This window comes from Meles meles, chromosome 8 (genome assembly GCF_922984935.1).
Source record: "Meles meles chromosome 8, mMelMel3.1 paternal haplotype, whole genome shotgun sequence".
Taxonomy (NCBI): Eukaryota; Metazoa; Chordata; class Mammalia; order Carnivora; family Mustelidae; genus Meles; species Meles meles.
The window spans coordinates 935,415-1,038,733 of record NC_060073.1 but is presented as its reverse complement, the minus strand read 5'-3'; the positions used below and the strand labels follow the sequence as shown (position 1 = coordinate 1,038,733).

Below are 103,319 nucleotides of genomic sequence, written 5' to 3'. Positions count from 1 at the left end.
GTGTGTGTCTCCACCCTGCCTCTGCCGCCTGCGGCCCTCGGCCCCCCAGGCTGGCCGTCACCTTCCTCCACCGCCTTTCCGCCGTGACACCGGTGGACACACCACCACTGGCTCGTTCACCAGTACCCCAGGCCAGCAGTGGTCGGCACCCAAACATGTCAGGGCCTGAGAACGCGTCAGTCCTAGAGGCCCTCCCCTCACCGGGTGCTGGACCTACCAGCCTGCCGTTTTGGGTGAAGTACCCGTTTCCGTTTCTGCCTCACGGACATGCCATGAGGACTGGCTCAAGGTGAAGTGCTCAGGACAGTGGCTGTTACGGAGTTCTCAGGTTGTTATTTTATACATAATATACATTAGTGGGTGTTATTAATACCAACAGTTTTCGGCTTCACTTGCCTTGGTCTCTGTTTCTCACAACCCAGAGAGAGCTTGGTGTCGGAAGTGGGATTGCAGGGCGGGGCCTTCCTGCCCAAGCGCTGCGACGGCGACAGGAGAAGGCTGGCAGGTCTGTGGGGTGCACCGAGTGCTCTTTGAGGATTCCTGCCCCGCGGCCCGTCAAGGCTGACACGTTGCCAGCGTTTGTAGAAGGCCGAGCGGCAGAAGGTGAGGTCAGTGTCGGACGCAGACGCACAGCCACTGTCAGGGAGACCTCTCCCGCGGCCAGCAGCCAGGACCCCAGCGGTGCTGTGACCAGGCCCCCAGGTCCCCTCCTCCAGCTCACAGGGCGCCACACGGTTCAGGGACTGCAGTGGATTCCATCCTCTCTGCCCTCTGCAGTATCTACTGGGCGCCCACCCCCTCAGAAGCAGAGGACTGCTCTACGGCCGGCCCTGGGAGAGCCCACCCGGTTCCACGTCCCCAGACTGTTCCTCCCGTCCTGGGCCTGGAGCAGAGCTGGAGGCTGCTGCCGTTGCCACTGCGCTGCCAAGCTTAGCATGAGTCCGGGCAGCACTGTCCTCCAGCAAGATGGCACAGGAGGTCCGAGTGTGGACTCCAGGGACGGTTCCGTCCACCAGGGGACACAGGGCAACATCAGGAATAGTTGTCACATAGGGCTGGGGGCGCCACGGGCCTCCAGCTGGGCGGTGCACAGAGATGCTGCTGATGCCCAGAGGGCGCAGGTCGGCCCCTGCCCCAGAGAGCCATTCAGCCCCACCCGTTAGGGCTGTGGTGGCGGGGGGGCCCCTGCTCTGGACAGATAGCTGGGTGCAGTCAGGCCCTACTGCCAAGCCCAGTGGCCACGCTGGGCCTGGTCGCCTTCACACGTGGGGAGATTGGGCCCGTGAGGGAGGCGGGTGGCGTGGTTTGCTGCTGCTCGCCCGTCCTCACGGCTGTGCGGTAGGCGGACTCCCAGGCGCTCCTGTGTGACATGGGCTGGGTGGCCCTGGGGCTCCTGGGGGTCTGGGCTTGTCCTTCGTGCTGCGGCAGCAGAGGAGTGGCTGGTCAGTGCACGGTCGTGCTGCCTACATGGTTGGTGGGCACGGCTCGACCTTTCCCCTCTGTGGAAAAGGCCGGCCCCAATTCTCTGGCATCTCCTCCAGGGCTGCGTCACAGCACCCCATCCGCCTCTTACCAAGCAAGGGCAGGGGGAAGGTTCATTCTCTAGGTGCCAGCTGACCCCATGAGGTCTGAGGGACAGCAGCAGACCCTAACCCTCCCCGGGGGCCTTCCCTGCCTCCAGCCCGGCCCACGATCCCTACTCAGTCTGGGGGCAGACCCCTGACTCTGCACGGGGGTCTGTCCTCTTCATCTGGGGCAGAAGGTGGCATCAAGCGTCATCCACACCCCTCAGAGCCCAGAGGAGTGTGTGTTGGGGACAAGAGCTGGTCCCGTTCGTCCCACATCCCGGCCCCACCCGCCTGGACGGAGACTGGCGTCGGGTGTTTTTACTGAAGGAATTTATTGTTCTTGAACTAAGGGTGCTCACAGTTATTTGACAGGGATACACTGGGTGGGGCTTGTTCGTTTCCGTGACGTCTGCGTGTGTCCCGAGTACAAAAGAGGAAGGCTGACAAGAGGTATTGCTTTCGGTGTCTTCTGTCTCTGGAGAAGCCCCTCCCGCTCGCACGCGTGGTTTATGCTGCTGTGGGTGTGTGACTGTCTGTGCACTGAGGTCCCAGCCTGTGGTGGGGGTCGGCGTAACAGACGCACTAGAAGCGATCCACAAGGGGGAGGCAGGGTGGGGAGGGAGGCGGAGGAGACACCAAAAGCGAAGTGGACTCGTTACCGCAAAGGCATGCAATCGGAACCTGCCGGCCGGCCCGCTGTCCGCCCGCGCCTCCCGAGGGCAGCCGGGCGCCGGGGCGCGTGCCACACGCGGGGTGGGCGCCGGCCTGGAGGGAGCGGGCCCACCGGCACAAAGCAGCAGAAGCTGGGGACGGGACGAAGCGAGGCGGCCGCATCCCACCACCTCGCTGTGTACAGAGAACACACACTGCGCGGAGCGCCGCTAACTTTCTTTTACTTTTTCCTTTTTTTTTTTTTTAAACTTTTTGTCATTTTAGTAAAAAAAACCCTGCGGTGCCTCTTCTGTCCTGTGTGTGGAGCAGCTCAGGGCCTTCCTGCTCCCCGCGCTCTCAGCCACAAAACCCAGATGGTCCCCAGCCTGTGCCGGCGCGCGCCGCTGGGCGGTGCCATCCCCCTCCCCGACGGCGCCCCAGGCCCGTGGGGCTGGAGTCGTTTCTGCGCAGGGACGCGACAGAGCGGGGGACAGGGCGCACCGCGCCGTTCCTAAATATATATGTGTGCATGTATATAGAAAGAACCGAACACAAAACCTGGCCCTGCCCCAGCGGCTCCCCCCACCCCCACACCCTTTTCCAAAAACAACCAAGAAAGAAAAGTTTATAAAAATATCTTGCAGGAATTCTTTAAAGTTTACAGTAGCTCGCGGGCGCTGCCCCCGCCGGCCTGCCCCCGCCGCCCCCCCGGCGCTCGGCGGCTCCCGCCTCGGGGCGCCGCGGCCCCCACCCGCCCCAGACGCGCAGACAGACCGGCGGCCGCCGCCCCTTCCCTGAACGGAGCAGCAAGGGACTCGGGAAGTTGGCGCAGCGCAGAGATAATACTGGTCTCGGCCGGCGCTGGCGCAGGCAGGCGGCTCCGGCGCCTCCGGGGTCCGTGTCCACCCGGGCCGGGAAGGGTCGCCAAGCGCGAGCGCACGCGGCAGCCCCAGGCGAGCGGGGGGCGGGGGCGGCGGACGCGAGCGAGCGGCGGGAGGGGGCGGGCGGGCGGGGCGGGGCGGGGGCGGGCTGGCCGACTGGGCCCGCCGCGGCCCTGCCCGGACGCCGGCCTGACCCTGCGGCGCGGCGGTGGGGGGGGAGCGTCCCCGCGGGATCGGAGCCGAGCCCTGGCGGCGCGCGGCGGGGGCGGGGCCTCGCGGCGGGGGCGGGGCCGCGCGGGGCGGGGCGGCGGCGGCGGCAGGAGACGAGGGAGGGCGGGTCCGCGGCGCTGCCTTCGGTCAGCCGGTGTCCGGCGCGGCGCCCCGAGGACGGCCTCGTGGAGGTGACATGTTAGGTTTTCGGGACAGTTCCTGGTATCAGAGCGGAAACAGTGGCCGCGTCAGAGACGGGCAGGGACAGACACCGCGGGGGAGGGAAAGCGCGGGCGCGGCGGCGCGGGCGGTGGCCCCCGAGCCCCCTTTCCTCTCCGCCCCGGGCGGCCGGCGGGGGCGGCGGCTCCGGGGCTAAGGCTGCTCGCGGCGGGCGGCGGGCGGCGCCGTCCGGGCCGGGTCCGGGGCCGGCGGGCACGCGGCGTCGCCTCCAGGGCCCGGGCCGGCGGCCGCGGCGTCACCGAGGGGGCCGTGGGCACTGGGCTGGGCGGCCGCGCTGGGGGCCGGGGCCGCCGGCCCGTTCTTCTCGTCTGAAAAAAGTTGTTTAATTACGTCAAAGAAGCTACTCAATGGGCTGCCTGGGTGCACAGAACAGAAGGAGAGAAACAGAAGAGGGGGAGGGAGAGAGAACACTCGCGTGAACCCAACGTCGCCCCGGGGCCGGGCCCAGGGCGAGGCGCGGCCGGGCGGGCGGGCGGCGGGCGGGGCGGGGCGGGGCGGGGCGGCGCGCGCGGGGACCCCCTCCTCCCTCCCCGGGCCGGGCCCCTCCTCGCCCTCCCCGCCCCCACCCCGGGCAGGCCGGGCCGCCCGTCCCTCGGCGGACCCCACGGCGGAGGAACCGCCGCGCCCACACGCCGCAGGGCTGAGCGGGAGCCTGGGCCCCCCCCCCCCCCCCCGGGCCGGCTCCGTTGCGTGCGGCCGGGGAGCCGTCCCTGGGCCGGGGAGGCTGCAGCCAGCGCGCCCGCCGCACTCCCCCGGCCCCTGGCCAGCCTGGGCAGCACCGCACGGACACAGAGGTCAGCAGCAGACAGACAGATGGACGGATGGGTGGACAGGCGTGGAGGGCTCGGGGGTGGGAGGGCCGGGGGCAGGCAGCCAGAGTGGGAGCCCCGACCCCAGAGGGACTGTCCTGAGCGCAAGAGGAAGAGGGCAGACGTGGTCTGACCACCCCCACCTGGGTGGGCCTGTTCTCACTGTCCTGCGGCCTCTGCTCTGCTCTGTCAGACCTGCGCCCGCGGCTCCAGCGGCGGTGCACTCGCACCGCACGCCGTCACCCCCTCCAGGGCGCGGAGAGCTTCACACCAGCCTCCCGCTCAAGAGCTGCAGTCCACCCAGACCCCAGGCCAGAGCCCACACGCAGGACCCTTGCCAGCTCTGGGGCACGAGGACCCTTTACTGCTCTGAGCCTTGGGGTCCCTTCCTGGCCTGCCTGGATCCTAGGGCCGGGCCTGTGGCTGCCCTGGGGCGGTGCGTGACCGAGGCTGCTCCTGGCAGAGGTGGGGGGCTGGGTGGGCACGAGTGCGCACATCTGGACCCCGCGTATACACAGGGACCCCAGGATGGCCCTGAGGGTGGCGGGGGCGGCACCCTGCCAGGAGCAGGCTGCAGGTGGGGGGACAGGCTGGGGGTCCCAGGTGGGCGTGGGGGTTCTTACCACATTTGGAAAGCCTCCCCGTCATCATTTCCATACAGTTAGTGGTGTCTGAAGCACAGAATGGAGAGAGGAGGGAGGGAGACGTGTGAAAAAGTCTTCCCGCTTGGACTCCTGGCCAGGCGCTGCCCTCTGCCTCTGGCCAGGCCCCCAGGGAGGGGCGGGGCCCGGCGTGGGGCGGGGCCATAGCCGAGTAGGGGGGTTGCTGGGGCCGGCCCACCAGAGGGAGGGGCAACACCGGGAGGGGTGGAGCCCAGAGCAGGGCGGGGGCGGGGCACAAAGAGTGGGGCAGGGGCTGGGGGCGGGGGGGTGGAGCCTGGGGTGCCGCCCGCCCAGAATGTGGGCACTGAGTGGGGGCCTCCTCTGGGGCAGAGAAAAGTCCTGCCACCAGAGCCAGAACACAGGCCTTGCCCTGCCCCCGGGTGCCCTGGGCCTGCCTGGTCCTCCATTCCCTCTGTCCTCCCCTGGGCCCCAGACATAGATTCTGATGCCGAGAAGCCCGGGCTCAGGCTGCAGTCTGCTCTGGCCATCTGTGTCCTCCCTCTGCCACTGCACTGCTCAGGCAGCTGCGCGGCTCCCCCTGCCCTGTGCTCCTGTCGCCTCGCCCCTCTCTGACCCTCTCCCTTTCTGCTGGGTCTGGAAGTGTGAGTGCTGGCGGGGACTAGGCTGGGGGCTTCTCCCTCAAGGCCCTCTCAGGGGCCCCCGCTGGGTGGGAGGTGACCTCTCGGCCTCCTGTCCCTGTTGGAGCAGCCACCAGGTGTCCTCCGGTAGCTGAGCGGCCCCCACTTCTGCCCCCTGCTCACAGCGGCTCTAGGACTGAGCTCGCCAGACGAGAGCACCCAGAGCTGGGGGGGTGAGGGTGAGGGTGCCAGGAAAGGCCAGAGTCCAAGGAGACGGGACCAGGGCATGGGCTGGAGTCCTGGCTTAGGCTTCCCAGGTCTAAGGCCCCTGAAGGAGGGCAGGGGAGATGGACCTGGGGCCCAGATGGGGTACCCAGGAGTTTGCAGGGACAGGGCTAACAGAGGCCCCTGCTTTGGCATGGGGTTAGGACTGGGGCGGAGCCCAGGGGAAGGGTGGTGTCCACCTCGCTCACTGCTGCGCCTGGGACTTGGCATGAGGGACGCCTGCTAATGGGCAGAGTGACCCCTCTTGGGTTACCGTCCATGGCCCAGCCAGGGGCAGAGAGACTGTGGCCCCCAGACAGTGGCTGCAGGCCCGGGCATCCGCTGGGCAGCGCAACAGGCCCTGGCCTTTGCTCACCTCACCGGACAAGCTCTGTCCTTCCCTGGCCTCAGTTTCCCTCTGTCACCCCTGCTCTGCTCTGGGATGGGGGCCTTCAAAGCTCAGGGAGCCACGCCTGCCCCACAGCCTGCCTCCAATGCCGGGGCCAGGCTGCTGGGCCACCCCTGCCCTGACCTGCCCACCAGGTGACGAGGCACATGTTGGGAGAGAAAAGGGTAACACACACAATGAAATGAGGATGGCGGGGTGGGGGGACGGGGGGGCCAGGCTGGAGGAGGGGCCCACTGCGGCTCCAGCCAGAGGACGGGGACGCTCAGAGAAACAGGGCTCGGGCTGGATGGGGTGCTCCGGGCCCCTGACCCTGACCCTGCCCCTGACACGGGCCTCCTGGCAAGCCGTGCCTTCCCAACATCCTTACGGCAACCACAGCCTTGCTAGTGGACAGTGACCCGTGCACGTGCCCGTCCTGCCCAGGCACGGGCTCACCCACCCCCACCCACAGTGGGCACGTAGCCCACTCCCCACCAGATGCTGAGCGGTGTGGGCCCTCAGACCCACGGACCCCCAGCACGTCCAGGCCTAGGCCGCCCCTTTCCCTATGTGACCCCCTGTAGGCCCAGCTGGGGAGCCCCTCCTTTGGGAACTCATGGCCAGACAACCGCAGGCCCGTCGCCGGGAAGGCAGGCAGCAGGCAGCCCCACCGTGTTTCGGCCAGCATGGGCGCTGGGCCCGCAGGCTCGCAGGGCGTCACTGGGGGAGCCCCGAGGGTGGCAGGCTCCCAGGCCGCACCTTGGCCACGCTCTCCTGGAGCCTGCTCTCGCCGGCCCGGGGCCAGGCTGCTTGTGTCTGGCCGCTCAGCCTAGGTGCTGGGCCCTACGCGGCCTGTCCAGGCCCGGGAGTGGCCGCTGGGTGTGTGTGCGGGCACGGGGTGCCCTTCTGGGGGCTAGTCTGGCTCTTGCCAGAGGACGTGCCCGCAGCCCCCTCCCTGCCCCTGTGGCGGGGCCAGACACCTTACCTGCCAGCGTCAGAGGCTACTCTCGTAGCTGGTGGCCACCTTCTGGCCCTTAAGCCCAGCACCCCAGCTTAGTCCTGGCGCTGGCGGGGGGGGTTCTACAGTGGACAAGAGGCGCCTTTCAGTGTGGTGTGCTGGGCCCTACCTCCCTGGCTGTGCAGAGACGGGCCGGCCCACTGCGCCGGGGAGGGCCCTGCCCCCGGGGGGCCACATCAGAGGGGCCACACCCCTGCTCACCAGCCCGCAGGGCGGCCCGAGCTGAGCCCCCGCTCACCTGACAAGTGCTGGGCAGAGGGCTGGTCGTGTGTGCTCAGTAACTGGGTCTGAATGGTCTCCACGACCCTCTTGAAGCGGCGGCTGGGGCCTGGGGGAAACAGGGGGTCACGGCCAGGACAGGGCTGGTGCCCGGAGCCCGCGCCCCGGCCCGCGGCTCACCTGACAGGAGCGTGAACGTGACGGAGTAGATGCCGTTCTCCTTGTGCGCCGCCCCGCCCTCGGTGTAGGTGATGTCCACTTGGAATTTGACCGGCTTCTGGAACACCGCCGGGCCCCCCGTTGCCTTGTACTCCGCCCGGAAGCTCGTCTGGGAGATGACGCTGTGGCTGAGGCTGGGGATCTGGGGGCGGGAGGGCAGCATGGCTGTGCGGTGAGCCCGCCACACCCCCCGCATCCCTGCAGACCGGGCCGGGAGCCTCTGCCTCTCAGCTTGCGTGCGGGTTGGGGACGTGGGAGCAGAGTGGAAGAGGAGAGGGCTGGGGGGACAGAGCTGCGGAGGCCCCACGGTGACAACCTTCAAGGCGGGGGCCCCATGGCCATTGCCAAGGATGGCACCCACTGCTCCGTGGGCTCGGGAGAGGGGCCGCTCCGCAGACAGGCCCCTGAGCACCTGGCCTACGAGCAGCCAGGGGAAATGCCCTTGAAACCAAGTCAGGAGGCCGTCTGGCCCTGGAGGGGTCACCCCAGGAGTGCCGTGCTGGCCTCATGGTTAGAAGGCCCAGTCCGTGCCAGGAGGCTGAACCAGGGAGGGTCTCGCAGGAGCGGACAGAGAGGGAGGCCCAGACCAGGGGCCCTATGTAGGCGAGCAGGCCGCCACGGCGGGTGGGCCCCCGGCCCTTGGGGAACCTGGGCTGAGGCCACACCAGGCTAAAGAAACCCGTGGCAGGTCCCAGCCCTGACGGGGCGGGCGGTAGGGGGCACATTGTGATCCCGGGGGACCCCACCCCGGGCCAGGCCCCCGGACAGGACGCCGGAAGCAGACCTTCAGGGCTTTCTATTCCTCGCACTCAGGATCTCACAGACAGAATGGAGCATAGCCCAGCCTCAGGGAGCCGCCAGGCCTCAGTGGAGCCAGAGGGGCTCTAGGAGGCGGCAGCCGGTGGGGGGTGGGGGAGCCAGGCCCCTGGGACAGACTCGGCAGAGGCCCCTCTGTGTCCAGGCCCCGGGTCCCCGCCCCCGTGAGCAGCCTGTGCGTTACCCCCCATCTCAGCGAGCTGCCCCCCCGCCCCCGTGCTTGTCCCCGTCCCCGGTGCTCCCACGGCCAGGGCTGCTCACGATGACAGCCGGCCTCCCTCCCCAGCCCGGGGCCGTGCAGTGACCGTCTGGCTCCAGCCAGTGTCCATGTGGGACGCGTGTCCCCAGCCGGGCAGGAGGCTCACCGACAGGAAGGCGTGAACGATGTCTGCTTTGATGGAGCTCAGGGCTTTGTCCTTGATGACCACGAAAATCTGCTCCTCCTTCTCCAGGTTGATGAAGTTCCCGAACCAGGACTTCTTGGCAAGCCTGGGGGAGGGGGAGGGGCAGAGGGCGGCTCTCTTCAGGGTCTGCTATCAGCCAAGCCTGCCCTGGCCCCCGACTCCTCCCGCCCTGACCCTGCAGCCGGGACACTAATCCCACAGTCTCGACCTGGCCCCGTCCCCCCAGGCCTGCCTGGGCCTGGGCAGTGCCCACCAGAACCCACCAGAAAGGACAGCAGAGCACACCCCGACACCCAGCCCTGCGGCCACCTGGAGGAAGGTGCAACGCAGAAGGTGGGGGGCGGGGGCAATGCGGGAGGCTAGGGTATGGGGGCGGGGCTGGCGGGGGAGCTCTGCACCCATAAGGACAAGTGGACAGGAGAGACCCCGCATGGACAGTGGGGCCGGAGGGCGTGGGATGCTCCGTGCCCCTCCCATCTGGTGGGACAGCCTCGGCTCCCCCGGGCCACCCTGTCCTTGAGGACCAGGGGCTGCTCAGCTGCCTGCTGCCCAGCGCAGGTCAGCCCTATACCCTCCTGCACGCGGCCCCTCCCTCACTGGTGCTCGGGGCTTCCCTTCCTGCCCTGTCTTCCGTCCGGCCTCGGTACTCTGTCCAGCATCGGCACCTGACCTGCGCTGTCTGCAGCCCCCCCACCCTTAGCCGGCCCCGTGACCCTGCACACCCCTCCCCGAGGCGGGGACGGGCCAGGACTTTGTTCTAAACAGAATGAGTGACAGGTGTCACCTCCCAGAACACGGCACTCAAGGCCACGTCTCCTGCTGGCTAGCAGGTCACGGCACGGTGAAGAAAAGGCCCTTGGTCCAGAAGCCAACGGGCCCCGAATCCCGCCGACAACTACAGGAGCTCGGCCGCAGGTCCTGACCCCGTGGAGCCTGGAGGTGGCCACAGCCCACGGACTCCGTAAGGCAGAAGGTCCCGCTGGGCCAGCCCGCGGCCTGACCCACAGAGCTTGAGACGTGGAACGTGTGGTGTCAGAGCTGCTGAGCTCGGGGCCGTTGGCCAGGTGGCGGTGCCGTGTCCTGACTGCCGTCTCGCGGCTCCGCCAATGGAGCACACCCGTTCGGCCTTTGAGGCACAGGCAGGGCCGCGGCCCAGCATCTTGCCCCAGCACGGGCAGCAGCGCTGGCAGGGGGAGCCGTAAGGGCAGATTCTCCCGCACCTCTCGGTGGCTTTCCCAAGCACGTGATTTCCCTTTCCGTGCCGGGTTCCGTGGCTGGCCTCTGCTCGGCCCAGGGATCCTGGCCCAACAACAGCGCAGAGGGAACGACGGGCAGGCATGTCCTGCCGGACCTCCTGGGCACCGGCCACTTCTGCCTCCTTCCCCACATCCTGCCATCCTGCCCACTGTCCGCTCTGGGTCCAGCTGCTCCCGCCGTGCCCCAGCACCTGCAGCCCAGCAAGTACGCAGAGGAGCAGTTCTGGGACCCGCATACGGGGTTTCTGCTTCTCCTCCCTTGATGAAGAACAGCACCAAAAACACGACTTGTTTGCCGTGTGGGAGCTGGCAGTTTGGCACCTGGCATAACAGGCAGTCCCATGCCAGGAAGAAGCCTGAAGGAGCCAGAGAGGCAGTGCGAACCGACTTGACTGCGGGCTGGGCTGTCCAGGCAGCCGCTAGGCATCTCCGAGTAAAGCAGACCACTCTTCCTGGGTGGTGGGCCTCGTCCAAGCAGGTGAAGGCCTTCGGAGCAAAGGCTGCAGCTTCCCAAGCAGTTCTGCTCAATGCCACAGCGTGAATTCCCCACCTGCACACGCCACACTCCGGGCTGTGACGGCACCCAAACCGGAACCTGCGCCTGCTGAATCTGTGGTCTCAGACCTGCCAGCCCCCAGACCTCCACGCTCATGCACACGCGCTGCCCTGGGAGCTTCCCTGCGGACCCCGACACGCTGCCGGCGAGCGCGTCCTCCATGGGAGACGGTGCCGAGGCATTAGCTGCCCCGGCCTCTGGGGCCACTGCCCCCTGCTCCATCCCATCGGCCACTCCTGCCGGGCGGCGGGCACTGGCCAGGACCCCTGGGGGTGGGGGCGGCGAGGCCTCCAGAGGGACTGGAGGATGGGAAGGAGGGAGGCTGTGGGCGGCCTACCCAGCGTCAGGTGCTGTAGGGTCTGACCAGCCTGAACGGCCAACAATCCCGTTACAACGGGGTCTGCGAGCGCCGTGACAACAGCAGGACGTTTCGGCCGAGGCGCACTAACGGTGGGATGGGAACCCTAACCCCCACACGCTGCGGCCCCGGAGCCAGCCCGCGTCCCCAGGCCGCACGCAGAGCAAGCCACGTGGTGGTACTCCTGCTTGGCGACGAGACTGTGGCCTCTGAGGCGGCTGCCTGTGCCCCTCGCCGGCCCAGCCCCGCATCCGCAGCGCGGCCCCTGTGTGCGTCGTCTTGCCGGGGCTGCAGGACCAAGGCCGCCGCTGGGGCGGGGAGAGCGGGCAGGGCTGCTCCAGGGAGTCCACCGGGTCCAGACCAGCTGTGGGCTGAGCTGTGGCTCTGCTTGCCCACCGCCTCCCATGGGCGGCTCCTTACTCTTGGCGAAAGTCCGCGGAGGGCCGGGTCTGCTCTTGGCCTTGAACGGCACCACCCTCCCCTGGACGCAGGCTCCCACCAGGCCGGGTCACGGCTCTTCCTCGTCCTGTTCGGCCGGCGCCAAGTTTTCATCTTGAGACGCTCCGTCCCCGTGAGCCCCCAAGTTTCTGGCCACGTTGCACCTCCGTTCTGCCCAGCACAGGCCCCCTTGGAGGCTGCCCGGCTGCAAACCCCACAGGCTGGTCCTCCTTGGGCTCCCCGTACTGGGGCTGAGCCCGTGTCCAGAGCAGGGTGAGCACCTCCGCCATGAGGCTCGGGTTCTGGTCCCCACGCCTCCCCCAGCGTGCAGGCCGGAGCCTTTGGCGGGCAAGTCCCGGCCCTGCCGAGGCACGGCTGTGCCGTCCCTTGCCTCCTGCCAGCCCCAGGCTGTGGCTTCTGAGCAGGGCCAGGAGGGGCCAGCCAGCTCCCTGTGCACTGTGGGTCCTGCTCCCTAACCTGGCATTCCGGGCGTCTGAGACAGCGCTGTGGGTGCTGGAGAGGAGGCCCACCCAGCCAAGAGGTAGAGGGGGGACCTGGGCAAGCCCAGGGCACAGGGAGAGAGGGGAGAGGGCCTGCAGGGGCCCCTGGCCTGCCACGTGGGAGACTCCAGCACAGCCCCCCCGACCTCAGTGTCGGCACCGGGATGGAGGCCAGGGGCTCCCCCTCCACCTTGGGCAGCAGCCACTTACTCTGGAGACGACTCCGGGGTCAGGTTGGACATCTCCTCGGGTGTCGGAACTGTGCACATGGGAAGGACAAAAAACATGACCACCCTGCCCTGCCCTTGTCGCCCCCCCACCCTGTGACTGGGGTCCCACAAGCCAGCCCCCCGGCTCCTGCCCCTGCCAGAGCCTAAGGCCATGAGGCTGTCCAGCCTCTGGTGCTATAATCAGGCCAGGCCTGCTCTGGCCTCCAGCTGGCCCTGCTGGCCCCCGACAGACGGCACCGGTCCCCCACGCGCACCCATTGGCCGCGCTGCAGGCTCGGACGGCCTGGCAGTGCCCACTGAGCCTCAGCACCCGGCACTCGGCAACGGGCTGCCCCCTGCAACCCCGTCCCACAGGCTTGCGGACGGCCCTTGCCCCCACCCGCCTGTCATCTGGCTGTCCTCCCAGGGCTCAAGGAGCCCAGCCTCAAGTGACCACTGGGCTGAAGAGATGCCCAGGAACTTGGAGGGGCCCCAAGGCCACAGCCGCCAGGCCCCTGATGCGCAGCGGGCGAGCCTGGGAGGGAGCAGCCATCTGGAGGGCCCCACCTGGGCCTGTGCTGGCCTAGAGGACACAGACTGCTGCCCGGGGCCCAGCACAGAGCGGCAACCCCTCGTCCCTCCACTGACCCTGCAGTTTCCGGCGGTGGAAGCGGGGAGACCCCAGGAAGCTGTTCTTGATGGAGTTGAGCCGCGTCCTCCAGGGCACACCTCCGACGCTGGGGCTGGACGGAGGCGTGGGGTTCGGCGTGCCTGCCGGGCTCTCCTTGGGCGTATGCACGGGCGTCCCCTTAGGGGTGGGGAGGGGACTACCCCTTGGAGAGGGGTGAGGGGTCACCTGTATGGTGGGGACAGATTTGGTGTTTGGTTCAGTCCCGGCGGCCGGGAGCCGGGTAGAGGCCGGCACGGTCGGCGGGCCTGGGGGCAGGGTGAGCTGGGGGCCTAGGCCCCCCGGGACAGGGGGTCGGGCCTGGGTGCCGGCCGGGAGTGGGTTGGACTTGGTGCCCTGCAGCGGCTTGTCGGTCAGCTTGGCCTTGCTCGGCAAGGTCTGGGTCTTGGGGTTGGGCCGCGAGGCAGCCTGTGGAGGGAGGACGTGTCCGGGCCGAGAGGCGCTCCGGCAAGCTTCCGGCTCCGCGGAGGTGGCCAGGGGGCAGGCCACGAAGGGGCTCTCGGGGGCCGGGGGGGGCAGGGCAAACTTTCTAACAGGCTACGGGGCGGGTGCAGAGGGCAGGGGCAGAGCGCGAGGGTCCCCGAGGGTCCGCCATGCGAGCGCCCGCCACCGCCCCCACCGCATGCACACACACAGCACCAGGAGACGCGAAAGAAACGTTCAAGCAGGACCCCAAGGCAGGACCAGCGGGGACAGGCGGGCGTGGGGGGGTGGGAGCATTTGCCGTAAAAGAAAACAAATAACAGACGAGAAAACAAAGAAACAAAACAGAAGAACGTGCAGTTAGCCACAGCAGCAGCCACGCGGGGCCCGGCGGCAGGTGGGGGGACACGGGTCCAGCCGGGCTCTGGGAGCCTCCCTGCCCCACCCCCCGCCGGTGCACGCTGGGCCTCTGGGAGCTGGGGCGCGGGGCGGGGGCTCACCCGGGGGCTGCTCAGCGGGCTGGTGGACAGGCCTGAGGATGCGCCGCTGATGGACCTGGACCTGCGGACACCGGTGCGGGCAGGTCAGCCGGCGGGTCGGCAGCTCCCGGCTTCTCTCCCCCGGGCCGACCCTCCAAGAGGCCGGGAGCCCCGGCCAAGAGCCTCGAGGCCGCCCTGGCCACACGCGGGGCCGTCCTGCTGTCCCCACCCCGCCTCTCCCAGGACCAGGGAGGGCCCCGACAGTGCCCGGTGGGGTGGCGGGATGCCCATCTCAGGCTCCTCTCCTCCGGGCAGGAGGCCCAGGCCCAGGATGGCACCAGGGAGCCCTCCGCAAGGGTGTGTCAGGGGCTTGGACGGACAGAGGGACGAGGAGAGACGGGGGCTTCTGGGGAGCGGCGTCCGGCCCGCGTCAGGTCCACTCTCCAGCCCCTGGTGCTCTGAGCCTGGCCAGAACCCCCAAAGCTGAATTGTCCTAGGCCCCCAGTCCTGTGCTCGACTGAGTCTCCCGTCCTAGCGTGGGGGCCACCAAGAGGGCACCGGCCCAGTCCTCCATGCCCACAGCCCACCTGCCCGGCGCAGAGCTGCCCACAGCACGCCAGCCCATAGCCCTCTCCTCACGGGCACCCCGACGGCTGGGGCGAGGCCGGGCTGGGTGAGCACTGCCTGGGTGAGCACTGGCTAGGACCAGAAGCCTGGCCCACCGCTGGCCCCACTGGGCCCGCAGTCCTGGCGGGGCAGGAACCAGGCACCCTGCGAGGCAGGAGCCTCACTCCACCGTACCACACGGCCTCAGGAAAGGCACACCGTGCTCACTCAGCCCTGGGAGCTGGCGCCTGCCACCCTTCGAGGAAGGAAACGGGGCGGGAGCCGGGGGGGCGGGGGGCGGCAGGGCAGCCACAGGAGAGAAGAGGAAAAGAGTGAAGGCCCGCACCAGGCAGCCCAGCCCCAAGAGGGCCCTCGCCCACCCACTCACACCCCGGCCCAGTCCCTGGGCTTCAGGGAGGCGCTGAGCCCACTCCGACCAGGCCCCGGCATCTGCGGGCCGGGGCCCCACGCAGGGACCCTCCAAGTGCACCACCTCACACAGCCACGGAGCCAGGGTGCGGCGCTGACCTCGTTCCCAGCCCCCAGCCCAGCCTGCCCACAGCCAGACGGTGCCCAGAGCCGGGCGTGGGTCCAAAGCTTCCAGATGCCGGAAGGGAGTGGGGGCCGGCGGTTGCCCACCCCAGCAGCCACAGGCCAGCCAGGCAGCCGCCAAGAGCAAGGCCCAGCGCCTGGGGCCTGCCTGCTACTGAGTCAGCCATGCACTCGTCACTTGGCACAAGGGAACCAGAAAAGCAGCAGAGGAAGGAGGGGGTGGGGAGCCGCCTGCACACCGTCCGGTCTGACCCGGCGGCACCTGCCTGCGACAGAGAGGAGGGGCCGGCGCGCAGAGCAGCCAGGGCAGGTGGGCGGCGAGAGGCCAGCAGGGAGCAGGCGGGGGCACGGAGAGGTACGGGAGAAGGCGGGGGAGAGCAGGTGAGGCCTGACCACCGTCGCCCACGGGCAGCAGGCCCTGCAGGGACGGGGCTGGGGGGCTCAGGAACGCCGGGCCCCATGCAGAGACCCAAGAGACTCATGCCTCCGGCCACCTCCTGGGGAGCCTGCCACGGCCCTGGTCTGCCGCGTCCGCTCTGACCCCTGTGGGCAGCACAGCATGGGGGAGGGGAGGGTAAGCAGGGCCACGCGGACGAGGCCTCGCGGCCCGCAGACACTCGGGGGTCCCCGGGCGGGGAGAGCGCAGTGGGTCTCCCCACCCGGTCAGGCTGGCCACTGGCCTCGCCCCAGCAGCCCACGCCTCCTCAGGGCCTCAGGCCCGGCCCTGCCACCAGGCCCAGCGTCGTCCTTGGGGCTGGGGGGTGGGGGATGGGCGGGCAGGGTGTATACCTGTCTTCTTTGCTGAATTGGGGGTGGGCTTCAGCGATATCCAGGCTTTTACTGAACACTGCTTTACTACAGCAGGAACAAAGCGAGAAAACAGAGTTACTGACACAGCCCCACGCGGCGGCCTGGGAGGCTGGACCTCCGCGCGGCCCCACACGAGCTGGGCATGGCCTACCTGGCCCGAGGCCAGGCACGCGGGCACGAGGGGAGGTCGGGCAGGAGAGTGCTGGGGCCACGGCGCACCCCACCCTGGTGACCTGCTGGCGGGGGCCCTGGCCAGGCCTTGGAGGTGCCCAGCACCCACCACCAGCCCGAGGACCCCTCCAGCCCCAGCCAGCGGCCCGCTGTGGCCCAGGGCCAAGTGACCAAGCCAGAAAAAGCAGCAGGGCCTGGAGCGGCAGGGGTGGGCGGGAGGAGCTGGGAGGAAGGGACTCGCCAGGAGCGGCCAGGATGGTCCACGGCTGACCCTGTCCCAGCTCCTCCTACCCCAAGGCAGCCAGGCCTGGAAGGCAGAGCAGGACACTGGGCTTGGTGGCCTCCCGTGCCCTGCCCCTGCTCTAGGCGGGCAAGGAGGGAGGGGCATGGGGTGGCCGGGATGCGGTGGGCCCCACGCTGGCACTCAGCCGCACTGGGAGGTCGACCGGGAGAGCGGGGGCGAGGCTCAGGAAAGGTGGGCTGGGGAGAGGCAGCCTCTCACCCTGGGGGCCTGCTGGGGACACCCTGGGGGCCTGCAGGCAGGACACGAGGCACAGTCAGGGCAGCGGCTCAGCTAGCAGAGACCTTTTTCCCCACCACCCTCACCAGCGCCTCCCAGTGCCAGATCCCGTGGGCAGGGGCCGCAGCGGTCTGGAGTCAGCCTCTTTCCCCAGGGGAGGCTTGGGACCACCGAGGGAGCTGAGAACCACCAGCCCAGTTTTATCCCGATGGTGGCCGTTTCCTGGCAAATACCTTACGAGGCCTGTCTGTCCCCAGCACTCAGCCCCGAGCTGACCAGGGGCAGCCTCAGAGTGGGGACCCCCACAGCTGGGTCTCTGTGTCCCAGGGCTGTGGCGAAAACCCCCACCTAGACAGGAACACTGGGCCCCTCCCCGCGCAGACCCTGCCCAGGGCCAGGATGAGAACTGGCCAAGGGCCCCGGCTGGCCAGCCAGAATGAGCCGAGGCTCTGCAGGACCAGGACACACCTCCTTCCTCCAGGGGACGCTGCTGGCACAGCCCAGACCCGCTGCTGTCCAGGCTCCTTCCTTGTCCTTGACCCCCACACTACCACAGGGACCCAAACATGGGGCCGGCATCACGTGGGGACAGGCCTTCCGGGTGCCTCTGAACATGGCCTGACCCCACTATAGCCAAGTCCAGTCTACTCCAGTCCAGCCCAACCAGCCCCGTACAACCCAGGCCAACAGAGCAAAGCCCAGCCCAGCCCAGTCCAGCCCAGCTCAGCTCAGTCCAGCCCACCCTGGTCCAGCTCAGTCCAATCCAGCCCGGTCCGGCTCAGCTCACCCCAGACCAGGTTAGTCCAGCCCCAGTCCGGCTCAGTCCAGGCCTGCCCGAGCAGCCCGGCACAGCGTCGTCAGGCCCCACCTGGTGGCCTTAGCCCAGCCCCAGGGCCGGGGGGCAGAGATGTGCCAGGCCAGGCCACCAGGAGGCAGAGCACGGGAAGCTCCTGGAAGGCACGCACCTCTGGCCATGCTGGGCCATCTCGATGGCCCTCCGCGCGGGCACCGGGGAGCCGCCGTCCGTCACACTGAGCACCTCCATGGACTTGCGCTCAGGCCGCCGCTTGCCGTGCCGGTTCAGCATCGGGGAGTCCACACGCTTCCGGGGAGGGTCTGTGTGCAGACAGGGGTCAGGGCCCGGCCTGGGCCTGGGAGGGGCAGCGTGGGGCCAGACCACCCTGCCACCATGTACCTATTTCATTTCTGGGGGGCAGGTCCTCGTCCTCGTGGCTCGGGTACCTTTCTTTCCGGTCCAGGAGAAGGAAATAAATCATCTTCTCCTGGTTCTCCCTGCAGTGGGGGAAGGCAGCGAGAGGGATCGGCAAGTCCGTTCCCGGGGGGGAGGGTCCCCCGCCCCGCGGCCGCGCTGCCCCGCCCCAGGCCGGGCTGCAGCCCCCCCGACGTACTCCTCGGACAGCAGGTCCTGCAGAAGCTTGTTGCGGTCCCGGAAGCAGCCCAGCGAGTGCATGCTGTCCAGCACGTCGGGGTCGATGTCCTCCAGGCTGGGCAGCGAGCGGATCTGCACCTTGCGGGGGATGGGCTGCTCTGGCTCCGGCTCGTTCTTGCCCCCTCTGCGGATGACAGGCACCCCGGGGTCACACTCACCCCTTCCACAGCCTGGGCCGCGCCTCCGCCCCCACCCCGAGGCGCCGGGAGGGCGGGGCCCACCCCTTCCTGGGCCAGAGTCTTTCTGCTCTCCCTGTGCCCAGCCCCTGCACGCCTCCTGCGTCCTGCCCGAGCCCAGCGCAGGCCGGCCCGGGGCCCTGGAGAGCCAGGAGCGGCTGAGGCTAGGGCCAGGCCTGTGCTGGGCTGGGTCACCCCCCGCCTTCCCTAGCAGGCCCTCCAGGCCACGGGGACGGGTGACAGGCAAAGCAGGTGGTGTGGGAGGAAAAGCTACTTACATATACCATATGTGTTTCTGAATGTGCTCTAGCTACAAGGAAAGAGAAACAGGGAGTTAGTACGGGGGACAGAGGAGCCCACGTTAGGGGGGTGGGGAGCACGGAGCACAGGGAGTGAGGAGCACAGCAGTGCGCAGAGAGAGGACAGGAGGGGGGAGGAAGGGACTGGCGGATGGGGACAGGCATGGGGGACAATGTGGGTGGAGGGCAGGGAGGGGCTGTGTTCCTGGAGGAGGAACCAGCTGGAGGCCAGCACCCCTGACCCTGCCTACCCCAGATGGAAGAGAAAATGCGGACGCAGAGAGAGAAGGAAGGTGGGCAGGGCCGGGGGGCTGCAGGCAAGGCTGGGGCGCCTGGGCGGCAGAGGGAGTGAGCACGAAAGCAGTGTGGCCACTGGGGTCTCAGGGCTCTGGGAGGGAGGTCAAGGGAGGAGGGCAGGAGGGCAGGGGAAGCGGCCAGGGCGGCCCTCCTGTGCACAGGAAGGGGCTGGGTGCAGGTGTGAGCAGGAGGCTTGGGGGCCAGCCCTGCTCTCTCCCCGACTCCCCTGGAGACAGCTTGGTTGGGGAGGGTGGGCGAGGGTGGCCTCTTGGGCCCTGGGCCGCCCTTGTCCTTGAGAGAACAGCCAGAGGAGTCCTGCCGCCCTGCTCTGGGGACCGGCCCTCCGGGCAGTAGCTGAGCCCCAGGGAGGCAGGAGGTGGCCAGCTGGGGGCTTCTTTGAGAACCAGCTTCCCTGGACCCTCCCAGCCCACCGGCCCAGGAGCAGTGGCCTGAGGAGCCCTTCACACGGACCAGGCCCCGGAGAGCCCAGGACACGGGGCAGCAGCAGGCGCGCCCCTGCCAGGCACAGCAGCCCTGTCCACACCCAGGCACGCGCAGGTACACGCCCGTGCACGCGCACACCGTGCTCGCGGACCCAGTGCACGCGCGCAGCACGCTCAGGCACGGGGGCGGTGGTCCCCGCGGGCGCCAGGCCTGGCCCCGGGGGGAGACGCCGGACGCCGGGAGGGGACGGGGCCCCGCGCAGGGGGTGGGGGCGGCGGCGGGGGCGCGGGCCGCGCTCGCACCGTGAGGCGCCGGGCGGCGTCCACCTCGATCATGCCGCGCAGCAGACTCTGGCAGTCGGGCGGGATGAAGTGCGGCATGTGGAACACGCCACGCTTCACCTTCTCCAGCAGCTGCCGCAGGTTGTCGTCGTCGAAGGGCAGAGCCCCCTGCGGGCAGGGCACGGCGGTCACCGCGGGAGGCGCGGCGGGGCGGGCGGGGGCGCGGCGGGGCGGGCGGGGGCGCGGCGGGGCTCACCACCAGGAGGGCGAAGAGGATGACGCCGCAGCTCCACACGTCTGCCTTGCGGCCGTCGTACTTCTCCCCCTGCGGGCGGCAGCGGGGGGCGCGGTCAGCGCGGGGCGCGGGGGGCTGCGAGGCTCCGGCGCTGAAGCCCCCTGGACAGACGGTGACGACGCGGGGGACGGGGGGGAGGGGGGGACACGGCGGCTACTCACCCGGATCACCTCCGGGCAGGCGTAGTGGGGGGATCTGCGGGCGAAAGCAGCCGTCAGGCCCGGGGATCGGGACCGCTGTGCTCCCTGGTCCCCCCAGCCCGCCCTCACTCGGGCCGCCCCCCAGGAGGCGCACTCTGCCTGCAGGAGATGCCGGGCAGGAGGCTCAAGGTACGGCCAAGCCCCTCACAACCTAATCCCACTGTGTGCTTCTGGGGGAGACTGAGGCACTGGGGACCGTGGGCTCCGCCACACTCCGGGCGGTCTGCCTTCGGCCCTGGTCGCAGGAGAGGAGCCCCCCGGGAAGCACCGCCCGGCTGAGCGCACACGGAGCACACGGGCAGCCGCTGGGATGGGACCCGCCTCCCAGGGCTGGAGAGCAGACGGGTGCCGGCCCGAAGGGTCACCAGGTGGGGTCCCTCCACGGCATCGCACTTGGCAGCGAAATCTGGGAGTAGAGCCAGAGGCCCTGGAGCTCCAGGCCGTCCCGGCCGGGCAGCCGCGAGCGCGGGCAGCGTGGACAGGGCGGGCGGGGCCTCGCATGGGACGCTCACCCGCAGCTGGTCTCCAGCAGACTGTCGCCAACCTGCAGCGACGCCATGCCGAAGTCGGCGATCCGGATGTTGTTCTTCTCGTCCAGCAGGAGGTTTTCCGGCTTCAGATCCCTGTGGCTGGAAGGCGGCCGGGTTGAGCCCAGCAGTCCCCTCGCGGCAGCCCCTCCCCAGAAGCCCATCTGCACAGCGTGGGGCCAATGGCAGCCCAGCCTGGTGATGTCACAGGCAGCCAATGGGAAGTCGCCCTCCTGGCGGCTGTGGTCTCGGGAACAGAGGAACAGGGACCCTCTGGGGTCACAGCACATGCTCCCGCCCCAGGGCAGGCTTTGCTTTACTCCCTGGGGCCTCCCCACCATAAGTGCTCTGCGCCAAGGCCAACCCGGGACCCCCAATCCAGAGTGACCTGGCCCCAAGACCCCCAAGAAACCTGAGGAGGGGCTCCTGGAGCCTGGGGCAGACACCTAGCAGAAGCTTCCAGGCGCTCCTGGAGGGGACGGTCAACAGAACGCGTGCCGTCTGCTCCAGGGGCAGAGGAGGAGCGCGGGGTGGGGCAGAGGTACCTGGTGGGGGGTTGTCTGATGGGGGGGGCTGGGGGTGGAGGGACCTGGTGGGGGACGAGGGTGTCCCTCGCAGGGAGCGGAGGTGACCTAGCCGGGGCTGGGACGCCGGGCGGGGCCGGGCGCGCACCATATGGAGTGGCTGTGGCAGAAGTCCAGCGCGGAGATGATCTGCCGGAAGAACTTGCGCGCCTCTTTGGGGGTCAGCCTCCCCTTCCTGACAAGGTAGTCGAATAGCTCCCCACCAGACACGTGTTCTAGCACCAGGTACCTGCGGGGCACAGGCGGCCGTCGGGTGCTGCACACGGTCCGACCCGCCCGCCCTGGGCCGCCCAGCCACGGCGGCACCGGCCAGAGGCCGCAGGCCCCGCCCCAGCGCCGCCCCCCACCTCCTGGCAGGCCTGCTTCGGGCCAAGCCGTGGGGGGAGCCCTCTGCTGTGGGGAAACCCAGGCTCAGGGCCACGCCCGGCCCCCTGGCTGAGGGGCCCTGCGGCGGCTGACCCCTGGCCGTGACCGTCCCAGGCCCTCCCAGGCTGACCCAGCTTGGGCTCCCAGAGTGGGGGCCTGATTCAGACACTCGGGCCCTCAGGGAGGCCTGGCCGGTAGTCCGGACCTCTAAATGGGGTGAGCAAGGGGCTGGAACAGGCCAGGGCCGGGGGTCCCCAGGGGTGGCCCTCACACTGGGCCTCGGGCCTCGGAAAACAGACGGGAAAGGTGGGCGTGGCCCAGCTGGCGGGGGGTGGGGGGGACTACCCCCATCTGGGCTCCCGAGAGCCTAGTGGCCTGGACTGGTGCGGGAGCTGGGGGCTGGGCCACCGGAAGGGCTGTGACAGGGGTACGGTGGGCCAGTGGCCTTGAGGCCCGGCACTCCCCTCTGCCACCCCTTTGTGCCGTCCCCTCTGCTGCATCGTGTCACTGGCAGGGGAGGGGACAGGGCATTCCGTGTCCGGCCCGCTGACGGGAGCTGCAGGGTGACGGCGGCTACAGGGAGGGAGGGACGCCGAGGCAGGGGGCACAGCACGGCCCCGAGACGTGTGGATGCGGACACCTGCAGGACCCCGAGGAGGCGCTGGGAAGGGGGCGTCTCCAGAGCGGGTCTTGCAGGAAGGGACGGGTCGGTGGGGGTGGGAGTCAGGGGGCCTGAGTGCCGGGGGCTGGGAAGGCCGGGGGGGCACCAGGTAGGATTCAGGCAGAAGGGGCCATCGTGGGGGCCCCGACTGCCCTCCAGCTGCAGGCTCCCCAGGTGGCCTTGGGCCTGGGGGGTCCTAGGGAGCATGCAGGGCCCCCCGGCACCCAGCCGGGCCACCCGATCCCCTCGTGCTGGGCGTGGTGTCCCTGTCACCAGGCCTTTGCCTGGGCTGCGCCTCCCCTCCCCCCACGGGCTGCTGTACCCTCCCTCGCTTCCTGACCGCCCCCCCCCCCGCCAAGGTGGCCTCCTTGGGGCCAAAGACTCTGCCTGTCTTCCCCCCGCCCCAGGTCAGCCCTCGCGAGGATCTCCACAGTAATGAGACGTGCGTGTCGTGTGTGGAGCTGGCCAACAACGCCTGCCCCCAAATTCATGGACCCACTGGACACTGCAAGGTGGACCCGTCAGGTCCACGGTGGGGGGGTCACGCAGGAGAGTGTCTCAGGGGACAGGGTTCCTCCTGCCCAAGCATCAGGGACCCCAGGACTGGGACCTGCCACCCAGCACCTCACAATTGTACTGACCGGCCGGCTCTTGTCACCCTACCCTCAGACACTGGGGTCCCAGCTGGCACGGTGGGGACCAGAGAGAGAGTCACTTGTCGGAGCGCCCGCGGTTTGGACCGAGGGCCCGTCCTTGATCCGTGTGCCCGAGCCTCCCTGCTGCCCCGGGGCTGCCCTCTGTGGCCAGTTTTGTGCCCCAACCCCCCTGCCCAGGACGGCACAGGCGGGCTGCGGACGGCCACCTGGGACGGCGGGCTCCCAGGCCTCCCCAGGGCTGGGGCTTGGAGCTGAGCCCTCAAGGGTCCCCTCCCCGCTCGAGTTTCCTCACCCAGCGCCCTAGGGCCTGGCCATCACAGGCTGGTCCTCCCGCAGTCACACGAGCCGCATGGACGGGGCTGCGTGCCCCCTTGTGACCCTGGGTTCTGACCCGCCACCCACGCCCAGGCGAGCTCAGGGAGGCCACACAGCTGGTGATCTGGGGCGGGGGGCTCCCCTTTCCCACCAGGCGTGCCTGGGACGTGAGATTTCTGCTGGCCTCTGAGGTCAGCCGCTCTCAGCAGCATGGGAGCCGGACAGCCCGGAGAGCGTGGGGCAGCGGGTCAGGCGAGGGGCCTGGTGGGCCATCGGCCGGCCTGGGGTCTCAGGCCCGTGAAGGAGCAGACGGGGAGCTCAGTGGGAATGGGGAGAGTCCCCAGGAGCCCTGGCAGAGTCTCGGGGCTTGCGGGGTTAGCTCACTGGGGTCAAGGGCCTCCTGCTACTTGACCCTGGCTGCCAGCCTCCGCCTCCAAGAAGCCCTACCCCCTGGGTGGTTCACGTTGATGGCGCTGCCGCGGTCTGGGCCAGGAGCACCGAGCGTGGAAGCCTCCCGAGAACTCCCTGCTCACCGGGGCCCCTCCCCAGGGCGCTGCCTGTGCCCTCCCCGAGGCCCCACCCCGGCTCTCCAGACCCGGCAATACCTACAAATATTTTTTGTTTTCATAAACGTCGTGTAGCTTTAGGACGTGGGGGTGTTCGATGAGCTTCAGGATGGCGATCTCCCGCTCCACCTGCAGGGGAAGAGGTCAGCTGGGGGCAGGCTCGGTGCCCAGCTCCCCGCACCCACCACCACATCCCCTCCTACCCACGGCCCCGGGGCCAGGCTGTGGGGGACACCAGCACCACGCTGCCCTGCCCTCCACGGTCTCTGGCTGGTGGGGAGACAGAGGGCTCGAGCGGACCACGCCCCCTGGATGCCTTGACGGGGTCATGGGAGCAGCAGGAGGCTTGGAGGAGGGCCGGCCTAGCGACAGGGTCCGCACCCCTGTGGACTGGACCATCCCAACCCAGGGCATCCCACGAGGGGGCTGCCTCCCAGGCCCTCCACCCAGGCCCCGCCAGGCCTCCAGCAGAGTGGGACCCAGTTAGATCCCCAGGCCCTGGCCATCGAGCTCTCATCTCTCTGGCTTGGAGTGCTTACGGGCATCTAGAACACTGTCCCCAGCTGAACACGTGAGGCCCCAGTGCTGTCCAAGGCAAGGTCAGGGTCGACCTGCTCCCATCCAAGCAAGCATCACCTCCCCTTGAAACTGCCCCACGCGTGGCTGCCAGGGTTCCCCAGTGGGGCCCACACGAGCCCCTCCCTGCCCTCCGACGAGGTCAGCCTCCACCCCCCAGGCAGCCCATCACTGCCCTCCTGGCACACCGGCCCCACCCGTCCCCTTGGGAGATGTCTGGGGGAGCGCATGAGGCACAGTCCACAAGGCAGGGGCAGGAGTGGACACAGGGAAACCCCCCAGCACGCCCCCTGCCGGCCAGGTCTGACGGCTCCTCCCGCAGGCAAGCAGGCAGCTGGGGGAGCCCCAGGCCCTTCCCGCTGAGCATCCAGAGCCAAAGGGGCCCAGACTCCACCACGTGAGGGGCTCCCGGGACCGGGGAGGGAGGAGGATGGGAAGCGGGACCGGCTGCACCGTCCCGGAACTCCCGTTCTCTCCCCCTGCCCAGAGGCAGGGGCCCCTTCCTGAGTCAAGCTGTGGAAACCGAGGCCCCGGAGGCTGTCCCAGCGGGTGGGCACAGCGCCCGATCGCGCCCCGCAGCACCCAGCGGGCGGCACCCGCCTGGCCCGGCTTCTCACCTTCATCAGCACAGACTCGCTGAGCTTCTCCCGGTTGACGATTTTAATAGCCACCTTCTGGCACGTGACACAGTGAATCCCCAGCTTCACCAGGCCTGCGGGGTAGAGAAGCCCCTGAGACGCCAGCCAGGGCCCCAAGCAGCAGCGCCCTCGCTGCTCTCCGCCCCCCCACACCCCCCACCCGGCCTCTCACTTGGGCTCTGAGCCCTGCCCCGACCCCCATCCGCCCAGAGCGCCTCCTGCTGGACTCCCCCAGCCCCGTCCCCGGCTCACGCTCCTTGATCCCTGCCCAGGACAACGCCGTCCTGCAGTGTCCCTGCCCCACAGCACAGCCCCCACCTCTGGGACCAGCCCTCTGACCTCCTTGAGTCCCCCTTGCTCTGGAGGTCATGACACCCAGAGTCGCCCCACTCCAGGCCTTCAGGCACTGCCCAGCTGTCCCAGTGGGGGAGGCAGGGCGTCTTCGGGCTCAGGGCACCCCCGGCCCCCTTAGGGCCCCGTCCCCCCAGGATGCTCGGCCTCGGCCGCCCGAGCCCCCAACCTCCTTTCAGCCTGCACGTCTCTGGACAGAGGCTCCCCGTGTCTGGCTCGCTGCCGTCTCCAGGACAGCAGGAAGGGCCCAAGGCTGCTCCCCAGACAGCAGCACCCCAGCCTTCCACGCCCACGGCCCCCACCCCTGGCCGCCCCCCGTGGGGCAGAACACAAATTCACTCTTTCTCGTGGCCCCACTTCCAGGGCCTGAGCCCAACACCTGTTGCGGTTCCGACCCAGTCCCAAGCCTCCCCTCGCCGGCCAGGAAAGGCCTCTGGGGCCACCAGCAGCCCCACCCCCACTGCAGCCCAGCACCCTCCAGACCTCGGGGTGCACTGCTCTGTGGCCTGGGGCCTAGGAACCCGCCACGTCTCCATCCCTGAGCCTGGGGCCCCAACCCCGACATCCCCCACGGTGACTCTCATTCCTAGGCAGGCACGTGAAGGCTCTCAGGATGGCTGGACCACCTCCAGCACCTGGGGGCCCAAGGGGAGCCAGGGGACCCCACTCCCCTTGGCATGGCACCCCAACCCTGGGACGCCCTCCCTGTGGACACTGAGGGGCACCGCGCTGTGTCAGCCAGGCTCCATCGAAGTCAGAACCCTGCCCGCACGCCCGCCCCCTGGTTCTGGGGTGACCCGGCCCCCAGCTGTTGCTGCTTTAACCGTGGCCTTGACCTCCTTGTCCTGCTCACCAGCTGCTGGGTTTCTCCGGGGTCGGGGGGTTCTTACCCATCTGCAAGAGCCCCTCGATTTTTATGGGAAACGAATTCCTCGTCACGTGTGCAGAAAACACCTTCCTTTAACAGACCACACGTCCGTAATTTTACGTGGCCTCTGTGTCCTTCCATGGAGCATGGGCACAGCTGTCCTTCCCAGCGTGGCTTCTTGCCCCTGCCCCGTGTTGGGGTGGGGGGGGGCTGCAGGCCAGCCTCTCCGCGTGCATGGGGAGCTTGGCCGAGAGAGGACGCAGGGCTCGCCCAGAGGGCAGGCGGGGCACGTGGGCCCTCATGGGCGATGCCCAGGGGTCGTGTGCACACTCAGGAAGGACAGACGGGCTCCTGGGCTCCGGCAGGGTGTGCCCACTGAGCCCCCCACCCCCGGGTCCCACTCCAGGGAGGCCTGCAGACCGCAGGGCCTCGTGCCAGCTGTCTTTGATCTGGCCCCGAGCCCTGTGATTCCAGGGCAGCGGGAAGAGCACAGAGCGCCCAGCAGGAGGGCGCTGTTGGCATCTGTCTGTAATTCAGGGCTGGAGGCCCAGGACTCCCTGCCCCCAGCCCGGCCCCCCAGACCACAGGCACCAGCCAGAGTTAGAAGCAAAACTCGTGCCTGAAAGGTCCCCGGGACAAGGCTGACGGGACAGGGGGTGCCAGGGAGACAAGCAGCCAAAGCGGCCACCCCACGGGGCCCCCGCACTCAGATATTACTGCCCACGGGGCCCGGGGGCCAGAGCCGGTGGGCAGGGTGCTGCGGGCCGCTGCTCTCCAGGGAGGGCTTGGGAGCTCCCTGCAGGCAGTCCCCACCCTACCTGCCCTGCGGCTCCGACCAGCCCTCATACCCGCCGCATGGCCTGGAAGCCGGGAGGAGGCCCGGCTCTGCGGAGCCCCGCGTGGCTCTGAGAGGTGCGGGGCCAGTCCTGAGTGGAGGCCTCCTGGGGTTCGTCCTTGACCTGCCCCCCTCTCCTTGGCCGTGGCCCTTCAGAAAAAAACCCTGCTGGAGCGCCCTGCGTCCTGGGAGCCCTTTGGTCTGGGCAGGGGTCTGGGCGCAGGGGATGGTGTCGCATCAGGGAGAGCCCCGGTCTGAGTGTCCACCGCATGCCGGGTGTCAATGGCCCTCCGCAGAGAGGAGCCCGAAGCCTGCGGGGTGCAAGGCCCACCGCGCCTGGCCCCACCGCACTCCAGCGGGCCGTGCACTGGGGCCACACGAATGCCACGGCCTCTGCAGGCACCTGGGAACCCCCCCGCCCGAGAGTCCTGCGAAGGGACGCATCAGGGCACCTGCAGCTCCTGCCCGGGGCAGGGGGAGGGGGAGCAAGGGAAGAAGTGACTGTTTTTGCCGTTTCTCACCCAAATCACCGAACGCCTGCATAGGTGGAGACCTGGGAAGGCCGCTGCCCTCGGACTCGGTTACTCTCCAGACGCGCCCCTGCCCCCTCGGGCCCGGCACGGTCCCGCCCCCGGGGAGGCGGAGTTTCTGCCAGCAGGCCCACCTGCTGCTCCCCGCACCCCCAGCGGCCGCAGTCCCTCCCGCCCCCGCCCAGAAGAGGGTGGGAGTTCAGGGAGGGGGTGGGAGTCGGTGTCCCCCGCAGGGCCCGCGAGGGGAGCGGATGGGGACACAGCAGGCCGGCGGGTGTTGAGCTGTGCTTCCCGCAGCAGAGTCCCCGGGGGAGGAGCCTGGTCAGGAAAAGGACGGCCACTGTCCGCGGTGCTGACCGAGCCTGGGCGCCCTCGCAGGGCCCCGCCTGTGTGCTCACATGGCCGCCCCCACGCTGTGTCAGCGGGTCCTTGGACTTAGGGGACTGGGGAGAGCTCCCACTGCAGGTTCTGGGGAGGGAGACGCTTCTGCTGAGCCAGGACGGAGGGGCAGGGCAGTGCGAGGCTCCGTCCACATCTCGGGAGAAAACCGTGTCCAGCCGCTGGTCCTCACAGGGCCATGCCGAGAGTCACTAACACCCGGGCTGGGAGATCGTCCCTCCTCCGTCACGAGCTGCCGCACCTCTGGCACCCTGCGGCCGGCTCCCAAGACCACAAGCATAGCCAAAGGGGACCCATTTTCTGCCTCCATGGCCAGCCTCACTGTGGAGCCCACTTGTGGGCACATAAGGGGGCCGGCTCCAGGGCCCGGCATGCCGGTCTAGCTGGGGGGGGGACGGGCCTGTCACCCCTCCTGTCTGGGCGCTCCCGTTAGGAGGGAGGGAGGTGCACCACACCGGTTGTTGGGAAAATGAGTCAGCAGGTCTGGTGACCCACAGGGCCCACACCACCTCCCCAGGGCTGGGCTGCCCACAGCAGGGCAGCGGGAGAGGGCGGAGAGAGCAGGCAGGGGAGGGACATGGGACTGCAGGTGGGAAAGGGACCCGGAACACCCTCCCCACACTAGCACACAGACTCCTCCCGGGAGCCGCCTGGACCCGTGCTCCGTGCACCCCCCACCCCGCCTCTGCCCTGGACCAGCTCTGGGATCTGAGCTTCCCAGGCTCTGCTCCCAAGGGCCAGCCCGGCAGCCGCACTGGGGTACGCCCCAGACATCGCGGGTGGTCCTGCCCTGGCCACTGGCCCCACATGGACCAGCGCCCCACGCCAAGGCCAGGACCCACATGCTCGGGTCTGGAGGCGGAACCGGAACGGCAAGGCCCGGGCACAGCGTTCCCCACAGGCTGAAGGCCTTGTCTGCCGGACAAGCCTGGCGTGGGCAGCCAGAGACCGTGGGCCAGCGGGCCCAGGGGACTTCCCAGAGAAACGGAACGTCGAGCTGAGCCCAGAGGAGAGACTCAGCGGAGGGCGGGGGGGGGGGGGGGCTGCAGAGGCCCCGCCCCCAGCTCCGGGGAGCAGCCCGCGAGCAGAGGCGGTGAGCACAGGCGCACGTGCAGGACGGTGACCGTCTGCAGGGCTCCCTGCGGCCTCTTCCAGCCACACTGTCACCCGGCTTTTCCGGACTGCAACAGCCTCCCAGGGGACCCCTAGGGACCCACTTCCTGGAAGCCTCCCAGCCACGGGGCCCCTCCCACACGGCACCACGCTGGCCTGTGTGGCCCATGAAATGCGGCGGAAAAACCAACCATCCTTCAGGCTGGGTGGTAGCCACAGCTTGCTTTTGGGGTCCGTTCCCTGAGATCCCTGCTCTGAGGAGCCAGCGGCCTCGTCCTGTGGCCAAGAACCAGGGCCTGCAGCCAGTGCAGCCTGACCTGCCCTGGGAGCCTGGGAGGAGCCCAGGCATGGCCGCCCAGCTCGGCCGCCCATGGATCCTCACCCTCGGGAGCCAGGAGACAATGTCCGCGGCCTCGGGCCACCAGGTTCTGGGGAGACGTTGTTAGGTCGTAGGTGATGAAGACGCTGCCCTCCCACCCCCTGGATCCAGGTGGATGCCCGGGCCCGGCACTTGCTAGGAGCTGAACAAACTCGGGGGCGGCCTCCCGGAGGCAGGGACGGCCGGGCAGTCCGGTGCACCTCGGGCTCAGTGTCCTCACCTCGCCTGTGCAAGTGGGGAAACAGCCTGTCCCCCCAGGCCCTTCTGGACACGCTGGAGCTCTCCCTCGGACTCTGGGACTGGGGAGGGTGAGGGGGCACAGGGGGGCAGGTCTGTTCTCTTTCTCCGCATCCCTGTCTGCTGTGGGCAGCCCCAGAGACCTGCTGGTGGCCTCCCAGGGCGAGAGGCCCCCTGCTAGCCTGTCTCAACCCCCAGCCTGCTGGGCAGCTCCCCACCCTGGGTCTGAGAACAAATGCCCCCGGGCCCCGGGCAGGAAGTGGTGCGCAGGTGGGTGGGGGCAACCAGGTGCATGGATGCTGGTGGGGAGAAGCAGGTGGTACCTGGCCATCCTGCTCCTGCTGGGACACAGTGCCGCCTGGTCCCTGGGGGTGTCTGTCCCCTCTCCCTTCAGCGCTGGGGAAGTTCCTGCCACTGGGCGGCCACCGAGGAAAGGGAACTCCTCACACCCTGTCCCATTTCCCTATCTCTTACCCCGACCCAGAGCCCCTCCACGGTGTGCCTGGGCAGGCAGGGAGTCCCGAGGCTGGGCAGAAGGCCGCCGACAGGGGCAAGGTGCGGGTGCCCCTCACGCCCTCCTGACTGCCCTCTTCACCCCCACAGTCAGCCTCATTCAGGGCTGAGGGCACCCGCGGAGGCTATGGGGGGCGCCTGGGGATGCCACAGTGAGACTTTCAAGAAGAACATCACAGGGGACGTTCCAGGTGACCACCGAGGGCTCCAGGCACCAGCTGAACCACTCCTGAGCCTGAGGGCAGGAAGCTGCGGTGCAAACGGGGACAACGTGGGGAACCCCTGGGGTCCTAACCACACATGGATTGTGTAGGGATGGATGGTGGCCTCAAGGAGACACATCCATATCCTCATGCCTGGACCCCATGAATGTGACCTTATTTTGGGGGGGAAGCCTTTGCAGAAGTAAATTTGTAGATCTCAATGCGAGAATTCTCAGGCTTTCGGGCAGCCCCTAAATCCAGTGACAGGGCTCTTACGAGAGGCACAGAGCAGTGCCGCGTGGACACGAAGGCAAACGTGGGACGGGGCTCTCCAGGGTGGCCAGAACACCCGGGAGCCTGGAACGTGGCCCCTACGACCAAGAGAAAGAGACATCGTCGTTCTGGGGACAAGGTATGGGGCTGCTCTTCACAGTGGCCCCAGGAGCCCGGCACGGGCCTGCGGCACGCACGGCACTGTTTACCTTGGGTTTTCTTTCCTCTCAAACGCGATGCACCTCGGAAGGGCTTTCTGCACCTGCTGCACAACCCCAGCTCAGCACAGTCTCCAGATCCTCACGGTGACGGGAGCTCCTCCCCCCGCGCACACACACTCGGCAAACTGCCCTGCTGCATGCCCCCCTCAAGCCTCTCAACCCAGCAGGACTCCGGGGATTTAAGGACAGGATTTGCCGGTCGGATTCTGCTTCCTCCATAAGCGGCTCTCGCCACTGCCCTGCCTGCACTAGGCACAGCCCTGCAGGGAGGCACCCTATGAGCTGCACTCAGTCGCCTAGGGCCGTGCTAAGGCCCTGGGGTAAGGTGTGCTCTGGGGGATGGTCAGGCCTGGATGTGGCCGCTGGCTCCAGCCAGACCACCGCCCAGAAAGGAGACTTCCAAGGATCCTCCTCTTGAGCCTTGATCCTTACAATGGTCCACTTCCGTTCTCAGAGGAGGAAACAGGCTGGGCCTGCCTGACCCCAGGGCCCATCTCCTGCCACTGCCCAAGGGGTCTGGGTGAAGCCTACCCACACCGAGGACTGGGGACAGCGCCTCCCCAGCTGGTGCAGCCACAAGCCCCACCCCCGGCGTCGCCTCCCAACAGGCTTAGTTAGTGGGCGGTGCTGGGCGAAGACGTGGCATGAACCTAATGGGAATGAGCCCAGGTTCCCAGGGTCCCTCCCCCTGCCGCCGCCCCGTCCTTTCAGCACCATGGACGGGGGTCGGAGCAAGCCTCCGGCGCGGGATCCAAGAAGCGGACTGCTCTGGGCTCCGTGGCAGAGGGGGTGAGGGACACGCAACACAGAGCCAGGGTGCCCTGGGGTGTCTGCACTCCCTGGGCAGCTCGTCCAGCCACAGCCCTGCTCTTTTCTGAGCCTGGAACCGAGGCCTGCACCGCATGCCGGGGGTCGCAGCCCTGTGGTCACCTCTAAACCCAGGATACCAGGGAACACACAGCTCTCGGAACGCCAGCAGCGATCTCAGGAGCTCCCGCCGCAGGGCTCGGGCACCGGGCGCAGGGTGCGGGTAAGGCCTCGGCAGCGACACCGCCTCCTTCCAAAGGGTGGGGAGGGGCAAGCTCCCGTGCCTCTGGGAAGAGCACCCGGCTTGTGGCAACCCGCAGCTGGGGAGAGTTGAGGAGGCCAGGACCCGGCGTGGGCACACGTAGGCTCACGAAATCCCCCAGGAGTGGGGTGGGATGGGGATGGAGCCTGGGGCGTGGCGGCTGCCTGCTCTCCAGTCTCCAGAGGCTCCGAGCCCCACGCTCGGGGAGAACGCAAGGTCCCTCGGCCCCCAGCGGGATGACATCCCTGCGCAGGCCCCACGATTAGTGCCCCGGCCTGGAAGCCCCACCAGGTCTGGGCTGACCCCTCTTCCTAGCAGGCAGGGGGAGGGGTTACTCGTGCTCCCAGAGAAGCTGCTGGGAGAGAGTTCACACGGGCGCGTGTGAAAGATGCCGGCGGGCGGGCGCTGAGCCCCTCCGCCCCAGCTGCCTCCCGCCACAGGACAGGGGACCCGCCCTCACCTGCTGCTTGACCGCCATTCCCACGCGCCTCCCCCTCCTCCCTGAGTGAGGGGCTTGTGGTCAGGTTGGGGAAGGTCAGGGACAGAAGATCCAGTCTTGATCCCTCCCCCTGTGTTTACTCCCTCAGATAAAGGGCCACACCCCCACCCTCCTGCTGGCAGCACCCCCCGCCCCCGCACCCTGAAAGGACATCCAGACGCCAGACTGAGCCCAGGAAGAGGGTTGGGGGCCACCCCCCCCAAGCCCTCAGCACCCCCCTGTCTGCTCTCCAGGGGCTGGTCCAGGGCCGCCCACGCTCACGTCTGGCTTCGAGGGCCGCTCCCGGCAGGCAGAGGGCGGAAGCGGCGCCTGCGGGGCCGGTTTGGTTCCCAGGTTCCAGGAGACCCTCTGCCCGCCCAGTTGCCTCAGGTCCCCAGCCCGGGGCGCCTGGACCCAGGGGTCTCGCTTCAAACGCACCTCCTTGCCAGACGTTGGGCCGCGAGCCCGCCCTCCCCAGCCCTGCACCGCCAGGGGCTCCACGGACTCGCAGACCGGGACAGCGGCCCCTTTGAAGCTGTCCAGACATCAGAGCGCTCTCGTCGCCCGCCGCCCCGCAGCAGCGTCGTCGGGGCGTGCGTTCTTCCCGGGCGCCCACCCGACCTCTTCTCCCGCCTGCGGGCTCCCCGCCCCAGCTCTAGGGAGTGGGGGGTGTGGGGCTGGTCTTGGCTCTCTCAGCCTCCTCCGGGGGCTCAGAGCTCCCCAAACCCCCTCCTCTGTTTGGGGCGGCGGGGAGGCCCGGATCGCATGTCCCGCCCCCAACCTGCGCGGCGCCCGGCCGGTCGCATCCGTCCGCCCGCATCCATCCATCCGTCTGTCCGCCCACGTCCGTCCGCCCGCATCCATCCATCCGTCTGTCCGCCCACGTCCGTCCGCCCGCATCCATCCATCCGTCTGTCCGCCCACGTCCGTCCGCCCGCGTCCGTCCGCCCGCATCCATCCGTCCGCCCGCATCCATCCGTCCGCCCGCATCCATCCGTCCGCCCTCATCCATCCATCCGCCCGTATCCATCCGCCCGCATCCGTCCGCCCGCGTCCGTCCACCCGCATCCATCCGTCCGCCCGCATCCATCCGTCCGCCCGCATCCATCCATCCGCCCGCATCCGTCCGCCCGCATCCGTCCACCCGCATTCATCCGTCCACCCGCATCCATCCATCCGCCCGCATCCGTCCACCCGCATCCATCCGTCCGCCCGCATCCGTCCGCCCGCATCCATCCGCCCGTCCGCCCGTCCGCCCGCATCCGTCCTTCCGCCCCAATGCGTCCGCCCGCCCGCATGCGTCCGCCCGCATCCGCCCGCATCCGTCCGCGCCCCGCTTCTGGGCCGGCCGCGGCTCCCCGCGACACCCCGCACCCCGCACCCCGCCACCACGCGGCCGGTCCCGGGCCGCACCACGCACGCTCTCCCAGGTTGGAAAGGAGGCCTGGATGGGGCACCCGGAGGGGGCGGGGAGGGAGCGCGGGCCCCAGCCGGCTCCTCTCAATATAGACTCCGCCGTGTCCTTCGCCCACAGGCGCGGGGGGCGGCGCGCGTCTCTCGGGAGACAACTGTTCGCGCTCTGAAAAGGAACCTCTCAAATTAAATTAATTAGGGCCTGGAATACTTCACACCCGCCGAAGCCGCTGGGCTGCCTCCGCCGAGCTCCCCGCCCTCCCACCCACAGCACCCAAACACGACGCGGGGGCCTGCCACCCCTCGGCTCCGTGGACCGGAGCCCCTCCCCCTGCTGCCCTTGACCCAGGGGCGAGAGGCCGCGCCCAGAGGCCAGCCCTCCGCCCACGGCTCTCCGCCTTCCCGCCTCCCCACTTCCAGTCCCTTCCCGACAGCGGGGCTCTTCTGCCCAAAAGCCCTGGCAGGTGGAGCAGGAGGGAGGGGCCGGGCCGCGGGCAAGGGCCGCAGAGCCAGGGCACGGGCTTGAAACCGGGTCTGGCGCCCCTCGCGGGGTGGGTGCTTCCGTGGCCCCTTCAGCCTTGAGGGTGTCTTAACACCCTCTCCCGCCTGTGCTAAAGATGGCATGAGAACCCCCAGGTGGCTGCGGCCCTAAGCGTCCTGTCCGTGATCCCTGCCCCTCCCAGAGGCGGCCTGGGCCTGGCCCCGGGGACGGCCCAGTTATGCCAGCAGCCAGGGGTTCTCTGTGCGGGAGACCAGTCTGTGGAGCCAGGCACGCTCTCGCCAAAACCCAAAGTCGGCCTTCAGAGGCTCGGCACGTTTCGGGCAGGAGCCAGCTGAAGATCCGAAGACAACTGCACGTGCCCCTCCTCCAGAAAAGCTCCGCCTTGGTTCTTCGGCCACCTGGAGGGTGTGGCCAGGGACCCCCCACTGGGACCCCAGGGTTAAGACCTTGTTTGCCAGGACCCAGCTGGAGGGTTGAGGTGGGATCACCGCCCTCCTGGGACCAGAGACCCTCTGGCCCCCTATGACCTCCCAAGTTCAGAGCCGAGAAGGGCGGAGACGCTGGGCTGCTGCCGGACAGCACAGACACGTCAAGCCCCCAGACCCGGGCTCAGTGACAAAGGCAGTCCCCACGCCGCCCAGAGGCAGACGTGTGTTCAGGAAGCACCAGAGGCACTTCCTCAGCAAGCCACAACAAGGTGCCATTCAGAAGGTGCTTCCACTGGGGACAGGTGACAAATGAGAGAAGGAAACTGGAGGGAGGAGGATGGGCCCCGAGGGCTTTGCTGGCCCAGGTGCTGGAGGAGGAGGAGGAGCTCGTGCAGTTCTGGGGGAAGGAGGGAGCAGCGCAGCCGCCGGGGCGGGGGGCGCCTTGGGAAGAGGTCCGGGCTGCCAGAGCCCTGCGGTGCGAGAAACCTACGTCCGTTGTGTTTGTCTGCTGGCGCGCCCCTTTCTGGGTTAAGAAATGGTGGTGGAAAGGAGATCTCAAAACACTCCAAAAACAGAAGGCGGGGGCAGGCGACGCGGGACAGGACAAGGATGGGGCCTGCCGGTCGCCAGGGGACCCAAGAGAAGTGCCAGGTGTCAGGGTTAGCCAGGGACCGCAGGGCAGGGCTGCGGAGACAGATGCGCCACTAACTGAGGGTGCAGCTGTGGGGACAACCCAGGTTGGCACCCCCTTCTCCATGCCCAGAACGGGACACAGACTGGGACAAACTGGGACAAAATCCTGTACTGTAGGGGCCACGAGGCTGCCCTGAGCAAGTCCTCCTTCTCCCGGCAGTCTCACTGCCCAGTCCTCGCCCCGCGGGCGCACCCCCAGCAGCCTGACCACACTCGGTGAGCAGGAGTCCCCTCCCAGACAGAGCCGGGCGAGAAAACATCCGTACTCCTCGCGCAAGGAGCCTCCCCGCCCACCCAGGCCCCCTCACGTAGGTGAACAGCCAACTAGATGTTACCAGAGGGAGTCCAAGATGGAGAAACAGAACTGACCTGGGAGAAAGCGGCAGTTAGAAAGGCTTTTACGGATTACTGCGTTGACTCAGATTTAATAAGTTGCTACACCTGTAAAACGAGAAATCTACAAGAAGGATTAGAAAACAAGAAGGAGCTCTAGGAAAGCAATGACAGTAATTGCTGGGAAAAGCAGCAGCTGAAAGAAGGACCACGCCGTGGAAAAATGCCAACGAGTCTGAGCACAGAGACGAGAAGGAACGGTGGACCAGGAGGGGCTGATAACCCAGGACGTTGGCAGCTGGTCAAAGGAAGAAGCTGAGAGTGGACAGCAAGTGTCCCCAAGACCCCAGCCCAGTGGGCACAGACCGTCCCAGGGAAAGGCCGCACTGTCCTGCCCGGCCACGGAGCGCAAGCAGAGCCGTATGTGGGCCCAGCCTTGAGAGTGAGACCGCAGGAGCTTGTTGCGCTGCCTCAGTCCCGCACTGACTCGGCGAGGATTCACAGGCTTCTACGAGTGACAGGCATTCAAAACAGCAGGGAATAAGAGGGAGCAACGTCCACACTGTGGGGTTCACACCCTCCGGATACTTAGCTAGAGCTGACCAGAAACTCCCTGAAGTGACCACTCAGTCCTAACCCAGCCAGAGTCCTGCCCAGATCACTGACCAGCCCTGCCCTAAATGCCTGAGAGGGAAAGTTGAGCCCATTCTGGAAAAGCCCAAAACCCTCCCTACTGCAGTTGAACTGTCTTCTTAAATAGACAGTGTCCAGCATACAATAAAAAGGATGCCACCCATAAAGAAGCAGAAAAGTGTGACCTATTCTCAAGAGAAAAAACAGCCATTAGAAGCAGGCTACAGCTAACCCAAATATTAGAGTTTTCAGAAAAGGATTTTAAGAAAATATTATACATACACATATTTTTTTTTCTCCTCTCTCTCCCTCCTCTTCCCCCATAAATGTATTTTTTAATCACAGTAAAGGACAGACAAAAAGAATTCACCAGATGGGCTTGTAAGCAGACCAGACACAAAAGAAAGGATTCATGAACTCTAAGACAAGGCAACAGAAAGTGCCCAGACTGAAACACAGAAAGCCAAAGAAGGAAAAACCAAGCATAGCAGCACACCAGAGCCTGTGGGACAACTCCAAAAAGTCTCATTGTAACAGGAGTCCCAGGGAAAGAGGAGAGAAAGAAAGCAGAGCAGAAGACATATTTTAAGAGAGAACAGCCATGATTTTCCCCTAAGTGTATTACATAGGTCAGCCCACAGATCCAGGAGGCTCACCAAAGTGCAAGAGGAACAGAAACATGGAGAGCCACGCCAAGGCGCACCCCTGCTACCGCGATACAATGGAAAGAGAGAGAGAAAAATCTGAAAACTGGCCAGAGAAAAGGATGCACAGCACACCCGGGGAGTGCCAGCCATCTGGTCTTCTCACGGCCAAGAGGCAGTGGCTTGGTCACTACCTCAGTGCTGAAAGGAAAGCCCGAAGTCCAGATCCAGCAAAAATAGCCTCAAAAATAAGGTGATATAAAGACATTTGTAAGGATCTCCCCATGGGGTCTCTGGCCCGAGATTCTGAGAACCACATCCCTACAGTAACCCCTCATGAGATTCTAAGCAGAAAGACGTATAGCAAAAATATTAATGAAAAAAAGAGAGTAAAGTAACTTTAAAAGATACACGTTTGACATAAAATAAGACAGGGAAAGAGAAACACGTGTACCAAGATGGGACAAACAGAAAGAGGGCAGACTCAAATCAAACCATATCCGTAGGTACATAAAACATCTACACAAAATGTAAATGATCCAACACTACAGTAATAACAGACTGTTGCGGGGGGTGGGGGAGGAAGCCGGAGAGCTGACCCCATGTTGTTTACAAGACACACACTTTAAATCAAAGGACACACATAGGTTGTAAGCAAAAGGGTGATGAAGTTGGGCCTTGCCAACCCTCAGCACATGGGAAAGGATGGGATCGCCCAGGACGACTGTGGACGGAGAACGGCCGAGCGGACTGCGGGTGCTCCTGGATGAGGAGGAGCCGCCAGGCAGACTGGGGGCACGTGGGGTGGGGAGAGGAAAAGTGTGGAACGTCACCAGTGAGGCGGAGAGAGGAGCACAGAACGTTCGACTGCACCACGTGCTCGTTGAGTAAGGGCTGAGAAGGGACCACTGGTCTGGTACTGGGCAGGTCACTTCAGGAGGGTGCAGGGTCAAGAGATACAAAGATGTGGGTTCAATAAGGATAACACTTTTCAGGAGCTTTAGTGTAAATGGGGGCGATGAAGAAGGCAGGTGAGCCAGACGGGCTTCTTTCCTCCGTCCTCCTGAGGTCAGGAGTTCATGGAGCCAACGTCGCTCAAAGCGCTAGGGGCAAAGGACTGCCCATGGGGGCCCGAGCGCACGGAGGGGGTCCTCTCAGCTGGCGACAGAACCCTGCTCTCCCACGTACCTCCTCCTAGGAAGTCACCTTACAAAGTGAGGTGGCAGATTACGGGGAAGTGATGGATCCCACCCAGAGGGGTTCCTGGGAAAGTCCCCGAAGGTGGATTTTTGAGAGAGAGAGAGAGAGAGAGAGAACCCTAAGCAGACTCCACACCCAGAGCCAAGCCTGACGCAGGCCCAGTCTCACAAGGCTGAGCTCACGACCTGAGCCGGAACCGAGAGTTGGACAGAACTAACTGAGCCGCCCACGCGGCCCTGAAGGCGGCTGTTTCAGAGACACACGGGGTGGTTTGAAGGAGGTCAGGGGACTCGCAGGAGGCCACCAGGCAGACAGAGAACTGGATAAAATGAATGGTCTGTGAGTCCTTCCCTGCCCCATCCCCCATCCTCCTGTTTTCTTTCGCTCTCCTTCTACACACACACACACACACACACACATGCTTAAATGAGCTTATGGTAAATAGTGCAATTTTTAAAAAAAAGGCAACTGGGAACTGCAGAAAAATCAAAGGACTCCAAGAAAGTTGTGACGCACAAGGAATGCGTCACAAATGTAAACATTCGTGGGACATCAGAGAAGAGAATCCACTCAAAGGACTTGGGAAACTCTGGTTTTCCCAAATCCGTAGCAGCCGGGTCTCCCAGCGGACCCGTCAGGCCGGCGCACGGACGCGGCCTCCTTCTAGGGGCTCCCCCCACTCCAGCCCGACGAGGGAGATAACCCGGCCCGCGACCCAGCCCAGTACTGAATGACATTCCCACGTTGACAATTACGGACCCTCCTTGCGACGTCAGTTCTGAGAGTCAAGCTACGGCCCCCAGACAGCACGGAGGGGCTAAAGCACAGCAGGACTGTCATCCGGGGCGCAGGGGACGGGAGGGGAGAGATGCCGCTGCCGCACGGAACCGGGCGGACATGTCGGTCACAAACCCAAACCCAGCCGGGGCGCCGGGGACGAGCCCCACTGCGGAGCATGGGCCACACGGGGGTGCGGGGACTGCTGGGCTTGGCCTCGAGTGCCAGTCAGGATGCAGGGTGAGCCCCCCTCCGGGAGCGCCAAGACTGGGAACGGCTCAGGGAAGTGGCCGTGGGGGCTGAACTTGGGGTGTCGCACAGCTGGACCACTCAGAGCGGAGCCCGCAGCCCGCGACTGGCCCCGGCACGTGCTCGTGACCCCCAGGAGAGGACAAGGGTCGGGAGGAGCCGGTAAGGTGTGCAGCGTGTGCGCAGACTTCGGAGATCCTCCCCCCACCACGCCCACTTCCCTCCGGCGCATCACACTCCCACCGGGGCTGAGAATCACACCAAGTCGGCGCTCCGCGGAGAGGCCGCAGAGGCCGAGCGGACCTCGTGTGACCGGCCACTCAGGCAGCACCTTGGTGCAAAGTAAAGACGAGCCAGCGCTCAGGGTGCATGGGGCTGGCGAGACCAGCGGCGAGCTCTCAGGCCCCCGCAGAAAGCCCGGCAGACACAGGGGATGGTCCCACACTGTGCGGGACACAGTTCTGGGCCACCCCAGGCAGGAAGTGGTCCTCCCAGGAGGACTCCCCGCACCTGTCGTCCGGCCTCCCAGCGGCTCCCTCTCCCCAGCCCCCTGCACCCTGCCCCCCCTGCCGTGTGGAGGGACCCCATGTGCTAGACAGGGCCCCGGGGTTGCCACAGGGGCCGGTAATGAACTCTGTCCGTCTTGTTCTGATGCCGGCCGGCCGCGGACTTCAGAACTCCTGACTTGCACAGGTCTGTCAAAGGGAAGTCACAGAAGTCCTGAGAGCAGCGGCGGCCCCCGGGCCAGGATTCCGGTGCAACAGGGAGGGGCGGCAGGGCGGGTGAGCAGGTTACCCACGTGGCCCCCCAGCCCCGGAGCTGTGCTCCCCTTTGAAACTTGAACCAATGACACCCGGTGAACTGCGGGCATGACTTTCTCGGTAAGTACGAATCTTAGTTCCTACGTGATGTATTTTACTGTGTGAAAATGGAAGTAAATTCTTTTTAAATTGATGATCGTTAGTTGTTTTAAAACTAAAGCCCAGGGGGCACCTGGGGGGCTCAGTGGGTTGAGCCTCTGCCTTCGGCTCAGGTCATGATCTCAGGGTCCTGGGATGGAGCCCGGCAACCAGCTCTCTGCTCAGTGGGGAGCCTGCTTCCCCCTTCCCCTCTGCCTGCCTCTCTGCCTACTTGTGATCTCTCTCCCTCTGTCAAATAAAATCTTTAAAAAAAAAATTGTTTAAAAAAAAAAAAAAAGAACTAAAGCCCAGATCAAGAGAAAGCAGTCGTCACTGATTAGCGCTCGGTAGTCACCAATCTGCTGTGTAAAGGACCGCCCAGGCGGCCCACTCTGGGCATCAGGGTTTGATAAAGGTGCCGGTCCTGGGGAGGGGCCCGTTCTCCAAGGGGGTGCAGCGGGGTTGGGGCCGGCTCCCCGCGCGTCCCCACAGGCATCCAGACACAGCCGTGGTGGGCAACCCCACTCCTGTGCCAGGCTTTGCGGATGAGCCTAGACCCCAGGGGTGGCCCCAGTCCCATGCCCTGCACCGCTGACTGGGGCTGCCGTTGGCCTTGGTCCTTGCCACTCCAAGGGCCACATCCTTCGCACCGCGGGCAGCCCAGCCGGCGCCGGCAGCCAGCATGCCCGGCAGAGCATCCCTGCCCTTTCCCAGGAGGGTCAAAGCCACCGCCGAGTCCACTGGCCCTGACCACCACTGTCACTAAGGACGGCGCGCGTCGCTGGTACAGTGAGGGTGGGTGGCCGCTCGTCCCTCCAACTGTGGGGCTGAGCTCAGGACCCCTTCTCCAGGCTCCCATAAGCTCTGGGATACATGGGGTCAGGGGACAGCACCGATGCAACCACGTCCGAAGTCCCCAGGTCAGGGCTCAGCCTCAGCTCCACGAGCCCAGGCGCTGCAGGTCCACTCCCCTCCTGCCCCGGGGGGGATTCGGGGACCCCGAGTGCAGGGTGCGGCCGAACCCACAGCCCCGCAAGGGCCCCTGGGCCCCAGCCCAGCCTGGCCGGCGCCCACGTCTCCTCCCTCAGTGGGCTCCTCCCAGCTTTGGCTGATGGGGCTGCCCCTCCCCCACCTCCCAGGAATACTTTTCTTGGACTGGAAACAGTCAAATTAAGTCCAACCAAAAAAAGCGAGCATTTTACCAAACCGGCTCTGAAATCTGTCTGCTTGTCCAGCGCCAGGAGCAGCGGACACCCCTTTGCTGCCAAACGCTTCTCCAGGGGAGCGAGCACGGCAGGTCTGACCCCAGCTCTGACAAGGACCCCTCAGAAAAGGTACAGGAAGCTGCTCCCAGCGATGACCCGAGGCCTTCTTCCTGCTTCCCACCTGCTCTCAGAGGCCTGTGAGCTCCCACCCCAGGCCCTCCGCTGGAGGGGATGGAGGCTACAGCCGCCCGGGGCCAGGACCTCAGCCTTGGGGGCAGACGGACACCCCACGGGGTCATGGGGCAGGGGAACAGGGGAGCTCCCCCAGAGCCAGCAGCCGGAAGGCCCCCACCAGCGGCTTTCCGGGGACCCTCCCAGCCCCAGGGAATAGGTCAGCTTGTCTGCTCTGAGGCCATGTCCCCAGAGGGACCCTCATCACCCCAAAGGGGAGGGCAGCTGCAGGGGCTGGGCGGGGGGGGGGGGGCAAGCCCACCGCCCACTGCCCTCCCTCTGGTTAGTGCTGGGCAGGGAGCGCGGGAGGGGCCGGAGAAGCATGCTCGCACCCACACGCACACGCACGCACTCAGCGGCCCACGTGTGACGTGCTTCCCATCACCACACGCCTCCTTCCTAAGGAAGGATCGAGAAGCCAGCCCGCAGCCTGGGCCCTCTGGACCCTCTGCCACCAAGGGACTCCCCGGGCCCCAGGCCTCCCACAGCCCCTGCTCAGGGCCCCTGATGGAGAAATCCAGTCCTGGGAAAGCATCCCTGGAGCACCCCCAAGGGTCTGCAGTGGGCCCTGGGGGCAGGGCCTGCGGGGGAGGTAACGGAAGGTGGGGCAGAGGCGGGGTCCCCTGGGCTGGCGAGAGGGCGGTCTGGCTGCGGCACAGACCCAGGGGCAAGGGTCCGTCCGTGGAGGTCCCGAGGGAGCCTGCGGAGGCGTCAGGCTGGAGGCTGTGGTGGGGGTGGGAGGGCCTTGCCGGGCGCCACTGATGGGCCCGATGCCCCTGGGGGGCTCCTGGGGTGCCGCGCTCCGCACAGCAGCTCCAGGACAGGTCCTGGGTGTCCCCGGCGCCCACTGACCCTGGCTTCTCTCCCAGCCCTGAGGTCTGCAACGTGCCCCCCCCACGTCCTTCCCAACAAGGCCCACAGGGCAAAAGGCACAGAAGCTCCTCCCATCAGCCCAAGAGCCGCAGGGGGCGGGGGGGGGACCCCTGGGTGGGGGCAAGGGAGGGGCCAAGGGGCAACCCCAGGGAAGAGGCAGCTCCTGCCCGCAGGCCCCACCCCCAGCTTGTTTCGGGGAGGAGCTAGTGGGGTGGGGGGCGCAGGACAGGGCCTCAGACACCAAACCGGGCAGGGGAGCCGCCCCTGAAGTGGCCCGGCCAGGGGACCCCAGCCTCGGCGGGCGGCCGGCGGCCTCCTCAGCCGCGGGGTGGGCGGTGGCCGGGCCAAGGACTGGGCGCAGGTGCGCGCGTTCCCACCTGGGAGCCTGACAGCTGGGCCCCACGTGGAGCCCCTTCCCGTGGGCCGTTCTGTCCCACTCAGACGCAAGCGCGCGCACGGACTCACCCTCGTGTCTGGGCTGAGCCCACGGGTGGAAGTTGCCTCTGGGGTCAGGGTCAGCCTGGCTTAGAGGAGCTGGGGGTGCGGGCTCCAGGGTGCCCAGGTGTCTCCCCGGGGGGCCCGGGCCCCGCCTCTCAGCAGCAGAGGACACAGGCAGGGGAAGGGGTGCGTCCCCGGCGCTGGCTGGGGTCCTGGGGTCAGAAGCCAGTCCAGGGCCGGGGGCAGAGCCCACGGGGCAGCTGCAGGCCTCCTTCCCCGCCTCGACTCTGGCCACTGACTCAGGCTCTGGGATGTCCAGGTGGGGGCCCCGACCCAGGAGCAAGGACGAAAGCGGGAGAGGCAGGCAAGAGGACCCCACGGTGAGCAGGGGTGAGGCTGGAGCTCCAGTGGGGTGACCTTCGCCCCCGCGGCACTCGGGCCACTCTGGAGACCAGGTTGGGGCGCCTGCTCAGCCTGGCTCCCACCGCAGCCCTGAAGGACCCCCGCTGGTCTCCGAACCCGGCCTCGTACAAAGCCCTCCCCCTCCTCTCTCCTGCCAAACCGCCATCTGTTGCCACGGCAACGAGAGCAGAAGAGGCAGGCAGCACTAAGCGCTCCCCCCGCCCCGCCCCCTGCTCTCTGGGCTCCTCCGGCTGGGCAGCACCCAGCGGACACCCGGCCTCCCCGCCCCCAGCAAGCGGGCCTGGCCTCAGCCCGCGTACACCCGCTCCAGCACCCACTCTGGCCCCCCAGCCCACGCCCCGAACAGCCTGCCCCCCCGCAGGGCCCGTCTTGCACTGGGGAGCGACTGGTGGCCTGTCTGGTCCCGGCCCTACCTGCCCCCCAGTGCTCAAGTCCAGAAGCATCCATGGGAGGCCAGCCCCCCACCATGGCCTACCCTGAGGGATGCGGAGACTCTGCTGGGGAGGCTCAGGAGGGTCCTGGCGAGCGTGTGGGTGTGCCCCGCAGATGACCCAGCCGCAGCCGAACCCGGGCGGGCCAAGGACACGGCCCAGAAGCACGGGGGACCCCACGCTCCGCTGTCCAAGGCTACAGGGGCCCGAGGGCGCGGGGCAGGTGCAGGGTAGAGGCGGCCTGGAGCAGCGGCAGGCCCGCGGGCGCCCCGGTGCCTTCTCACAGCTCTGGGAGGTGGACAGGGCGAGGGCGCCTTCTCCACAAGGCCCGGCTCAGGTTCCACGACCCGCCCGAAGGCCCGCAAGCAGCAGACTCGGGCGAGCGCCGGGAGTGCAGGGCGGAGGCTGCGCTCAGGCTCCTCTCCGCTGTCCCTTGAAGCCGGGTTATAGCCCGAAGTCCGCCTCTCCGGCCGGCTGCCCTCAGCCGCGGCTCCAGGGCTGGAAACCACGCAGCCTCTCTCTCGGCGCACACTGAGACCCGTCCGCACGGTCAGACAGCCACGGGGACCCGCCAGGGTCCACACATCCCCGTGAGAGCCCTCAGCCTCTGCGGCGGCCGGGGGCCGACCCCACCTGGTGTGTGCAGGGGAGCACCGCGGGCACGGGCGTCCCGGCTCCCCCGACCACGGAGGACAGGCCCGCTGAGCTGGGGAAGCGGCCCCCGGCCGGCTCCTTCAGAAGCCGATGCCACGTCATTCAAGAAAGCCGAGGGTGCGATGTGAGGCTCGTCACACACCCACCGGGACAGCGGCTGTGGGTCGGCCTGCAGAGCACCAGAGGCCATCCTGGAGGACCCGCTCCCGGCCTGGCCACAGCTCTCCACGCTCAGGCACAGGGCCCAGGAGTGGGGGAGGCAGGCGGGCTCCAGGCTGTTTCGGGGACCACGGGAGCAAGAGGATGCCAGCCATCCCAGGTCGGTCTGGCCCTTTCTGCCAGTGACCCCCGCACCAGCCACCTCCCTGGTGGTGGACAGGGCAGACATCGAGAGCGCCCCCCCCATGATACTGCATCCGCCCTCCGAGGGCCGCTGCCCAGGGGCCCGTCCCCCAGGTCTGTCTGGACTCGGTCCCACCGCAAGTGGGACGTGCTCAGAGCCACAGAAGGAGCTGGGTCAAGGTGGGCCAGGGGGCCTGTCCCTTCTCCCAGGTCTGCGGAGCCTGGCTGTGGAGGAAACCAGAGGACGCACCCTGGGGGGGGGAGGCTGGGGGCTGCCACAGATCCCCAGGCTGGCGGGAAGGGCAGGAGCCCCTCGAGGACTGCTGGCTGGGGGGAGGGAGGGGATTTCCTCTCCTCCAGAGTCATCAGCTAGGCGCTGGGTGGTTGCCACGGCAACCACAGAGGCATCAAGATTCACGGGCCTCGTGATGCAATGGGGCGCCGCCTCCCCCCCACCCCTTTGACCATTCCTCCAGGACGAGGAGCCCCAGATGGCCTCACCTGGAGCCAGGCAGGGGGGCAGCCGTTCCTCCCTCAGCCGCGTGCCCCTGGCCGACATCCAGAGCAGGGGCTCCCGCAGACCCAGCTTGGCCCACCCGCCCCGCTAGCATCCCCGAGGGATGGCCACCGACGGTGTGCCCAGCTCTGCGCCCTATGGGCTTGAGCCCCAGGAGCTTGGGAACCTGAAGACCCAACCTGAGAACCACAGGGGCCCCTCCGCTGGGGGAGTCAGGGGACGGTGAGGAGGTGCCCCCCACCTGGGTCCCAACGCCCCTCTGGCCACAGCCCTGTGGGCCAGGGGGCTCAGCTCGCCACATGCAGGCTGGGGCAGGATGCCCGAGGGGACCCCGCAGCCTTGCCTGGGGCACGGAAGGTACAAGGCCACCAGTCCTGGAGCCAGCCTGGGGAACCGCAGGGCAGACGGCGGGCCCCACCCCTGCACATCTCCCCTGCGCCCCACCCAGAGGCTCCGCCCACTCTGCACCGCGAATCCGGTTCCCACGGGGGCAGCTGAGGGCAAGAGACTTTCGCTAACTGGTTTTTCAATTCAATACTGTAAAATTAGCCGGAGAAAGATTCTGATTAAGCCCAGTAACTATTCAGAAATTCAACCTTGGCAAGTTCTGTTTTTTGTTGTTTTTTTTTTAAGCTGGTGTCCTAGTTTAGAAGCCTCAGGACTGGGGCAAGTGACGGGGTCACCTGCCAGTGCCCACAAGCTGGAGGGAGGAAGGCGGGGGTGCTGAGGAGCCTCGGGAAGGGGGTAGGATTGCGGGGAGCATCTGGCAGAGGGCGAGGGCCTGGGGGCTGCCGTGCAGGGAAGAGGGCTGGGGAGCCCCGCATGCAGCAGGCGAGACCCCGGGGGCCAGGGTCACACGCGCAGAGTGGACGCCACGGTGTGGCCAGCAGCTGTCCGGTGCCGCGGGGAGGTGTGGAGGGGCAGCCGGCAGAGCGCCCGAGTCTGTGCCCAAGTGCCGGGCAGGGGAAAGAGCGGGGGTTGCCCGGAGAGAGGAGCAGCCAGCAATCCGGGTCCCGAGGGTCCCAGCAGCACACACAGACCTCAGCCTCCCTGCCCAGCAGAGCACAAAGGCCTTCCCTCCCTCCCGTCTCCACACCTGCCAGCGCCCGTCCCGCCAGGCCCCCGGCACAGCAACCGGTTTGCCCAGGAAGCCCGAGGGAGCCACCACCTGCCTCCGCGCACACAGACAGACACCCACGGCCTCTGGGGGCCAGGCCCAACCCTGTCCAACTCCACACACATCTGCTAGGTGTGAGGGACCCTCCGGCACAGAGCCAGGCCCAGGCCCACCCAGAAGCCAAGGCAGGGTGCAAACACTTCCAAGAAGCGGCGGGGCCTTCTCAATGGGGCGGGAGCTGCGAGAGAGCAGACGCCAGAGGCCGGCCACCCTCCATCCCTGCCTGCTTCCCCGCACGCAGGAGCACCGTGGCCGAGCTGCCAGCCCGCTGACACGGGACACAGGGAAGCCACATGCCACCGAAGGCCCCTGCATCTGCCAACCAGCCTGGGGTCAGGCAGACGAAGGCGTAGTCCCCTGTCTGGGGCCACCAGGCACCCCCAGTTTCCCCTTAGCCCAGCATGCCCGGGCGGGCAGGGCAGACGGACCCTGTGGGGCAGCAAGGCCTGCCATCCCCCAGGTAGGACAAGTCCGTGGGGCTTTCGCAGGAAACCAAGACCATCTCTGCGGGGGAGCAGACAACACGGGGCCACTCGGAACGCCGTCGGTTTGGGGTTCAGCGCTGAAAACAAACAAACCGACTGAACAACCAACCTGGTCTGCACTTAAAATACTCTGACTTGGTTTCCCCAATCACTGGGATGGTTTTGTGTCCGCCCTCCCAGGGGCCAGCAAGCTTGAGCCCTCTCCCTGCTGGGGGGCGGGGGTTGCTGAGTTAGGCCCTCCACCGAGACTCCTCCCGGGGAGAGCAGAGCTGGCTCTGAGGCCCGGCAGGACAGGGGAGCTCTTCCTAGAAAAGGAGGCCAGGGTAGGGAGCCCAGTGCCCAGAGCCCGCTGGGTGTGGGCAGGGCAGGCCAAGGCCCCAGTCCAAACAAAGGCAAAGACACCCCGACTGTGGTAGGTACCACCTAAGCCGGGGGAGTTGGGGGCTGAGGCAGGGGCCGGGGCAGGGTGCCTGGGTCCCACATGACCCAGATGCGAAGGCACCGGGGCTGGAGGCGGGGGACAACACGTGGGTCATTCCTGGTCTGGCAACGGCTGCCCAGGCAGCCTGGTACTGGGCTTGGGCGAGGCGCAGCGGTCCGGGTACTTCTCAGCCCTCTGCCAGGGAATGACCTCCATGGGGGCGAAGCCAGACCTGCTTGGGTCCCTTGGGGAGGCGTGCTCCCCAGACACACAGACGGCGGGCCACACACCCTGCGCCCGACCCCAGCAGCAGGGGGAGAACAGCTCCACGGCCCCGCGCCCCCCCACCGCCCCGCTGGGGTCGGGAGCCAGGAGCGCCGGCCCATCCCCAGAAGGGCGCCAGGACGGGCGCCAGGAGGACGTCATCTCCGGTGCGGGGTAATAATGGAATCTGCTTACCCGGCGGGGGCAGCTTGCTCGGACGGACAGAGAGAGTGGGGAGAGGCAAACCCGCCTGCCCGCAGGTCTCCCTGTCATCCCCCCAAGCCCCTGCCCAGGCCCCTGAGGCCCACCTGCCTAGAGCTGTCCGCGGTCACTGGGCCGGGGTGGGACACCGCCTCTGTGGCCTCCCGTCCCCTCAGCACTGGCCCGCGGGGGACGGCGATGGGTACGAGGCCCCAGGAAAAGAGCGGCCCCTCCTCTGACGGGCCCCCTGCCTGCCGGCACCCAACCTCAGGCCTGCTGCTCCCGGGCCCAAGGCCCTTGCTTGGCGGCCCCGGACCACTCCCTGACCTGCTGACTCCCAGTGCCCTGAACCCGGAGCCGGGCCCTGTCCCACCAGCCTCCCCCACCCCCAGGAGCACCCACTGCCCGGGGCCTGGGCACTCACACATGTGCCCTCTGCCCTCGGGAACCTGCAAACCACTCTCCGAGCAGGCCCCGTGGACACGGCCGGGGTTAGGAAGGCCTGTACCCAAGTGGAGGTCTCCAGTCCTAAGACCGTACACACCAGACCCGCCATCTCCCTGCTGGCCTGGGGCTCCCAGGCTCTGTCTCTGCTGACCGGTGGGTGGCCCCGACAAGCCGAGGAGAGGCGCAGGGCCCCTTTGCTCCCCAGACACCCAGGCAGCACCTGGCCTGAGCCTGCCTAGAGCTGACGCCCCGCCGCCACCTGCCCATCCTGTTTCTGGGGGCTACAGGGCTCCCAAGGCAGAGGCCACTTGTCATCTAAAAGAAGTGCTATTAAAAAAATAATAAAATTAAATAAAATAAATTTTAAAAAAATAAAAGAAGTGCCCCTGCGAGTGGGCGGGGGGGGTGCTGGTCTGCAGGCCCCCGGGGCAGCGGGATGCCCCACAGCAGCGAGCGCCTGCGACCAGCATGGAAGGGTAGAGCCGGCCAGACGGGGCCTGCCTGGGTTGCCTGCCCACAGCTGCCAGCGCCTCTCGGGGGGCCTGGCTTCCCCAGGGGACTCTTCCAGAACTCCGGAAGGGCTAGCCACGCGGACGCTCAGGTTAAGGGTGTCCCTCGGTAGAGTGACCTACTGCCCCCTCTTGAAGTCCTGCTGCAGAGGCAGATGGGGGGACCCTGCTGAAGCTGCCAGGGGCCGCCGGGGCTGTGGCGGGACTGTCCCCTGGGACTGTCACCTAGGGGTCCCCCAACCAGGTGGAATCAGGATGCGGCAGATGCCGGGACAGAAGGAGCAGTGAAGGAGACCGCAGGGCTAACGGGCTCAGGCTTGGTCCCCCAGCCCTCCCCTGGACATGGCTTTCTGTCCAATCCCCCGCTGGTCATCTGCACCCCCCAGCCTGGCTCTCAAAGGGGGCGGCAGCAGCCCGACGAGGAGGTAAACCCCACACGGATCCATGGACCAAGGATGGCATGGCCTGGGTGAGAAGTGGCCACCCTTCTGGGTCTCTGAACACGGGGATAACCATGACGGACCCCCCACATGACCCAACCGGGCTCCCCACCCCACTCCAGCAGACGCGAGGGCAGTGCGGTGCAGAGGGGCGGGTAGGACACAGAGCCCCAAGGTCAGAGGCCCCAGGGTCAGCTAACCAAAGGCAAGCTGTGGAACAGGGTCTGAGCACCCCACAGGCAGAGGAACCGGGTGGGGCATGGATGTGGCCTGTCCCTCCTCCCTGGGTAGCGCCCAGGACAGCAGCTCTCTGGGGACGCAGAGGACAATGCACACCACAGCCCCTCCCCTAGCCAGACTCCGACAGGTGCTCCCCTGAAGACCCCAGGCCACCAGGTGCCACCTGGGGTTCCCCTCCAGCCCCCGCCAAGCCCCCACGCGTCTGCTGTGCCAGCCGGGACCACACAGCCCACGCGTGCAGACGCCCGTGGCATCTGCTGGAGGCTGTTCTATCTGTGCCACGTTATGATTAGTTATAAATCCCCTGGGATTTGGGGTTTAGAGTCAGCAAACCTCCAATCTGAGACAAGCCCTCCGCCTCTTTAGAGATAAGCCAGCATCAGCCCCTCGCAATCCACCAAGCCCAGCATCCCTCCAGCAACAGGAAACGCGCCCTCCTCTGTCTCATTCTCAGCTCTCGGAGGGAGATACCCATGCCCAGCTCCAGCCAGCCCAGGATGGTGGTCTTGGGGCTGAGAGCCCGGCTTCCTGAATTCTATCCCCGCCCCAGTGCCCAGCCCCAGCAAGAAGGCGGCAAGAGCAGACTGCGCAGGGAGCACCATGGGCCGGGGAGACAGGGGCACAGGGTGATACCTGACGCCTCCACCCCCCACATCTCTGTCCCCTCAGGGTGAGGGCTCAAGCAGACACACCTCTGACCCCACAGCCCAGCCCCTTCGGCCACCCCAAGGCCGTCCACCGAGGGCGCAACGTCCTGCTTAAACCCCTGCACGTCAACCACGCTCAGGCCACAAGACCCCTGAAGCAAGGAGTCCCAAAGGGTGGCCAGTGGGGACCAGCCTTCCTCCCCAAGGAGTCCCGACCATGTCGGCCAACTGCAGCCTCCAGGGCACCGGGCCAGGCAACCGGTCAAGTCCCCCAGGTTGCTCTGTGCCCTCGCCACCCCCCCCTCCATCTCCAAGGGGACCCGAGGGGAAGTTTCCTGCCCCTGGAGATACAAGGCAAATGTCAGAGGGGGACCAGGGACTGCCCAGGGAAGTCACCTCGAATCAACCCCAGAGCCAGGGAAGGCTCCGTCGTGGCCCCAGCCTTGGAGGACAGGCAGCAATGACAGTCGAGACTCTGAGGCCTCAGCCGCCCCTTGCCCCCGGAGTCAGCGGCAGCCCCAGGGGATCTGCCCCAGCTCCTTCTGCAGGGAGAGCGGTGACAGGGGGCTGGGGTCTCCCCTGGGAGCTGCCACTAAGCACCTCTAGCCCCCCGGCACCTTCCTCCTCCTGCCCCTTGTCAGCACAGAAGTGGCCCCACAGCCGGGCTAGGACGCAGGCACTGGCCAGACACCTTCCCGCAGCGGCAGAGGTCTGAGGACTCACCAGCCGCAGCCTCCCTCCCCGGGAGCGGAAGCTGCAGACTTCAGCACGGCGCTGCTGGACAGCTCCCCACCCGCAGCCGGCACCGGGACAGAGAGCAGCCCCTTGGCCCCGTCCACAACCAGGACCCCGCCCAGGGCAGTTCTCTCTCAGCCCTGAAGACCCCAGAGTCAGGGTGCAGCCAGCAAGGCCCCCCACCCAGGAGGGTGCAGGAGAAATGGGAGTATGACGTGAGGCCTTGTGGCTGCGCCCCCTGGAGACTCAGGAAGCAGGGCGCCAGGGGAAGGGGGGCTGCAGGCTGCTGGCAGGAACCAGTGAGGCACTCCTGGGCAGAGTGCAGGGGTCCCAGGTTGTCTGTCCAGCCCCACGCACCCCCAACCCCGTGGCAGGTCCTGATGGCCCTGCTGGCTGGCAGGCCATGCTCCGGGGACAGGGCTCACAGGGAGCTGGCAGCGGAGCACAAGGCTCCCGGGGGACCCCTGCCTTTACAGAGGGGACAGAGAACGTAGGTGTAAAGAGGGAGACTCTTTCAGGTGACCGTGATCCTGGTCAGACGGCTCAGCAAGACGCACACGCCCATCTGGGGAACGCACTTGCTCGGGCAGCCTGAGCCCGACCACGGGGCGGGAGCGGGCACGGCTTCCTCAAGCAGGCCCAGCCCCAGGCAGGAAGCCCAAGAACACAGACAGTGTAGGGATCCGCTGGCTCTGCTTGAGGTCACAGGCGGGTGTGCTGGCTGAGCCGCTCAGCGAGGACGGAGCCGGCCCGTGGGCCCGGGGTGGGCAGGGCTGCGGCCCCCCGGCCCAAGCTCTGGCCACCACGCACGCTGCTGCCCGCCTGCCTGTCCAGCGTGCCCAAGGCCGCGGTGCGCACTGCCGCCGGCTCTCAGGGAGACGACCACCGTCGCCAGGGCCTGAGGCTGGCGTGGAGCCAAGGGCCAGCAGGATGCAAGGAGGGGCAGTGGGGTCCCACGTGGATGGGGCCTCCCTCTGCCACGCTGCTATGCTCCTGGGCGGCTTGAGAGGCGGGACCAGGGGAGAACCGGAGGCCCCACCTGCATGACCCTGCACGACCCCCACTCCTCCACGCGCAGCAGCCCCGCCTGGCCTGCACCTCTGTGCACACAGCGGTCACCGGAGCTTCGGGACGGGGCGGGGCCGTGGCCCCCAGGTAGCACTGAGCCCGCGTCCCACCTGGCTCCTACCCCAGAGGGTCCGTGGTCTAGACGGCGCAGACCGCAGGCCGCTACACCGTCCTCGCTGCACCGGGACGGGACATGGCCGCACACCGCGCTCCCCCCCCACCAGCAGCTGCATCCCGGGGGAGCTCAGAAACTCAGACCCTCAGGTCCGAGGCCTTGGGGGACGCCCAGCTTGAGGAGCCCCGGCAGCAGCATCTGGCCCCCAGGCACTCCGGGCAGAGACCCAGCCGGTGGTGGAGACTCACCTCCAGCGAACGGCCCGTGCCGGTGAACGATCTAGCATCTGGCTGACTCCTGCCGGTTTGGGGACCCGGTGCCGACTGCACGGGGTGACCTGGCACGGTGCTTTCCTAGAGTCTCTGTCAGACACCCACGCCAAAATATTCAGACTACGGCCGGGACTCGCCTCCAAATAACGCGGGCTGGGGGTGGGGTGGGGCGAGACCGGTCTGTCGCGGAGGCTGGGCTGGGCTCTCGGCGTCTGGGTGCTCTTCTGTGTGTGACAATGCCCCTGTGCGGAGAAGGGGGGAGCCGGTTCCCATGGAGCCCCCAGCTGCGGTCCCAGAAGCCAGTCCCGGCTCCATCCGGGGGGGCGGGGCGGGACAGAGGAAGCCGCCGGCCGGCCAGCAGCGAAACACAGAGCAGGGGAGTCCCAGGGCAGCATGGCACTGCGCGGCAGGGGGGAGGGACAGGACAAGCTCCTCACGGGCCCAGAGCCTTCGGCGTGAGGCGGCCACCGCCCTGAGGCCCCACGACTGTGCCCCCTGCTCCCCGACCTGCAGCCCCGCACAGCCGGCGCAGCCGGCCTTGCGACAGAGCCCACCCGCTCTGCCCCAGATGAGACCTCAGGGCATCACACCCACCAGGGACATGAGTAAATGCGACGACGCGTCTGTCCTCGTTTCTCCACGTGGTCCCCTGCCCAGGCTGGGGGCTCCCTCAGGCACCATGGCCGGCACATGGCCCGAGGGGGACACTGGGTACAGCAGCCGCACCGGGCCCCCGCCGAGCCCTAAGGTAGCCGTGACCCTCCCCAGCGCCACACATGAGGAGATCTGAGAAGAAGCGTAGGGACGGGATACTCTCCAAGGGGTCGCAGAGACCACCCACAATCGGAGCTCTCCGCTGATGGCCCGGTGGGGGTCCTGCCTCTGGGGGCTCTGTGCACAGGCTGACCCTGCAGACCCCAGACCGTCACAACACCCCACACCTTCCGGCCGACTCCTGCGGGGGGCGGCCGGCCCAGCCCCTTCCAGGCTCCCCCACGCCACATGCCAAGAGAGGACGCAGAAGGTAGGGACAAGGCAGAGGCCTCAGGGTCACGCCTACAGGCCAGCCGAGCGCACACATCTCAATGGTCCCAGGGGACCTGGGGCTCCCCCCCACACACGGAAACTGCCGCCCTGAAGAGCAAAGAGCCTGGAAAGTTCCACCGTGTCCCTCACCATAAGCATCAAGGGCTCAGGCCTTGCTGCTGTCCATACCCAGTAGGAAAACTGCCCAGGCTACACCCAGGCCCTGGGCTCCCCACCCCGGTGAGGGGGCTTCACCTGGCCTCTCACACCTGGGCTCCCGACAACCCCTGCCCCCCTGTGCCCTGGCCTCCAGCTTGAGAGCAACAGTACCTCCGGGGAAGCTGGACACAGGGGCGCAGTCTGCTGGTGGCCCCCGTGTCTCAGAGAGAATGAGGGGCGTTAAGCTACCCTGCCTCAGGGCTGCCTCCCCACCCCAGCCCTGCCTCACTCCGTGGCCGCCTCTGTCCATGGCTTGGCCCCCCTTGGGAGCCCCCAGTCAGGGAGGGAGCCGGCTAGGGCTCAGGTGAGCTCGCAGCCAGGCCAGGCCAGGCAGGGGCTCCCCAGCTGGTCGCCTCCTCTCGCCGGCCACAGGGAGGGACCGGCCAGGTGCCCAGGCGGCCACCCCCAGCACAGAGGCCCCAGGCGCTGCCTCCCCAGCCCCCTCCCACCCTGACCCTTGGCCCAAGCCAGCAGCTCCCCAGGAGGTACCCGGGCCAAACCACCCCTCGCAGATGCCACATTCCTGGCCAGGCAGCCTCCCGCCGCCCCCGCAGACGGCCCACGGCCTCGAGGCCTGACGTATCCCCGGTGCCCGCCACTCAGCCGCACCATCGCTGTTTAGGCTGCCTCCCACCTCCGCCCTGCGGCCAGCCCTGCCCTCCAGGGCACACAGTCGGCCCTGCCTGAGCCCAGAGTGGGCGGCAGTGGGTGGAGGGTGCCTCCGTCACCCCGGCAGGCTGTTGAGCCCCTAGTCCCGGGGGCCCTCAGCCCCTCCCCCAGTCTCCAAGCCAGAACCATGAGGCCCCGGGAATCTTCTGTGCCCTGCGGTCAGGCTCAAGCGGGGTCAGTCCCAGGCCCCCGCGTGGACAAGGATGTGGCAGGCACTGGGGGGAGTGGCTGTGTCCTCACAAGCTCGCCCCCAGCCAGGGTGTGTGTCCCCAGGATCTCATGTGGTGTTCTCTACCTCCGTGTCCCCTCGGAACGCACCCGGAGGGACGCCACTGCCCCAGGGCACGGCGAGGGGACCGCCTGGAAGAAAAGCGCTGCTCTTGGAAGCCACGGGGCCTCTGGAGCACTGCGCTGGGGGGTGGGGTTGCTGCCTGAGTCCAGAACACTGGCCCCTCAGAGGCTGCAGAGCGAGGCCTGGGCCACCTCTAGGGGTGGGGCCCGACACAATCCGGGCTTTGTCCCTGGGGCCTCAGGCCCAGCCCAGCCTCCATCTTGTCCAGCGTCCGAGGCAGCTGGCCGGGGGCAGCGCTGCTCAGCCAGCCGGCACCCCGGGGGCAAGGCCTCGGCCAGCGTGGCCACCCGTAGCCAGGCTCAGGGAGGCTCACCCCAGGCCTGGGGCTGACGGGGCCCCGCACCCCACCGGAGGGGCTGTCAGGAGACACCGGCCCTCCCCCCACCAGAGAGGACTTCCTGCAGGGCCCCGCAGAGCCCAGGGGTCCCTCCCGTCCTCTGAGAGCCCGGATGGGACCTGACAGCCTCGGACCCACTGTCCTCCCGCCAGACGCTGCCCACGGCAGATGTCCCCTCCCACCGCCGTCTCTCCCAGCGTGAGCCCACAGACGCTGCCGGAACCCAGCTCAGGGGCAGGGGGCTGAGCAGCCGAGGCCCGCCAGCCCCTGGCCTAGGCCTCTAGCACAGACTCACCCCGTTAAGCTCCGAGGTGGCCACAAAGTCCTGTGGACCCGCCCTGCGCACCCGGAGGGAAGAGCCGACGTGGGGAACACGTGGGGCCCGAGGCCGGCGGCAAGGCCCCTCGGACGCCGTGAGAACCCTGGGAGGCGCGTGGCTCCCGTACTCGCCGTCGGGCAAGGGACCCCCAGAGAGTACGAGCCCTCCCAGGCCCCAGGGACACCGTCCACTAGAGGCAGGCAAAGCAGAGGGGGGCTCTGGGGCCCAGGGAGCCCCAGGCGCAGCCTCACCCCGGTGGGCAAAGGCAAGGTGACCCCAGTGGTCAGCCGCGTCCTCCCCCAGCACAGCCCCTGGCCAGGGTGTAGGCAGCAGAGTGGCCTCCCCCACCCACAACCCCTGAAAAAGCCAGTCGGGGTCCCATGGCCTTGAGGGCACGGGTGTTCTCCAAACCAGAGCAGCAGGCCACCACGAAGGGGCCCTCACCGCCCCTGGCACGCAGCAGTCCCGGACCCTCCCCTCCCATCCGCGTGCACAGGCGGCGTGGCCAGGGCGCCCTGCTCCGCGTCCAGCCTCCGCCCCGGGAGGACTGTCTGCTCCGGGCACACTGAAGGGGCCAGATGCAGCGCAGGCCAGGTATCAGGCACGACGGACGCAGACGGCGCGCGTTCAGGCCCTGAGGTCGCCCCACAAGCACCTGTGAAAACCAGGACTCGATCAGCCAGAGACCCGTGCCCCTGGGTGGGGCCCAAGGCAGGCTGGTACTCCTCGCCGACCCCTGTGCCGGCCCTGCAAGGTCCTTCTGGAAGCCGCGGTGGGGGTGGGGGGGCCGGGGAGCCCAAGGAGCCAGCCCTGGAGGCCCCCATCGCACACACTTCACCAGGTGTGCCCAAGCCTCTCAGCCCCCAGAAAGGGTCAGGATGGCCCTGGCCACACTCGGGCAGCCTGGAGACAACCAGCCCCTGGGCGCGGGACACTCTCTTCCTACCTCGCGCTGGAGCCCTGGCTGGGGGCGGGGGGGCCGGCCTCAGCGCTCAGAGCCGAGCCCAGCCGCACCTGGCTTCCCTGTGCCCTCTGCCTGGCACGTCCTTCCGGCTGCACACAACTCCCCGGCAGGTGGGACCTGCGAAAACTCGGGGGTACTCCGAGCGGTGGCCGAGCATAGTGGGCAGGGGACACTTCGAGACCAGGGTCCTAGGCCTAAGGCCACCCCCTGGACCCTCCCGTCTTTACCTTCGGAAAACAACCCGTCCTTTAAGGCGGGACCCCAGAAACCTCCAAGCTGAGCTCCCCTCCATTGGCAGGAACAGCCCCCCCCCCACCCAGGGACAGCTCTCAGTCTCGGCCGGGGGCTTCTGGGGGACAGCATGCACCGTGGGAGGGGGGCTGGGGAGCGTCTGTGCCGCTCAGTCGCTGGCAGGACGCAGGCCTTTCCAGCAGCTCCAGGGGCCTGGGGGAGACAGGCATGGAGGGCTCGGACCACAACTCCTGGAGAACAGGGTCCTGAGACTTGGACGTTGATACCGAGCCTGTGCCATGAGCAGGTGGGGCTTTCCCTCCACCCCCAGGGAGCTGCCGGCCTTGAGCCGAGCACTCAGTTGGGAGCCTGCGTCCTGGCTCGTAGATGGGTTAGACAGAGGCCCGCGGGCTGCACCGAGGGCGCAGGCTCACGGGGCAGGGGGAGAGACCCCCAGACACAGGAGGTCGTCCCCACGGGGGCAGCAGAGGCCCAGTCCACTCTGCACCCCGTCTACCTTCCTTCTGCTCTGGCTGCACCCCTTCTCTGGGCCTCAGCTCCCAACAGCACCGTGGGGCCGACTCCAGCCGGCCCGCCCCCATCCCCCATCTCCAGGGCCCACCCTTGCAGCCTCTTGCCGGCTCTCGAGCGGTCTTCTGCTCAACTTTCTAAAACCAAACCCGTCCTCCGTGCCCCAGGCACCTCGCCTCCTGCTCCAGCTCTGGGCCACGGGGCAGCTGCGGGTCTACCTGCCTCCCCGCCGCCACCGTCCCGTCGTTGCCAACTTCCCCCGCCCCAGAACCCCTCTGCGGCCTACGTCCACCGGCACCCCGTGGGAATTCTCCGAAAGGTCCCTCGAGGGCCTCCGGGGCCGTCCCAGCCCCCTCAGTGTGGCCGTCCCGTCTCCTCCCTCTCGCCCCCCTCACTAGTCTCCCCGCGCAGCCAGGTGAGCTGCAGAGTGCCCCCCGCCCCGCGTCTCTTGTGAGCTGGACTGACCCTTCATCTGAACCCCAGGCCCCAGCCGCCGCCTCGGTCCCCACCCGCAGACAGAGGGTTTCCCAGAGCCCTGCGTCGTACTGCGCGCCGCAGCTCCGGAAACAACACCCAGAGCCCGCTGTCCTCCGCCTCCTCCAGCGGGGTCCCCCGGCCTTCTGGTTGCTGAGCCTCGGCCACGTTTGTCAGGCTCGGGTCTGGGCAGGCCCTGCTCTGCTCCCCGGCCTGACGGGTCCAGAGCAATACAGTGCACGACACCCACGAGCTCTACACGCCTACCCGGACCCGCTGGGGACCCGCCAGCACCCTCCGCAGCTGCCCCTGCCCCCCAGGCAAAGAAGCCTTTCCTGGATCAGGGACCGTATGGACAGCCTTGGCAGTGACACCTGCCCCCCCGCAGGTCCTGAAAGCCCAACCCCCACCGGAAAACACAACACTGGCTGGGACAGAGGCCTCCTAGGGCTGCTGACACAGGCGCCCCCAGAACGCTAAGGACAGATGTGCGGAGATGCCCAGGCAGAAGGAAGGTGCGCTGGAAACCACAGCCACAGCAGCCCGGAGAGGCGGCCTCACACCCACGCGAAGGACAGAGCCCGCCTGCAGAGCCCAGCACCAACCAAGAGCTACGGGCCGCGGGAAAGCTGCAGTAAAAAGGGTAGACCAGGCTTGCCACGAGCTCCGCCCTGGGCAGCAGCTCCCCACCCCACCTGAGTCCCGAAGGCCGCAGCTTGGGGCAGAGCGGCAGGCACCCCTTCCAAGCAGCCACCGGCTGACTCCCTCCCTGACCGCAGCCTCCCCTCTGCAGGACTTGGGCGAAGTGCATGTGAGGAGCAGGGAGGAACCGGGCACGCTGTCGTCCGGGGCAGGCGGGGGGGACCCGGGCACGCTGTCGTCCGGGGCGGGCTGGGGGGTGGGGGGTGGGCGGCACTTGGAACTACAGTCCTTCATTCTTCCGCCGAGGTCTCCTGGCAGAAAGCCTAACCCCAGATAAGGTCACACGTTTATCTCCGGAGCAAAAGGACAGGCCTCGGAAACTGCAACTCCCTTGGCATTTGATGCTGAAGACCAGCAAGCAAGCCCCGGGGCCAAGCCCAGAGCACCCACACCCCAAGGACTCTCGTCCACCAAACTCCAGATGACCCCTCCACAGAAGGACAGTGAGACAGCACCAAGAGGACAGCCTCCCCCAGCCCTCCTGGGCTGCCGGCACTCGACGAAGCCAGAAGGAACGCGGGGGGACAGCCCCCGGGGGAGGGGGTTCCACGAGGCCAGCAGCGACTCCCCTCGAAGGGACCCGAGGAGGAAGGCCGCTCAGTTTGTGCGCCCCTGGGAGCTGCTTCTGAACATCACAGGGCAACGTGTTGTTGACACACGCGGGCGGCACACTTTGTATTCGTTACCGTTAATTACAGTGGAAATCTCCCGTGATTACCTGTACAACAGATAACTCGACGGAGAGGACGAGACCAGCCCCCGCCATGGAGACGGGCGAGCACGGCCCACGGAGAACTCGCTGCTGTCAGCACTCAAACGACGACGCTTCCTTATAATCACATTTTATTGGTACGATAATTAGATTATTTCACTGCTTCCCACATTCTGCTGCCCCAGGTCCCTCCCCCACTGAGGACTTCACCAACCACAGTTGTCCCTTGCAGGAAACGTGCGTGCTTTGAACTCAGACAAACACCTCCTCCTTGAACCCCGGGCCACACCATCCCCTCTCCCGACGGTGCTGCCCCACTGCCGGAGGCCCCTTGGGGTCTCAGCGGTCGGCGCAGAGGCTGTCCCCCCAGAGTGGGAGACGGGCAGCTCTCACTGCCCCTGCCAGGTCCCTTCCTAGGCACTTTGCCTTCGTTCCACCTCAGCCGCTGCTCTCCCTGGAGAGCCCAGGGCCTGGCCCACTTTCCTCCCTCACACCACCTCCTGACTGCAGCTCCGTGTCACCCAAGGGCCTTGGGAAGGGCCTGCAGCCTCCTGGCCAGAGCAGCTCCCTCCTGGGCCCCCGCCCTGCACCGCAGGGTGGGACCAGCACGGCGGCCCCCTCCGACTCCCTCCCTCCTCTCCTCTGCCAGCCCTGGGTCTAAGGAACTTCCAGAGAGACAGGGAGAAGCAGTCGGTGCCAATCGGACCTCGGGGCTGCCAGGAGAGGCCCATCCTGGGAGAAGAAAGAAAATGGCTGAGCCCAGCCTCCCACAAAGCCGCTCTGTGAGCGCCCGGACGGCTGGATGAGGGGATGGCGGCTAGGCTGGGAGCTAGCCTAGCTGGGAGCCTGATCACCAGAAAGACAACCGGGACCAGTCAGGGCCCTGCCTCCTCCTGCAGGCTGGGATTTGGAGATGTATGGCCCCGGATCCCGAACAGGGCCCTGTACCAGCCTCCCTGTCCCTCCCCTGGGGGAGTGCAGTGTCGCAGACGTTCCAAACAACGGCTAGAGGCGTGCAAGGCGCTGTCCAGCCCTCCCAGGCACCTGGGTGCTCTCCCACTCCCACCGTGGAGGAAGGTACGACCCTGGCCAAGGGGGCCTGGTTGGCCCGCAAGACGCATAAGGCCGCCTCCCTGCCCGCCTGCCCGCTTCCTTACCCGCCGCCGCCACCACTACCGCCGCCGCCGCGGGGAGTTGGGGGTCGCGGCCGGGGGCGCGCGGCCCGGGGCGCAGCTGCTCGGGCAGCACGCCTATTAGCGCGGCCGCGGCAGACGGCAGATGGGCGCCCGCTCGGTCCCCTCCTCCCGCGGCACAATGGGCCGGGTCGCTCCGGCGCACAATGCGGCCGGCGCCGCGCACCTGCAGCCGAGCCGAGGGGCGCTGGCCCGGTCCGGCCCGGCCCGTGCGCCCCCGTCCGCGCCGCGTGTCCTTGGGCCGCGCCCGGCCGACCGCAGCCGCGCGGCCTGCGGGATCCGCGGCGGGACCCGGCGCCCAGCCGCCCATTGTTCGCGGCCGCCGGCCGGAGCCGCGGGCCGGGCCTACAGCTCCCCGCTCGGGACGACCTCCTTCCGGGCCCCCCCCCAAGGCGCGCAGTCAGCACGGCCTCCCCGGTCGCGGGCCTGTGCGCCCCTGCTCCCCGGCGCCCCCCCGGCCCTTCCCGGCGCCCGGTCCCCATCCATGCCCCCAGGTCCCCTTCGATGTCCCCGGTCCCCTGCCCCCCCACGTGTCCCCGGGCCCCCTCGGTGTCCCCGGTCCCCACAGACCCCTGGTCTCCCCGAAGCCCCCGTCCCCGGGCGCCCCGGTCCCTCCGGCCCCCGTTCTCCATCGGTGTCCGCGGTCCCCTGCGCCCCCCCGGGGCCCCGGTCCCCTGGCTCCCTACGCCGGGTCCCGGGTCCCCCTCGCTGCTCGCGCTCCCCCCGGGCCCCGGGTCTCCCCGAAAGCCGCGGGCACGGCCCCTCGGCGCCCCGGCCCCGCACGCACCTGTCTGCCCCTTGCCCAGCGTCTTCTCCAGCCGGTAGGGCCCCACATACTGCGCGTGCTGCGCCCCGCCGCCGTCCTTCCCCGTCGATGTCATCGCTCCCGGGCCCGGCGCCGGCGAGGTGGGAGCCCCGGGCGGGCGGGCGGCGGCGGCAGGGAGGGGCCGCGTCCGTCCGCGTCCGTCCGTCCGTCCGTCCGCGCGTCCGTGCGCTGGGCCGGGTCCGCGGCGCCCCGGCGGGCCGCGCTCGCTCCGCGCCCCGCGCGCCTCCCCGCGCCGCCGCCCCCCGCGCCCGGCTCCGCTGCGGCCCGGCCCGCGGCGCTGCCTCCGCTCTCAGAGAGGACCGGGCGGGCGGGGGCACCAGGCTTCCGCCGCCGCCGCCGCCGAGGCCCGCGCCCCGCGCCCCGCGCCCCCCGCGCACGCCGGTCCGTCAGTCCGCGGCCGCGCAGCCCAGCAGAGCCGAGCCGCCGGGCCGAGCCGAGCCGCCGAGCCGAGCCGAGCCGCCGAGCTGAGCCGAGCCGAGCCGAGCGGCCGAGCCGAGCCGAGCCGAGCCGAGCTGAGCCGAGCCGAGCCGAGCGGCCAGGCGGAGCCGAGCCGAGCCGAGCTTAGCGGCCGAGCCGAGCCGAGCCCGAACGAGCGCAGCCGCCTGAGGCGGTGGCGGCGAGTGGCTCCTGCGCCCGCCAATCAGCAGCATCAGCCAGTCAGCGGCGCTCCGGCTCGTCGCTCCGCCTTCCGGCCCGCCCCGCCGCTAGAAGCTCTCGGAAGAGCGGGACTCTGCGAGGCGAGGCCGGGAGGGGCCGGGGCGGGGCGAGGGCGAGGCGGGGCCGGGCCTGGGCGTCTCCAGCTCCGCCGTCCTCCCCCAGGCCCGCGCCCCGTCCGCGCCCGGTCCGCGCCCGGACCCCGCCCCGCCTGCCGCGCTCCCGCCGCGGAGCCGGCGGTGCCGGAGGCTCCTCCCGGGTCGGTGCTGCGGCGGGGCCCCCGGTGCCCCCGTCCCCCCGGCCCCGCCCGCGGCCGCGCCCGGGACGCTGGCCCCGCTCCCTTCGCCGGGTGTCCGCGGCGACCGGCACAGCGCGGTCGACCTCACGCAGAGTCACAGCGGCGCCCCCGCCCCCGGCGGCTTCCGGGCCTCTGCGCCGACGGCCTCGCGCGGCTGGACGGCTGGGCCGGGGCGCAGTGGCCCGACGGCTCCGCAGGGGCGTCCGCAGAGGCGCCGGACGTGGGGCCCCGGTTCTCCCGCAAAGACGCTGGCGCGGCAGAGGGTGGGGCGGGGGAGCCGGGGCCGGGGAGCCCGGGACCCTGTGGGCGCCGGGGTCGCACCCCGTGGGCCGCGCGCTCCCCGCCGGCACCGCCAGCGGCCCCCAGTCCGCCGGGACGAGCCCCCGCTCCTGCCCACCCTGCGGGGAGGCTCTGAGGACGCTGGGGATTCCCGGACCTTTCCAGCGACCCCGCCCCGGCTGTCCCCACGCTCCCTGCCCTTTCTCAGCTCGTCAGGGGGCACCGCACTCCGCGCTCTGCCCCGCTAGGCCGCGCGCGAACCAGGTCCTGTACCAAGTGCCGGGGCCTCGAGAGGTGTGCAGCCCTAGTCGGGACCCTGCGGGGACGGGGCTCCTGCCCGGGGGGAGGGGGCTCAGGCTCAGCTCCGGGCGCGGAGCTGTGTGACAACTGGATTTAAGGAGCGTTTGGGACCTTGGACTAAAATGGCCCCGGGGCCAGCTCTCCCTGCTGGGGGCAGAGGGTCCTCTGTAGGCAGAGGTGGGGGGCTAGCCCAGGAGTGTCCCCAAGGGGCACCTGCCTGTTGCGGAACAGAGTCGCCACAGTCTCGTGGGCCCCCAACATGCGGACCTTGTCAGGACTCAACCTTGTCGCCTCTGCAGCACTTGGGCCCTGTTAGGCTCTCATCTGACACTCCCGGCTGTCAAGACTCCCACTTCCCTTCCCCACCCCACCCTGCCCCTGGCTCCTGGGGTCTGCCCTCTCAGCCGTTTCTCAGGCTTCTCTGTGGAGCCCCACTCCACCCTCCCACCAAGGTCTCACAGGGCTCTGTGTGGGACCCCTGCACGGGCCACTCTGTGTCCTCCAGGCCACCGCCTCAACCCATCGCCAGTCCCGCCCCCGCTCCATGGCCCTGGGGCCACCTCCCTTCTGCACCTCTGCTTGTGGCTGTTGCACGAATTCTCAAAGTCAACACGTTCCCAGCAGAACCCCTCATCTTCCCATCTTTGTGGGGGTCAAGAACACGACCCCTCGTGGCCAGGCTTCCGTTTGCCCAGTCCAGTGCTGGTCTTGGGGCAGGTGGGGGGTCTGGGGGGAGGATCGCCCCAACACTTGAAGAAGAAATAGCACGGACACTGCAGAGCACCTTCAGAGCACAGAGGAGGGGGCCGCTTCCGACCCCTCTTGTGAGACCATCCCAGTACCAGATCCAGACGCGGAGAAGGCAGGAAACGCGGATCCAAGTCCAGTATGGCTCCGCAGCGCAGACACAGGACTCCTTCAGAGTCTTACAAACCGAGCTCAGCACGTGCAAAGAGTGAAGCGCACGGCCAGGCGGGGCTTATTCCCGGAACGTAAGGTTGGTCTAACGTCTTAGGCTGATGGATAGAGCTCGCCATGTTATTTAGCACCCGTTCACGAGTCAACAAACAACAAATCTGGGGAAACCAGGACCAGGGTCCTCCAATCTGATGAAGAAAGGGAAACACGAGTCACCCAGTGAGGGACCGGGTCGGGGTGAGGCGAGACCGTGCCCCAGCATCACTTTACCATGTAATAAGGCAGGGTGAGCAAACCCCCAAACCCTTCTGCTTATACTTTGACATGCTTGGAAAGGAACAATGAAGACCATCTCAATTCACAGGTTTTCTATAGAAAACCCTGAGCTATAAAACGCGAACAGAACTGTCAAGTGTTTGGCAAAGTCACACGGGCTACAAGGCCAGGGTATAAAAATCCTGCTTCTGGGCCGCCTGGGTGGCTCAGTGGGTTAAAGCCTCTGCCTTCGGCTCAGGTCATGATCCTGGAGTCCCAGGATCGAGCCCCGCATCGGGCTCCCTGCTCAGTGGGGAGCCTGCTTCCCTCCCTCTCTGCCGGCCGCCCCCCCCCCCCCGCTTGCGGGCGCTCTCTCTCTCAAACAAATAAAATCTTTAAAAAAAAAACAGTACTGCTTCTGTATCCTAACAATGGACCAGGAGAACCTGAAGTCATAAGAACAATACCGTGTACAAACAGAATCAAAACCCTTGAGATACTTGCAGGTAAATTTAAGAAAGTATGTGTGAAATCTGTTCACAGAGAACTACCAGATACCACTGAGAGACCCAAAAAAAAGACCTAAGTAAATGGAGCTGTACCCCGTTCACGGATTGCAACACTCAGTAATGGTAAGATATCGATTCTCCCCAAACCGATCTGCCTTTTCAATGCAATTTTCGGCAAAAGCACAGGTAGCCGCTTTTTTTTTTTTTAAAGGAAATTAACAAGCCGATCCTAAAATTCAAAAAGAAGTACAAGGGACCAAGGAACCCCTTGCCGTGCTGAGGAGCGGTCACGTCAGGCACTCGTCCTCCCTGACTTCGAGTCTCACTCACTGCGAAGTCACGTCAGTCAGGACAGAACGCTGTTGGCTTAAAGATAGACTTAGAAACCACATAGGACAGCCGAGCCCAGAAACCAAGAATTACGTTTGTGGCCGTGGGTTTTCCGCGAAGGAGCCAGGTAACCCCCTGGAGAAATGTACTCATTTCAACGGAAGGTGTTGGCCCGCACGTCCGTACGCAGATCTGGAGCCTGGAAGCTCGCGTGGCACTACCTGCCCCAATCGACCAGATTAACCCTCGACGTTCGCAAGTATTCACGAGGAACAGTCCCGCGGCGAAACGGAAGAGCTATGCCTGTAAAAGTTCCGGGAGAAAACTGCTGCGTCCTTGGGTTAAGCAAAGATCTCTTAGATAAGATTCCAAAAGTACAAAGCAGGAATTTTAAAAAAATAATAATCGGGCCTCAATAAAACTAAAAACGTTTGTGCTTCAGAGGGCACCGTGAAGAAAATGCAAAGCCGCCGATTGGAGGAAATGCTTTCAAAGCTTATCCCTGGTGACAGGTGACATCTAGAATACGTACAGGGCTCTTACTACTCGATGAGAGGAGACGGCACTGGGAAGATCGGACCAACGCTTCATCCACAGAGGGGCGTGGACGGCCCACAGCCGGTGAAAACGTGCTTCGCCCTCTGATACGGGAAAGGCGACCCCACAGCGAGACCCGCTGTATGCCCGGGGCGTCGGCTGAACCTCGGAACACCGGCGAGAACTCTGGAAGGCTTCCATGTGCCGAGGGGAAGGCAAAAGGGTCTGGCCCCTCTGGAAACCGGCTTGACAAGTTCTCATCACATGCCACACACACTTCGCACTCCATTCAGCGATCCCACCCGGAGGCGTTTGCCCGAGAGAAAGCCAAAACCTCGGTGCGCACCAGACCTGGGTGCCAACGTGCATAGCAGCTTTATTTGTAACGGCCAGAAGGTGGAAGTGACCCAGATGTCCTTCAGCGGGCGACCGGCTGGATCGGCTGTGGTCCGGTCGCACGGGGGGATCCTATGAGACGAGGGGCGCCCTGCACGGACGGAGCTCGGAGACACATTGCGGGGGGCGGGGGGAGACTCGGGTAACGCACGCTGGGGATCCACGTACATGACAGCCCAGCAAAAGCAAGACTGTCGTCACAGCAAGCAGATTGTGGCCGCAGGGTCAGGGAGGAAGCCGCTGGCAGCAGGGCAGCGAGGGTCCTTTTGGGGTGCCGGCGATGCTCCCCAGCCTGACGGTGGCGGTCCAGCAGCGGCGCAGTTGCCACCGTCCCCAACTGTGCCTGCAGGACGGCTCGGTGCTGCTGCCCAAGGGTCACCTCCGTGAAGCCGGCGGGAGAGAGCGAGCTCCGTCCGCGCCGAGGAGCGAGGGAGCAGGTGGGGAGAGAAAGCAGCCCTGCGGGTCTCCTACATCCGATGGCTGTGGGCAGGTGAGCGGGAGAAGGCTTCCTGGAGGACGCGGGCTCGGGCTGCAGGAGGATGTGGACGCAGAGTGGAGTGGGCCACGCCCCCGCTCGGACTTCGGGGGGACACGGTATCTCCCCTGCAGCCTAAGGGTTCCCACGGGTGGGGCCAGAGCCGTGCGTCCTGGTGTCCACCACCCCGAGCGCAGGCCAGCAGGAGGACGGGCCAGAAAGAGCAGGTCTGCACGTGGCCTCCGTGAGAGACACGAGGCCACAGAGCAGCCATAGCCCGAGGCTGGCGTGGGGGCACAGACAGCTGCGGCTCAGGCTGGAGGGGCTCGGGGTGTGCCTCGGTGCGTCCCATACCCCCTGTCGGGTCCGGCCGGCGTCAGGCTGGCTGTGGTCACCCCGGATGCGGGGGTGCGTCAACAGCCTCCTCTCTGCCTGTCCGACCCGCAGCACACCTCCCCAGCCCCTCGGATGAGAGCTCCTGGGTCCACACTGGTTTCCTGAGGCCCTGGATTCACGCCGCCGCCTGAGGTTCATGGACACCCGGCATTAAAGACTGTAGGACACCACCACCCCCGCTGCTGACCTCAGCCACACAGCAGGTGACAAGTCGCAGCGGGTGTAAGAGAGCTGGGTTACTGCTCACGGCCAAGGAGGCTGGGGCGCCTGGAGCCCACTCCTGAGAGAATGTACCTGTGGGCAGCTGATCGGACAGGTGGGCAGGCCCTGGCTGGTATTGGCCTTCCTGGGCCAGGAGAGAACCAAGGGGCCTCCTAGACCTCCCCCCACCCCTTCACTCACAGGGAACAGGCTTCCCACACGCCTTTGCAAGAGCAACGTGCCCAGAAGGGAAGGACGACAACCTTCTTGCTTCCCAGCATCCTGTAAAGACTCAGGGACCCTCTCGGACCCCAGCCGCCTTGGGCACTTGTCCATCCTGCCTCCAGGCTTCCTTCCCTGCTCCCGCACCACCCCGGCTGTCCCGGGCTTCCCTGTGTCCCCCCACGCTGTGCACAGACCCCTGGTTCCCTCAGGGGTACACTAAGCCACCTGACCTTCATCTGGCCAGGGCCCCACCTGTCCCTCGACCTCACCTGGGTTCAGCTGTGACCTGAGAGCTGAACCAGGGTGGCTCTGGTCAGGGTCTCTGTTGCCACTCCCCTAGCCTGACCCTGCTCTGCCTCTGGGTCTCGGGAGTCTCCGGGAGGGAGCCCTGGCCTCCCACCTTCCTCTGCCCCTCACCTCTGTCCTTGCATCTCAGAGGAGGGTGACCCTGGGTCCTCCTGCCACCCCCCTGGGTCCATCCACTGTCCTCCCTTCCTCTTCCTGCCCCCACACCAGCCCACAGTCACTTAGCTTAGATGATGGCCACCCCCGACCCACTCTGGAATGGAGCGGAGCCGTCCTAGACATGACGGCCTCTGCCCACCTGCGGGGAATCCAATACACGCCCTTTGTTGTCCATCAGGGGCTGATTACTGTGTGGCTGGGGGGTCTCTCGTACCATCCTGGCCCTGAGGGCCACTCCGGCCCCCCCACCCCAGTCATTTGGAACTGGGCAGGGCTGTCCATCCCTGAGCTCTGCCCGGAAGGGGACTGTGGCCAGGACCTCCCTATGCCCGACCCCTTGCCTGTACCCTGCTTGATGACTTCCTAACGGGCCCACCAAGAGCCCCCTTCCTGGGTGACCCTCGGTGACCCTCGGTGCCCACATCCCCGACCCCAGGACCCACCCGTCTTCACCAGCGGGCTACACCACTGCTACCCCATGTGCCCTCTCCCCCTCGAGGAGTGACCCTGTCCAGTGCTCCCCCCGCCTGGTGCCCCCAAGCCTGGTCCCCTGAAGCTCTGCTGGGTCGCTCCGGGAGGCTGGACCTCTGGGAGGGGAGCACGGGGCGCAGCCCTACCTGCTAGGTGCTTCCTGCTCACGCCGGTGGCTCGAAACTCTTTGTCTGTGGCAAATGGGTGACAATAATGATAAGAAAAGGAGACGGGAAGGTACGTGTGGTAGGAGGTAAGCCAGCACCCGGAGGCAGGCTCTGGACAAGAGCCCAGCTGGGCCCCGGCTGCCACAGACCCCAGGAAGGCACCTGTAGGAGGAGCCTGGCTTCCTCGTGTGCAGAATGAGGGTGACATTTCCCGGGGGGCAGAAAAGCAGTGAGTATGAGTTATGGGAGGGACAGGGCAGAGCGAGGCCTCTGGAGCTCACCTTGTGCAGAAAGGGAGCCGTGGGGAGCCCAACGTCGGGACACTGGGCCTGGGGTGCAGAGAGAGGGCGCCGGCGTCGGGACGCTGGTTCTGGGGGAGCGGTGGGGAGCCCGACATCGGACCCCGGTTCTGGACCACGGTTCTTAGGGCAGTGGGAGCTGTGGCAAGACACCAGAGCAGGGCCGCAGCAGGGCTGTGACGTGGCTGCAGGTAGAGGACGGGCTGGGGCAGAGCTGGGAGCAGGTGACTGAGGGCCGGTCTGTGGGTGGAGCGAGGCCCAGGCTGCGGGGAGCCAGGAAAGGGGCAGCTGGGAATCCTGGAGGATCCTTTCCTGGTGAATGTTTGGTGTGCCAGTGAGGGGGCAGGGGCCAGAGCAGGAAGGGAGCTGTGAGTCCCCACGGGGCTCTGGCGTGGGAGGCGCCAGCGCCCTGGGCAGGGATATGGTGGAGAAGCCCCGGAAGGGCATGTCGGGCCTCAGATACTCAGAAAGACCAGCACCGATGAGCTGCCACATGACAGGCCACGAGCTCCTCCCACGTGGCCGCACGGATGCCTTTCACCCCCGGGATCGTGCCCAGGGTGTGCGAGGGAGCAAGGCCCCTAGTCCTGTGTCACAGAGCAGCATCTCCCCAGCCTCAGGGCCAGGCCCTGCCGGGTGCCTGGCTCTTTGTGTCCTTAAGCCACCCGCAGGGAGGGAAATGGTGCCTGGGGTGACGGGCCCCCAAGGGTGGCGCGTGCGCAAGAGCAAGACCGGCCACGGGCGGGGCTGGGGGCTGGGAGGGATGACGCGGTAAGGCCTGCGAAGGAGACAGAGGACCCAGGATGGGGGGCTGCAGGCAAAGCCAACAGCCAAGGGTTAGAAGGAGGCTGGACCCGTGGGTCTGAGAAGTCTGTTGAGAAAAGGACACTTACGCATCTCTTAATTACCAAGGACATTTTGAAAAATATAAACAAATAGAAGCAAAAAAAAGTCACTTTTGGTCAAACCACGCAGAGAAGACCACCGTGGTGGTGTGGTTAGCTGTGAGCACGGGTGACTGCCGGGTCTTCCCTTCCGACTGGCCTCTGCTAAGTGTGACGGTGTAGGGCCTCCTTCCTGAGAGCCGTCAGGACAGAGGAGCAGAGCAGCTTTTCTCTACGGCACCCTCGAGTCTCCTATCCATGAACATGGTCTGTCTCCACATGACATGGTCTGCAGTATTTTCCAGCTTCCTAAATACAGACCGGACACTTCTTTTGCTAAATTTATTCCTAAGTATTTATTCTCCTTGATGCCGTAATACATATAATTACTTCCTTAATTTCATCTTCAGGTTTTTCTTGCTGGCATAGAGAAACAAAAATGATGTTGGCCAGACTTACTCGTTCTGTCTTCCATAATCAAGCTCATGCCATCGGCAAACGTAGTTTTACCTCTTTTTCCCCCAATCTGCATGTCTTTATTTCCTTTTCTTGCCTTATCATCCTGCCCAGAACCTCCAGTACTGGGTAAAGCCAGCAAGGATACACATCCTTTCCTTGTTTCCAAAGAGTGTTCTTGTTCACAAAGAATGCATCCGATCTCCATTATTGACGATGGTGTTAGCTGCAGGATTGTTTATAAATGCCCTTTATCAGGTTGAAGGAGTTCACTTCTATTCCTAGTTTATTACATTTTTTTAAGTCATGAAAGGGTGTTGGATTTTGTCAAATGCTTTTTCCACATCTATTGAGATGACACTATGATGCTTTTTTTTTTAAGCTATTGGTATGGTGTCCTACATTAGCTGATTTTAATTTTTTTAAATATTTATTTATTTGAGAGAGAGAGCCCATGCGCATGCATGAGTGGGGGAGGGCAGAGGGAGAGGGAGAAGCAGACTCCCCACTGAGCAGGGAGGCCAATGCTGGGCTCCATCCCAGTCCCCTGGGATCATGACCCAAGCTGAAATCAAGAGTCAGATGTGGGGTGCCTGGGTGGCTCAGTGGGTTAAAGCCCCTGCCTTTGGCTCAGGTCTTGATCCCAGGGTCCTGAGATCCAGCCCCACATCAGGCTATCTGCCCAGTGGGGAGCCTGCTTTCTCTTCTCTCTCTCTCTCTGCCTGCTTCTCTGTCTACTTGTGATCGCTGTCAAATAAATAAATAAAATCTTTTAAAAAAGAAGAGTCAGATGTCTAACTGTGCCACTTGGGCACCCCAATGTTAGCTGATTTTCAAACACTAAACCAGCCTCACATTGCTGGGCTGCACCCTGCTTGGTCATGGTCTACGATCCTTTTTTATAGGACTATAAGCCTTGCTGGATTCCATCTGCTAATACTTCGTTGAGGATTTTTTTGTCTATATTCATAGGCTATGCCAGTCTGTAGTTTTCTTGTAATGTCTTTGTCTGGTTTAGAATCAGGGTTGTTCTAGCCACACAGAACATGTGGGGAAGGGTTCCCTCTTCTTCTCGGAGCAGTTTGTGAAGGAGTGGTGTGAATTCTTCATTAGCTTGGGTAGAATTCATCAGAGAACCCATGTGGGCAAGGGTTTCTCCTTGTGGGAAGATTGTAAACCACTGACTCAGTCACTGTACTTATTACAGGTCTATGCAGGCTTTCTGTTTCTTCTCGAGTCAGCTTTGGTGCTTTGTGTCTCTCTAGGTCTTCACCCCCCCCGCCCAGGTTATCTGATGTGTCGGTGTACGGGCACATTCATATTTCAGAGTCCCTGGTGGTCTTTGGCTTTTACCCTCTACTCTTATGGGGTAACTACAGTGCACAGGGACCCTCTGAGAATGCAGGTACAATCTCATTCCTTGTCCGTGCGTACCTTCCATGGGTCCTGTGTCCCCAGGCGCCCTCTCTCATGCATGTCGGTGTCCACATCTCCTCTTCTTGTAAGAACACCTCTCGTAGGGGTTTAGTTCCCACACTCGACCTGAGGACACAGAAGGCTGGGAGCTGTGAGGGTGGGGCGGCCCCCAGGAGGCCTGAGAGGCCAGCAAAGTCAGATGACAAAGGAGAGGGAGGGACACCTGGCTGGCTTAGTCGGTAGAGCACATGACTGTTGATCTCAGGGTCGTGTGAATTCAAGCTCCATGTTGGGTGTGGAGCCTACTTAAAAAATAAAATAAAAGTTTAAAAAAAGAGAGGGAGGAGGAGAAGGCGGGGCTGGGAGTGGCTTGAGGGGATGCGGACAAGGACAGGGAGAGAGACAGCACCTTAGGCCTTCCCTCTGGCCCAGGAGCCCCCTGTCCTGTGTCCGTGAGGTCATTGTCCACTTATTCTTGGCTTCGTTATGTAGGTCACTTACCATGAGAGATCCTTGACCAAGCTCATCCAGAGACGCAAGGGCTGGGGGGAGGGGTGTCTGGCAGCCTGACTGGTCATTGTCAACATGGACATAAAACCCTTGGGGAGCTACCAAGCCCCGCCCACCTGTGTCCCTGCACTCCCACCTTGCCCTGGAGCAAACCTAAGAGTGCTTCCCGGGCCGCTGGGCGGGTCCCCACTCGGGGTCTCCACCTCCCCCACTCAGCTCAGAATGGGGGAGGGAATGGTGACAAAAGCAGGGGCCTGGAGCGGGCGCTGCGACACAGCTCACTGCCCGGGCCCTCGGAGCCAGCCCCAGGTGCCCTCCCTGTGGCTCTGCAGAGAGCTTGGCTGGCTCTTGGAGCTGGTTGGCCTGAGGGTCCCAGTGGCGATGCCTCCGTTACTTCTGTCTGATGGGGGAGAGACGGAGCCCCTGCAGCCGAGGACGGCAGCTCCTCTGGGGGCCCCGTTCCAGCCTCCTGCCACAGACGCTGAGGCTGTGCCTCCTTCCCCATCTTTGGGCGCAAGAGAAAGAGCTGGAGAGGGAGACAGGAAAGCAAGGAGAGTTCAGGAGTCTGTGCCTGCCTCCGATGGGCGAGGGCTGTCCTGGGGAATGACAGCTGAGCTCGAGACCAGAGGCACAGGGTCCAGAGCCGAGGATCCGGCCTCGCCCAGTAAATCAAGGGTGGGATGGGCTGCCCTGGGGCCCCAGGAGGCTGTGAGCTCCCGCCCAGCGTGGTGGAGAGTCTGCCCGTCAGCAGGGCCGTGGAGGAGCCCCCTGACCTGCAAGGTCAAGGTCAAGGGCCCCCTAGGGGTCATGGGCGGGAAGGGAAGGCACCTGCATGATGCACACCCCCACACGTGTCTGAATAAGAAATGGGCAGCTGGGAAGGCCCAGGCTGCTGGAGATCCGCGGCGGGACAGCGGGAAGGCACTGAGCACTCACTACCCAGCGGCTCTTAACAATGCTCGAGACGGTAAATCTTACCTATACTTTTAGCCACAATTACACGTTTAAAAAATAGGCTGGGAAGAAGATGGGGGTCGTATTCTTTAAAAGCGAGGGATTTTCGTTCGGTCCCCCTCATCCCCCTCGGCCAGGGATGGGGAGCGGGGGTGAGAGCGCCCGCAGACAGCCGGCTGGCACTGGGGGCAGGGCTGGAAGGAGGGCATTGTTTCCCAGCGGCTTGCCCTGAGCTGGCCGGATATTTTTGGAGCATTAATCCGGTTCCTCGGGGGACAGCCCAGCCCCACGGGAGGAGGAGGAAGGAGGAAGCAGGCCCAGCTTGTGAGTGCACTGGCGGGGTGAAGGGCTCGGAGCGGGAAGCACCTGCGGGGGGGGGGGGGGGAGTGCGTGTTTCATCTGCCCTGCGCCCCGCGAGCCGGCCCAGAGAGGCACCGCGCCGGAGCGCAGGAGCACGACTGGGGTGGGGGTCCCTGCTGACGGCTGGCGGCCTCTCCGGAGATGGGGACGGCTGAGGCTGAGCGCCGCGGGACTGCGGCTCGTCGTCCTCCGTGCACCGAGGAACGGCTAAACCAGCTCCAGGCCCCGGAGAGGCCCCGGCACCCCCCACCGCACCCCGGGAGCCGCGGCTCTGCGCCTGCTGACCAGGCCGGTTATTTATGTTTTCAATTTGTTTTTCTTATGATTATCATTACTATTATTCGTTTTTCAGAATTAGAAGTCCACCAGACATTCTCTGGCCCCAGAAGCGGGTCACACGTCTCCAAAGGGCGGGCAGGCAGCTTTCCTCGGATGGGAGCGGAAGAAAAATATCTCGTAATTACGATGAATGTTAATAATTAAACTTCCTGTAAGTCAGTGGAGAGTCTGTTCCTGGAAGGTGTCCGCTCCATCCGGCATCCGGCGCGCATCAGTGTTTCCGCCAAAACTCAGGTTTAAGAAGGGATTTGTGTCTGCGTTTCTCCCGACCCACAGGGCGCTGAGTCCCTCAAGCTGACCCGTTTCCCCAGTCACGTGCGAGTGGGTGTGAGGCCGTGCACTGGGTGTTTGCGTATCCGATGCGAGCGGTGTTCCCGCCGTCATGCGCTCTGACGCTCGCTCACTCCCATCCACGCACATTCACAGGGGCTCACGCACGCCCACGAGCTCACACTCACAGCTGCATGTGCTCACCGTCCTGCCCCACCGTCCCGTAGAGCCCTGATCTCCAGGTCCCCAGACCCCTGCCACCCGCTGGGTCCTCGGGTGCACTGCCCAGGGCCCGGGGGGGGGGGGGCGGGGGGCTTAAGCTCCGGGCGGGAGCTGGGGGAGCCCCGGCAAGGCAGGTGCTCTGGGGAAGCAGCTCCTGGGAGTACGAGTCCCACCCCCGTTCCCCAGAGTGCGGGTTAGAATTTGGAGTTCTTTGTGGTCACCTAAAGGGGACCCTTTGTGGTTGGGTGTGTCTGTTGGAGGCCCCTGTAAAGTCCCAGAGACCACGTCCTGGGGTCAGTGGCTCAGTGCCACGTGCCAGGAGTTCGGTGACTATGGTACCACTGGTCAAGGCAGCGGACAGTGGTCAGCGGCTCACCCCGGGAGGACCCATCCCAGAGGGGAGGTGAGCGCTGGAGCTGCCCTGGTCGGGGAAGACAGCCTGGCCGGACCTGCTCTCTTCCCAAGGACGCCCTGCCCCTCGGCTCTGGTGTGCCTGCGGCAGCCTCAGCAGCACAAGACGGGCCTGCAGGAGCCTTCGGCCCTCCAGCCTGACCTTGACGGCGATTCACGGAGCTGCTCTTTGCCAAGGGCATCGGCTCCTTCTGCACTCCCCCTGCACCTGCTGCCCCTCTGAGCAGGCTGGATCCTATCCAACACTCTCTGTGCTTGGGGCTTCTGTGGCTCCCATGGCTCCCTAGACCCACCCCAGAGGCTCCTGGGGCTCTGTGCCCTCCTGCTCCGGGCTCCCCTTCTGCCATTTGCCCTCGCGTGCAGGTGCTGGGTCACTGTCTTCCAGTCTCCTGGCGTCTCCTGTGCCGGTCGTCATTCCACAGCTCCTCTCAGGGAAGAGCCAGCCGGACCCCGTCCCAGACACCCCACCCCCCCAACAGCCCCATCAGCACGTGGTGTCCATGTCCCCCCTACTCATCAGTCTCCTCCAGCCACTGGTCCTAGAGACAACGCAGGCTTCTCTCTCCCTGCCTGCCCCTCTCTGAATGAATGCATGAATGAATGGGTTAGACAGACAGAGGGAAATACTCGCGGTCCAAGGGAGCAGAGTGGTCTGGAGGCTAGCCTTCTCCCCCGGGAGGACTGGCCCGAGTGGGGCCAGGCGCCCACCCCAGACGGGGCTGCTGCCTTTGCTGAGATCCCTGGCTTCAGGGTGGTCCCTTGGTCTGGTCACGCCCAGGTCATGAGATGGTCATGCCTGGGGGTGACAGGGCCCTGTTGTATCGCTGACCCCCTCCTTGGTATGGCCTGGATCATGTGCCCCACATTTATATGTTGAAGGCAAACCCCAGCGCCCCAGGATGTGGCTGCATCCGGAGCCGGGGCCTCTCCAGAGTTGCTGGAGGGGATACGGGGTCGCCGGGGTGGCCCTGATCCGGGGTGGCCCTGATCCCGTGTGACCGGAGTCCTTACAGGAAGAGGGGATCAGGACAGACATGCACAGAGGGACGACCCTCTGTGAGGACCCAGGGAGAGCACGGCTGTCTGCGTATGAGGAGAGAGGCCTCAGGGGGGACCCCGCCCTGCTCGCTCCTGCATCCCGGGCATGGGCCACGGGGGACAGTGAGGGTCTGTTGCATAAGCCCCTGGGCCGTGGTGTTTTACTGTTTCCGCATTGCCCCGTCTCACACAGCCCCTGCTCTGAGTCTGCTGAGGTTAGGTGGGTCAGAGAGCACCCTCCCGGGACAGGCCCTGGCCCGTCCATCATACAGTTCCTGACCCCAGGCCGTCCCTCCGCCCTGTCACAGAGCAGGACGCCCTCTCCCTGGACAGGTGCCTTCTGACGGCACAGGTGCCGTGCCACATGGTCACATGACTCACTTTTGCCAGTGGGGTGTGAGCACAAATGGGGACATGTGGGTCCCCTCCCGTCTCTGGGGGCCTCACCAGAGACCCAGGGAGCAGGCTGACACCAGGCCGCAGCCCGTGGCCATAGCCACTAGCCCCAGAGAGCCCGGCGTGGCTCGGCTGGGCCACACACGTTCATTTTGCAGACCAGGATCTGGGTTCTTTGTTACACGACACGTCACAGCAAGGGCCGGCTGGACAGGGATGCAGGCGCCCACCGCTCTGCGCACCCCGTGGGGGCCGGGGAGCTCACTCCCCTGCATGTACCTCTTGACCCGGCGCTGGGCTTCCCATCCTTGTTGCCTGTGTCGGTCACAGCACCAGGCTCCACTAGGATCCAGGCCCAAGCGCCTACGAGGATCCAAGAGGGCCCGACCCACGACAAGGACCCGAGAGCATTCCCACGGGGGTGCTCAAACGCTGCGCCACTGAGGTCACTCCGCGGACCGAGCGCCCTGCCCAGGCAGTCCTACAGATGACTGAGCTGCTGGTGGGGCAGGGGGAGGCTGGTGACCCCCGTCCGGAACGTGAGACCTGTGGCCCAGGGGAGATCTCCGGGAGGGAAGGGATGGCCAGTCTGTTTGCTCTCCGCGGCCGCTGGGTGAGCCCAGGCCGGATGGGCCTCTGCAGCGCACGGGCCACCGCCAGCCGGAGCTGCTGGGAGCTGGTGTCGTGAGCGAGCCTATGCGGGGGGCCGGGCTGCAGGCGTGTGGGCCAGCGCGGGACCCCGCCTCGCCCCCACTCTCGCCGCCGCCACCACGGCCCTCACCACAGCTGCCCAGAGAGGCCTTCTGCCCACAGAGGAGCCGGTCCCTTCTTTTGAAGTCTGGTTGGAGCTTTCTGCTTGTTTCCAGAAGGCCGTCTGTTCTCTCCGCCTGGGCCGCAGGAGGACACAGGGATGACCTGTCCAGCGGGAGGAAAGGGAGTGGGGCCACAGGTCCACGGCGTGCTCAGGAGGGACGGTTACACTGTGAAGACACATCCCGGGGTGGGATACGGGCACTGGCCTCTGCGTGGCCCAGATGAGCACTGGCATCCGTCCAGACCCGAGTCGGAATGGCACCCAGGGCCCTGCAGCAGGGGAAGGGCAGAAGCTGGCCGGGGCAGCCACCTGAGGAGAGGGGAGAACCAAGCCTGTGTGCTCACTTGGTTTTAGATGCGGTGGACACAGTCGCGGGCGAGGAGGAGAGGAAGCGGCTGGGGGTTAGCAGATCGAGCTCCCAAGTCTTCCGAGAGGGTGCGTGCGAGAGGACAGCCCAGGCAGGACCGGGGGCTCGTGGCATGAAGTCCGGCCACGGCGGGTGGCTGCCGGCCGGCGGGGGCTCCTCTTGGGCTGAGGCTCTGAGCTCTGAGGGATTCTGGACGCCCCCGGGCGCACCCGCAGCTCCCTGGCTTTACCGAGGACAGGAGGCTCCGGGTGCCAGTCTAGGCAGGACGGTCCAGTGGTTAGACGTCCCAGGTCAGGGTTCCTTACCCCCAGGCTTTAATCTTTCCCCCAACCAGCAACAGCGGGGCCCCTCCCCTGTCCTGGCCTCCCTTATGCATGAGGGAGGGTGGCTCACGGGCCTGCGAGTCAGGAGCCACGGCATGGCAGGCGTGGCCGGTGGTCATGCCTGATGCCCGGGGCCTCGGCTGGAGACTGCAGAGCTAGGGCTAGGTTCTGGAATCATCCAGAACCTTCCAAATCTCCTCATCCCCCTTCCGACTGGTGCTCACTCTGCCTGTTTCCAGCTTGGAGCGTCTCGGGGGCCCTCAGCTGTCACCGGCTTCTCCACGCTCTGACTGTCCTCAGCACTCGGTGTCTGGCTTCCCAGATCGAGGAATGTCCTGGCCTCAGAGGTCACTCAGAAGTCCATGCAGACCTAAGGGCAGGCAGGCAGCCCCCCCCAACCCCGCGATGCTGCAGACTCAGGGGAGCACGTGGGGCAGCTCCAGGAAGAGCAGCCAGTCTCGGTCTCCCCCAGCCTTGATCGGCTGCCCCGTCCCCTCGCGGCTGCCCCTGCCGCCAGCCCCTGACATGACCGGCTTCCCCCGCCAGACTGCTCACGGGCCCCAGGCACGCAGCCCCGAAGCCTTGGCCCAGCCTCACCGCCCCCTTCCCTCGAGGTCCAGAGGGAGCAGCGCCTGACGGGCCTCCACGCCTCCCGCTGCCGTGGCCCGTCGCTGTGCCCACGGCTCACCGTCCACGCAGGGCTGCTCACGCCGCGGGCCAGGAAGTCACTCATGGAGACTTGTCACCGGGCTGGAAAGGAGATGTCAGCTCCTCCTGGGAGCCCTCCCACACACTCCCGCTGGGCCACGGGTCCCCCCAGGGGCTTCCTGGGGCCTTGTGTGTACCCAGCGGGGTCCTGAGATGAGCAGGTAACGTGACGCGAGGCCAGGACATTGTGTCTGGGACCACTAGCTGCCAGGCCCCACCTGCCCCCAGGGGGACCAGCCCTGGGACCGGGGCACTGCTGAGCCTGAGTGGGCGTGAGGGTCCCCACCGGTGGGACCAGGGGCTGTGGGTGCGGGAAGGCGAGCGGGTTGTGTAAGCCTCCTCGGCCACGGCCATTCCTCAGCCCACACGTTCTTGCTCACCGGAAGCACCCCCCACGCCTCTGTGGGATTTATTTTGGGTCGGTCCCTGCTGCTCTCCTGACTCGGGTGCAAGCCCCGAGACACTGGGGACACATCACCTCCTTCCTGTGCCCTTTAACAGCCTGAGACCAATGACTTGTACGTGAGCTGAGCTCTGAGTCTCATAAAACACACTTGCCCCTGTCCTCTCTATCTCCGAGCGGCTGCGCGGGGGACAGACGCGTCCCCAAGGAGAGGGAGCCCGCCGCCGCTCCAGGAGACACCCAAGGAGGGGAGCGCTGCAGGGAGACCTGGGGGACGCCGAGACCCCCTGCCAGGAAGGAAGGAGGTCCCTGGGTGGGCAGTGCCCTGCGGTTAGACCAGAGGGCCGGCGCGGGAGGCCTGGGTGCACCGGGACCGCGGGAGGAGGAGACGGGTCAGAATCCGGAGTCTGTCAGGCGGGTGAGCAGGGACCCCGCGGCCCCTACGGCAAGGCGGAGTGGGGGCTGCTGGCCCCTCAGAACGTCCCCGTGCTGAGCACATCTCCCGATTCCCAGAGACGCAGCGTTCCCTGGTGACGTCTCGGGCACACGCTGCGTGGATCCACACATGGTGTGTTTCTCTGGACATGGAATTCACACCTGGAAAGAGGGATGTCCCCACAGCGTGGTCTCGGGGGACTAGCGTGTTTATCATGGGATTCAAACCTCCCGTAAAGTGACTGGTTTTCCCCTTGTTTTATTATTTACCAAGGGAATGGCCAAAGATTGCCCATAACGAACACGGATTCGTCCACTTGTCCATTTAGATCGCCCGTTTTTCTTGAATTGAGAGAAATGGGAAGATGTTCAGCGAGCTCGATTTCATGAGTTTGGGTACGGACACACGCGTGTGTGGCCAAGACTGTCCCTGGGGGGTGGGCGGGCGTGCTGCGGCCAGCCCTGGACACTCCCGCAGGCCCCTCGCGGGGACCCACGCTCACTGCGGCGAGCCCGGCTCCGCCTTCCAGCGCCGCTCGCACGCCGCGCCCGTTCTGGAATTTCACATAAATGAAATCAAACTGGACACATTCTTTTGTGCCTGGCTGCTTTCACGCATAATCGTGCTTTAAATTTCCTTATTTTTAAAAGGATTTCACAGCTCGATGGAGACACAACAGAAATACCAGTGATGGAAACAGCCAGTGAGAGATGCGCTCCAGAGAAACTGATATTTTAGAATTGTGGTAAAATACACACAGTATAAAATTTAATGTCGTCACCACCCGTAAGCCCATGGCTCAGGGGCACTAAGCACATTCATGCTGTGTGGCCGTCCCCACCATCTGTCTCCGGAACTTTCCATCTTTAATTGAGACTCTGTCCCTATTAAACAGTGACCCCTACCAACTCCCCAAGTCCTGAACCCAGCATCCACTCTCCGTCCCCCTGAGACCCCGATCCCCATCCCTCCCCCGGCCCCGGGGCCCACCCTCCACTCTCTGACCCCCTGAGACACTGACCCCCATCCCTCCCCTAACCCCTGGCACCCACCATCCATTCTCTGTCCCTGTGAATCTGGAGACTCCAGGGACCCCATCTGGGTGGGATCCTGCAGTATTTGTCCCTCTGTGTCTGGCCTGTTTCACTCCGCATCACGTCCCCCAGCTCCATCCAGCTGTGGCAGGTGTCAGCGTGTCCCTCCGTGGGACCGAGGGACAGGCTGGTGTGTGGATGGGCCACGTGTATCTGAGCGTCCGTCAATGGGCGTGGGGACAGCTTCGTGTGTCAGCGGCTGTGAACACGGGTGTGCGAGCGTCCACACACCCAGGGCTGGGAGTCAGATCATACAGTGGTTCTGAAACTGCCCCTGTCTTCCAGGGCAGCTGCACCAGCTTACATGCCCGCCGACGGTGCATGGCATCCCAATGTTTCCACAAACTCACCGTCACTTGTTAGCGTGTGGGTTTTTCTGGCAGCAGTCATCAGATGGGTGTCGTAACTGGTGTGAGGTGATGTCTCATTTGCATTTCCCTGGTCACTAGTGAAGTTGGGCATCTCTCCCCGTGCTTATTAACCGTTCATGTATCTTTGGAGAAATGTCTACTCGAGTCCTCTGCCCATCTAAATGTAGTATGGTTGGTTTGTTGTTGAATTGTAAGAGCTATTTATGTGTTCAGCATATTAATTATTTATCAGTTATGTGATCATATAAAATTAACTTTGTAGAGTAGTCTGACAAAGGGCACTTAGAACACTCAAAAATGTAAATGAAGGATTGAGGTCTGTGTTGATCAGGGTTCTTAATTACAAACAACAAAACCCACCCTTGGTAACTGAAACAGAGAAGCACTTGTCAAAAAAATGCACAAAAATTCCTCAGGAATCATTGTTCTAGAAACAACCCCCAAACCCAGAAGAGTCCTGGCTACCAACGGGGCTTCTGGCTCTCCAGCTAGGAAGCTGCCAGCGCCAGGAGCAGCACCGTGTACCGGTGCTGGGCAGTGACACTCCGGGAGAGCTCCCAACCTTGCGCAGTGTTTCCCTCCAGTCTGGGACACGGACTGGTTCCTTGATGGGCCATTGCAACATTCTATGTACGTTACAGACTAACAGAAGAAAAACCGTGAAATAACAGGAAAGATTCAATCAGTTCAAAAGAAATCAATATTGGGTAGAAAAAGAAACATGGGGCAGTCAGGATCAGTGGAAGTCATGTAACAGGTGGTGATTTAGCCCTCAGTATGTCTGTGACTACACTAGACGTAAGTGGACTAAATGTTCTTCCTGAAAGACAAAGAAGGTCAGATTGGATAAAAATAAACAAAACTCAACTCCATGATGTGTACAGGAAACATGTCTAAATCATAAGAGGGAGAAGGCTGAAAATAAAAGCTGGAAAAGCAAATAGCATGTAAATGTTAACAGAAAGAAAGAAGGGACCACAACATCAATACCAGGAAGAGGTAAATTCCACGGGGAAAAAGCATTACTAGAGATCAGGACGTCACTTCATAATGAAAACAGGACTATTTCACTGGGGAGGTATGAGTTGTAAATTTTATGCAACTAATAATGACCTCAAAATACGTAACACAAAAATCCACAGTACTTCTAAGAGAGGAGAAAATCCCCAATCGCAGTGGGACTTTTAACATAAAACTGGCAATACTTGATTCAACGTTAGAGAAGATACCAACAAGCACTTAGATTACACGAACAAGGCAAACAGTGATCCTGACCTGATGGGTGTATAGAGCGCACTAACCCTAACGACGGCATCGCTCCTTTTTTTTTTTCCTTTAAGTGCGTGGATCATTATAAAAACCAATCCTATCCCGGCCCATAAAACAAGTCTTTAAAAAATTGGAAAGGAATGAAAGTGTGTAGGGCCTGTTCTCAGACCACAGTGGAATTATACTAGAATCCAACAGAGGAAAGATAAGCAGAAAAACACTCCTGTATTTAGAAACGGTACCAGACTGTCGTCAATTGAGCATCGTCCTTCTTCCCTCTGCTTCTCTTCTGTGTCCCAGTAGAGAAAGCTAGTAGCAGGGCTCCCAGAGTCCCTTGAGTGGACGTTCTGACAGTGAGGGACGCTTGAGCAGGATTTGGAAGGCAGAGGGAAGGAACGGCCATTCCTTGCCCTGGCATCTACAGGGGCCATTGCAGTTGGTGGCGGTGGCTTCCCTCGGCTTCCAGGGTCAGTGTGAGACCCTCCCTGAGTGCTGCAGGTGGCTGAGGTCACTGGGCAGCCTCCAGCTTCTCCAGGGCTGCCAGTCACCTGAGGTCCCAGATACAGCCCCCCTGCTCTTTCTGAAACTGACCTTCCTCTCCTGCAATTTCCAAATTTCCCAGTGTTTGTGTAAGCCTGGAATTTCCTGCAATAAATCTCTTTCTACCCAAAATACCTATCGTGACTTCAGTTTTTCTGACCAATGACCCTCTTCTGACCTTCCCACGTACGAGCAGTGCTTCTGGTAGTATAGAACATTAAAAATAGGAATTTGAGGAGCACCTGGGGGGCTCAGTTGGTTAAGCCACTGACTTTGGTTCAGGTCATGATCCTGGAGTCCCAGGTTCGTGTCCCGCATCAGGCTCCCTGCTCAGTGGGGAGTCTGCTTCTCCCTCTGACCCTCTCCCCTCTCATGCCCTCTCTCTCTCTCACTCCCTCTCTCCCAAGTAAATAAATAAAATCTTAAAAAAAATAGGAATCTGGGATTAGTTATCAGATCAGGTTAAGTTTGCTGTCAGTAATGAACTTACGGCCAGTATAAAGCAGGATACGGGGGCGCCTGGATGGCTTAGAAGGTTAGGCGTCCGACTCTTGGTTTTGACTCAGGTCCTGATCTCAGGGTCAAAGCTCGGTAGGGATCCTGCCTGAGATTCTCCCTCTCCCTCCGCCTCTGCTCCTTCCCCTCAAATACATAAACAAATCTTTTTTTAAAAATCAGGATACAGACAGTCCCTGGATATAGTTGCTAACAAAATTAACACCTCTAATTGTGTGTTCTGAAGGGGCTCTCGCAGCAGGGCGGGACGGTGGAAGTCGGTGAGACACGGACGGCTGTGTGCGCTGGGGGCAGACAGCAAGGAAGAGACAAGCCTCATTCTCAGCTCAAGGCACGGCCAGAGAACCAGCGGGCTTCTATGGCTCCTTTGAAAAAAAAATGACCTCTTGTAGGTTTCAGGGCAATTTTTTGAAAAGAGGACCTCAAATGGATCAAGAAGACGGGGTATGTCCGTATGTCCGGGGCGTCCCTCGGCCGTCGGAAAGAACGACTGCTCGCCGTTCGCGGTGACATGCGTGGAACCTGAGAGGGTTTTTTAATAAAGATTCTACTTGTTTATTGATTGACTGATTGATCTGAGACTGGAGGCACATGCCCCTGCACGGGGGCAGGAGCAGAGGGAGAGGGACGAGCAGACTCCGAGCTGAACACGGAACCCGAACCGGGGCTCGATGGAAGCAGGGGGCGTGCGAAGTGAACGGACGTCGTCGGAGAAAGACCGTGCTCGTGTGGTCTCCCCCGTGTGGAGCGCGAGACACGAAACAGACGAGCTTAGGGCAGGGGAAAGACACGAGGAGGCCCAGCGTCAGAGACTCTGCGGTGGGCGTTCAGGAGGGCAGCTGCCGCGGTGAGCGCTGGCCGTTGTCCGTGGGGAGTCCCCGAGTCCACGCCGGAACCCGGCACCGCGCTGTACGCCTACGAGCGAGAATTTAAATACAAGAACGTACTTCTCAAACCTCAGCGAGTGTAAGAAAAACCCACGCGTACGAAGCGGACCTCAGACTGACGTCTGAGGCGGGTGCTCCCGCCGCCCGTCAGCCAAAGGGCGTCCGTCCGGGCCGAGCGCGGGCTCGAGAACTGGAGCGGATCCTGCTGGGCCCAGCGAACCGCCCTCGCCGCGGCAGAAGCAGCCGTTTTCGCCCACCCGAGGACGCGTGTCTGAGCCCGAGGACCCTGGGAGGACCTCGCCAGCGACAAACGGGGGAGGAGGGGCCCCACCTCAAGCCTCCGCCACCGCCCGTCCCCATCTCCAGATCCACACACCTGTTCGTCCCCGGCTGGTGTCTCTTTGCAGGAAGCAGGCGTCGGGACATAGGTTGACGGGGGAGGACCAGGAACGAGGGCGATGGAGGGACAGGCTGCCAGCTCGGCTCACTCCCCGCTCGAACGCCATGATGGGAGCCCGAGGGTCAGAAGCCGGGGGCACCCCCCCACGAAGTGGCTGTCGTCGCCTCAACGAGGAACGGCCAGAGCAGAGCAGCACAGCTTCCCTGCAGGACCGCGGGCAGTGGCCGGTGGCTCACGGTGTCCCCAGGACTGGAATCGACAGCCTGCCCGAGTTGTCACAGACCCCGTATACACGTGACACCTGCAGGTCTGGCGATCAGAGAAGGGACTCGGGTCAGGGAGGTGGACTCATGGCCCAGCCCCGGGTCCCCAAACCAAGCTGCGCCGACACGTGGAGCCCAGGGAGGAAAGAGGTCCTCATGGCCCGCTGCCGGGCTGTGAGGACAGAGCGGGCGTCACATGTCCCCCCGGGACCGGAGTCGCAGGCTGCTCTGGGGACGCGTGGAGGAGCATTTCAGGAGGGACGCCCGCCAGCGCCGCGTTCCCGGCCTCCTGGTCTTCTTGGCCCGGGAAGGACCCGGCGGACTGGGGAGCACGACCACAGGTGGTAGTCGGCCGGTCTCCCGACGTGGCCCGTGTCGGGCAGCCCTTTCTTTAAGACTGTTTGTTTGTTTGTTTGTTTGGGAGACCTTGAGCATGAGGGGGAGCAGCAGGCAGTGGGGGAGGCAGGCCCCCCGCTGAGCAGGGAGCCCGATGCGGGACTCGATCCAGGACCCCGAGATCATAACTGAGCGGAAGGCAGAGGCTTAATGATTGAGTCCCCCAGGCGCCCCCAACCCAGGAACCTCTAGTCTGACAAACGCTCTCCTCGTCCGTGCCCGGGAGCGGACTGCAGGGGGCCGGCCGCCCCCACCCGGCAGGGAGAGCAGTGCCGCAGCCTGGGGATCTGTTAGTTCCTGTGCTGCTCAACACGCAGACTTAGGACCCACACCCCAGAGGACCAAAGGCCACTTAACTCTGCCCACGGTGTCGTGGCAGCTGGAGCGGCGGCGGGCGTTGATGGAGGCCCTCACCCCCCGGGGGCGCGATGATGCCTGCAGCGGGAGGTCAGCCCCGAAGTCAAGGCCTGGGCCCCGAGGGCAGCGTGTACACACGCATGTCCCGGGGGCGCCCGCCCTGCCCCGCTGTTTGCACCCACACCATGAGGAAGGTGGCCGACGTTCGCGGGGCCTTGTTGGAGAGGGGGGAGGACGTGCTGTGTTTAGGGTGCGCCGCTGCGAATGGGCTCCGGAAGGTGTCCGAAGGGTCCGCGTCGGATGGGGGTGCCGTCGGAGGCCCCGGCAAGCCCGGCAGAAAAGCCGCAGCGTGACACCCACTCTCCGGGGACACTCAGTCCCTGCCTGTCCACGGGGCCGGGGTGGGGAGCGAACGCCAGGCCGGGACGTCGAGTGACCCTGTGACCTGCTCATCTCGAGGGACGCGAGACTCAGCGCCCCTGAGGCCTGCTGTCCCCACAGCCCCCTGCCGATCTCAGAAGGGGGACCTGTGACATCGGATGCTCGCTGTGACCTAGGTCACGGGTCCACTGGAGGTCATGTCTTTCTGATGACCTTCCCCAGGAAGGTCTGTTTCCCGGGAACACACGCCGGACGGCGGCTCGGGCGGCTCCAGCGGCACGGCCGTCTGCACAGACGCAATGTCCGTGTCCCACCATTCTCCGGTCGAGCCCTGCCCCCAGCGTGAGCACGTTAGCAGGTGGGGAGGGATGAGGGCGCAGCCCTGAGGCGTGGGATTCGTGCCCTTGGCCCAAGCCAAGTGTCTTGGCTTCTCTCTGTCCCCGATCTCCGTGACGTGAAGACGCAGCCGAGGCCGCCGTCTGCAAACGGAACGCAGGTCCTCCCAGGTGCCCCACGTGCGGGCGCCTGGCTCTCGGCCGTCCAGCCTCCAGAGCTGCCCGAGACAATGCGGGGTGTTGAAGGGCCCCCGTGCCCTTCTGAGGCAGCCGCCCAAACTAAGACCCGTCTCCCCTCTGTGTGCACCCCGTGTCCAGGGGACGGAGGAGTCAACTCAGACCGTTCTGCGTCCCGAGAGCGACAGGGGGGCCTCGAAGCCGCCACGTGCCCCAGTGGACACGCCTCCCAATGGGCAGAGCCCGGAAAGGAAGTGGCCGAGGCAGCCCGGCTCCTTGGGGGTGACTAGCGGTTTGTTCTGCCGGCGCCAGGCCTGGAAGCGGCTGCTCCGGGGGGAGGGCTGGCGACGCGGGGGCCGGGACGGAACACAGGGGAGGGCACCTCCAGCGGGCAGGGCGGTGGGAGCTGGCCCTCAACAACCAGGAGGGTGACGGGACGTGCCTGGGGGATATCACATGCTCGTGCGCAGGGCGTCCCCGCGGCGGGCAGGAGGCTACCGTGGCCTCAGACGTGGATTTCCCTCCACGAGCCTGTGTGGTCACCAGCACGGAGGGCTCGACTCACCAACACCAGAGCCGAAGCTGAGCCCCAGAATAGACCCTTCCCCAGAGGGACAGGCCAGTCACCAGGGGGACAGGTTGACATCGTCGGCCCCTGCTCTGGGGTGGACCTGGGCCTGGAGCCTTCGGGGTCGTCTGGGCACAACGTGCCTTCTCCGGCCTGGACCCCGGAGGAGGAGCTGGCGTGGGGGTGCGCACAGGACCTCCTGTACTCCGTGTGTCTCTGTCTGGGGAGCGGAGAGGGGACTGCACAGGAGGGGCCCGCAGTCTTTTAAAGCCACGTCCCAGCTGTCCAAGCAGCGTGAGGGCAGGACCCCTGCCTCTCAGCCCCCGCCCCGACCCTCCGCCTGGGTGCAGACGCGTACCTGCAACCCTCCGTCCACACGCCTTGGGCAGGACAAGAGCGCCAAGCCGGCCCCTCCCCCCACCTCCCAGCTCTCCGATCCTCTGCACAGATCCCCATTCACCCAGACCCCCCTCCGCAGGACACCCTCCATGCTGGCTCCCGTGGTCAAACCCAAGGTCATGACCGGCCATCTTCCTTCTCTGTGGGCACCAGACAACCCTGTATGGCCCTGCCCTGCTTCCTCCTCGCCTCCCTTGCCTGGGGTCTGCCCCTCCATGCCGGGTCCTGGGCAGCTTCTGCCCGTTCCGCCTTCCTGCCTCACCCACGTCTCTCACTCGTAGTCACCTCTGCCTTCCCGACGGGCCCCGAAGTCCAGGCCCTCCACCAGCTGGCACCGTGACCTGTCTCCCTCCGCATCCAGGAGGCACGTCAAAGCCGCCGTGTCCAGGACCATAGTCCCGGTCCGTCCCTGCCCAAGGCGGCCTCCTGCACAATTTCCCCACCCCGTTCCGCGGGTGGAAACTGCACCCCCAGGCGCTCAGACCCAAGCCACCAGCTCCGGCCTCCGCACACGTCCTGACATCAGCTCTCCTCCCCTGGCTGGCCAATGAGCCTTCTCCTCACTCACTCGTCTGCTCTGACCCAACTCTGGGTAGATGTTCCAGCAGCCAGAGCCGAAGCACCCCAATACCATCACCTTCTGTTCAGACCCTCCAGTGAGCAAATGACCCCTGTCAACTGAGCCCCTGCCACCTTCCTGACCTGACCTCTACCTCCCTCTGGGCCACCCCTAAGCCTGGCCCCATTGGCCTACTTGCAGGCTGCACGTGCATGGTGGGCCTACTGTGCCCCAGGACCATTGCACATGCTGTTCTCACTCCCTGCAATCCTCCTCTCTTGAATATGCACACGAGTGTCCCTGTACCAGGTCTCAGGGCCTCCTGGGGCAGGGGAGGCTTCACCCTCCTCCCTGTTTACGGCAGCGCTCTCCCTACACACACCAGTACTGCCCCTCCCTCCCTTACTCTCCCTGCACTGTCCGTCCCCGCGGGATAATGTGCATCCTGACACCTATTTCTGCATCTCCACGTCGTCTCCTCAAGGCTGGGGTCTCACCTGCCTTGTGACAGAGACCTCGGCAATACTTCCCAGATGCACACAATTTTATTTGCTATTTATTTCTTCAAAATTTGTAAATTCTGGTAAAATATACATAGCACAAAAAGTACCATTTTAATCATTCTCAAGTGTGCAATTTGGTGGCATTTAGCACATTCTCGTATGCCGGGAAATTATCTGTTATCCTGAACTGACGCTTAACTGGTCACTTTGGACGTTACCCGCTAACTTCCATTACGCCAGAGGAGGATTAGCTCCGCCACAATGCCCACGTCCCTTCCCACACCCTCAATATAAAGAAAACTCTTATCTGAACGGACAGTCGGTATCTACGCCCCCGTGGCCACGTACCACCCATCCTAGGGAGCAGATGACGTAGGGTTCCTTCCTTGTGCAGCTGACTGGTTTTCCCGGACTTGATTATTGCCTCATATTCTATTGCGACCCTTTCCTCTTTAATTCTTTCCAATTGCTCTGCCTGCCGTCGCGGCTTTCGATTGTTGCTACCGATGGTACAGCGAGTGGTGAACAGCCCGAGAGACGCGGGAACCCGCGGGAAGGGCTGGAAGCATCTCTGCGTGTCCAGCCGGAGCAGGTTGCAGAAGCCCTCGCACGGCCACAGCGCCAGGCCGGGGACCGAGAGTACGTGAGGAAGGGTGGGAAGTGGTTTCTGCCCAGCATGGAAGACAGCGCCGCCCGGGGGGAGCTGTGACAGGAGCAGCCGGCACCGGCCATGGCAGGACAGGAAGGACGGAGGCTGACGACCAGGACCCGTTCCGCCGGAGGTGCGCCTCCTTGGCCCGCTCCCTCCCTAGAGCGCAGGACCTTCTGGCTCTGGTCACCGTTCTGCCCCAGCGTACGACAGGCCCTTAGACAAGCACTCAGAGCGATTACGTTCTGCAGCGAATGTTTGCCGACTTGGGAGCAGGCAGCCAGAGGTGCTTCTGCAGAAGGCCAGCCTCCAGCTGAACCTCAAATAGAGCAGGGCAGACATTCCTGGGGAGAGAAGAGGGGGACCCAGGAAGTGGGGGCATACAAGCAAGGGCTGGCTGGCGGGACAGCAGGGGCAGCCTGTGCAGCGAGGGCGGGCTGAGGGGGACACCTGGGGACAGTGATGAGGTGACCCTTGCTCCAACTGCCTTGGGTAGGACCATGGAGCCCTGGAGTCAGGCGCAGCCCCGGGGCAGGAAGCGGGTCTGATGCGACGGGAGCTGCAGATGGCTTGTTACGGGTAGGAGGGGGCTGGGTGTCGGGACAGGCAGGGGAGTCCGCCCAGACAGCCCAGGGTGAAGCACCAAGATGGCAGGAAGTGAGGCCACCGGAAGGTTCCAGAAGGCCAGCAGGACACGTGCAGACTTGCTCCAGGGACAGCAGGCTGTGTTTGGATCTGAGCCTGGGCCGCCCACAGCCTCAAACCCCACACCCAAGGGACTCTGGTTTCTCGACAGCAGGCCATGGGCACTCTGGACAGGTGTTCCTCTACCTGAAAAGCCATCCAGCCGAGCACCTGGCCAGCCCCACAGTCACCGGCAGGCCCGTGGGGCGAGAGCTCACAGCCTGGGTCTTGGAGGAGGACAAAGGCAACAAAGACAGCAGCTGAAGAGCCGGGCCTGTCCCCGCACGGCCAGCCTTGCCTCCCCCAGAGTCAGGCCAGATGGAGCAGCTGGGCCCCGGGGGACTCAGGGCCTTTGTGCTCTTGGTCCGGTGACAGCCACAAGCCATCCATCAAACGGAAGGACCCTCATTTAAATTCTAATGGGGAAGGGGCTGGGAGGCGGGGGGCTTCCCTGGGGCTGCCTTCCCGTCTGCTCCGCTGACCGTCCGCCGAGAGCTGTCCACGCGGCAGTCGCACGGCCCCACGCAGCGAGGCACACAGAAGTGGGGGGCTTTCCTCTGGAAAACTCAGGACGCGTGCTCTTGGTGGCGTTCCCAGGGACCCCAGAATCACGCCGCCTGCCGCAGGAAGAACGGAAGCTGCCCGGTCGGCTTGCAGAGCCGCTCTTCCCCCGACGCTGGCGGTGGGGCCCAGGCGGAGCGCTCTGGCGTGGACAGACGTGTGTCCCATGAGCGGCTGGATTTTCGGAGAAGCTGTCAGTCCGGCTGGTGTCTCGTCTGCCGGAGTTTCAAACGCCCGTTCCCCTGGTGCTAGGACACAGCTCACCCCCCGGTGCCACACCGGGCACACACACCACAGGCACCGTTGCCCAGGGCCAGCCACCCGGCCGTCCAGCTCAGCCTCGTGCCTGTGCGTTCATTTGGTCTGGACGGGGGCAGTGGAGGGGCCGCCAGCGAAGCCCACAGCACGTGCGACGAGCCGGGAGGGGCCCGGAGGCTGCCACACGCTGGGGAAGGCGGCACGGACAGAGACAGAAGGGGTTGCCGAGCGGGTTCCAGCGGGCACAGCCAGAACTTGGCACTTCATTCCGAGGGAATGTCGGACCGATCACCAGGCAGACCGGGAGGCCCTTGTGCCGGACCCCGCCATGGACTGGATATGGGGGTGAGGTGGTGGGAAAGTCGCGGAGACTGTCCGCTGTCCTTCTGCCTGCGCGGCTGCTGGTGGCCCTTCCCCTTACAGGGATGGCGTGGAGGGGAGCGGGGCCCCGGGGAGAAGGCGGGGCTCAGACACCAGCTCTGGAGGTCCTGACGACACGAGCCACCGTCTGAAAGCCGTAGAGGCCAACCTGTGGGACATGGCCACGAGGTTTTCTTCTCCGTGTTTAAACGCATTCGCCATCGATCCCGGCAGTGATTCTACGATGGAGGAACTATTCCCGTCCATGTCCTGGAGATCAAGGGATAGAAACTCAGAGATCAAGGGCCCCAGAAGGCAGGTGAGGTGAGCCCCCCTGGTCCCGACACAACGGCTTGGTCGACTCGGACAGATAAGCTCTGGGGACGGGCTGGAGCCGACCGACGTCGGAGCATGACCTTTGACCGTTCGCTCACACACCGTCTCACCGGGCAACACGCCCACCTAGAAAGGCTCCTTGTTCTCCCCGATCCCATCTGGTGGGAGAGTCTCGCCCGACGGCACACGTGTCTTCGTTGCACAGACTCGGTGCCCAGTCATGCCGCGGGTCCGGGAGGAAGTGCCTGGTTATTATGCCATGGGGGAGCTGCCCCCGGGGTCTTGCCCGAGGGGGCGACGTCCCCCTCCGCAGTGGGCACAGTGTGGTTTGCCAGGGCCGTGCTCTCCGGGGCCTCTGGCACACACAGTCGTGAGGACACCGGCAGAGGCCGGTCTCCTGGGAGCTGCCTCACCCGCCGCCAGCCTGTCCCTGACCAGCGTCTGGGGCTCACTGGAGCCCCGAGCAGGGGAGCCTCACTGTCCAAATCAGAGTAATTGGAACCAACCCGTTTGATGACAGCCTGTGTTCAGACCTCTCAGAAAACCCCAAGCTAGGGAAGTGCGTCTTCCGGCAGACGTGTGAGGAAAGGTGTGCGGACCCCCGGGCCGGGCTGTCCCCACGCATCTCTGCCTTTCACACCTGGCTGTCCGTCAGCCACCAGGGGCCACGGGCAGCCTCGAGTCGTACCTCCCAGACGGGCGTCCTGGCGGCAGCTGGGTGTCCCGGAAGGACTGACGTGGACAGACGAGGGGAGGCAGGAAAGTACGCAGTGGCAGCCCCGGGGCAGGGGCACAGGGAGAGGAGGACAGCAGGCTCTCTCGCAGCACCCCTGCATCAGAGGCTCCAAGGGCCCCACCCACGCCCCTGTGCCCATGACCCCCGACAGGGCTCGTCAGCGGACCTCCAACCAGCCGGAGCTCCGTCCTGGAGCAGCCTGGAGCAGCCTCCCAAGGTGGGGTGGGGCGAACGGGGACAAGACCCGTGGGCCAGTCTGTGTTTGGGGAGGGGTCAGTGTCCTGCGGTCCCTTCAGTCCACCTCGGTGAAGAATTGCTTTTTAAAAAAACAGTTTTTTTTCAGGGTCGCCTGGGGCGCTCAGTCGGTGAAGCATCTGCCCTCGGCTCAGGTCACGATCTCGGGGTCCTGGGATCGAACCCCGAGTCTAGTCAGGGTCTGCGCTCAGCAGGGAGTCGGCCGCCCCCGCCCCCCCAACCCGTGTGTGCGCCCGCTCTCGCTCCCTCAAATCAGTAAACAAAATCTCAGAAAGCTGGTTTCCAGAGTTCGGCACAAGGGCTCGCCCGGGAGCCCCTGCAGGGGAGCGAGGGCCTGTCTGTGGGAGCGTCGGACTGGTCCCTGCTGGCCGCGAGGGTACGGACCGCGGTTCCCTGGACCGATTCTCGGCTTGTGCTGCCGCCTCTCCTCGGGGCTGATTCTGCTGAGGGAGGGGCTGGGCGAGACGGCCGACTCCCCTGCGCCCGCCAGCCCGCTGGCCCACCAGCCGGCCCCCAACTGGGCAGTTCTTCCCTCGCCGCGGACCTGGGGGCACCGCCTGGCGCCCTGGGGCAGACACGGTGCCGCCTGCCCCCCAGCTGCGGCCAGGAGACCCCGCCGTGAGCCCGAGGCTTCCCACGGCTGCCACCCCCCACCCAGCGGCTGCCAGCCTGTCGGGGGAGGAGGGGGCTCTGGCCTGCTTCGGTCCACACTTCTCCCAGCACCGGAGACTCGGGGTTCTTTCTGCGACTGGCCGGGGCCGCTTTGACACCGCGTGCGTGAGCTGCCCGCGTCCTCCCCGCCCCCCGCCTGGTCTTGCCGTGTTTGAGCTCGTTTCCCTCAACTCAGAAGGGACGTTTCACGCGTGGGACGCTGGCCCACGTCCGGGAGCTCGGCCAGCGGGAACCCTGCCGCAGTGGAGAAGCGGCGGCCGCTTTGTGGGTGGGTTTGCCAGCGGTGAGAGCGTTCGCTGATGACTTCTGTGTCGTCTTCCCTTGCGGCCTCTGGTCCTGCCTCAGGCTGGAACCTCCATCCCCACGTGGCGGGTGAAGAGGCCCCATCGTGTTTCCTCGGTTCCTGTGGCTTCCTGTCTGGTTCCCTGTCTAATCTGCTTGGAGCGGAGCCAAGGTCGTCTCCGTCCGCAGGGCCACTGGGGTCCCCTCGCGTTGCTTACTGAGAACCCCATGGTCCCCGAGGCCGCCGTTGTCCCAGGTGGGCCTCCCACGGTGACCAGCGCCCCCGGGTCTGCACCGGCCGCCGAGCCGTGCCAGCTGCGCTGCTCACGGGGGGCTTGGGAGGCCGTCAGGACGTCCCCGCGACGGCTGCTCCCGTCCCTGCTCCGTGTTTCTCTTCTGCGAGAACTTTGTTGCCAGCTCGTCAGACGGCAGGGAGCGGCGTCTGGGGGTCTTTGCGGGGGACCCTCCGAGCCTATGGGCTCGTTTAGGAAGCGGGAGCTCTGTGCAAGGCCGGGCACCTCCCCCGTGTGCGAGCCCTGGTCCTCCTGGGAGGCGCGGGCTCCCGGGCCCGGCTTCGCGGCGGCGTTCCCGCTCGGGTCCCCCGGGGCCTTCTAAGGGTCGACGCCAATTGTGCAACTTGGGATGCCAGCACTGAAAATCTCCTGCAAGACGCGAAACCGGTCCTCAGACCACAGTCCGGCCTCGTCCTCTTTCCAGAGGGTCCTTCGGTGGCTTTCTGTGGGGCAGGTGCAGAGCCGATTCACTTGCCAGCCGGGTCCCGAGGTTGTCCCACGTGCGGGTGGTACGGCCCGTTGTGTCACTGTCCTCCCCAGGGAACGGCAGTGACGGGACTGCAGGCGCCCTGATGCCGTGGGCGGGAAGGCCTAGGAGGACCGGCCTGTCAGGACTCAGGGCCACCGGCTTCCCCTGTGCCTGAGGAGACGGGGTTCTGCCTGCTTCTCCCCTTCTCGCGGTCACGCACACGGTCGAACTTGGCAGCGAGGGAAGCTGGCCCCGGGCACCTGCTCTCCGCTTCCCTCCTCCTTCCTCACTTCCGGAGAGTCCCGGAGGGTTCGCTGGGACAGCGCCTCTGGTCCACACCCCGGTCTGCTCTCTGTGCCGCGGGGGGAGCGCAGAGCGGTGGGCTCCGAGAGCCGGGTCCTCTGGCAGGGCTCCCCTTCGGTGGAGATGGACGTCCCTCCTCTTCCGTCCCAAGCCCCGGACATGGCCCTCTCTGCTGCAGATACTGTCTGTATCGCCCGCGTGGGGCCGTGGTCCGTCCTCTCCCTTCTGCCAGGAGCCCGCTCTCCGCGCAGGTCCCGATGCTGTCTGTCGCCTGCGTGGCCACCGCAGAGCTGGAGGCCCCCCGGGGAGTGAGGCCCAGCATGCTTCTCCCAGACCGCCGAGGGCTGTGCGTTTTCTCTCATGTCTCTCACCGCATTCCCTGGCTTTGCCTGGTCCCCGAGGCCGCTGGGTGGTTTGCGTCCTGCCTGAATTCTGAGTTCCCGCTGGGTCGTCCAGAGGAGCCTTGGGCAGGGGAGCACCGCCGTGCCGTGGTCACCGCTGAGCAGGGTCAGAGCATGCCAAGGGCCGCGGGGACATCTGCCCTGCTGATCGGCACGGGGTTTGGAGCCCCGTGCCCCTGGGCCGCGGCCTTTACCCTCACGGTGCGGGGGCTCTCCGCTGTCCCCAGAAACAGAGAAGCCCTCTTACGCTGGGTTTGAAAGGCTCACGTCAAACCCCCCCACACGCATATGCAGACACGCCCAGGCATCCCGATGCACACGCACACATCTGTGCACTGTCATGTGGGCCCCACGGTGCGGGGCTGGGATGCCAGGAGCGGGCCTGCCGGTACACCCGGGAACGGCGGGCCGAGAGGCACGGACCGCGCTGGAGCACACACGGGCTTGGTGTGGCCCTTGCAGGAGCTGGGAGTCTCCAGACGCTCAGCCACGCAGGCAGGACGTGGCTTCCCATTGGTGGCCAGACAGCTGGTGGCGGGCCAGCAGTCAGCCCCGGGCGCACTCTGACAATGGGGCCGCAGGGGACAGGGACAGATGGAGGACAAGGACAGGTGCAGGGAAGGCGGGAGGCTCTGCCGTGGGTGGGCTCAGGAGTGCAGGACCCCTGGCTCAGAAGGCAGATCCGGAGGAAGGTCAGAGACACAGCAGGTGGGGAACGAGCACCTGCGCAGGAAAGAGAAGCCTGGGGGGGGGGGGCGTGGGACGCAGAGACGGACGGAGAGACTGAGACACTGAGAGACAGCGAGACAGTCAGGGACAGGCACAGGCCGCCCCAGCGGACGCCCTGGAGCTGGACCGTGGGGTCCGCAGGGGACAGTGGAGTCTGCGGATGAGGTCATGGAATCCAGGGACGGCTTGTTCACCCGATGAACGGACCAACGGCGATGTGGGCGCTGCGGCTGCAGAGTCCTGCCCACGGCGCCGCCCCGCACGGATGCCGCAGGTCCCCGCACTTCCCTGTGGACGGCCTGTCTGCACCAGAGCCGCGTGTCCCCGCAGGTCACCCGTCACCCGTCGCACCGCGGGGACAACGCATGTGCCCCCGGTCGCCACCAGAGGGCGCCGCTGACCTCCAGGGACGGGGTGGTGGGGTGGGTGCTGGCGCAAGTGGTGGGATGGGGAGTCGTCCCCTCACTGCAGGCCCCCGAGGCTGGGGTAGAGAGAAGCCGCTGCGGGGGGGCGGGGACAGGCGAGAGCCACAGAGCCTGGGGTGCCGAGCCCAGCCTCCCGGGAGCCGCGGGTGGTGGAGTCCCTGGGGCCGCAGAGAAGGAGCTGGAGGTCCTAGTGGGCTCCATGCCGCTGGGCCCGGCCTGCAGCAGGCCCCTTGCCCCCGCCTTGCCTGCTCCCGTGGACGCCCCTCGGCCAGGCTGGAGGGTGGCGCTTTCCGGAAGAGCCTCTGCTCCGCGTTTTAATCCCTGTCTCTAACCCTTCTCTCGCTCTTCCTGCGGCCCTCGCGGCCCACGGGGGTGGGGGGGCTCCGGCGGCATCCGGGTCATCCCCACGCACGCAGGCAGCCCTCGTCGCTGCCTTTGTCTCTGGTCTACCGCGTTTCACTGGAAGCTTAGGGACGCTCCTTCCCGGCAGGGCTGCTTCCCGGGACCGACTCGGCCCCGGGCAGTCAGCTGTCCGCTCCGCAAGCCTGTGGGAGCTCGAGCCAGCCAGGCGGCCGCGCAGATGGACAAAGCGGCCAGAGGGTCAGCTCCCCCGGGCCGCGCGTGAGGACGTGACTCAGGAACAACGGGAGCCCGGCTGGCTCAGTCCAAGGGCACGTGACTCCTCATCTCAGGGCCTCCGCTGGGCCCACGTGGACGTCGCGGGTGGAGATCGCTTAGACAGTGAATAAAACCCCAAACAACGAAGACCTGGGCTTTGTGCCCGCAGCCCCTCGCAGTTCTGTCCCCTGAGGCCGTGTGCATTCAAACTCACGCCTCCAAACACCTCTGACTTGGTTAACGCTTCGGAAACCAATACCCAGGGCTCTGGGAGAGCAGCTCCTTGGAGGGACCCGGGATTCGGCAGGTTCTCCGGAAAGGCCATTCCTGACCCGCCAACGCCGTCTCCCTCCTGGGCAGTCGACTTCCTGCACCCGCCTGGGCACACCTGCCGTGGAGCCTTGTCTTGCGGACGCCCCCCTGCACAGACTCACCCACTCACCCCCTCGCGCTTTGTGTGTGCTCCTGGGCAAGGGGCTCGGCTCCCCTGAGCTCGGTTCCCCCGTTTGCGTGAGCCCAGGTCCCCGGGAGCAGTTAAAGCTGCCCGGGAGTGCGAGCGGAGCCCTCACCCAGGAGGGGAGGCGGCGCGGGTCTTGACGGCGGAAGAGGAGTTTTCCCCGCAGTGGGTGGTGGAGAGAGACTTGTAGGCGGAGAAGCAGGTGGACAAACACGGGAGAACCCGCCGCGTGGCGCCCTCAGCATGGAGGGCCTCACCCGCGGACCTCCCGTACCGGCTAATGTCCTTCGTAATAACGCCGTCACCCAGTGCGCTGCCTGGTTTCCTGAGCCGCTCCAGCAGGTTAGCTGAGTCCAGGGGAGTTGTGGGAACCTCCGATTTGCAGCCAGCGGGTCAGCACAGAGACAGCCTAGACCAGCGTCTGCAGTGGGGCCATCTTGGGGGACCCGGCCGTAGCCGTGGGGCCCGACGCTGTCTCCAGAGACTCCGGTCAGAGTCCAGTTAACCCTGTAGGACACCCCGCTGGTGCCCGGGAAGTGTGTGGGGCCGTGGGGAGAACCGAGAAGCATGGAGACACGTCCACGCGAAAGTGGAGACATTTGCCATGCCCACGGTGACGTCATCCATAGAGACAGCACCTGGGAACTACGGGCGAGCGAGATGCCGTCTCCAGCCGTGGGAAGCTGTTCGGCCCGTGGAGAGAAACGAGGTGGGGATGAAAGCAGGAGCTCGGAGCCCCCGGCTCATCCCCGCTCACGGCAGGGAGAAGGTAGACACAGCCTGGTGGCCGTGGCCGTGGTCGTGGACCACGTGGTCTGTCTGCACAGGGGACGATCCCTCAGCCTGAACAAGGGGGGACACGCTGACTCTGGCCGCAGCGGGGACGGCCCTGCAGGTTGTGATATTACCGAGGAGAAAATGTCTGAATGAGGCAAATCTACAGAGACAGAAAGGACTTGTGGTTGGGGGGCTGGGCGGGGGGTTGGTGAGGGCAAAGGGGGCACAGGGCTTTTGGGGGGGTTAGGACCGTTCCAAAGTTGGAAGGGTGATGGGTGCACAGTTCTGACGCCCTGACCGCCACTGAGCTGCACGGGGTGAAAGGCTGGCTTGTACCGTGTGCGACCCGGGGCGGGGGAGGGGGAGGGGGAGGGGCAGGGAAGCAGCCCAGGCTGTGTGTGGCGGGTGGGGGGCAAGCAGGCCTGGGATGACCCAGAGCAGGACCAGGCAGGTGGGGGTGGTGGACGTGGAGGACTCGGAACGGAGGGGACTGCAACGAGGGGACCCCCAGAATCCGTCCTTGTCTCCTTCCAACACCAGACCCACAGCCCACTGGCTAGGACCACGTTTCCCATCCACCAAGTTCCGCACCACGCGTGGGTCACGTCCTGCATCCTCGGAAAGCAGCCCAGTCTCCTCTCTGGGGCAGACGCAGAGCAGGCCACAGGCACGGAGGCCGGGAAGGCGGTGGCGCAGCGGGGCGTGCGGCCTGGTGCTGGCGGTCCTGGAGCACTAGGCTGGGTGGACCTCGCTGGCTTCATGGGCGGGGGGCCAGCTGCCAAGCCTCGCCTGCCCCCCGGCTGCACTGACGCGAGGACACAAGCAGCACGACCCAGCCGCCCGGAGAGTACGGGGTGTGCGGCCGCTTCCTTCTGCCTCCCCTGCCGGGCTGAACCAACCCAGAGACGGCGGGCCACCCCCTGCCGCGCTCCGGGACCCCAGAGCCAGGAGGGCCCTCCAGGCCCACTCCAGCTCAGACGTACTTCCGGGCCTGGCAGGTTTCACCACAGAAAATCGTAACTGCTCGCTTTAGATAGAGGTCACGTTTGTCGCTCCTCACCGTGCGGCCTTTGCTGATCCGTGATGTGGCCGGCGTGTGTCCAGCCTCCTGTGACTGCCGGGGCCCAGGGGGCCGGCTCACTGGAGACTGACCTCCCCTCGCTGTCCGAAGAACAGGGACCCCCCGCCCTGACCCCGGCCACCGCAGCTTCCATCTCATGCCCTGCCCAGGCACAGGCGCTCCTGGAAAACACGGGGCAGCCGCAGAACCAGACGCAGCGGTGATCCCCGGCTCTCAGCCCCGGGCTGGAAACCACCAGGACGAACATGCTTGGGCTCCAGCGCACCAGGCTGCCCATGTGCAAGAGCGGAGGCACGGCGAGCGGACAGAAGGCAGTCCGAAGAAAACGGGAAGGAGACCCCAGAGAGCGGCGACACTGGGATGGAAACGAGACCGTCTTCGGTGGGGTCATCCGCAGATCGGACGTGACCGATGGAGGCGTCTTGGAGCTGGGGGACCCCCGAAGAGAAAACCCCCCAACAGCACAGCAGACAGGCTGCCTTCGCAGAGACAGAACGGAACCCGGCAGAATGGCCAGGGACTGAGGGACGATCGACTCGTAGGTCAAGGGGGACACCATTTTGTCTATGAGCAAATACCGGTTCTTTCACTGGGGGATGCCCCTTGTTTCTTTTCCTTGACCGACTGGCCTGGACTCAGCCCCGCACGAGGTTGGATAGACGCGGTGAGAGCAGGCACCCTCCTGGCTCCCGGGCCGGCCCGATGCCCACCGTGCGCACCTTACAGACGCCCTTCACTGTGGGCGTGCCCCTTCTACTCGTGCCTTGCCAAAAGTCAACATCCAGGATGGATGGAGGGCTGTCCGGGATGGATGGGGGGGCTGTCCGGATGGATGGGGGGTTGTCCGGGGTGGATGGGGGGGCTGTCCGGGGTGGATGGGGGGCTGTCCGGGGTGGATGGGGGGGCTGTCCGGGGTGGATGGGGGGCTGTCCGGGATGGATGGGGGGCTGTCCGGGATGGATGGGGGGCTGTCCGGGGTGGATGGGTGGCTGTCCAGATGGTTGGGGGGGCTGTCCGGGGTGGATGGGGGGCTGTCCGGGATGGATGGGGGGCTGTCCGGGATGGATGGGGGGCTGTCCGGGGTGGATGGGTGGCTGTCCAGATGGTTGGGGGGGCTGTCCGGGGTGGATGGGGGGCTGTCCGGGATGGATGGGGGGGCTGTCCGGGGTGGATGGGGGAGCTGTCCGGGATGGATGGGGGGCTGTCCGGATGGATGGGGGGCTGTCCGGGATGGTTGGGGGGGCTGTCCAGGGTGGATGGGGGGCTGTCCGGATGGATGGGGGGCTGTCCGGGATGGTTGGGGGGGCTGTCCAGGGTGGATGGGGGGCTGTCCGGATGGATGGGGGGGCTGTCCGGATGGATGGGGGGTTGTCCGGGGTGGATGGGGGGGCTGTCCGGGGTGGATGGGGGGCTGTCCGGGATGGTTGGGGGGGCTGTCCGGGGTGGATGGGGGGCTGTCCGGGGTGGATGGGGGGCTGTCCGGGATGGTTGGGGGGGCTGTCCGGATGGATGGGGGGGCTGTCCGGATGGATGGGGGGTTGTCCGGGATGGATGGGGGGGCTGTCCGTCCCGACTCCAGGTGACCATCCGGCTCTTCCCTGTTGCTGTGGGAAGTCACATGATAGGACGATTTCCAGGCGCTCACTCGTCCTTGCGTCCGGAGAAGGCTGCCGTGTTGACACGGCGTATGGTCCCTTTGCATGCGGACGAGCTCGGCTGGTTAGAAACCGTGTAACGGTCTTGGCCAGGAGGAATGTGGGTTTGGAGTTTTCCCGCAATGTCTGCATCTGGCTTTGCGGCGACTGTGGTGCTGGCCTCACAGACTGAGCTGGGGAGGGCCTCCTGGTCTCTTCTCCAGAGGGTCTGGGTAGAAATGAGGTTGCTTCCTTCTCACGTGCTTGTAGAATTCACCAGCGAAGCCACCGGAGTCTGTAGTTTTCCTCGTGGAAAGGCTTTTAACTTCTTTAATAAAGAACTACTTGGGGGCACCTGGGTGGCGGGGTCCGTCGAGCGCCTGACTCACGATTTCCGCTCAGCGCGCGGCCTCGTGGTCGTGGGATCGAGCCCCGCGTTGGGCTCTGCACTCGGCTTGGAGTCTGCTGGAGATGCTCTCTCCCTCTCACACTCTCTCTCCCAAATAAATCAATAAAATATATATTTTTTTTCAAGGAACAGTTTGGGTTCTATTTCTTTTCGAGGGAACTCTGGTGAATTTTGTCTTCTAGGGATTTTTCCTACTACAATCTCTTCCACTGAAATTCAGGGCGGTCACCTTCAGCGCCCGCTCACTGTCCTTCCTCGAAGTTGCCGCGTAATTGACAGACGAGGTCGTGTTGTCCCCGGCGTACGACACGGTGACCTGGCATTTGCAGACATACCATGTGGTCACCACAGGAGGTCCCGCTGCCACCCGTCAGCTCACGAGTTGGCATGTCACTGTTTCCTGTGCCGTGCGTTACGTCCCCCACCCCGGCGCCCACCAGATTGTCCCCTGCGTCAGGGAGCCCGTTTCTGTTTTGTTCTGTTTGTTCTTTGTTTTGTCCCTTAAATTCCGCGTGAGGGAGATCGTACGATATTTGTCTCTCCCACTGACTTCGCTCAGCCCTATAGCGTCTAGGTCCACCCAAGTCGTCGCGAATGGCGGGATCTCACTCGTTTCCTGTGGCAGAAAAGACTCCATCGCGTGTGGACCGCATCTTCACGCACGCATCTCCTGGCAGACGCGTGAGATGCTTCCGTACCTCGGCTACGGTCAGCAAGGCTGCAGTGAGCACGGGGGGCGGGATCTCCTTGAGTTAGTGTTTCATTTCTCGCATAAGAACCCAGCCGTGGCATTGCTGGGTCACACGCTTTCCCTGGTTCTTATGTTTTGAGGACCCTCCGTACCGCTTTCCAGAGCAGCGACACCAGTCCGCATCCCCCCAACCATGCACGAAGGTCCCCTCATCGCCGCTCTCACTTGGGATCTCTTGCCTTTTTGATTTCAGTGGTTCCAACCAGAGTGCGGCGGCGTCTCACCGTGTCGATCCGGATTTCCCTGATGACGCGTGGCGCGGGGCGTCTCTCCATGTGTCTGTCAGCACGTCCTCTTTGGAAAGTGTCCGCTCGGGTCCTCTGCCCGTTTTTCCATTGGGTTGTTTGCTTTGGTGTTGAGTTGTACGAATTCTTTCAACATTTTAAACAGTGACCCTTGTCAGAGACGTCATTCGCAAACAGCCTCTGCCGTCCCGTGGGCTGCCCTCTCGTTCTGCCGATGGCTTCCCTGGCTTCGGGTAGCCTCGCCGGAGGAGACGTGTCCAGACGTGCATTGCTAGGACTGAGGTCCTCGCGTTTACTTCCTCCATTGTGGATTTCTGTGTGTGTGGTGTGAGGAAGGGGTCCGGTCTCATTCTTCCGCACGGCGCTGCCAGTGTCCCCAGCACCGTCCGTGGAAGAGACTGTCCTCTCCCCATCGGGTGTGCTTGCCTTCCGGTTGCAGACAAACGGACGCTGTACGAGCGGGTTTATTCCTGGGCCCTCTGTTCTGCACTGTTGGCCTCTGCGTCTGGCTTTGTGCCGGCACCACGGTGCGGTGAGGACTACAGATTTCTGCTGGACTTTGCTCCTTCTCAAGACTGCACTGGCCCCTTATCACTCCCTTACCATCTGCAGAATTTGAAGCGACTCCAACTTTCTCGTTCCTGGTATTGGCAATGTGTGTTTTCTCTCTCTTTTTCCTGATCAGCCGGACCAGAGGCTGATCAATTCTATTGTCTTCCAAAAAAAAAAAAAAAAGAACTTTTGTTCTTACTGATTTTCTCTGTGGTCTATTTTCTGTCATCGATTTATTCAATGACGCTACTTTCTCTGTTTTCTGCTCACTTAGGAGGTACCTACTTTGCTCTTCTTTCTCTTGTGTCTCAAGGTAAATGCTGAGGTCAGTGACTTCAGACCTTCCTTCCTTTCTCATGTAGACACGAATTTCCCCTACATGCCGTGTTAGCTGCCCCTGCAGAACACCCTGGGCCAAGTTTTTAACCTTCGCCCAGATCAAAACACCAATTTTCCTCTTAATTTCTTCTTCGACACAGGGGATAGTTATTTGGTTTCCAAAAATTAGGGGGATTTTCTGTATATATCTTTATTGATGCCTAACGTAATTCTGTTTTGGCCAGAGAATGTAATTTGTACGGTTTAAATCTTTTAGACTATTTTCTGGCCCCCGATACGGTCTGTATTGGTAAATGTTCAGTGTGCGCTGAAGAATGCATATTTAACTGTTACGCGAGTTCTCCGTGTTGATCAGATTAGTTGTTGCTCTGGTTGTGTGTGCCCTTACTGTGTCCCCGTCTGTTCCTGTCTGTCCTGCCGCACATTGAGGGGGGGGTTATAACGGGCATGTAAACTTGTAGAACTTTCACGTCCCCTTGATTTCTTTATCCCTTCAGCATTTTAAAGTGACCAGCATTATCCTTGGTGGTGTTAAGGCAGACCCTGACCGGTGGTCCACTCAGGGTCCCGTCGGTCCTGTGAATTTCTGCTCTGACTGGTGGGAAGAGGAACTGGTCCAGACCCTGGGTGGGCTGCCGGCATCACTGTAATTCCTACAAGCCGTTCTTCCGCAGCCGTGGGCAGTTTACCCCACGTGTTTGCTGATGTGTCCTCAGCAGGAGACCGCAGGGGACACGTTGCAGACGCCATCGCTCTTTCTCTGGACGGTTCCCCTCCCTGTACCCCACGCTGCCAGGGCCGAGTCTCCTGGCTCAGGGAGACCACTGGTCCTCGCCTTGGTCAACCCTCCCTCCCCAGCGGCCCTGAAACCCTCTGCAGGTGGCAAGCAGGGGCAGTCCTCCGGCTTAGCTCTGGTCTCCTGTCTCATGGGAATGCGGCCTGGGCCGCCTGACAGGAGGGTCCTAAAAGCTGCTGCCTAAAATACTCGTTCGGACTTAAACATGCGTGTGATCGTTCTGTGGACACCCACTCTGTTGCTCCCGCCTGTCGCCCGGCATTCTCGGTGTATACCCGTCCCGTCTGGTTTTTGCACGCTTCTGGAGGTGGGCGATGAGGCCACCCACTTCCACCACACAAGGAACCTGCAGCAAACAGCCTGAACGTGTTCTCTTGTGCATCCATGTGCGTGCTTCCAGAACGGGTCCCCGGGGACAGCTCAGCAGCACAGCTCACCCCGTGTGGCGGCGCCGCTTTTCCAGAGGGCATCCTGCCGTCTCTCTTACCACCCGCGCCTCGGAGCTTCCCAGCACAGTCCTCTGCGAGGCCTCTGGCCCTTCCTCCCGAATTTTGACTCTTCTGGTGAATGTCAAGTGGTGTCTCACGGTCGTATTATCTCCCTTATTATTAGTGAGCTTGGGCGCATCTCCGTACACCTGTCAAGGCTTTCAATTGCCAGCTCGCAACATCCATTCCTTTACCTGCCTGGTCTCCCTTCTCGCGTTACGGGGGTTTCGTGACTCGTGGGACGTGTTTGTACGATTCGGCACTAGTCACGTGTTGGAGGTGGACAGCGCAAACATGTGCATCCTTCAGTCGTAACCTCATCTGTGACACAGGGGGAGGAAAGTGCGCTGTCCGTGGGACAGACGGGCCAACTCATGAGACGACGTGCCTCAAGTGTGCAGTCGATGCCTGACACAGACTGAGCACTCCCAATGTTATTTTAACGTTATTATTTCTCAAGAATCCCACCCAACACCCCCAGAAAGCCCGCCTGGGGCTCCTGGACACA

General features: G+C 65.2%; 1 protein-coding gene across 14 annotated transcripts; it reads right to left on the bottom strand.

Annotated features, from left to right (window-relative positions):
- Positions 1-3,323: 3,323 nt before the first annotated feature.
- BRSK2 (BR serine/threonine kinase 2) lies at positions 3,324-60,888 on the bottom strand. Of its 14 annotated transcripts, none has more exons than XR_006820092.1 (22): positions 60,716-60,888; positions 24,804-24,898; positions 23,654-23,739; positions 21,135-21,275; positions 20,448-20,564; positions 19,897-19,930; positions 19,697-19,765; positions 19,462-19,608; positions 18,398-18,429; positions 17,903-18,067; positions 17,689-17,786; positions 17,459-17,609; positions 15,782-15,847; positions 13,856-13,916; positions 12,893-13,100; positions 12,246-12,294; positions 8,889-9,012; positions 7,669-7,849; positions 7,508-7,597; positions 7,237-7,331; positions 4,983-5,030; positions 3,328-3,529 (listed from the first exon to the last, which is right to left on the bottom strand). XR_006820092.1 is itself a non-coding variant. In XM_046017582.1 (21 exons), the coding sequence occupies exons 1-21, from the start codon at positions 60,807-60,809 to the stop codon at positions 3,683-3,685; spliced, it is 2,280 nt and encodes a 759-aa protein (XP_045873538.1). In that variant the 5' UTR covers positions 60,810-60,888; the 3' UTR covers positions 3,325-3,682. The 14 variants fall into 14 exon arrangements, 10 of the variants coding, with proteins under 10 accessions (XP_045873540.1, XP_045873541.1, XP_045873538.1 ...); XR_006820094.1 differs by lacking the exon at positions 3,328-3,529 and adding an exon at positions 3,794-3,858; XR_006820093.1 differs by lacking the exon at positions 3,328-3,529 and adding an exon at positions 3,880-3,906.
- Between the last annotated feature and the right edge of the window lie 42,431 nt (positions 60,889-103,319).

Excerpts from the sequence above, each read along its gene's own strand:
- BRSK2 (XM_046017582.1), bottom strand. The coding sequence starts at position 60,809 with ATGACATCGACGGGGAAGGACGGCGGCGGGGCGCAGCACGCGCAGTAT. Across the intron at positions 18,430-19,461 it reads ACGCCGCCCGGCGCCTCACG|CTAGAGCACATTCAGAAACA; the intron begins GTGCGAGCGCGG and ends CTTTCCTTGTAG. Across the intron at positions 17,610-17,688 it reads GCCCCCCAGAAATGAAATAG|ACCCTCCCCGGAAGCGTGTG; the intron begins GTACATGGTGGC and ends GTCTGCACACAG.